At 42.5% G+C, this 117,164-nt stretch overlaps 1 protein-coding gene across 1 annotated transcript; it reads left to right on the top strand.

Annotated features, from left to right (window-relative positions):
* Nucleotides 1-14,595: 14,595 nt before the first annotated feature.
* On the top strand, nt 14,596-93,221 carry Hormad2 (HORMA domain containing 2). Its single transcript, XM_051165384.1, has 13 exons — nt 14,596-14,685; nt 21,207-21,348; nt 23,823-23,886; nt 24,541-24,577; nt 27,253-27,273; nt 27,991-28,017; nt 35,645-35,712; nt 37,781-37,786; nt 38,661-38,812; nt 38,964-39,202; nt 58,136-58,142; nt 62,814-62,818; nt 92,939-93,221. Exons 1-13 carry the CDS (start codon nt 14,635-14,637, stop codon nt 93,041-93,043), a joined length of 924 nt encoding a protein of 307 aa, XP_051021341.1. The 5' UTR covers nt 14,596-14,634; the 3' UTR covers nt 93,044-93,221.
* The last annotated feature ends 23,943 nt before the right edge of the window (nt 93,222-117,164 follow it).

The following is a 117,164-nucleotide window of genomic DNA, read 5'->3' as shown; positions in this document are numbered from 1 at the left end:
TCAAGACGGAACAGTATATTGTAACTTTGCTCGTGCTTTCAGAAGATCTGCCGTATTTTTCGGACCATAAGACACACTCAGTTTTTAGAGCAGTAAAACAAGAAAAAAAACAGTAAAAACAGCAATCAGACCATAAGGCGCACCCCAATCCCACAACCCCCAATTTTGGGGTCAGGGAGTACATCTTATGGTCCGAAAAATATGGTAGTCTATCGTGGCCGGGGAACACATGGTAGACCACAGCAGTTCTTATGGTGTGGCAGGACACCAGGAGAAGGGAACCTTAGCCCTTCACTCTCTCATCTTCCCCACTGGAAGGCATCTCCTACCTCCAGGGACTTTCTCTACGAGCTAGTCTTATCTGGAAATTCTCTCAGACACACCCAGAACCTTGTCACACTGTCTTCTAGTCATCTATTTTAAAAGCCTCACTCACTATGCAGCCCTGGCTAGGCTAAAACTTGCTATAGACTAGGCAGGCCTTGGAGTGGGACTCCTACTCCCAACTCCTCTGAGTGCTGGCATTACAAGCATGTGTCCCCAACACCTTGCTTTTCTTGGTGGTTCTAAATCTAGGCAAGTAGACAGTACAGACTAACCACCAAAGGAGCAAAGAGAAAAGTGAGGCAAAGCAAAGACAGCTTAGGCGGATTACAGAACATGAGCAAATACAGGAATAGATGCATTTTGGAAAACTCTACAAGAGAGAGAAAGGGCTAGATAACTCATCTAATAGATAATTGCCTATGACCTATACCATCTCATCTGAGAAGGGAACTCATTCAAATTCAAGAAAATTCAAAGGATTCCGGCAAGGGCAAACCTAAATGGTTCCATATAAGGCCGGACACAATAAAAGTATCCACAGTCTGGCTGTTGAGAAAGCTCGGAGGGTTCGGGCACTTAAGGCATGACTTCTACCCCTGGTGCCCACGTGGGGGGGGGCACACGGGGTGCCCACAATGGGAAGAACTGACTCCTGCAAATTGTCCTCTGGCCTCCACACACACTGAGGCATGCACCCCACCCTCCCACCCTGGCACAGATGAATTAAAAAAAAAAAAAAAAAAAAAAAAAAAAAAAAAATATATATATATATATATATGTCAAAGACAACTAGAGACTTCTGAAAACAACAAGAGAAAAGAAACTCATTAGACTTAAGGAGGGTCCCCTAAGGATGTCAGCAGGATTCTCAGCACACACCATAGGTTTCCGAAGGGAGCGGAGGGTGTGGAGGCCTCCCCAGAAGAGGAACCTTTCAGACTAGGGATGTGCTCACTCCTAGAGTTCTGGCCTCAGGTGGGAGCTCTGGGTCCATTCAGTGCAAAAAATAATAAATTAAAAAAAAAAAAAAAGCCTTTTGAGCCTCAAGGGATGCCATCAAGACAGGAAAGACAGCCCAAAGAGCAGCATATTTAAAAAGCATACGATAATGGGCTTGCACCCACAAGACATAAGTAACTCTTATAATGCAGCAAGTAAAATATAACTCAATTTAAAAGGAGGCACAGGACTTCAATCAACTTTTCCCCCCCAAAGATATACACATAGGCAATGGGCAAATTAAGGTGCTTAGCATCATGCCACATGAGAAAAGCACATCAGAACCACCATAAAGCATCATTTCATTGTTTCAGTTTTTGGTTTCTCAAGATGGTTTCTCTGTGTAACCTTGGCTGTCCCAGATCTGCTTTCGTAGATCAGGGTGGCCTCGAACTCACAGGTCCGCCTGCTTCTGCCTCCCTGAGTGCTGGGATTACAGGCGTGGGCCACTGCACCCGGCATCATTTTATAGTAAAGAAGAACCAACAGAGAAACAGACAGATAAATAGAGTTGCTGGTGTCAGTGTGCAATGGCCTGGTGCTTTCCGGTGGTGGCAGTGCCCAGAAATTTAGAAAGTTCCCACGGTACCCAGGGCTCTGTTCTTAGGAAGCGCCTGCCCACACGAAAGCCTACACATTTCTGTTGATAGTGGGATTATTTTGGGCAGCAAAAAAGGTGTTAGCAACCAAAATGACCATCAATTGGATGTATAAGCAAACTGTTGCACATGCCTGAATATCAGTTACAAGAGGAAGATGTGGGGCTGGAGAGATGGCTCAGTGGTTAAGAGCACCGCCTGCTCTTCCAAAGGTCCTGAGTTCAATTCCCAGCAACCACATGGTGGGTCACAACCATCTATAATGTAACCTGATGCCTTCTTCTGGCCTGCAAGCAGACAACACTGTATACATAATAAATAAATCTTAAAAAAAAAAAAAAAAGGGGCTGGAGAGATGGCTCAGCGGTTAAGAACACTGTCTGCTCTTCCAGAGGTCATGAGTTCAATTCCCAGCAACCACATGGTGGCTCACAACCATCTATAATGTGATCTGATGTCCTCCTCTGCCTGCAGATGTACATGCAGGCAGAGCACTGTATACACAGTAATAAATAAATAAATCTTTAAAAAAAAAGAAGAGGAAGATGTGTTACAGTAAGGTTGATTATTATATTTCAATTATTATACTACATGAAAGAAGCCAGACACAGGAAGCCATATTATGATCTCCTCACATCAAGTGTACAGAGCAGGCATCTCTGAGGACCAGGGAGTGGCTGCTCATACGCTGGGATTTCTCTTGGAGATGATGAGACTGTTCTAGAATTGGGTAATGGTGATGGCTGCGCAGTTTCGCAACTAAACTAAACATTGTTGATTTGTACACCTCAAAGCAATGAGTTTTATAACTGTGTCAACAAAATAATTTAAAAAGAAGATGGGTTTATGTATGTATACTATACTTAAATAAAAAGTGTAAAACAAAACAAAACAAAAAAAAGTGTATAGACAAAAAGATAATGGTTTCAATTTAGGATGAATAAAAAATAAATAAAAATTGTTTTATTAATTTACCACTAAGCCTGGTGGTACAAGCCTGTAATCCTACCTACCTGGGGCGGCTGAGCCAGGACAATGGCTGGTTCAAAGCTTGCCTGGGCTGCAGAGTGAGTTCAAGGCCAGCCTTAGTGCCCTAGTGAAACTAGGTCTCAGACATTAAAAGTCAGAGCTGGAAAAATGCCTTCATTGGTAAAGTATTTCTGCACAAGCAGGAGGACTTGAGTTCAGATCCCAACACCACATAAAAGCCTGGGTACGGCGGTATGTAACTTTGGTATCAGCACTGAGGAGCTGGAGGCAGGAGGACGCATGCCAGCCAGTCTAGATGCATGGTGAACACCCTGCATCATAAAATAAGGGGAAGAGCAGTTGAGGAAGGCATATGACCTCAGCGTCTGGCTTCCACAAGCATGCACACACACGCACAGATGCAGGGATATGCACCCCTTTGCGCCGTCTTTTCCTCCCACTCCGAAGCGATGTGGGCAATTTCCCCGCGATGGCGCACATTCTAGCTGCTTAGCCATTCTCTTGGCAGGAAGGAACTGATGCTTGTTTCTCTAATCAGAAAGGAGCTCTCAGGACCCTGCCTCATGTTCCTTACACTGTCACGTTCAGTCTGTGTTGAGACCTTAAGAATTCTAAGTCTTAAATTACAGACCCTCTCAATCAGAGACTGCAAATGCAATCATCACTTGTTAAGCGGGAATTCAGGGAAGGAAAAAAAAAAAATCTCCCAGGGCTCAGGCTGCAGTACAGCCTCACTGACATTCTAAATTACTTTTTGGTATCTGGTATCTGTCATTTTCTATCACCTGTCATTTTCTATCACCAATGCGGATATTCTCAGTATCAATGACGGAAAGCCAGTTTCAAAACTGTTTTTTTTTTTTTTTCATTCGAAACTTTCCATATGAAGTGATATTCGTTAAGAACAGTAACGCTGTTTTATGTGTCACCAAGACTTGATATTCAGTAGAAAACAGAACCAAGTAGCCAAATCTTTCTAGGATGCTGGAGGATGCGGTCTTCCTTAGCATCATCTCCGTCCGGGCACTCAGGCAGGCCGAAAGCAGCCTATCGCTCACAGCCCCTGTCACTTCCTGTTCCAGCTCATTAAACCCTGGCTTTCCTAGAAGCAGTCAATCTGCACGGAGATCCTCTGCCAGTCAGTAACTCAGTCCCAATGGGGCGGGGGTTGATACGTAGCTCTGAATGGGCACGAAAGCCACAATAAATTCCACTCAACACATGAAGCCATATTTTGTAGGTTGACAGGACGGGGGCAGAAGGAGCCTGGTTTTGTGTGCAGAGCTTACAAGTTGGAAGTTTATTTCATATTGATTGGCTTCTCTTTAGCTGTCAAAGGATGAAGAAAGTTCAGAAGTTCAGCCAAGTTGGCAATCATAAAGATATATACATAAATACACACACACACAATTTTTTTTTCTCTCTCTCTCTAAAGGAAAGAGATCCCAAGCAAGTTAACAGTGTTACTCAGTTTACACACACAGGCTCACTCAGTCACGTGGGTTCTCCTTTCCACGGTGCTAAAACTTCTAGGACCCCAGAATTGCTTTATAACACACCCTGAGCACCAAGGACTCTTGCCCCTTATCAACTGCATGGCCATTTACTTTAGTTTTCTGTCGCCATGACTACAGTGCTGGAGAGAAACAACTCACAAATGTATTTTGGCTCATTGTTTCAGCTGTTTGGTGTGTTTCTCTGGGCCTGAAGGGAAGGGAGCATACTACAGTTTGCGGGGTGGGACCCCCCCCCCACATTCTGCTCATGTCACTGTTACTGGGAAGAGAAGAGCTAAGGCCCAGTCCTCCCTTCCACCTGCCCTTACCTCCTAAAAGTTTTTACCATCCCCCAACAGTATGACAGGCTGCAACCAAGCCTTTAGTGGATGGAGACCATTTAAGATCCGAATGCTACTGAATGCTCCCATGGAAACCAAAATAAAATAGCATCCTAACGTACAAATGAGAAGGCTTGAAGTACTCCAGCTGGCACAAAAGGGCCACGTTTGATTTAACCTCATCGAGGAAGAAAACAAAGATGAAAGGGGACTTGGTCCACCCAGCTCTGCTCTTAACTGTGAGGGAGGCACATTGAGGACTCAGAAGTTCTCAGCACTGGAAAGAACTCAGGTCATCTTTTCCCTCCTGGTCTTAACGAGGTGGGTAAGATGCCTGCTGTCACTGATCTGAAGTGATCAGATAAGAACAGATAAAGGGAATTACACACACACACACACACACACTCTCTCTCTCTCTTTCCTTCTAACAGCCCTCTCTCCGCAAGGCCATTTAGATCGCCTATGTGGGACATTTCTCTCTTCCTCCACCACACACTTGTTCCTCAGCGTTATTGCCAAACTATTTTCTGTGTTTCTAACGTGGCTGTGCTTCCCCCTTTCTCACTACACTATAAATGCCCACAGCCCAGGGTCTGAGTCATTCTCTCCCAGATCCCCACACAGAACCAGAGTGCTTGCGGAGGAAGGACACAGCACAGCAGCAGCAGCAGGACTGGAGGCCTTGCTGATTTCAGGCATTCTTGTGAAGGCGAGACGCAAAAAGCGTCGTAAACCACCCACCCTTCCTATCTGGCGGCTAATCTCTGGCCCCTGTATTTGGTATCGTTTGCATACGTGGAAGAGAGAGGTGCCTCTGGAGATGTTGTCTTCGGAGTACACTCCATTTTCGGTGTGATGTCTATTCTGACACCCCCCCCCCCCCAAATGATTCCCAAGATTGAACTAAAGGTAATGTGTGAGGTTTCAGCTGAACTAGCTAAGTCTTGGTAGTTAGCTGCTGTTTCTGTGGTGCAGTATGCCATCACATGCCTTGGGAGAAAGAGTCTAAGACTCCACTTAATTCTGCTAACTAGACACTGGCTGCAGACACACCACATTCCTTTTAGCGGGAAGGAAAAACCCTCCTCAGCACCCCAGGGGCCAGGCTCGAACTAGAGGCTGATAGGCACCGGTGCCAATGTTTGTAAATAGAGAAAGTTTGGGCTGGTGAACGCCTCTCAAACAGGATTCCCCCCTCCCCACTCCTCTTTTTCCCTGTTTCATGTGCCACTTAATTTCCAGGTGCCAGAACTTCAGCAACTGCTCATTTCGGACAAAGATCAGAATTCTGAGAATGGAGGCAGACGGGTCTCTGTGAGTTCGAGGCCAGCCTGGTCTACAGAGCAAGTTCCAGGACTGTCAGGGCTGTTACAAAGAGAAACGCTGTCTTGAAAAACAAACAAACAAACAAACAAAATATAAGAATGTGGATGTTTCTAAAATGAGGCTCAACCGCTACAGCAATGCACATTTCTCTCCCAAAATGAACACGATGCTTTGCTTTTGTAGAGACAATTTCCAGTTTTTATTACTAAAAGAAAAGAAAATAAGAAGAGAAAGAAGCAACACAGGAAATAAAGAGGAGGAGGAAGACAAGGAGAAATAGGAAGAGGAGGAGGAAGGGCAGCAGGTGGCCACAATATAGTGGATCTCATGTTCCACTTTTGCGCCATTATCCCAGTGTGGACTTGATCTAAGGGCCAAGCTGAAGCCTTTAGGAGTCAAGAAACAAGTCTTGGGTGGGGGGGTTTCTGTGTTTGAGTTGTAAGTTGAGCTCACAGAAAGGTAATTAGAAACTAGCTCAGCTAGGGACCAAAAAAAAAAAAAAAAAAAAAAAAAAAAAGGCATTGAAATGGGAAATGGGAGTACAAGGGCTGTCCCTGTGATTTGCTCTCTTAAGAAGCTCAGGAGCAGCCGGGCGTGGTGGTGCATGCTTTAATCCCAGCACTCGGGAGGCAGAGGCAGGCGGATCGCTGTGAGTTCGAGGCCAGCCTGGTCTACAAAGTGAGTCCAGGATGGCCAAGGCTACACAGAGAAACCCTGTCTCGAAAAACCAAAAAAAAAAAAAAAAAAAAAAAAAAAAAAAAAATAATAATAATAATAAAAATAAAATTAAAAAGAAGCTCAGGAGCCATGAGCAAATACTTAAAGTCTCATCTGTGATGGAAAGGAGACTCCGATGGCTTCCTCAAGTGCCACCAACTTTCTCTTAAGTTGGTGATCAGTTCACGCAATGATCCGCTTGTATACTTTCAATGACCATAATCCAAGAAGCAACACTAACATCTCATCTCCTACCCTCAAGAAGTTGATAAGCCAGTGGGAAAGAGACAGGCTTTACCCATGGCTCTAGGGGTGGGTACTCTATCATCCATTCACGTTTTGTACAAAAGTTACAAGGAGCCAGCAGTGGGAAGAGTGAGAAACATGGAAAACACAACTAGGAGGAAGAGAGGGCAAACTATTGCTTCATCATAGAGATGTTTATTATTTACTTTTGAGATATGGAGGATTTGCCTGAGGGCTGCCTGCTGGGTAGTTATCTATCTGTCTTTCTATTTAATTTATTGACAGAGCCTTATTAAGCTACTCAGAGTGGTCCTCCTGTCTCAACCTTTTTTTTTTTTTAAGATTTATTTATTTAGTATGTATACAGTGCTCTGCCTGCATGTACACCTGCAGGCCAGAAGAGGGCACCAGATCTCATTATAGATAGTTGTGAGCCACTGTGTGCTTGCTGGGAATTGAACTCTGGACCTCTTGAAGAGCAGTCAGTGCTCTTAACTGCTGAGCCATCTCTCCAGCCCGTCTCAACCTTCTAAATGGCTGAAATGTCAGGCACTCACCACCACACTTGACCCACCAACGTTTGTCAAGTGCCAGCACTTGCCAGGTATGATGTAAACATCAGGAGATCCTGTGATGAGTCGTGTTCAGCTCACGTGCAGTCTAGATAGAAAGAGACGAAGGAGTGCCATGAAGGAAATAGAATAATAAAAAGAGAAAACAACCGTGTGGACACGATAGACGGCTAGTAGTGTAAAGGCAAGGAGGTAGGCCTTTGACCAGGGTGGTGGTTGCCTGGGCTCAGATTGCAAGGCAGATGACAATTAGGACAGTGTTGTCCTGCTTTTACACACACACACACAGGCATGCACACCACATTGGTCAAAATAACAGACACCAGGGTCATCTGGGAAGAGGGTACTAAGTTAGAGATTATCCCCATTAGACCAGCCTGTGGGCAAGTCTGTGGAGGCATTTTCTTGACCGATATGGGAGGGCTCTGCCTACTGTGGGCGGTGTCAGTCCCCAGGGTATGCTGTCCTGGGTTGTGTAAGAAAACAAGCTGAGCAGGCCTGAGGGAGCAAGGCACTAGGCAGCATTCTTCTGTGGTCTCTACTGCAGCTCCTGCCTCTGGCTTCCTGTCCTCGAGTTCCTGGCTTCCCTTAGGCTGGAGCCTAAGCAGTAGGGTAGAATACACAACCCTTCTTCCTCCAAGTTGCTTTTGGTTCTGATGTTTTTATTACAGCAACAGAGGACAAAGACAGACGGAGGGGAGTTGAGTGGTCCACCCAGGAAGCAAGTTACTTTTGAGACTGGAAAGGAAATTATATATATATATATTTAAAAAAAAAAAAAAAAGGAAAAGTTATTTCTGGAAAGTACAGGATCCAAGCAGAACCTAACTGAAAGTGATTTTGCTCCAGAAGGGACCTCAGGCAGTCTAGAAATCACTGACAGTTAAGGTTGGAGAGAGGGGTACCTACCACTGTGAAGGTTGATAAAATCTAGACTATTTTAGCCCGGGTTGTGATTTATGCTACGGTGGAGGTGCCTATTTAACATATCAAAGTGGACCTGATTACAAGGTTCTCCCAGCATCCCTCTGTCCAATTGGGCACTCCTGGCTGGCATACTCTGGCTCTGGCCCTGAACTCTCAGCCCAAGGGCCTGGGCTGCTCTTCCCTATACAATCTAACCATTTGGGTTTGCCCCTCTTCTTGGAGCCTCCTGGGTCTCCCTTCTCCGGTCTCTCTCGCCCGGCTCAGGGTCATGACCCCTAAAGGACCCCCAGATGTCTCTGCCTCTGGTTATGTCTCCCTTTTATCTACAATAAACTTTCTCTACCATACCCAGGACCAGTCCTATCCTTTCTTTTTTATTTTTGTTTTTCATTCCGTTTATTCAGTATGTTTTAAACTCATGTACTCAACCTAACTTTTCCCTCTTTTTTCCTTTCCCGTGGAGTTAAAATAAGATGTGTCAAGTATTTCACTTATTTAGGGCCTTGGGGAATCCCACTGCAGAGTAGTTTAAGGAACTCTGGATACCTCTGGAAAGCTCCATAGAAGATACACAGGAAAGGATCTGGAGAGCCGCGGACTAAGCTAAGCGCAAAGTAAGGTTAATATAGCCATGTTTTAGTTGCATAATTAAACAGTACTACAGTGCTGTGAAAAAGACTACAAGGGGTCCAAGCCTAGGAAAGAGGTAAAAGATGGTCCTCAGGATTACAAAGTTCCCCTCTCTGGTTGAGTCCAGGTCTTTCCAACTTCCGCCCACCCCTCCCCCTCCACCAGCTCCGCCTCAGACCTCAGGGAACTCCCATCAGGGGTCCTAGGCCCCATCAGCCCCACCCTGCCCTCACTACAGTCAGTTTGGTGTGACAGGTGACTTACGTGCAGAAGCCCCGCCCCGCTTACAGAGTCCCTCAAAGGCTCCAGGAACTCCGCAGTGTTCTTCAAGGCAAGAGGCTATAGGCCCCGCCCCCAACGCGTGTGGGTGTGTTAAGCCCCGCCCCCAGCCCGGGAGGGTTGACTGCTTCCTGCCCTATTTTGCATATCCCTGAGGCAGGCTACCAAGGTAAACCGTGGACATTTAGCAATTAGTCATGAAGGGACTCCTGTGGCCTTGGCCGGAAGTCGTCATTGGTTATTCGCCTGGCAGAGGGGCGGGCTTTTGCTGGGCAAAGCCGTTGGCGTCGGTTGAGGCGAAGGCTGAGGCCCAGGCCTCCACTGTCCACGCTCGCTCGCGGTCTCGGGAGGAAGGCGTTCGGGTGGGGTTCTGTGGTCGGCGTGTCCAAACTTCTCTGTTCTTTTTACTTGAGAGGTTTGATTTGAAAGTGTGAGAGTCGAAAGTCCCCTGAGGAGAAGTATAGTCGTGGTGGAGAGTCGAGGAGGACCGGAAGTGTTAGGTAACTTGGTTTCCTACCCTGGTTGATGAAAACTTTCACACATTAAAAAGTGGTGGTGTGGTGTCGAGAAATGGACTGAAAGGCCTTTAATTTCCATCATCTTAATAGTTGTAAGATTTCGGTCTTCTTTTTTTTAAATGGAGCTGGAGATCACTATGTTAAGGGGGAATAAGCTAGGCTCAGAGAGATACCACCCTTTCCCCTCATATCTGACATCTAGATTTAAATTTACACCTACGTGGTATGAGCATTAAATGGACCGTGCAGTACATTGTCTGCTCACTTGGTGAAAAAGCAAAGTGTAAGTGCGGTTCTTGCCCCTAAAAGGGTGTTAGGTTTCATTAGGATAACAACCTAATTTCTCCTTCATCAGACTTTTAAGTTTCTTAGGCAAAGATCATATTTTACTTTTTGTAATACTGTGTTTTGCTTGGAATACTGCAATTGCACAGTAAATGTTGAATGAATGGATTAATGGAAATAGCATGAAAAATGCATTTTAAAAATCAAAGAAAATGAACAAATACCCAATTAATTAATATTGTGGGAACCACTTAGTCTGAGTAAGCATGCAGTAGCAGAGTTATCAGGGACAAGTGGAATTTGTTAAAATGGTGGCTAATAATTTATTGAAGTAAGCTCAGCGAAAGGTTTAACAGGGAGAATTCTGGCAAACCAAATTCTCTTACTGATCTTCAATTTCCTTTATTTTATGCTTTTAGGCTTTTATTTTTGTTGTTGTTGTTTGTTTGTTTTTTAAGGCAGGTTTTGTGTAGTCCTGGCTGTCCTGGAACTTGCTCTGTAGATCAGGCTGGCCTTGAACTTGAATTCACAGAGATCTGCCTGCCTCTGCCTCCCAAGTGCTTATCTTACAGGTGTGTGCCACTACAGCTCTGCACATTTTACTTTCTCTCTGTGCACATATGTGTTTTCACACACCTGGAAATGCATGTGCATTTGGAAGTCAGTCAGCTATTAATGTCTGCTGTCTTCGTCAATAGCTCTCCACCTTATTTTTTTTTTTTTTTTTTTTTTTTTTTTTTTTTTTTTGGTTTTTCGAGACAGGGTTTCTCTGTGTAGCCTTGGCCATCCTGGACTCACTTTGTAGACCAGGCTGGCCTCGAACTCACAGCGATCCGCCTGCCTCTGCCTCCCGAGTGCTGGGATTAAAGGCGTGCGCCACCACGCCCGGCTACACCTTATTTTTTTTTAATGTTTTTATTTGTATTATTATTTTTTAACTTGTATGGGGTGTTCTACCTTCAAGTATGTATATATGTGGCTCTCTAGTGCCCACAGAGGCCAGAACAGGGCATCAGATTCTCTGGGTCTGGAGTTAACAGATGGTTGTGAGCTACCTTATTGGAGCTGGGAACTCCAGCCCCTTCACAGAGCTACACAGCTGCTAGGTAGGAGAATGCAGTTTTGAATTCAGATTTCTTAATTCCAAGCCCATTTTTGCTAAGTTGTAGTTGGCAACTTTTTCTTATGTATCCATATGCGTTGCTTAAAATTCAGTTTCACTGGGGCTGGAGAGGTGGCTCAGAGGTTAAGAGCACTGCCTGCTCTTCCAAAGGTCCTGAGCTCAGTTCCCAGCAACCACATGGTAGCTCACAGCCATCTAGAATGTGATCTGATGCCCTCTTCTGGCGTGCAGGTGTACATGCACTGTATGCGTAAGAATAAATAAGTTTTTTTTTTTTTTTTTTTTTAATTCAGTTCCACTTGCTTTATATTCTTAATCTTTTCTCAGATGCAACAACCCAGAAGGTATTGGTTTTCAGTGATGTTAATTTGATCTGGGTCATTCATATATTCTAAAAATTCAGGTGCTTAACCCCGTACATGGCGGTCTAATCATCTGATACTGTTTTTAGCTCTTGATTCTCTAGACATGCCATCAGAAATATCTCATAATCATAGAGAAATTGTTTAAAATCCTACAACTATAAAGTGGTTTAGAAATCACTGTTCCTTGTATCTACCTATTGCTTCCCTGTAGGAGATTATATTCTCATGGGTTAGAACTAGAATTTAAATACTTATACCTATCTTTTTATCTCTTCTTTTTAAAAAAAATATTTGTTTATTATGTATACAGTGCTCTGCCTGCATGTACACCTGCACACCACAAGAGGGCATTATAGCACATTAAAAATGGTTGTGAGACACCATGCGATTGCTGGAACTTGAACTCAGGACCTCTGGAGGAGCAGTCTATGCTCTTAACCTTTGAGCCATCTCTCCAGCCCCCCTTCCTTATCTTAAAATGTAAGGAGAGCAACAGGTACTCTGGGTCAGACCTGATGGTTCCATTATGAAGACAACAGAAGAAAACATCATTTAAGGATCACTGTGCAGAGTTCAGTTTCATAGAGAAATATTCTAATAGGGTCCCCCAGTGCTGCTTTGAAGAAAACCATTTAAGAGGAATTAAATAGTATCTGTTTATAGTCTCTATCACCACCTTGTGGCACTGTCTTCAAATAATTCTAACCTTTTATTTGCAAAAATCTAGAATCTTGCCTTAATTGCTCATATAATAGGTAATAGATTGCCCTGGGTGAGCCATAATGGACATTCTTTAAATGGGTCATTACAAGTAAGGCTCTGATTCAAATAAAGTTGAGGCCTTCAGAAAGAAAATGGAAGGTTTACTCAAAAAAAAAAAAAAAAAAAATCCACCAAAGCACAAAGAGTGAAAAGTATATTTTTCATTCATAACTTTTTAAAGTGATGACTTAGTCTTTGAGCATAATTTTGTGACCTACTGTGCATAATGCGAAGCTCCTCTTGCCAGCCATTCTTAGTGTTTACCCTGGTGATGCTCAGGGTCCTGTCACAGTCACCAGCTGGTCGCCATCTCCAGAGCATTTCATTGCCATGGATAGACGCGCTCCTATTACACCGCCATTTCTTCTACCCCACTCTGAAAACCTCAGCTCTATTTTTGGTCTGTATATGTGTGTTTAATTTATTGTAGGTACTTTTATGTGAGAACATATATTTGTCCTTCTGTGCCTGGCTTTGTCTTATTTTAACATAGCACTGCTTGCAAAGATCACTTACATTGTCTCACGTTACCACAATTTCATCCGTTTCTAAAGATTGAGTAGCCCTTACATATGCCATAAATCACATTTCGTTTATCCATTCATCTGCTTTATTTATTTGTTTAGTTTTTACAGATTTATTTATTGTATTTATTGTATATGGGTGCTTTATCTGCAGAAGAGGGCATCAGATCACATTATAGATCATTGTGAGCCACCATGTGGTTGCTGGGAATTGAACTCAGGACCTCTCGAAGAGCAGGCGGTGCCCTTAACCACTGAGCCATTTCTCCGGCCCCTGTTTGTTTATTTTTTGAGATGGGGTCTGGCTCTGTTGTCTAAGCTGACAAGCTCCTGGGCTCCCTCAGATGACTGCCCTGCCTCTGCTCCCAGGGCAGGTGGGCCTGCAGATGTGCGTTTGTCTACTGATAGGCGCTCACTGTGAAGAAGAGCGCTGCTGTGAGAGTGGTTGTGCGGGTGTCTGAGCCCTCCTGCTCCTTCCTTCCCTTGCTTATTTGCTTTGGCTATGTACTTAGAAGTGGAAATGCTGGATACTAGGCAGGGTTTTGTTTTGTTTTAATATGAAGAGCTGCATACTGTTTTCCGCAGTGGCTGGGCTATTTTACATTGCAGCCAGCAGCAGTGCAAGAGGGTTTTAATTCTCCACCTCTTTACAAACAGTTACTATTTTCCTTTTTAAGTAGGTTTGTAAACAAACCAGAAGTTAATCTAAGAAATGTTTTGATCCCTGCTGTATACAGGAAAATAGTTACTCTCTGAGGGACCAACAAAGATGAATGAGATAACATTGTTGACTTTTTTTTTTTTTTTGGTTTTTCGAGACAGGGTTTCTCTGTGTAGCCCTGGCTGTCCTGGACTCACTTTGTGGACCAGGCTGGCCTCGAACTCACAGCGATCCGCCTGCTTCTGCCTCCCGAGTGCTGGGATTAAAGGCGTGCGCCACCACACCCACCCGGTTACATTGTTGAGTCTTTAGGTGACTTCTAACTTATTTTTTTTCTGAGAATATGTTTATGAATGAATAAATTATCTTCAAATTCTTATTGGGTCATTTAAAAATTAATGAAGAGACATCATGTCAGATTTAGAAAAAATTTGTAGCAAAAATTCAAAAGGTTATTAAGTTACTTGCCAGAATTACAGCTAAATATATAGCTTTCATTCAGAAAATTCAAAATAAGAATTTTTCTAATTCAGATTCATATATAGACAGGGTTTCTCTGTGTAACCCTGGATGTCCTGGAACTTGCTTTGTAGATTAGGCTGGCCTTGAACTCACAAAGATCCACCTGCCTCTGCCTCCTGAGCACTGGGATTAAAAGTGTGCGCCACCATGCCCAGCTTCATTTTTATAATCTTTGATAGGTCCACGTAGAACTGTTTTAGCTTCAGTTTTCCTTTGTGTTTTCAAAATTGAACTTGGTAAATTTCTCTTGAAGCAGGACAGTCTTAGAAATAGTCTATACTTAACTGTACTTAACTTTAATTTTTGGTTTTAGATTTCACTTCCATCTTTGGAAAGACAAGATAATAAGTACTATGTTAGGCCAAATCTCTAATTAATTTTTTAACAGGTTAGAATTGTTGAAAGAATCCTGATTCACTCTGACAATGACTACTGCTCAGCTCTCTCATGACACCAGAACACGACTGGATTCTAAGGTATTTGTTAAGAATTAAAAGAAAATCAATAACTATTTAGTGAGTTGCTTGATTTAAATTTTCTTTAGCAGCAGTTTTATCAGTTAATTGGGATATAATACTCTGGGAAAGTATGTCTACATTTTAATGCCTAATGGACTGGGGATATTCAGAAAATTAACACCAATTATAAGCTTGTTTCATGTTTTAGAGTAAAAGAAATTAGACCCACAAAGATGTTAAAAGAGAAGCTTCTTTGTTAGACATGTGCTTCCTGAAGCCGTTAGGAACCTTGTGATGCAATGTTCAGAACTAAAGAGGAGAGCACTGAAAGAGGCTTTGATGCTGCGAATCTGGGAGAATGCATTAGTCACTTCCTGTGGTGGTGACAAAGCATATGAGATAATATATTTAAAAGGAAGAAGGATTGATTTTGGCTCACAGTTTCAAAAGTTGGTTCTATTGTTTTTGACTCAGTATCAAGGCAAACGTCATGGAGATGTGCAGGGGAAATACATGGTGGAGCAAAGTGGCAGGCACACCCATAGTGGCCAGGAACAGGAGTGGGGGTAGGGGAGATACCCTTGATAGCCTAATATCATTCCCTTAGAGTCTGTCTCTTAAAGGTTCTACCATCTCCCAGTAGCACAACAGATTGATGATTGATCCTGCCTTCAACTTTGGGAGACATTTAGGATGCAGGCATACTAGTATGTGAGGCCAGGAAACCTTGCTGGATTTACCCATGCTAGTTCAGTATATCCCAGAACAGCCATTAATGCACCGTTATTTATTTAGATACAACATACACTGTAAATGTAATGGGTTGTTTTGTGAGAAAATTTAAAAAATGATCTTTATCTTTTTTGTAATCTGATTAAGAAAAATAAAATTTATGGTAATTAAATCAATATACCTATATTTACACACACACACACACACACACACACACACACACACACACACATGAAAAAGAGTGAGGCCATAATTGTTACAGGCTTGAGACCAGCTGGCTCTGTAGTGAGTTTCTGGTCACCCTAACCTAGATTGAGAAGCTATCTCTCTATCTCTCCACTCACCAAAGAACACAGTAATTGAAAGTGTAGAATTTAAAGCATCTTTGTATACTTTGAAGTAATAAAGAGGCTCTTACAGGAGAGAGGATTTCATGAGGACACCCAGCCTGTGCCTTGGCTCAGAATAAGGAACAAGCATGGTTTGTTTTAGGGAAAGCTGCTCTTTCTGTAGTAAAGCCCTCATGTTGGCCAGGAGGAGGAAATTGAGGAACAGATTAGTTTGGGTCTTAGAAGCCAGGCTAAAGAACCAGTGCTTTGTTCTGTAGTCAGTTCTGGGTCAGAAGGTTTGTTTGGTTGGAAGAGTGAGTTCCGGGCTTCTTGTAGGAGTATCAGATTGTAGCAGAGGAGAAAGAAAAGTGTGAATCAAAGGAGAAGTTGGGCATAAAGCAGGCAGTCATAGTTCTGGCTTTGTTCCAGAGTACTCGGCAGGCGACAGCTCATCTCATCTTGTTTCCTAAGCGTGTGCTCCCTCCTGGGGAAAACATTGAGCTAGGTGTGTGAACTGCAGCCACGTGGCAGGCATATTTTCTCACTGTAAAGGAACAAATTGACTTTTTGGTTCAACCAAAGCTTTGTTGTTTGGGTTCCGTGAACTGCTTTCCCCAGTAAATTCCAAGTGACAGTGCAGTTCTGTTATCTAATACTAAAAACAGTGACAATAGCTATAGAAGTCGATACTTACTCAGAACTTAACTATGTGCTAGGCATTGTGCCAAGGGCATTATGTTATTATTTCAATTAAACCTCACGATAAGGAAGAAACTGAGCAGGGTGGTGGTGGTGGTGGTGCACACCTTTAATCCCAGTACTTGGGAGGCAGAAGCAGGCAGATCTCTGAGTTCAAGGCTAGCCTGGACTACAAAGTCGAGTTCTAGGACAGCCAGGGCTACACAGAGAAACTCTGTCTCAAAAAAATAAAAAATAAAGTTAAAAAAAAAAAAAAAGGTCTGGAAAGATGGCTCAGAGGTTAAGAGCACTGGCTGTTCTTCCAGAGGTCCTGAGTTCAATTCCCAGCAACCACATGGTGGCTCACAGCCATCTATGATGAGATCTGGTGCCCTCTTCTGGCCTGCAGGTGTGCATGCAGACAGGACACTTTATGTTGTAAATAAGTAAATCTTTAAAAATAAGAAGAAAATGAAGTTTGGAGACGGAAAGTACCCAGCTCAAGGCCACACAACAAACCTTGTCAACAGCAGCAGCTTTACTACCCAAACATGACAGTGCCTGCTGTTTTCAAGCTATGATATTTTCGTGTACCAGGTATTTACAAAAACATCACCAATAACCTTTAAACTGTTAGACTGGCCAAGCTACGGAGCAAATCCCTGGAGTAACAAAACTGCAGAGGCTTTTCCAGCCATTGATCTTTGTTATTACAAATGGCTTGTATTTAATGTCTTTATACTTTCAGGTTACTTAGCTTTACAAATGAGTTATTCATGTGTTACCTCAGCATTTTGGAATGTTCTAGTGAGTTATTGCATGCATCCATGTCAGCTGTTACCCAGTTACTCAGAGGAACTCTGACCCTTCAGGACCTATAGGTGCAAACCCCCATGTTCTGTGTTTGCTTACAGTGTAGAGGTGCACACTGCATGGGCGCTTGTAGCTCAGGCTGCATGAGCTAACAGTCCTTCCGCTTCACTCGAGGGGACTAGGGTCGCAGCGCTCAATAACCACGCCTGGCCTTTAAAAGAGCAGCTTAAATCCCTTTAAAATAACTGAATATAATGTAATCTGACAAAAATATAAAGTGATAACTCATTGTCATTATATAAACTACTAAAGAAGATACACTCTTACATATGGCAATATCATTTCTAGGAGGATATGTCTGTGCGTGCGTGTGTGCGCGTGCATGTGTGCGTGCGTGTGTGTGTGTGTGCACGTGCGCGTGCGTCTGTCTGTCTGTGTGCACCTGTGTATGTGTGTGTCTGTCTCTCTGTCTGTCTCTGTGTGCACCTGTGTGTGTGTGCACTTTTTGGAAGTTCTTTTTCATCTGAACATGTTTGTGGGTAATAACTACTCCTAAGAAAATTTATTAGAATTATTAGAAGTCCAGCAGTTGAACTCTATATTATAATAAAAGGACTCTTGTCACTTGCTAGCTTTATGATCTCGCAAATCACTCATCTTTCTAGATTTCCTTTTAGCACCTATGACATGAGTACATTGAGCTAAGTGAGTTCTAAAGTTGTTCCAATTTAAAAATGCTGTGCAAAGTCCCCCCCCCCCAATTAAATTAGATTTACTTAACTTTAATGAAGTCTTAGTTACTTTTCTCTTGCTATGATAAGATTTATAGAAGGAAGAGTTTATTGGGTCTTACAGTTTCGGAGAGTGCATGCCAGCAGTCAGGCAGCCGTGGTATTGGAGCAGTCACTGAGAGCTAACGTTTGGTAGACAAGCCTGAGGGCTCATAGACTGGCTTTTGAACCCTCACAGCCCACCCTCAGTGATGCCCCTCCTCAGCCAGAGCCACCACAACGAGGAAAGAGAACATTTAGAAAACGCTTTATCAGCCGCAGTGGCACACGCCTTTAATCCCAGCACTTGGGAGGCAGGAGGATCACTGTGAGTTCAAGGCCAGCCTGGTCAACAAAGTGAGTCCAAGACAGCCAGGGCTGCACAGAGAAACCCTGTCTCAGAAAACCAAAAACCAAAACAAAACAAAAAACAAAAACAAAAAAACCCCCAAAACCCTAAAAAAAAAGCTTTATTGCATCAATTTATTTGTTTATTTATTTATTATGTATGTGTGTACATGCTTATTTATGTGTGTGCCTGGTGTGCTGGCTAGTTTTTATCAACTTGACACAAGCTAGAGTCATCAGAAAGTAGGGAGCTTCCATTAAGAAAATACCTCAGTAAAACTGAGCAATAGGCAGGCCTGTAGGGCATTTTCTTAATTAGAGATTGATGTAGGAGGGCCCAGTCCATTGTGGGTGGTGCCACTCCTGGGCTGGTGGTCTTGGGTTCTATAAGAAAGTAGCTGAGCAAGCCATGGAGGGCATGCCAGTAAGCAGCACCCCTCAATGGCCGCTGCTTCAGCTCTCGTCTGCCCTGCTTGAGCCCTGAGGATGAGTTACACTGATCTGACAGTCATGCCCCTGATGTGTCACAGCACTCCTGCCTGCGTGCCTGCACTAGCAACATTCCTCCTCTCTGCCCCGTATCCTTAGGGCTCAATTTCATTTTGTTTTCCCCACAGCTTTCCTACTCAGGTACATAATTGCTCCATCTTGTGGGTGTAGCCTCCGGAGTCTCTCCATTTGTTTTTATACTCATTCTCTGCTCTTTTAGCCCGAGTCTTCTCTCTCTCCACCTGGGTTGTAAACCCATTAGAGTATGCATGTTTTCTTTATTTCGATTTTTTTCTTTTCTTTTCGTTTTCCAGACAGGTTTTCTCTGTGTAGCCATGGCTGTCCTGTAACTTGCTTTGTAATTATGTTTTACAAATAAATAGAGTTTACATAACAAGTGAAACCACACACACAATCACCAAAACACAATAAATGATTGAACTAGGGACCACATGAAACATTTTATAGGCTTTAGCCTATTTAACTCTCAATAAAGTAGGTCTTACTATTCCCCCTATTTACAGATGAAGGGATCGAGCAAGGTACAAAAGAGATGCATCACCGGGCGAGGTGGCGCACGCCTTTAATCCCAGCACTCGGAAGGCCGAGGCAAGCAGATTGCTGTGAGTTCGAGGCCAGCCTGGTCTATAAAGCGAGTCCAGGACAGCCAAGGCTACACAGAGAAACCTTGTCTCGAAAAAAAAGAGATGCATTTATGCAGGATCAGGCACCTGCAACAATTTAGTAGTGATAGTAATTTATTGTAACAACTTTAGTTATTTACAGTGTCTGTGCTTTCTTTCATGTTGCAATGGCAAAATTAACTACAAAGCCCAAAATACTCACTCTCTGGCATCTACTAGAAAAGGTTGCTGACCTCTACTCAGATCGTAAGTTATTGCAGTAACAGAATACATAATGATTTGCACCTGGTTGTTGAGGTAGAGTCTGTGCCCTTAACTTCTTCATGCTGCCTCCTTCTCTACCCTCAAGCTCATCTCCAGTGACTAGTGCATGTAACTTTACATTCTCCAAGCATAGGGGCCTGTGTTTGATCCTGATGCTGCACATACTTGGAATCCCAGCACTGGTGAGGTGGAGACAGGTGAGCCCTGGCGCTCACTAACCTAACTGGTGAAAACTAGGGCAGTGAAAGACCATCTCAAAAAGCAGAGTGATAGCACCTGAGGTTGGCTTTTGGTGTCCACATATATGGTTGGATACCCGCACATATATGTGCCTGCATACACAGGAGCATACACAGAGCACACAGAGAACTGTTCTTGCTTCTTTTCATGCTTTTAAAAATTGTTTATAAAAAGAGACATGGGTATTAGATATAGCATATGAGAGAGGGAGACAAGCCAAAACCTGGTAACTGGAATAGATGCCTATTGACTTGTCAAGGAATGAAACTGGGGGCCATGCTTTAAGCAGGATAGCAGACACTGAATTTCAGGGTCTACAACGTAGTATACGAGCAGCATATGCAGGGAACTTAAGTTGGAAAGTCAAGTCTTCCCTATAGATTATATCTGGCGCTGTGAGAAAAGACAAGATTATGCAGGAGAGCTGTGAAGAGAATTGAAGACATTCTGGGTTACAGAAAGAAAAATTGGCCAGGTGTGGTGGGATACCCTGTAATCCCAGGACTTGGGAGACAGAGGCAGGCAGGTCTCTGTGAGTTCGAGGCCAGCTTGGTCTACAGAGCAAGTTCTAGACCAGCCAGGGCTACACAGTGAGACCTTTTGTCAGAAAAAGGAGACTCAGGCTGGGGTGGGTGGGGTGGGACTCAGCTTTGTAGGGATGGATGAAAGCTGAAATAAATGGTGTGTTAGCAGGTAGGAGTTTAGCCTGGTGACTGATGCCCCAAGGTCCTCGGTTTGAGTCCCACTTCTGCCAAACAACAACAAAACGAAATCCTGTTAAGGCAGCTGAGGGAGAAATGTGGACATGGTGTCAAATGCCCCAGAGAGGAAGGCGCACACATTCCTGAGGGCTGAGAAGCAGCAGTGGTGGGTTGTCCATGGCAGCTTTAGAGAGAGCAAAGTCCATAGACAAGAGTAAAACTCCAGATTACAGTGGAGTCTAAAGAATGCGTGAGCAATGAGGCTCTGGAACTCTAGTGACTCCCAGTTTTGCTTCAGATCAATAGGTCATTGAAAGAAAATTGTTTTAGTCCTGAATGCCTTTCTGTTCGGCCTTGCTTGTGTGAAGATCTATTTTAACTTAGCATTCAGAGCCCTGCTTTCCTTTGATTACCTATAAATGTATCAGATTTGAAATCTTAAAAAGTCTTTTTATCCTATGCATGGTAATGGTTTGATGGGCTGGATATGTTTATAAACACTGATTTCTATCGTCTTTGCTTTTCTTCCAGAGTACAATTTTCCCATCCCAAATCTCTAGTGAGCGCGAGTCCCTGGGGATGGTGAAGAAGCTTTTTGCTACTTCCGTCTCGTGTATAACGTATTTGAGGGGCCTGTTTCCAGAGAGCTCCTACAGAGATCGCCACTTGGATGGTAACGCTGGATTATGTGACTGCTTTGGCTAGTGTCCCTCTTTCTACTTAGCAGGAAGAAAGCCTCCCTCTCTCGCAGAGTGCGCTCATTCTAGCTCATGGGCATGTTCTTCAAGATCAGTTCACTAATTCACTTTCATTTTCATTTCTGCTGTGTATGTTGGTTTTACGTATAGGAACCATTGGCTTTTAGCTAGCTGTCAAATGAAAAAAGAATCCTGTAGAGCTATATCTAGTAATTCCAAGCCATGCATGTAAAAGCAAGAACAGAAGTCTATCTTTAAAAAAAAAAATGTATTTATTTATTAGTATGTGTAAGTGTCTTGTCTGCATGTACAGCTGCAGGCCAGAAGAGGGCACCAGATCTCATTATAGATGGTTATAAGCCACTTTGTGGTTGCTGGGAATTGAACTCAGGACCTTTGAAAGAACAGCTAGTGCTCTTAACCTCTGAGCCATCTCTCAAGCCCCACAAAAATCTATCTTAATGCTGAAGGTTTACATTATTTTGTGCCTCAGTTGACTTTGTTCTTTGGGGTACACATATTGACCCCAGGAAGTTCAAAGGAGTCAGGTAAGAAACTTCTCTCTATTAACATATATAGATATGCATAGGAGAGGCAAATCCATTTATTGATTAGCATGGCTATTTAGACAGTTCTCTTAATCAGTTGTGTTCTTTTCACAGTAGCCAGTCCTACCTCTTCGTTTTACTGTGCACATGCAGACATGTGCTGTGGACACCAGAGGACCAGCTTCAGTCAGCTCTCTCCTCACCCTGTGGCTTCCCCCGGAGTGAGCTCAGGCCATCAGGCCTGGGTAGCAAGTGCTCCCACTCACTGAGCCGTCTCACTGGCCCCAAGTCCTTCAACTCTTACCTCTTCTGTCCCTATGACCTTAAATTTACCTTATTATGACTTTATATTCCAAGCTGTTTCTGGCTTTTTAAAAGAAATTGTACCGGAACCTCTTCAGTTTTTTCAATTTTGTTTTGTTTTTTGAGGCAGGGTTTCTCTGTGTAGCCTTGGCTGTCCTGGACTCGCTTTGTCGATCAGGCTGGCCTCGAACTCACAGAGATCCGCCTGCCTCTGCCTCTCCTAGTTCTGGGATTAAAGGCACGTGCCACTGTGCTGGGCTAGTCTTTTCAAAATCTTCCGATTTGTTTTTCAAGCTGAGTTCGGGGCCACATGTGGTGGTGTACGTCTCTAATCTCAGCACTCAGGAAGAGGTGGCAGGGAGAAGCTCCCTGAGTTCAAGGCCAGACTGCTCTCCCTCAAAGTAGTTGTATTTAAAGTGGCAGGTCACAAAAATGCTCAATGTTTGTATGGCAGTCTTTTTAATAATCTTCAAGTATTTTTTTTTTTAAAGTAGAATAATTTTCATGTCATTCGACCGTGGCGGAGGTGATGTTAATTTTAGCATAGGAAAACAATATGAAAAGATGGAAGACTCTTGAGAGTTGGTAAGATGGCTCAGCAGGTGTAAAGGTGCTTGCTGCCAAACCTAGTGATCTGAGTCCAACCCCTGAGACCCATGTAGTGGGAGGAGAGTCTACTGTAAGCTGTCCTCTAATGTCTATGCAACGTGGCACATACTTTTGCACTTGTGTATACAAGTATGCAAATTCATAAATTCATAAATATTTCAAAATTCAAGAGGCTCTCATTAAGTCATACATGAGTCAGTGATTTTATACTGATTTCAACTCAATCTTATGATGCCTGTTTTTCCCCAATATGGAAAAGTGGCAGATTTTATATGGGAATGTTTGAAAATAATTTATGTATTTGTGTTTAATTCTTTTTCATTGAGAGGGAAAAATAATAAAGACTGAAGTTAGGAATGTGTTTAAATTGTCAGTTGAGATGGTCTCAGCTACACCTCAGGTTAGTAAGGTAGGAGTGACAGGAGCCAACTCTGCATGAGCCCACCAGCCAGTCCACCCTGTGAGAAGTCTGCTAAACTGGGTAATTATCAACATAGGATTAAGACATTATTTTCTTAAAGATTTATTCATTTATTATGTATACAGTGTTCTGCCTGCACATATACCCGCAGGCCGGAAGAGGGCACCGGATCTCATTGTAGGTGGTTGTGAGCCACCATGTGGTTGCTGGGAATTGAACTCAGGACCTTTGGAACAGCAGTCAGTGCTCTAAACCTCTGAGCCATCTCTCCAGCCCAGGATTAAGACTTTAAAAGAAGGTATTTAGAAATAAAAATGTGCCAGACCAAAAAAAAAATGTGCCAGACAGTGGTGGTGCACACCTTTAATCCCAGCACTTGGGAAGCAGAGGCAGGCGGATTTCTGAGTTTGAGGTTAGCTTGGTCTACAGAGCTACACAGAGAAACCCTATCTCAAAAAGAAGAAGAAGAAAAAATAAATAAAATAAATGTAAGTCATAAAACTAAATTTTACAAATGAAAAAATTAAAGGAAATGCCCTATATAACCATGGTGTTTCTATTTCTTTAGGCCTCAGTTTAAAAATTCTCCGGGAAGACAAAAAGTGTCCTGGGTCATTACATATTATTAAATGGTAAGTAAATTCTATAAAAATTGAACAACATTTTAGTCATAGCAGAAATTACCCATAAAACTTTCTTTTGTAAAATCATTTCTTTAAACTACTTTTCTTAGTCCTCTTTAACCTGGAAGCCGTAGCAACTATTCACTCTTATTTTAAACTGTTGATTTAGTTTTAGAAGAAAAGACTTACATAAAGAAAAAAGTTCTAAATTTGATTATTCATTATATGCATATCTGTGTACTGACATTGTGGTGGGGGGAAGAGAGAGCACACTCTGTGCTTTAGGATTGCTTGTCTATTATTTATAATATTCTGTAAATAGGCTGGGCGGTGGTGACGCACGCCTTTAATTCCAGCACTTGGGAGGCAGAGGCAGGTGGATTGCTGTGAGTTTGAGGCCAGCCTGGTCTACAAAGCAAGTCCAGAACAGCCAAGGCTACACAGAGAAACCCTGTCTTGAAAAACAAAAACAACAACAACAAAAAAAATCTGTAAATATATGGAAAGGTGTTGGGAGTTTTAAAAAGTGATTAACAGAAAAGGCAAAATAATTGTTAACTTATATACTTCAAAATAGAAGAGCAGCTAATCATATACTTGGATTTATTTTTTTTTTGGCTGTTCAGTGGGCCAAAGTGACATTGGATATTTATTTCTTGACAGGATTCAAGGTTGTTTTGATGCTTTGGAAAAGAGATACGTAAGAATATTTTTAAATTTACATCAGGATTAAAGTACTCCTCATTACTCTTTAACGTTTAGACCTTTTGTTCTGTAGTGTGTAACAGAACAGCAGTGCATGCCTTTGTGCTCACATCTGGTTGGCTTCATTCTGTCTTTGTTGCCCGCTCATGTCTCCCGTCCATCAAGCAGAAAGGAAAGCTTGAGTCTCCTTTTTTCTGTACTAATATCTTTTTAAACCACAGTTTCCTTTGAAGTCACTGGACAAGATAAGATCCACAGGATGTGGCTTAGGGAAGACAAGAATCTGGTTGTTAGCACATTGAACGTGTTCAAAATAGTGCTAATTCGGTAGTTAAATAATGGATTTTTACCTGTTTTATTTTGTTAATTATAACTCACATATAACTTTGAATTTTTTAAAACCACAGCTCAAATTTTAAATGCATATGATCTCTTATGCTTCCCTAGACAGTCACAAAAAGTGTGAAAAATGAAGGTTCTAGGCCTGGTTGAAGAGGTCAGATGCATACAAATGAAACTGCTGCCACTAGGCTCCCTCCGCTTCCCCATGTCTGTACTCTTCACCTCCAATGAGAAATGTTGAGGTGAATTGGCTTTGTATTGAATTATTTAGTGTAGCCATACACTCCCTCATTCTCTCCTGCTCTCAGTTATTGTGCAGTTATCATTCACAATTTATTCTGTGTTGACCCGGGAGGTGGAGGGATACAAAGAAAACACAGGCAAGGGAAGGGCTGTAGGCCACGGCAGAGGGTGAGTGGTGCTCATCTGAGGGCCGATCGCTGGCAGTCACACACTGGTCCAGCTGTACCTGTTAAACTGTGGTTTAGCAGGATAAATTTAGGCTTCTCCGCAGCAGGGTGGATCAGCCTTGAAAGACTCACCCTACTAGCTTTTCAGAAGCTCTTTACTGTTACACAAAAGACACTTTTAGCAAGTTAATTTCCGCATACCAAAACTCCTTATCATCTGATCTAGGGGTTGTCTGAAGGAACCAGTACCCAAACAGCTCTCAGCCACAGGACACTTCCTGGTTTGCCAGGTCTGTCTCAGGACTAAATTATGCAAAGGCTCTGAGAATCCAGCAACTCCATAAATCTCAGATGACAGTCATGATCGTGGCCATGCAGAGAAAAAGGGCCGGGCATGGTAGCCCATGCCTTTAATCCCAGCACTCAGGAGGCAGAAGCAGGTGGATCTCTGAGTTTGAGGCCAGCCTGCTGGTCTACAGAGTGAGTTCTAGGACAGCCAAGGCTACACAGAGAAACCCTGTCTCCAAAAAACCAACCAACCAAAAAAAAAAAAAAAAAAAAAAAAAAAAAAAAAAAAAAAAAAAAAAAGAAAAAAGAAAGAAAGAAAGAGTAGTTTAAGTAAAACCAAGTTTTAAGTAGCAAGTACCCTTGGAAGATGTTCTGTTGAAGAACATGATCTTACTGATTGTGAAAATGTGGGTACTTTATGGTAAGTTTGAATTCTTTAAAATAAACACATATATTAAAATAATTATTTTGTTTCTTTTTCTTTTGGTTTTTCAAGACAGGGTTTCTCTGTGTAGCCTTGGCTGTCTTGGACTCACTTTGTAGACCAGGCTGGCCTCTGGTGGGATTAAAGGCAGGCGCCACCATGCATGGCTAAAATAATTCTTATAAAACAGAACTATATAACTTTCCTCCTTACCCCCACTCTCATCTCTTAAAATTTCTGCCCACTTTCCACATTATAGTCCCACCAAAAATTTTCTAGGAATTTAAAAATAAAGTTCAAAGATCTTCTCATGATCAAGTAGGCCTGACTTTCCAACACCCCTGCCCCAGCTCCCGTATTCAAGCTACATAAAGACTCTAGAGGACGTTAGTTCCTTGTATCTTTGCACGTAATGTTTCTCTAGCCCAAAAATTGTGTCCCAGACCCATGCACATGCCCTGCCTAATTCCACTCAGGGTTCCCCTGACACCCTGGGCTGCTGTGTCTTCATAGCACAACCCTGTGGCTTTCCTCTCAGGGTTAGTCTCCCTTGCTTGTCAGCATGCTTCTTAAGGTCAGTGGCCATATTCTTCTTTTTATTTGTTAATGTATCAATAAACTATTAGCAGTTTCACTAAGGGGTCATAAAAATCAGTTATATGACAAATAGCCACATGGTGGCACTAAAGTTTTAGCCAATTGCTATAGAATTATGATCCTCAGATTCTATATTTTAGGTTTAAAAACTTATAGGCTTGATTGCATCTATGTATATATATTGAACATTTTCTTAAAGTTGAGAAAATGTCTTTTTAGTTTTGTGCTATATAGAGAGGCAAGAATTTGTAAGATACATCAGACTTTCTAATATTTTTACTTTGCTAGATTAGTTTTTAAAGGAGTCCTTTTTAGAGATTCTTGTGGTGTATTTAATTTTGAGCAGTAGTGAATTAATTTGCATATCTTTCGGTTCTCAAATTAGGAAATAACAACTCTTTTTGGCATTCTCCTTGTGTCCCAGTGAAGCTAGTGATTATACTAGACATTGTTTGATGAGTGAATAATCAGTTCCTTTTTCTGACTTCTGAATATTTTCCTACCCAAGTATTTGGAACTTTCTGAAGTAATATTAGAATTAGTCTCTATCAGAACTGACAAAACCACAGCATGAGCATCTGATAACAGCGGCTTTCTTTTCTCCTGCAGCTACAGATGGCAGTGCTGACAGTAAGTACAGACTTAAAGACCAGGTCTCTATTTCTGTTGACTTTTGGCAAGTGAAGCATTTAAACAGTAACCTTTCCTTTTCTCCTTTTTTGAGATTTATAACTTTTGAGAATTTACCATTTAAAAATTGGATATATCAGAGCTTTAATAAGACATTATAAATGTCCAGTATATTTCATTGGCATATATATACATACATATGTTATATGAGAGACATATGGAACATGCCATATTAATTCTTAGGATTTCAGTATATTTCTAGCTATGTAAAAGATTCAAAGATTTTTGTCTTGAAAGTTTTGTGATCGTAGAAAATTGAGATATAATTTTAATATAATTAATTGTTTAAATATTTTACCTATTCTGAGGCTATTCTGTAACATGTCAATATTAAAATTTTCCTAGCCATAAATATGTAAAAGTCACACTTTTAAATATGTTACTTAATAACAAATAAGAATTTATTTGTAGCTTAGTCATAGTAATTACAGATACTTTACATCAATTATAAACTTCTTCATATAATTTAGTGTTCATAGAAAATTCTAAAGATTCTGAGTTTTTAATAAAATACGAGCTCATCCTATCCCTGACTTGAAACATGCTCAGGTGGTAGTTAACAGAGCATAACCTGAACTCTCTACAGAGACAGTGCATTCAATGAGCTGTAGTCTGTACGGTTTGGAAATTAAATGCTCTATATTTTCCCTTAAACAGCTTTACACAAATCCCAAGGAACCTGAGGTAAGATGGTGGTGCATGTACACCGTATTTAAGTATGCTTGTCTGAGGTGAGGTTACATGAACAGAGTAATTCATCGTGAACTTTATATCTTATTTTAAATGGGACCAGTATTTTATTTTGAGATTTTTTTTTTTTAGAAACTAGATTTTTTTTAAAGAAACACTCTTACATAGAGTGTTAGAAAAAAAGAAAAACGACATTGATTAGAATGGAGGGTAGTCTATAACAGTCAATATTAAGAGTCTCCTAATCATAAATATGTAAAAAAATCACACTTTATTTTTCATTTTAATTATTTCTTTAATTATTATATTTTGGAAAAATAAAAGATACATCCTTATTCTGAGCACTTTACCACCTGAGTACTCTCTGTTGATGTTTTCCCAGGCTTTGAGGGCATTAGGTCTTCACTGCTGATTTAGTTAGAGCCCTGCACCTTGCTGCTGCTCATGTCTTCTGGGAAATTCTCTTTGGCTCACGGTGTGTACCAACTGGTACCTTTTCTAAAGTCCTCTTCCAACAGAGCCCCACACTGTAACCCTCTCAGTTGATTCCTGTGTTTCCTAAGAGAATGAGGAGTTCCTGAGGAGAAGGCTGTTGTTTTCTACCTTGCCGAGTGGCTAGTACAGCCTTAAACATGAAATAGTTACTTGTGCCACTTTAATGGCTTTTGTACCTGTGACCCAGACATGGAGGGAGGAGCCCTTTGCTTTCTTATCCTGTTTTGTCTCTCTCCAAGCTTGCTTGGTTTTGTTTTGTTTGTTTTATTTTTTTCCCCTTTCGCTTTGAATTTTCCTTCTCTAAGCCAGTGGATTTAGTCTAACTGGTGATATTCAAGCTAAAGTGTTTTTAAGCCCTTAGTATTTTCTCTTTGCAAGTTTAGGAATAACCATGTAAGCGAGGGGGAAACTGCTGTGCACAAGTGTGTGGCAGGCCTTCGTGCCTGAGCTGGTCTAAGCTTCTGCTCCCTGAGTCTCTCTCCCCAAACCCTCTGTGTTTAGAACTCACCACGTAGCTGAGGACCACCATGAACATCGGATCCTCCCGCCTCCACCAAATGCCCCAGCGTGTATGTGAGAGTGTTGGGATTACATGGCAGCACCACGCGTGGTTTGCAGGGTCCTAGGGAGGGAGCCTAGTCTTTGTGCAAGGTAACAAGTACACGACCAGCTGAGCTCCATCCTGTATCTTTTTCTCCTGGTTAGTTTCATACACACACACATTTTTTAAAAATTAGGATTGAGGAGTTCCCTAAACACAAACTTCCTGAGAAACATTAGTAGATCGACTAGTTTTTCCAGTGCTTACTGTGTGTCCTTTGCATGCACCCATCCTAGTGTGAAATTTGGTTAATTTTGGAGTGTAATACTTTTATTTATTTGCAAAAAAATTTTTTTTTGGTTTTTTGAGACAAGGTTTCTCTGTGTAGCCTTGGCTGTCCTGGACTTACTTTGTAGACCAGGCTGGCCTCGAACTCACAGCGATCCACCTGCCTCTGCCTCCCGAGTGCTGGGATTAAAGGTGTGTGCCACCACGCCCAGCTATTTGCAAATTTTTTAAATAATAGATTTTATGTTTTAAAAAGAAATCAGTAGGTTTTTTTTTTGTTTTTTGTTTGTTTGTTTGTTTGTTTGTTTTTATCAAGACAGGGTTTCTCTGTGTAGCCTTCACTTTGTAGACCAGGCTGGCCTTGAACTCACAAAGATCCGCCTGCCTCAGCCTCCCAAGCGTTAGGATTAAAGGCATGCGCCACTACAGGAAGCTGAAATCAGTAGTTTTAAAAGTAGTAGACTTGAACTTACCTCTCCAAAAATCTGAAAGAATGAAAATGAAACTGTGAATTAGTTTTTATGCTAGCATATAGAATAATGAGGTTTTAATAAGAGAGCTTTTTATAGGATAAGTTCCGAGCTGTGTATGACCCAACAAAAATATCTTGAACACTTACCAAGTATTTTCTGTGGTAGCAATCCCGAAATGCTAGGTTTTCATGGCACATTTCTAGTTACTACATAACGGTAGAATATTTGAGTCTTTAAAAAACCAAAAACACACAACTCAAAACAAAGTAAGCTCCCTGCTGCTGTGATAAAGCACCATATATCATATACAGCTCCAGAGAGATGAGCTCGCCATGGCAAGGAGGTGTAGCAAGCAGCAGACATGGCACCAGGAGCAGGAAGCTGAGCGCTTACATCCTCAGCCAGAAACAAAGAGCAGAGAGAGTGAACTGGAAGTGGGAAAGAAGCCATGAAGGACAGAAGCCCACCCTCAGTGATACACTTCCTGCAGCGTGGTTCCTCAGAGAGGTTCCACACTATCCCTAAACAGTGTCACCTGCTGAGGACCAAGTGTTCAAGTACCTGGATGCTGAGGGACACTTCTCCTTCAAAGCACCGCGCCAGTGCTGATGAGAGTATCACTCCTGCTGTAGCTCTACGTGCTCATAGTGCCTAAAAGCACGCGCAGGGTTCACTGTTTCATGCTTGGCTGCTGTCTACCATCAGGTCACTAAGAAGACTGCAGCTCTCTGATCTCCTCTTAAATAATCATGAGAACTTTTTCAGATAAACCCAGTCTCTGGGTTGATACTGTGCCAAAGGCTTGAGTCATATCACTGAAAGATTAGCCTTCCATATCAAAATGGCACAAGAATAACAACATTAATATTTACTTGGAACAAAAATAGTCATGGGGTTAAAAGTTGTAGCACTTCTGTGAAGACTGTATCCAAATTCAATAGTTGAGCCATAGCTTAAATCCAAGTGCATATTCCTAGTTGAGAAACTATCAGAATTAGGAGCCATGCACACAATTGTGGTACCAAGATTGCTGTCTTGAAAGAGACAACCTGGGGGCTGGTGAGATGGTTCAGTGGTTAAGAACACTACCTGCTCTTCCAGATGTCCTGAGTTCAATTCCCAGCTACCACATGGTGGCTCACAACCATCTATAAAAGGGATCTGATGCCCTCTTTGGCATGTAGGTGTGCATGCAGACAGAACACTTCTACATTAAAAAGAAAGTATATAAATAAATTAATAAATAAATTTTAACACAGAGAAACCCTGTCTCAAAAACAAAAATCAAACAAGAGAGAGAGAGAGAGAGAGAGAGAGAGAGAGAGAGAGAGAGAAAGAGAATTGAAACGAAAGTAATGAAAAGCGACAATGAGCTTTTCTTCAAATGCACACGTGACAAAGGCTTGAGTCATATCACTGACATATAGGAGGCATGTAAGGGAAATAAGTCTTACTTTGTGATAAACCATTAAGAATTACATGTATTTAAAAAAAGAATTACATGTATAGCTGGGCACAGTGGCACATGCCTTTAATCCCAGCACTCGGGAGGCAGAGGCAGGCAGATCTCTGTGAGTTCGAGGCCAGCCTGGCCTACAAAGTGAGTCCAGGACAGCCAAGGCTACACAGAGAAACCCTGTGTATATGTATGAGTCAGGTGATAGTGACACAGGCCTTTAATCCTAGCATTTGGGAGGCAGAGACAAGCAGATCTCTGAGTTCGAGGCCAACCTGGTCTACAGAGTAAGTTCCAGGACATCCAGGGATACACAGAGAAATTGTCTTGAAAAAACAAACAAAAGGATTACATGTATGAGTTTTGTGAGACTAGCATGCTTACTGATTCCTTGTCAAGTCTTTTGTGCCTATTGGAGGTGATAATTTTGATTGTCTATTTCAGAACCTGAACAATAGGTGATCCTAAAATATGTGTTTAGAGACTTTTTTTTTTTAAAAAGGTCTTTTATTAGAGTCCAGGTTTGGTGGCACATACCTATAATTGCAGCACTCAGGAAGCTGATGCTGGAGGATCACAAGTTCCAGGCTAGCTGCACAACATAGGAAAAACTCTATGTCAAGAGTAAATCCTTATAAGATGAAATTCTACTTGAAGATGAGCTCTAATTGTGTTCCATGTTTTTTCTACTTGGCACTGTTCACAGACATAAATGGGACAGACCAAGTCTCTGACCTCTAGAAGCTTATAGCCACCTGATGAAGGGTAGACAATAAGTAAATAGAAATTAATAGAAGTGGTTTAAGGTAGTAATGCCATGAAGAAAGTATGAAAAGGTGTGTGCTGGTCAGTAAGTAATAAGGTAAAGCTAACAGAGGCTCACAGAAGGAGGGCTTGAACAGCTGCTTTAGACTGACAAGGCCGTAGGGCTTCCCGCCCCCCCTCCCCGGCCAAGCTGCAATCAGGAGTCAGCTTTCCCAGGTCTGTGAAAGGCAAAGCAGCATGGTGTTAATCAGTAATGAACAGTAGCACCTACATCAGAGTGTTGCCAGCATGATCCAGAGTATAGGTACGCCGAGACCCTGAGACAGGACGTGTTCACAGATGGAAAAGATGGCCTGAGTCCGGTGCGTAAGTGAGGGGAGCAAAGAAAGGAAGAGGTAAGTCGAGGACAGATGAGGAGGGTGTCACAGATTTTATTCTAAGGATAGTGAGAAGCCAGTGAGAGGGGTTTGAGGAAATGAGTGACCTGGTCTGATTTGTACTTGAAAAGTTTATTTTTTATTGTAGTCCTAGGACTTGAACTAATGCTTTGCCTAGTTTCTCCTCTGACTCTTGCCTTTTTTTTTTTTAAACATTATTTTGAGATGGGTACCTCAGTATGCTATTCAGGTTGGCCTTAAACTGTGGTTTCTCTGCCCCCTCTTACTGAGTAGCTGGGGATGCAAGCATGTGTAATCTGTACCTGGCCTGGTTTATATTTTCAAAAGCCCCTTGCTACAGAACAGAGAGTAAAGATCACACAGATTTGTGATTCACTCTGGAGACAGACCTGAGACGTCTTGCCAGTGGTGAGGCTAAGTCTGAACATGTGTGAAGTTATCAAGAACTAACATTTCTAAATAATTATTCTTTAAATTCGTGTGCATTTGTGTCCACTTGATGCATCATGTGTGCACCATGTGTGTGCATCATGTGTGCATCATGTGTGTGCAGTGCCCTTAGAATCCATAAGTGGGTGTCAGATCCCCTGGAACTGGAGTTCCAGGAAGTTTTAAACCTCCTGATACACATGCTGGGAATTGAACCCAACCCCTCTGTATGGGTAATAAGTGGTCTTAACCTGAGCCATCTGTCCACCTCCAGGCTTAACATCTTTTGTAAAGCAGTTATTTGTCTCAACAGTAAAACAATTGGTTTAGGAATCAAATAATAAAACATTACCAACTTCTGAAAGATCTCTTTTATTTACAAAATACATTTTCACAGGATTAAGAGGCTAGAGTTAACTAGAAACCTGGGCAAGCAAGAAGAATAGGCATTGTTTGCTTGATAGGACAATTATACTTCGCACTAGCTAAGAGAGGACACTGTGTATCTAGCCCATCTGGAGTGAACCTGTTGCTTTTAGGCACCTGCAGCCACCGCTAATCTGACCCATCTCTTCTATTGTGTTCACAAAGCAGCCTTCTGGGCTTGGCTTGATTTTTCAAATAGGCTGACCAGTTAGAAAAGCAATTCCCTTTTAAAATTAACTCATTACAACCAATGTCCTTAGGTTCAGGCTGTATTAGCTAATTTCCCAAGACCCGATCACCTGTGATTAAGTTGTATGCTAAAGTATAAAATCAACAGAGCTATGAGGTCAAATTTTAGAGATAAGAACAGGAACACCAGAACTATTTTTGATCAGCCTAACATCCTCATTTCCAGTGTCAGATGAGTGAGGATCATTTTCTGTGGTCTGATTCCAGCTCATAGTCTATGAGTGCCTTGAGCACCTTCAGCGCTGCCTACAAACTGTATAACTTATCTGGGTGACACATTTTAATCAGAAGTATTTTTAACTAATACTTTATTTATTTATTTATTTATTTATTTATTTATTTATTTGTGTGTGTGTGTGTGTGTGTGGCAAGTACATGGAGATCAAAGGGAGTCAGGAGTCAGTTGTTCTTCTGTTGTGGGTCCCTGGGATAAAATCTGGGTTGTCAAGCTTGCAATGTAAGTACTTTTATCCTCTGAGCCATGTCACCAGCCTGGAAGGAAACTCTTGTATTGGAGTATTCCTTTTATGAGGAAATGTGTTCTCTATATTCTGTCACATCCTTAACAGTCATGAGAATGGATGACAGTAACAGTTTTTAGCGCAGAACACAAGACTTGATGTCAGAGTCCCTAGTCCCTGGTTCCTTTTCCAATTTTTAAAATTTGTATTGCCATTCGCTTACGCCTTCCCTAAACTACCACGGTAGCTTTCTAGCTGTTCTTATGGCTTCCCTGTCAATATTCTTTTCTTTTTTTTCGAGACAGGGTTTCTCTGTGTGTATCCCTGGCTGTTCTGGACTCGCTTTGTAGACCAGGCTGGCCTTGAACTCACAGCGATCCGCCTGTCTCTGCCTCCCTAGTGCTGGGATTAAAGGCGTGCGCCACCACACCCGGCTTCTGTCAATATTCTTTCTCTCGCTATCTCTTCCTTTCTTTTCCATCCCCCCACCCCTGTTTTTTGGTTTTTCATTTGTTTGTTTGTTTGTTGAGGCAAGGTTTTTCTGCACAGCCCTGGCTGTCCTGGAACACATTGGGTGGACCATGCTGGCCCCAAACACACAGAGATCTGCCTTCCTTTGCCTCCTCAGTGCTAGGATTAAAGGCCTGCGCCACCACACCTGGCTCTCCCCTGTCTTAGTCACCGTTCTTTTGCAACTAAGAAACACCATGAACAAGGCAACTCTTAAGAGAAAAAGCACTGAGCTGGGGCTTGTTACAGTTTCAGAGGTTTAGTCTGCTATTGTCTTGGGAAGGAGCATGCCAGCACACAGGCAGGCACTGGATCAGAGGTTAATAGCTACATTCTGGTCTATAGGCCACAAGGGAAGTGAGGGAGATGGACAGACAGACACTGGGCTCGGTGTCATCACCAACACGCTTCCTCCAACAAGGCTACACCTTCTAATCCTTTCAAATAATTCCACTCGCTTCCTGGTGACTAAGCATTCAAATACATGAGCCTGTGAGGGAGGACCATTATTTATTATTCAGACCAACACACTGTACTCTTAGGTCTACAAAGAGAACCTTACCTATTGATGAACTTAGAATAAAATCCTCCTTACTACTGTCAGCAAGGTTTCACAGCCATCTCTCTTATTTCCAGCTAGTTACCTTTTTTTTTTTTTTAAATTCTGAAAAATACATCCCTTCTCAATTCAGAGCTTATGCATTACTGTCGTGTCTGAGTCATTGCCCCACAGGTCTGTATATGACTGACCCTACTTGAGGCTCATCTCAAAACACCACGTCTTCAGGCAAATCTTTCTTGACCCCTCTATGGAAAAAAGATCTTTTCTGCCTTGTTCACTACTGTGACTCCAGTGTTTAGCTCCAAGTAGACACTTGATAAAACATTTATTACATGAATGAATGATTCCTCACTGGTAACACCTGATGGGGATGTTTGCTGCCTAGCTTAGTGTTAGCTGAGAGGAGAGGGATTATCATTATACCCGGAACCATCACTCCGGGGTAAAGTAATGCCGTGACACAGAGAGAGGAAGCATAAAAGATACTCAGCGAAATGCTCCTTTTTATGAGGTAAAACTCTGGTTTTGTTTTAAAATTAACTTTTCTCTGTTCTCTTCATTTTTCTAGAAAGTGACTGAAATATACCAATTCAAATTCAAATACACAAAAAAGGGAATCACTATGGACTTTGACAGGTAGAATCTAACTGTTTAATGAACATGAGAAATATGTAGAAATGCAGTAAATACAAGCTTCTATGTGGCCAGCAGAAAGTCTTGCATCTTTTTGTCATTTTCTCATAAACACTATTAGACCCCATTATTACGAATAGAAATTATAATATTGTTTTAAGGCCTGACGTGTGTAGATTAAGCTGGTAAAAGCAGAGGCAATGGTGGGTCTTATGGCACTTAAAATGATACTAATAAAGAGGCTGGAGAGAGGCTTGGTGGTAAAGAAAGCACTCTCCCAGACGGCCTGCGGCACCACGCAGCTTATAATTGTCTGTAACTCCAGCTCCCGGGAGTCACGCCTCTGAGGGTGCCTGTACACATGTGCACATGCCCACATACAGACACATGCCTGCTGATAACTGAAAATAATAAGTCTTGAAAAGGCAATATATTTAATAAAAATATATTAATAAGGCTGTCAACATGATGTTAAATAAAGAACCCATATGACCATCTCTAGCTATAAATCCAGTGGCTCTGCTGGCATGCAAAGATGTTGGTCCTTTCCATCTTCAATACAAACAGCCTGAAGGACATGAAACTCCCGGGCTACTTGCCTATGTACACAAACACTGTCATCTGCTTATCCATATACACATATCATTTTCTATGTGTGCCATTGTATGGGAAAATTCATATGCACTGTGTTTTCTTGTCAAGTCTTTTGTTGTTGTTGTTTTGTTTTCTGAGACAGGGTTTCTGTCCTGGAATTTGCTCTGTAAACCAGGCTGGCCTCTAACTCAGAGGTCTTCCTGCCTCTGCCTTCAAGTGCTGGGTTTAAAGGCCCTATCAAGTCTTAAAATCCATGTTTTTAGATATAGTAATGGGTCAAATAGCAAGACCAAGGAAGACCTTGGTGCATATGGAGATGGTTGTTAATGAGCAGCATTCTTCTCTCAGGAATTCTGGTTCCAGATCAACCAACAGGTCTAGAGAACTAAGGCTGCTGATGAAGCGGAATAGAAGATGACGTAGATACCATGAAAAGACTGTTAATAAGCATCTTCAAACAGGGACGATAGATACCCTGAAAGGAACAATTCTGAAAAGGAATATGGCAAAATGCTGCCTTCTCTGTAGTTCCCCTGAGGAACTTGAGCATCTTTCCAATACTCACTTCCTTAATTATCCTGTCATTTGTGAGACTTGCAGAAAGTACTCAGGTATAAGAAGAAAGGCCAGTTCCAGAAATTGTAGTTATATACTATTTTACAGGTTGCACAGCACTTTCTTGCTGAGGTAGCAGCTCATGTGGCTCAGGCCAACCTTGAACTTAACATATGGGCAAGATTGTCCTCTACAAAGCTCAGCTGCATATGACATTATTTTAACTTTTTCCCCACATAAACACTTGGCCTTTACTCTCCAATAATATATATATATATATATGTATATATATACATATATATGTTTGTTTATTCTTGGCAACCAGATTAATCTTTCTGTTTGTTTGCTTGTTTTAGAGACATATATGTCAACAGTAAACAGTAAAGCAAATGGGTAAATTTTTTAGATATTAAGGAGCTGAGAAGATAATATATAGAATAAATTTCTAGAAATACTGCTTAAAGGAGGGTCCTGCATGTGACCTTCTGATGTTTCCTGGGGCCCCGTGAGCTACATGCCTATAACCGTTCATTCTGGCTGATTAAAAATCCTAGTAGACAAAACTTTTAAGTCATTGGAATTTGATAGAGAAGCTAAAATGTCCACTTAGTATATATTTATTTACTTTGTGAGTTCTCACTGTCTCCAAAAATCAGAGCAAGACCTAACAGTGTGATTATTTGGGATTGTTATTTTTCAGTGCCGTGTGCTAGTGTTCAAGGGACTGCAGATACATTGCCATTGTAGTTTGTCCTTGAAGACACCCAAATGTGAGAATCACTGGGAAAAAAAACTTTGGAGAGAAAGAAGATTTTGAGTTAGAAGATAATTAGCCTAGCAATTTTATTCATTTATTAATTCAGCAAATATTTATTGAGTATTTGGAGACCAAAACCTAGTACTGTGAGGATGGGAGTTTTAGCCATTTGTAGTCTATATGGGGACAGATAATTCTTCTGAGGGGGAAGGTGTAGAGAACACAGAAGACTTCCTTGAAGAGATGGCACATGAGCCAGGTAGGTGTTATGGTAGCATCAGGAAAGAATCAGAAAGCACAGTATAGCTGCAAATGCATGCGCTTGAAATAAGTTGGGTAGTAGCTGCAGGGGCGAGTGGAGGTGAAAAAATAGTCACACATACACCATTCCTCGTAGTTATTTAAAGGTGATAGCTGTCATAGAGTTTTTTAAGCAAGAAGGTGACATAAATAGACCTTTCTATTGGGAGTATTAATTTGGCTGTAGCATGGAGAATGTCTTGCAATGTAGACAAAAAAGAAAGCCACAGAAGAATGGCTGCTTTAGTGATCCATGTAAGAGTGAGGAGGGGGTTTCTTTGAGAGAGAATCAGATGGTAGGTAAGCAGAGAGCTAGTGACTGATTTCATGCTTGGAGAGCTGCAGAAATGTCTATAAGCTTATCTCACAAATGGGTTAACTGACCTAGAATGTGTGCAAATGACCTGACCTGGCTAACAGTACAGCTGATACTAGATTCGGTCGCCTAATTACAAATCCATTGTTCTCAGTATTATGACGTGGTTATTTGAAAGCCAAAATTTAAAAATTATATTTAAAATGCTTTAGTAGTGTTTGCTATTCAGAAATCTTTTTTATTTTTTCCGAAATCTTTTGAATATGCATTGCAGAAAGTATTATCATTCCTTTAAGTTACCTCTTAAAAACTGTCTATAACATGTCCTGATGTTTAATTTATTAGATGACATAGGCAAAAGCTGTTTTGTTTTGGAGTACATTGTAAATATTATGTATGATTGAAAAGTGCCATTTTTCCTGACTGTAGCGGTAGTACAAGCTTTGAAAGTGGGACAAGCAGTGAAGACATTAAGAAAGCCTGTTCCCTGCTGATCCATCAGCTGTATGTCCTGATGCAGAACCTAGGGCCCCTGCCCAATGATGTTCTTCTTACTATGAGGCTCCACTATTACAACTCAGGTAGGTAGACACCTTTGGTCAATTCCTTCTCATGTACTCAAGTGAGGTCACGTCTGAGTAGAAGGATTTATAGGCATCTGGAAGATGTGTCACTGTATATGAGGTGTCGATGTCACTAACTTAATTTGCAATATGTTTGTCTTATCTGCAGTCACACCACATGACTACCAACCCCCTGGTTTTAAAGAAGGGGTGAACTCACACTTACTACTGTTTGATGGGGAGCCAGTGAGTCTTCGAATGAGTTCGGTCTCCTCTGGCTTTCACAGCATGAAAGTAAAAGTCACAGCCGATGCCACCAGAATGCTCAGTGGGGACCACGGTGTTGTGGAGGAGGATGGCACTACTGAGATATCCCATCAGGGTCTAGACCACGACGAGGAGGAAGAGGCCTGGCCCAGCCAAGTAAGGCCAAGTTTAGTGACCCTTCATTGCTTCACCTTAAACACAGGTGACATTTTCAGTTTGTATTCAGGTCATGTCACAGTAACAGAGTCTGGTGGAGCATGCCAGGCTTGAAAACTGAAACAAACTAGTCTCTGACGTCAGGGACTTTTTAGTCAAAAAGTACAGTCTTTTAGAAGGAGATAAATGTTGTTGTATAAGATTGTCTAGCAATAGAAAAAAAATCTCAGTGTGTTTTATTTTTATTAAAGGTAGCTATATATTTATGGTTTTGTTTTTTCATATTCAAGTACTTAAAATATTTAGTACTTAAAAATATTCTACGTTTCTGATAATAGAAGTATGCACAACTCTGATTGCTGTAGTAACTGGTCATGAGGGGGTTAGGGAAGAAAATTTTTACAGATTAACCTGAATCAGAGAGAGAGAGAGAGAGAGAGAGAGAGAGAGAATGATACCAACAGCCATGGCAAGCATTGCAGTTTGATCACTGGGAAGGGCTGAGGGGTTGGCTGGCCAGCTTGCAGCCAGTGGGGCTGATGGGCAGAGCTGAGAGCCCTTGACTCCCTTGTTTCTGCACAGACTTAAAGCTGAGGACTTGCTATGGCCCTGGTCTGTTGTAGGAACAGATGTACCGTGACCTGTCAGTTGTCTGGATAAATGTTTGTTGTGTGTGCTGACATCGTAGGTAAAGGGTTCTGAAACAAAAACATTTTCAGCCTGTTGAGTGGGAAGGGGTGCTATAGGGGCTGGAGAGGTGGCTCAGCAGTTAAGAGCACCGCTGCTGTTCCAGAGGACCCAGGTTCTATTACTAGCATCTACAGGGCAGCTCACAACCATCTGTAACTTTAGTTCCAGGGGATCTGACACCCTCTTCTGGCCTCCGTGGGTACCAGTCACTCACATGCTGAGCAGACATGTGCACAAAAAGTTTATGGATCACTGACTATGCTGGGTAGCTTCTAAAAGTATCTTCCAACTCCTTGACTTGGGATTGTGTTTAGTATATTGAAAGGGAGGTCCCAGTCTCAATTCAACTAATATGACAAACGTAACCAAACAGTAAGGCTTTCGTTGTTGTTGTTTTTCCTTAGCTTTTTCATAGTGTCAGGCATGAAAATAACTAGATTCTGGTACAATATTTTTGTTTTGATTTCATGTGAAGGCAGATATGGCTAATATGGAAAGTTAGTAGTAATAACACCAATAATAATAATGGTTAAGAAAATAATGAGAATGTTTTAGAATTTAAAAAACCTAGAGCCAGGTGTGGTGGCGCACACCTTTAATCCCAGCACTTGGGAGGCAGAGGCAGGTGGATCACTGTGAGTTCGAGGCCAGCCTGGCCTACACAGCGAGTCCAGGATAGCCAAGGCTACACAGAGAAACCCTGTCTCGAAAAACCAAAATAAATAAATAAGTAAAAAATAAGGGCAGGAGAGATAGCTCAGAGATTAAGAGCATTGACTGTTCTTCCAGAGGTCCTGAGTTCAATTCCCAGCAACCACACGGTGGCTCACAACCATCTATAATGTGATCTGATGCCCTTTTCTGGCCTGAAGGTGTACATGCAGGCACAACACTGTATACAGAATAAGAAATAAATAAATCTTTAAAAAATAATAAAATGAAAGTAAAATAAAAAAAATCTTAGAGCTGAGAGTGATACAAATGCCACTAATTCCAGCACTGAGGAGGCAGAGGCAGAAGGATCTCTAGCTTGATCTACATAGTGAATTCCATGAAAGCCATGGCTGCTACATCTCTATCTCAAAAAAAAAAAATTTTTTTTTTTGAGACAAGATTTCTTTTCTTTCTTTTTTCTTTTTCTCTTTTTTTTTTTTAAGGAACTGGAGAAATGGTTCAGTGGTCAAGAGCTCTTACTGCTTTTGCAGAAGGTGTGGATTTCATTCCAGCACCCGTGTCTGGTAGTTCACTACTACCTGTAAGTTCAGGTTCTTTGGGGTGTCTGTCACCGCCTGCCTCCATGGACACCTGTACTCAGATGCGCATCCCTTTCTATGTGTGTGAATGTATGTATGAATGTGAGTTCTTCCTATAAATATACATATAATTTTAAATTAACTAATTATTTAAAAGAGCAGGCATGGTTGTACATGTTTTCAACCTTAGGGGAAAAATGCAGGAATAACAGAAGTTCATGACCAGCCTCTGTTACATAATATGTTGGAGATCAACCTGGGCTGTCTGGGACCGCGCTTCAGAAAACAAAAAGGAAAAAAATAAATTAGATTGCCTTTTTCTTTTGCCAAATAAATGTAAACAGGCCAGCCTGACAGCGGGAACTATATTTAGAAGGATCTGGGCTTTGTGGTAAACTTGATGCAGTCCCTCTCTACTGATCCAGTTCTTTGAGGGAATTTAATGAGTCCTACTGACATTTTCCCACTAAATATTTCTATTGTTTTTCTTCCTAGAAAGTATTCACATTCATACACACATTCACACACACATAGATACACGGACCCTTTACCTTTATTACTTAAAACAAAAAAATTGAGAAAAGTTCTCTGAATAGCTCTGACATCTCTTCCTTGTAATTTTACTATCTGTAGACTATCAAGTCTGTAAACATATATAAATGTTTTCATACTTAATACTCTGTGGTTTCTGCGCTTTACTTGACTGTCAAGAATGTGATGTCATTATTGTGTGTGGTTCTTTCATTTCCACTGCTGTATCCTACTCTGTTTGTTTGGGTTTTTGTTTTGTTTTATTTTTTCTGTTATTGGGACAGTCTTGCTGTGTAGCCTCATTGGCCTGGAACTTGCTCTATAGACCAGGCTGCCCTAGAACTCATGGAAATCTGCCTGCTTTTGCCTCTCTAGTGTTGGGATTTAGTGTGTGTGCCATTATACTCAGATTGGCTGCCCCTGTGTTTGTTTTTTGAGACAGTCTGTGTTGCCCACACTAATCTCAGGCTCCTGACTTCAGGTGTTCCTGGGTGCTTGGGGACATGCTTCAGCCTCTCACGCTGGAGCAAGGTCTCTCTTGTTTAGATACTGTAGTCTGGCTGGCCTGGAATTTATAAAGGTCCACCTGCCTCTGCCCCTACATCCTGAGTGCTGGGATTAAAGATACATGCCACATTTAAATGCACACTTACTAGTACACATGCAAAAGAGTGTTCTAATGTTAGGCTTTGTCTCAGCCACTGTTCTGTTGCTGTGAAGAGACCGTCTTGTGTCTCTGTAAAGAGAAGCTTATAAAAGAAAGCATTTAGCTGGGGGCTTGCTTACAGTTCTAGAAGCTTAGTCCATATTCATGGCAGGGAGCATGGCTGCCAGCACTGGAACAGTGCTGAGGCCTATATCCTAATCTAAAGGCAGAGAGACCTCTGGCCTTCCCATCGATGTACAGACATCTTACTCACTGTGAAGAGACACCATGACCAAGGCAACTATTAAAAAAAAAGAAAGCATTAGGCCGGGCCTGGTGGTGCATACCTTTAATCCCAGCACTTGGGAGGCAGAGGCAGGCAGATTGCTGTGAGTTCGAGGTCAGCCTGGTCCACAAAGCTAGTCCAGGACAGTCAAGGCTACACAGAGAAACTCTGTCTTAAAAAACCAAAACTGGGGCTGGAGAGATGGCTCAGAGGTTAAGAGCACTGGCTGCTCTTCCAGAGGTCCTGAGTTCAATTCCCAGCAACCACATGGTGGCTCACAACCATCTATAATATGATCTGATGCCCTCTTCTGGCCTGCAGGTATACATGCAGACAGAACACTGTGTACATATAATAATAAATAAAATCTTTAAAGAAAAAAAAAAAAGAAAAGAAAAAAGAAAAACCAAAACCAAAGGGGAAAAAAAAAGCATTTCATTGGACTGGCTTATAGTTTCAGATGTTTAGTCCATTATCATCTTGACAGGCAGGCCCTGGGACAATCGGCAAGAGCAACATCCTGATCTATAGGCGGAGAGGACTCTGGGCGCAACATGGGCCTTTGAAACATCAAAGCCCACCCCCAGTGGCTTTGAACAACTTCTCCCAACAAGGCCATACCTCCTAATTGAGCATTTCAGGTGTATGAACCTATGGGGGCCATTCTTATTCTTATCACCAGAATGCGTATAGGTTCTTCATAGTCTCATCAGTATGCAGACTTGTATTTCCTATAGGTCCCTCATCTTACTCTTCAAAGAAAATTTCAACTTCTGCCCAGACATCATTTTCCTCTTATGCTCATTGTCTGTGGCACTGTCACTCTTTGAGACAGCCTGCCCAACATGATCAGCCTCCATTTTCTCCTTATTTCCCATATCCTTCTGCTCTGCTCTGAAATATTTCTCAAGCCTGGCTCCGTTGAGACTGCTGACTCAGGCCGTGTGAGCCTTTCCCGGTGAGTGACACCCTCAGATCCTCACTGGCTCTCTCTAATATCCAGTCTGTCAGAGTGCCAGAGACTGAAGGGACTAAGATGGTAACTATCATCTTCAGATACTTCAGATTGTAATGTTTGTGTGGTTGCAGGGGGTGTAAAGATACAGTGTACAAAAATTGCAGTTGTGAGCAGAGCAGAGGTAGGGAAGAGGTTGATGTTGGTTCAATAGAACTCTTTGGCTGTTTTGGGGTGGTAAGAATTGAATCCATGCCTTATACCTGCTAGGCTTATGTTCTACCATGAACTATATCCACAGCCTGAAAGGACAATTAACAACATTAAAGTAATTTAAAATTTCAGCTCTTTCAACTGTCCTATCAATACAAATTTTACTTCTGTATGTCCCATCCTTTCCAGTGTTTTCCAATGGATAGACTTATTTGTATATTATTTCAATCATGGTATATATAATTTTATATTTTTAGCACTAATTTTATAAATATTTCCTACTCTAGCCTTTATATGTGAAGTTGAATGACGTTTGCCTTACTTAGGTTCCTGCTGTTTCTCTATTTTTAAATATTTAGTTGTCATACTTAAATGTTGAATTTCTCCAGTGCTGTACATTTTAAAGTCTTGGTTCCCAGGCAGGCACTATTGTGAACTTATTGAAACCTTTTAAGAACTGGAGCCTAGTAGGATGTCTGTGCATCACTGAAGCAATCTTTAAAAGTTAGCTTCTTTGGGCTGGAGAGGTGGCTCAGAGGTTCAGAGCACTGGCTGCTCTTCCAGAGGTTGTGAGTTCAATTCCCAGCAACCACACAGTGGCACACAACCATCTATAATGAGATCTGGTGCCCTCTTCTGGTATGCAAGTGTAGACAGAATACTGTATGCATAATAAATAAATCTTTAAAAAAGAGGAAGAATGAAAGAAAAAAGAAAGTTAGCTTCTTCATTCTCTTTTTTGCTTCCAGGGGATGAAGTGAGCAGTTTGTCTAGACACATGCTCCCACTGTGATGTTCTTACTGCCTTATTACAGGCCAAAGCAGTGGGGCCAATCAGTCAGGGACCAGAGCCTCCAAAGCTGTGAATCAGAATCAACTATTTCTTAGGGACAGAGAGCTGACTGGTAGTGCGATTATATTTTATTTTAGGCATACGAGTGCTCTATCTGCATGTACACCTGCACACCAGAAAAAGACATCAGATCCCAATGTAGATAGTTGTGAGCCACCATGTGGTTGCTGGGAATTGAACTCAGGACCTCTGAAAGAGTAGACAGTGCTCTTAATAGCTGAGCCATCTCTCTAGTCCAATACTATTACTATAAATGGCATTGTAATAAACATCTCGCAGGTGTCCTTTCCTTACTTTGTATTGGGTACACAGTAGCAGGAGTGAGATTTACATAGTTTTGAAATTTATATAGCTCTTGAATGAATATTATCAAATCATTTTTCAGAAACTTCCAGTTTTCTCATCTCATGAGGATGCCTTTTTTAAAAAATAATTTTAAAAAGATTTATTTATCTATTATTTATAGTATTCTGCCTGCATATTAGCTTGCACGCCAGTAGAGGGCACCAGATCTCAGTATAGATGGTTGTGAACCACCATGTGGTTGCTAGGAATTGAACTCAGGACCTTTGGAAGAGCAGACAGTGTCCGTCTCTCCAGCCTGAAGATGGCCTTTTAATAATGACAACTACTTGATAAATCTGGCTGCCTTGTGAAGGGGTCAGCTCCCCATTGCCAGCTCTGCTCATGTCCACTACATGCATACATACACATTGCCTGCCTGTCTGTCTGTCTATCCATCTACATACATGCACATATACTTTTGTTCAAGATAGAATATAGGTGATTGTCTTTAGAATGTTACAAAAAAAAAAAATAATGATGCCAAGGGATGTTTGAGCAAAATTGATCTCTGGGATGTGTTTTGAATTCCTGTTAAGAATGGCACCACGACGCATGGTGGCTCATGCCTGTAATCCCAGCACTCTGACCAAGAGGCATTTGGCATTTTGATTAGTCAGGAGAGGCTGGAACTCAGATTGTTTGTTTATGTGGTTGTGTGGGATCCTATGTGAGAGCTTGGGCTTTAGCTACATGCTTTGCACGTCATACATACTATTACCTTGGCCTGCTAAGAAGCTATCCTGCTCCTGTCTCCTGTAGTAAGTAAGTTCTTTCACTTGTGAAGGGAGATGTACTGATGGAAAATTTTCATCCATTAACATCTAGAAATCATGGACATGCAGTACTAGGACTCCTTACATCCTGTCTGTGCAGCTACTTAGGATCTTTTCTCACCCTAGTTGTAGGACCTGAGTAAGGGTGGTGGAGCTCTGCTTAGGGGGCCAAGGCATAAGGAGGAAGGGCATTTGCTTCTATGGTATCATGACAGCCAGCCACTGCATCAACCCACCCCTTTCACTGCTTCTATCAAACTGCTGCCATCTGTACACTTTCAGCCTTGGAGCTATCCAGACACACATTTTTAAGTATGATTGGCTGGAAAGGTTTATTTAATGATCTCTATATATTGATAATGCAAAGGAGTTGAAGTTGGGAGCAGGGTAGTTGAATATCAAGTTTAAGGCACATGTAGAGCTTGATGTGTTGTCAGTTTTTTGGTAAGTTGGTGATGCCCCTTGATTTCTGAAAGTCTCTGAGCTTGGCAAAGTTCTGAACTTCACATGTTACCATAACGTTAATTTCTAAGCCTTGTAAACCAGCAGAGTAGTTGTAGCTGCTGCACTGAAGTAGCTTGACTATCACTGGGCTACCAGTGTAGTTGTTTATAGTGAATAGGCCGTTGGTCTTGGAATGTGTCATGATTTATAAGCTAAAATCCCAAAAGCCAAACCTGGCATTCCATATATAGAAGGCAGCTGGGCATGGTGGTGCACCCCTGCAATTCCAGCACTGGGGAGGCAGAGGCAGGCAGATCTCTGTGAGTTCGAGGCCAGCCTGGTCTACAAAGAGAGTCCAGAACAGCCAGGGCTACACATAGAAGAGCTGTCTTGTAAAAACAAACAAACAAACAAACAAACAAACCATATATAGAAAGCACAAAAATTTTTAAGAATTAGGGAGACTGGAAGTGGTAGTATACAACTTAGTTTGGTCTTCAGTTGGTCAAATGCCTTTGATGGTCTTTGCCAGAAGAGAGGCTTTCTTGATTCTCCCTTTAATGCTTCTCACTAGTAGGATATAATTTAGGGACCATATTTAGCAAAAACTTTTTATGCCTAGAAACCCTCAAAGATGTCTCGTAGGCTTGGGGTTAAACAACACAATGTTAGCCTGCTTTCCACTGGGGAACAGTGTACAGGCTTCTAGGGTGAGAATCCTACATGTTGGACTTTATGAAAGGTCATCAGCAAGGAAATTTAAAGTGATTATGGTGTCCTGGTGTAGTGGCCATACCCATAACATCAGCACTTGGGAGACAGAGGAAGAAACAGATTTAAGGCCAGCCTGATCTACATAGCAAGTTTTAGGTCAGCCATTGCTACAGAGTGACTCTGTCTTTGTCTACATGTCTGTCTGTCTGTCTATTTGTCTGCCCTCCGCTCACACATGCATGCACACATACAAACATGTTACACACACAGTCACAGACACATGAAGAAGAAAGAAAAAGTTTCTATGATATAGTAGTCTGATCTGTCTTGTGGCATATCAATAACCCATTATCACTGTATTTAAACAGGATTCCATTGTAAAGTTGTAATGTTACTAGGTCTTGGACTAATGCATTACCAAACGAGTGGACTGTCCCTCAGTCCCTAAGGCAACACCATCCAGGTATACTGAATAGCTTCTTGAGATTTGGAGTTCCTCCATTTAAAAATAAAGATGTCATGTATCTGGGTAAAATGGTATATAAAGCAGGTGTAGTTTAAAATTAAAACAGTAAAATATTTAGTTGGCCCTTGAGTGGAGTCTAGAATTTCAGGACCATAAAAACAAACACGAACAACAACTTCACCCTAAGACCCTGCGCATGGTGGTGGCTCCTGCGTGGGCTGCTGAGCGTCAGGCTGGAGACAGGCACGCTTGAGTAAGCCAGTAGCCAAGAATTCTTGTAGTAGAGTCTGTATTTCACAAGGACATTTGGATTTAAGGGGAATTACCTTTTCTAAGAATATTGGACCCACAGTTTTAATTTGATCTGACCAGGGAATAATTAATAGCATGCCCTGGGGTTATGACTAAACCCAATACTCCTTGAAAGATAGTAAGAGGAGAAGCTTTTCCTGTTTAAAAAGCAAATGAATACCCTGTTCTGGGGGCACCTCCAAATTTGGCTTCCAGTCAGTGAACTGTGTCTTTCTCATTTAATCAATAGATCCCTTCCTAACAAAGGGTGGTATGTTCCAGGACATAAAAAAAAAAACTCCATAAAGAAATTGATCTGGAGGCCAGGCATGGTGGCGCACACCTTTAATGCCAGCACTTGGGAGGCAGAGGCAGGTGGATCACTGTGAGTTCCAGGCCAGCCTGGTCTACAAAGTGAGTCCAGGACAGCTGAGGCTGCACAGAGAAACCCTGTCTCAAAAAAAAGGAAAAAAAGAAAGAAAGAAAGAAAGAAAAAAGGAAGAAATTGATCTGGAATCAAGGCATGGTGGCACACACCTGTGACCCCAGCTGTGAGGTTTAATCAGGAGAATCAAGAGTTCAAGGCCAGTGTCAGCTATACAGTGTGGTGGTGATGGTGGCCTGTTGTCTGGGTACCAGTTCCACAAGCGAGAGAAAAGGTGACAGTCTAGCATACAGAGTACTCTGGTCTGATAAAAGGCCCAGTGGAACATCAGAACAGAATAACCAGACACACCCAGTATCAACAAAGAGTCAAATGATTTCGCCTACATGGAGAATGACACAATAAATAATTTTTAAAAGAAAAATAGCTAAGCATGGTGTTACATGCCTTTAATTCCAGCTCTTGGGAGACAGAAGCAGGCAAATCTGAGTTTGAGGCCAGCCTGGTCTACAGAGTGAGTTCCAGGATTGCAAGGGCTACACAGGGAAACCCTATCTCAGAAAACCAGAAAAAACAACAGAGTTGGGTTTTCATCCCTTTTTTGACTAATCTTCTAGGCCTTGTAACACGTTAGCTTCATTATCCACTTCTTTATACCCTTGGCAAGACAGGTAAGGAGATGGTTCCGTTTGTTCCCTGTGGGCATCATTCACAACTGCAATCCCCTTTAGGGTTTGTTTTTGTTTTTGCCTGTATCTTAGTTACTATTCTATGCTGTGAAGAAACTCCATAACCAAGGCAGATTATAACAGAAAACATTTACCTGGGGTCTTGCTTACAGTTTCATGTCCAAATCTGAAATGGGGAAGAAGACATACACTCTAATGAAAGCCACCCACCTCTCTAGTTAGCTGTGTCTGTTAATGCTAAACTTTCAAGTAGGTTCCAGCTTTGTGCAAGAGTCCCATAGGAGAAGTAAAGGCTAGCTTCCTGAGGAGCATAGCAAGGCAGAAGGGGTCTGGTGCCACGTGGAAGTGGTGGTAGTAGAGAAAGCACTAAGGAGAGAGGGTGTCAGGAGACCCTGAATCCAGCCATGAGGTTTGCGCATAGGGGGTGTCATATAGAATATAGTGCCTATTTCTTCTCAAAGAAGGGTTGTTTTATTTGTAATGACAACTGTAGGCTGTATAGATGCTGTAGGATTTTTTTTTTTTTAATATTTGAATCTTGGATAACTGAACATAGGTCTATGTGTACCAATTTCCTACTTTTCTTGTCTCTTGCAACAGCAGTTCAGATATAAAATGGCATTAGAATTTAGAAAGCCATTAAAAGGCTGCATAGTAAGAGTATACTGAGCCAAGTCTGATGACGTATGCCGTCACATGCAAACACATTGGGAGATAGGGACAGACGGAGCGATGAGTTTGAGGCCAGCCTGCTTTGCATATTGGATTCCAGGTCAGCCAGGGCTACATACATTTCCAAATCAAAACAACCAGTCAAATAAACAAAACAACCATATTGAGGCCAAAGACAACTATCTTCTTTTTCTTTAGAGAAAGAATCCTTTGGAATATTTTTAGAGCCTCCATACTTAGTATTCCTATAAATCTAGTGCCTAACAGTAAGTGGTCCTGGAATGTAATATAAAACCCTACCTACCACACACACACGCACGCACGCACGCACGCACGCACGCACGCACGCACGCACACACACACACACACACAGACAAGCTAGGCTTATGGATCTGTAACAATACGTCATGGGTAGTCTGAGACAGTGCAGCCTGGATCTGTAAAGGAATCTATCCTGGCTCTCTAGTTTTAAGGAAATTGAACAGGTAAAGAGTGGGTGTATATATGTATGTTCACGTATGTGTCAGATTCTTAGGGTTCCAGCTGTTGTGAAACACCGTGACTAAAAGCAACCTGAGGAGAAAAGGGTTTATTTCAATTCATATCACAGTTCATCATCAAAGGTAGTCAGGGAGAGAACTCAAACAGGGCGGGAACATGAAGGCAGGAGATGGTGCAGAGGTCCTGAGGAGGTGCTGCTTACTGGCCTGCTCCCCCTTGTTCTCCTCTCTCTCTCTCTCTCTCCTCTCCTCTCCTCTCTTCTCTCCTCTCCTCCTCTCTCTCTCTCTCTCTCTCTCTCTCTCTCTCTCTCTTTTTTGAGACAGGGTTTCTCTGTGTAGCCCTTGCTGTCCTGGACTCACTTTGTAGACCAGGATGGCCTCGAACTCACAGAGATTCATCTGCCTCCCCTAGTGCTGGAATTACAGCATAGGCCACTGCCCTCAGCTGTGCCTACTTTGTTGTAGAAAGAACCCAGGCCCACCAGCCCAGGCGTGGCACCACCCACAATGGGCTGGGCCCTCCTACATCAATCACTAATTTAAAAAATGCCCTGCAGGCCTGCCCACAGCCCGAGCTGATGAAGGCTTTGGAGTTCTCTACTCTCAGATGACTCTAGCTTGTATCAAGCTGTCCTAAAATCTAGCCAGCACAGTGGTGTGGGTGTGTCCAGGGTTGATGTATGTCTCTTCAGTTGCTCTACATTTTATTGACTGAGGCAAGAGTTTTCAGTTGCACTCAAAGATTGCTGACCGGCCAGTCTAGCTAGCTAGTTGGCTCAGGGGATTTCCCGTCAGCCTCCCAGGAACTGGGATTACAGCTGGGCCACCCTGCCTGCCTAGCTTTTACATGGGTTTTGAGGATCTGAACTTCAGTTGAGTACTTGTGCAGAAAGCAGTTTATTCACTGAGCCATCCTCCCAGTCCACACATGATTTTGGTTGTGAGCCTAACCTTTAATGGCTGAGCCATCTCTCCAGCCCCATAGACGCTAATTTTCATGCTAGTTCTAATCAAAACCCAAATCACGATCCAATTTATGTACTAGGTTAAAACAACAAATAAGGTGTTTGAGGAAACAGTAGGCGCTTTATGGCGAGAGCATGCAAGTGTATCTGAGTTGGTGGTGCCGTGTACAGTAAGAATGGCCTAGTTTGGAAGGGAGTCTTTCCCACCATCAGAATATAATCAAGGCATTCTTTTCCTCAAAGAAAGTACAGAGGGTAGGGACGCAGACAGTGGGTTCCAAGGCAGATGGCAGCAGTGTGGAAAGAAGGGAAGAAGAGAAAAGGGAAAATAAACCACACTAAATAAGCAACAACAAAACACAGGACAGAAGACTTGAACCTGTCAGATGACATAGTAACCACTTTTGGTGATTTTCGACCTAGGATGGCTGGCCCCATGGAGGTCTTCTCACAGGCCCAGAGTCTTAGATGAGGGGTGAGACAAGAAGATGAGAGGAACTTAAACCCTGGAACTCAGACATGGCTATAGTCTATAACCTTCACCAGGTCCCAGTGATGGACGATTCCACTGTCCAACTACCACATACAAGTGTCAGAAAGCGTAAAGGAGAGGAGGTTTCTGCCCACAGGATGGAAGAACTGACAGACTCAGTGATGTCCAGAGACAGCTTACTGGTTATGGTCACGCTGGAGAAGGGAAGACCCAGGCAACTGCTTTGTTATGGTTGGAGGTGATGTTTGGGGTTGCATGTTGAGCAGCTTTTGATGTCCCTGTGCCTCCCTGCAGGGTTACTAGGATCGCATTGATGTCCCCGTGCCTCCCTGCAGGGTTACTAGGATCGCATTGATGTCCCCGTGCCTCCCTGCAGGGTTACTAGGATCGCATTGGGCACAAGGAGACTTTGATCAATACAGCAATTACAGAAATGACTGAGACACAGAGAACAAACCATCAGGAAAAAATTTTACTAGGAAGAAAGGGGGTGAGGGACTAGGAGACAGCGTTGATTGCGTGAGATTCAGGCCGTCTGCTGACAAAGGAAAAGATAGACTTTGTCAGGTGGTCTCAGGTTTGATCAGTTTGGTTTGTCATAACAGCTGTGTGGCTGTGTGTCACCGGAGCCACCCTTAGCCTGCACCTGGCTTTGTTCGCCTTTCTGTTGTCTCTTGTGATAAAAAATAAAACGAACACTATGAATGTAACATAGATATAATTCCCGATTGTTTCATGGTTCTTCTTGCTGTAGGTAGTTTATTGTATATAAGTGTAATAATATAAATATCTATGTAAAACAATTAATTAAAAAGATAAAATGACAGGCACATTTTGGTGGGTCATACACTTATACATTAAAGGCATGAGATTTCTGTTGCGTGTGCAGCTGTAAATTTCCCTATGAGCCATGTGTTAGCTGTGTGTGTTCTGTTGTGTTTCTTTTACTTTGGTTCACAGTGTTTTCTGCTTTCTCTGTGATATATTTGAATACTTAAGGGTATGTTGATTGCAGATCTGGGCAACACAAATGGCCTTTGATGGGGGAAAAAAGAGACGAAGTTGGGTAGGAAGGGAAGCGGGGTGGGTACATAGATCTGGGAAGAGTTTAGAAAGGCGAATCAGACTCACTGTAAAGGGATATGCTGATTACTTCTTGTTTGTTTTTTTTGCAGTACCGGGAATGGAATCCAGGGACTTCAGCATGCTGGGCAAGTATTCTACTATGAGCTATATCTCCAGCTTTGTTTGTTTGTTTATATTTTAATTTTTTACATTCATCTGGTGTGTGTGTGTGTGTGTGCGCGCGCGCGCGCGCGCATGTGTGTTTAATGGTCAGAAGACAACTTGTGGGATTCAATTTTCTCCTTCTAGCATGTGTGTTCCAAGGATCACACTTAGGTCATCAGGCTTGAAGGCAAGCATCGTTACCTGCTGAGTCATCTGTCTAATCTGATTGTTTCTTTCTTTCTTTGTTTTCGAGACAGGGTTTCTCTGTGTAGCCCTTGCTGTCCTGGAATTCACTCTGTAGACCAGGCTGGCCTTGAACTCTGTGATCTGTCTGCCTTTGCTTTCCAACTGCGATTAAAAGCATGCACCTCCATGCCCGACTTGGTTTATTTTCTATATAAGACTGATTGGCACTATGTAGGCCAAGCTGGTCTATAATTTACTATGTAACCCAAAATGGCCTGAAGCTCATAATTTTTTTCCTTAGCCTCTCAGGTACTGGGATTACAGGCACATGGTGCCATCCATGCCTTCACTGAAGTTAATGCCCACACAGTTTTTAGTGTCCCAATTTTTTTTCTTTATTGGTTTCTTATTTCATTCTAATGCAGTAAGAGAACTGCTTTTTTATTTCTATTTTAAAATATTTACCAAAATTTGTTTTAAAAAATTATCAAATTTACAGTTTATGCTGGAAGATGTCTTGTTGGATTATGATGTGGCATTTTTTTTTTCTTCAGTTGCTTAGTGATTTGAGGTCTATGAATATTATTGTTCAATTGCCTGTTTTTGTTTTATTTTGTTTTGTTTTGTTGGTTTTTCTAGACAGGGTTTCTCTGTGTAGCCTTGGCTGTCCTGGACTCACTTTGTAGACCAGGCTGCCTCGAACTCACAGCGACCCACCTGTCTCTGCCTCTTCAGTGCTGGGATTAAAGGCGTGCGCCACCACGTCTAGTGCCTGTTTGATTTTATATCCTTTTATTGGGCATGTGCATTTGTTTAATGGATTGACCCTTTTATCGTCATAAAATTCCCTTCATTATCTCCAGCAACAGCCTCTGTTTATTGATAGTTTAATCCAGTTGCATTTAATACTAGCATTAATACAGTTGTAGTTATAATTGCTGTTTTAATTTTTCCTGTGTGTTTTAATATCTTTTTCCTCATTTATTTCTTCTTTACTATTTTTCTTTGCATGAAGTAATTGAAACATTTAAATTTATTTTATGATTATCAGTATATTTTGGGTTATTTTTAATGGGTTCTTTAGAGTTTATACATGCTAACCTATACAGAAAATACGTAAAACACACATATATGTGTGTATATGTGTATACAATTTATCAATGTCATTTTCAACTACATACTAGTTTAATTCCAGTGTGATATTTCAGTGTTAGCCTTACATAGCTCCAGTACTCTTCCTCTTTTTGTGTTATTGTTTTATATATTATACTGGTTAATGTTAAAAGTACAACCATTGTTATTGTTACTACTTTACTTTTGTAGCCATAACCATTTTCCTAGCTAAGTGCAACTTTCTTCCCAGTGCCTCTTTTCTTTACTGTCTGTTCTGTGTGTATGTGTGTGTACAGTGTGTGTTCATGTGTGCCATGGCACTTTGGTGAGGGGTCAAGGACAATATTGGGTATCAGTTTTCTGCTTAGTTTGAAGTGGGGTCTCTTGTCATTTGATGCTGTGTACAGAAGGCCAGTGGTTCACAAACTTCTGGGAATTTTCTCAAACACCGCAGGAGTTCTGGGATAGCAGGTGTGGCCGCATGGGTTCTGGGCTAACAGGTATGGGCTTTGCATGGATTCTGGGGATTAGAACACACATGTCCTCACACAAGCACTTTGCCTGCTGAGCTGTCTTCCCAGCTCCCAGTGCCTCTTTTCTTATTAATTTTAGTTAGCATACAAAATACCAGGTTTCACTGGGACTTTTAATAAATGCTTTTCCTTGTGTTTTGCTAGTTTCCACCCTGTTATCCTCCTTTGGCCCCCTTAGTCTTCCCGCTGGGCTCACTCCTCCAGCTAGCTTCCCATCTGCTTTCCTGCCATGCATGGTTTGCATTGGAGAGAAAATAATCGACATTTAACTTTTCGGGCTCAGCTTACTGAACATGATGGTTACCTTCTCTAATTGACACTTGTCAGTACAGGCAAAAGATATTAGACCTATTTGTGTTATAAATGAAACTACAATATACATATTATTTTATACAATTTATTTTTTATTCATTTAATAAAAGAAATAAAAATATGCATTAATACTGCTTTTGAAAATTGAATTCAAGAGCAGTTTTAGCAGTACTCTTTGTTTTCTTTGGTTTTTGAAATGAGTGGGGTTCTTGATTAAGTATAGCTGTATACATTGCTGAAAGATGGGCATACATTTGTTTAGGTGACGTCACTGTTGTATGAATGTCACAGAATGTACTTCCACAAACCTAGATGAGGTCGCCTATAACATACCTAAACATCATGCTATAACCTATTGTCACAGGCTGCAAACCTAGAAAGGGTATCACTGTACAGGCAGTTACAGCACAGTACTGAGTATTTATGGTACATTTTAGAATGGCTTACTTCCATTCCACAAAGACGTTCGCCAGGCTGTAAGTTGCTCTCTGTGAGTCAGTAACTGAGGGGTGAGTGACTGTGAAAGCCCCTGTTACTTCACCCCACTGCAGACTGTTGATTGGCACACTACATTTAGACTAGCCTAAATATTTATTTATTTGTGTTTTGAGATAGGGTTTCTCTGTGTAACAGCTCTGGCTGTCTTGGAACTCACTCTGTAGACCAGACAGGCCTCAAACTCACATCAATTGATGATCAATTAGTTTACTTTAACATTTTAGCATTATAAATATTTTAGCATTATGACACATTTTTATTTATTTACAATAACACTCAACTTAATATACACATTCATATAGCTATACATAGAGTTTCTATGTATTCTAGCAACGTTTTTTATTAAAATTTATTTTTATTTTAAAAACTTGTTTATATAAACAAAACCACACTGGACATGGTGGCACACATTTGAGAGGCAGACATAGGTAGATTTCTGTGAGTTCGAGGCCAGTCTGGTCTACAAAGTGAGTTCTAGGACAGCCAGGGCTATACAGAGAAATCCTGTCTTGAAAAACAAACAAACTTATACATGAACCCAGGGATAGAAATTTGACCTTTTAGATAAAGTAGCAACTGGAGTTCTGGTCTTTTCCCTGCTTCTTATGGCTAATTATTGCTGTTTAATAGTTGAATGATTGGCTAGATTATTGTAATCAAATTGACTTTTCATCTGCAGGACTGCAGGACGTTGCTACTCAGGGATTCCACCCTGGGTTTGTTCATAGTCACTCTGGGATGATAGTGCGGTGTCTGTTTTATGTGTTTGTTTTTAGATATAGTCTCACTATGTGCTGTTGGCTGGCCTAGAACTTTCCATGAAAACCAAGCTGCTCTCACATTCAAAGATCTGCCTGTCTTTGCCTCCTAAGCACTAAGATTAAAGGTGTACTGGGATGAGAAGAGTTTCATATGGCTTCTTCTGTCTCTTTACAACACCATGCACAGGGCTTAAATGTGCTCATCTAACTGCTGGTGATCGATTCACTGTTTTCAAAAGTGCCCCCCAACCCCCAATCACAAGTTGCTAGTTTAGTTCAGTCATGGTTGAACTCATTTGAAGGAAGGGGTGTTTCTGGGGTTTTATGTTTGAAAATTGCTCTGACCCCAGAAAAAATGACCTGCTTCCTGATTCTTTCCCATGAAAGAAGCACCTTACCTGTATCTCCAATAAGCGACTGATCTCTTTTCAGCTGTTATTTAACTTCCTTGAAAACAGTCTCTGACTCACAGTTGTGGGCTAGGGGTGAGGATGGCACTGTTTCCCTGAGTAGCAGGGTGCTTCAGATGCTGTAGTGGGCAGTAGTTCTCATGGCTGGGGCAGCTGCTAGTGAAGACAACTTCAGGGAGCTGAGGGTTGTTTTGGCTTGACATGTCCATGGCTGTAGTCTGTGATGGTGTGAGACTCTGCAGCTCCTTACATCTTGATGGATAAAGAAGCAGTGATCCACTCCTAGTGACTAAACTCTGCCAGCCAGACTCCAGAACCTTCCCTAGCAAAACCACCAGCTGGAAAACAGCTGCTCAAACACATGAGCCTGTGAGGGCATTTCACATTTACTCCAGAGCAGTGCTAGGCAGAGTGGGAACAGTAGGGTCAGACTGTCCTGACTTGCCTCTCATATCATGGAAGCAGTTGCTGCCTACAAGCCAGAGCAAGAGAGGCCTGCAGAACCGCAGCGATGCTGCACACAAAGCTCATCCCTGAGGGCTGGCTGAGAGGAGGAAGATGCTGCCGTGTGCCTGTGCTTGCTCGGGACTTACAACAGCGATACTTATTTGAGGGCAAGGTAAATGTTGATATTGTCTGGCTCTGACAGTTGTCCTCAGTGTTAGAGCTTAGGGGAGTGAGCCTTGTGTTCTTGGTTCCGTCAGTCAGTCGTGGGATAGAATGGAGCAAAGTCTCATTGAGCTCAGAGGGTAGAGCAAATGGTTTTGACTCAAATACTTTTGATTTTTGTTCATATTCTTAGCAATTTCTAGTAGCTAGTCTTAAATAACAGTGTCTTCATTTGCTGTGTGCCTTATGATACTTCTAGAGAGTTTAATTTTTTTATACAGGGTTTTTGTATGGAACCTAAATTGGCATCAAATATGTGATTCGCCTGCTTTAGCCTCTGAGTGCTAGGATCACACGCATGTGACAAGTGTGATTGAGACTAATTTCTTCCTTTTTTTCTTTTTTCAAGACATAGTTTCTCTGTATAGCTCTGGCTGTCCCAGAACTCACTCTGTAGACCAGGCTGCCCTTGAGCTCACAGAGATCTGCCTGCCTCTGCCTTTCAAGTGCTGGGATTAAATGTGTGTACCACCACCACCCAGTTGAGACTACTTTATTTCGTTTGTTTGTTTGTTTCTTTCTTTCTTTGGTTTTTCGAGACAGGGTTTCTTTGTGTCACCTTGGCTGTCCTGGACTCACTTTGTAGAACAGGCTGGCCTCGAACTCATAGTGATCCACCTGCCTCTGCCTCCAGAGTGCTGGGATTAAAGGCGTGTGCTACTATGCCTATCTCAAGACTAATTTCTTTTTGCTTTTTTTAGTTAATTTATTCAGATTACAACTCAATTGTTATCCCATCACTTGTATCCTCCTGTTCTTCCCTCCCTCCCACTTTCATCCTATTTCCTTCCCCTAGGTCTATGACCAAGGGGGACTTCCTTCCCTACTATATGGATATAGGCTATCAAGTCTAATCTTAGTAACCTGCTTATTCGTTCTTTGAGTGCCATCAGGCCTCCCCACCAAGGGGAGGTTGTCAAATATGGAGCACCAGAGTTCATGGCAAAGTCACCACTCTCCACATAGGTATGGAGAATGTCCTGTCCATTGGGTAGATCAGAGTAGGGGTTTGATGTTTACTACTTGTATTGTCCTTGGTTAGTGCAATAGTTTGAGCAGACCCCCTGGGCCCCAATCCACCCATCATGATGTTCTTCATGTGAGACTAATTTCTTAAAAACAGTTTTCTCAGTTTTACCTGAGAGCAGTTCCATGGAGCTCCTTACATGGACACATGAGAAGAAGTTGATCTCTTACACAGTATTTTGCAAAGAAAACTGTAGAGGAGACAGAAAATAAATTAGAAAACTTGGTTTGCCAGGTGTGGTGGCACATACCTTTAATCCCAGCACTCAGGAGGCAGAGGCAGGCGGATTGCTGTGAGTTCAAGGCCAGCCTGGTCTACAAAACAAGTCCAGGACAGCCAAGACTAACAGAGAGACCCTGTCTTGAAAAAAAAAAAAAAAAAAAAAAAAACAAAAAAAAAAAAAAAAGAAAGAAAGAAAAAAAGAAAACTTGGTCTGAGGCTTAAGTACAAAAGGTTGGCTAACAGAACTGATTTGGGCTGTTAATGTTTATCCAAACTCACAGATGGTCCTTATTTTATTCAGATTAGATCTCAGTAAGATAAATGAAAAGAAAGCTACAGATTTAAAGAAAAACATGAGTATAACGAGGAGGAGAAATATAAAAAGTGTTTGTTTTGATAGTTTGATTTTTTTGAGACAGTTTTCTGGGTAGCCTTGGCTGTCCTGAAACTTGCTCTGTAGACCAGGTTGGCCTGAACTCAGAGATCCATCTGCCTCTGTCTCCCAAAGTGCTAGAATTAAAGGTGTGTGCTATCACTGCCTGGCCTTGTTTTGTTTTTTAAGGAGAGAGTCACAAAATGAACTGTAAATCTGGAAAATACCGTATTTGCAGCTTTAAAATATCATTAGATAGGTTTAGCAGATAAGAGACTGTTCATAGTTCAGTGGATTTGTATTGTACATCAAGAGAAACATAGCTGAAGTATATTGAAGAAAACAAAAGGCCAAAATAATAGTGTCTGGGTGCTTTGTGGGCATCAAGTGTTCTTAAACATGCACTGACTATGTGGTGCTGCAGCGCTTGCTCCTGGTGTTTAAGAAGGGGAGGGAAAACACATACTCACATAAAGGCTTGCATGTGCACATTGTATTTGCAATGTCTCCAAACTGGAGTCAACCCAGATGTCACCAGTACATCAGAGAACAAGCAAATTTATGGTGTCTTTGGAAAATGAATTGTAACCTGCAATAAAAAGAAACAACAAATACAGGCAAATATAGGTATGAATTTTATAAGTCAGAATAAAGTCAAATGAAAGGACATATTTGTGTAATTTAAAAGAAGTAAACTATGACTAGCCCAATGGTGCACTCCTTTACTCCCAGCACGTAGGAGGCAGAGGCAGGTGGCTGTCTGTGTGTTCAAGAACAGCCTAGTTTAGTCTACATATGTTCTAGGATAGCCAGGGCTACATAGTGAGACATAAGGGAATTTTTCTTAGCATGGTGAATGCGTTATATCTTCATTGTAGCTATAATTATCAAAAACAGAAAGAGATACACACTTAAAATAGTTTGATTTTATTGTACATTTCATTGTATTTTTTTTTTCTCATGGCTGTTGAATTTAAGACAGGTTCTCACTGTGGAGCTCTGGCTAGTCTGGAAGTCTCTGTGTACATTAGGTTGGCCTTGAACTCACATAGATCAGTCTGCCTCCAATTGAGTGTTAAGAAACAATGTCATAGTATTTTTTCATTTTAAAAAGTTGACTTATTGTTTATGTGTATATGTGCATCTTGGGTGCATGTAGACATGTGTGTGGTTCCTGCAGAGGCAGGAAGAGGCCATTTGACCCTCTGGAGCTGGAGTAACAGGCAGCTGTAAGCCAACTGATACGGTGCTGTGAACTGGACCTGGGTCCTCTAGAAGAGCAACAAGTGATCTTAACTCCTAATTCATAGTATTGTGATTAAAGTTCTATTTACAATCGTTACAAATTAGGGATAGCCTAAATATCCCCCAGGGAGGGATTGGTTCAATACATTTTGCTAGAGCAATAAAACAATGGCTTCACACCCCTGATGGTTGTTTCTGCATATCTGAAGCTTGTGGTTACAGTGTTAGACAACGTGAATATAAAAACTCCCATCGTCACAGAAAGTTCTGGTACATAGTGCTGGTCAGTCATCCCCAGGCTATTCAGAAACATCAGTCTCCTCTTCCATCAACCCGTAGGGTTTTCTTCCTGGTGCTGCTCTCAGCCTAGAAGCATCCTTCACCAACTTCCGGGGGATTCTTTGCGAGTATTGGGTATAGGAAGTATATTTTTGAGATCTTACATGTTGTAAAAATATCATTTTACCCCTATGCTTGCTTGATAGTCTGGGTTTTTTTTTTTTGGTTTTTCGAGACAGGGTTTCTCTGTTTAGCCTTGGCCATCCTGGACTCACTTTGTAGACCAGGCTGGCCCCAAACTCACAGCAATCCACCTGCCTCTGCCTCCCAAGTAATGGGATTATAGAGTGTGCCACCACATCCAGCTCAGTAAATACTTCAGGAAATAGAGAACCTACTAGTGAAGGATTTTTATGCAGTTTGAGCTGAAGGATGGATAAATAAATATATAAATATGTTTCATACAGGAGTTGAGAATTGTCAAAGATTACATAAAATTTTAACATGAAAGTACTTTAAAATACTACAAATATATTTAGATAATAAGTCTGTGTGACTTGAAGAAGAACATATTAATAAGACATTGTGTTCTATTTGGAACATAAGTATCTGTTTGGATATAAGTATCTCAGCTTGGTTTAAGGCCACTGGATATCATAAACTACATTATGTAAAACATTTCTCATTCCTATAGAATTTTTTTTTTCAGAACTTGTCAGAACAAGTCAAAGCTCGGTTTTGGAAAAACTATAGTAAAAGTATAAATTTCTGAGGACAGACAGAGAAGTCAGGTTTCTCCACTTGCTTTTGTGTCATAAACCTGAAGTTGTTCAAAAATTAGATTTGGATATTCTCAGAGAAGAAGGATCCACGGGAAATGTAAAGAAGTTGGTCTAACACTCAGTGGGAAGAACAGGAAGTGTAACTGTAAGTGGCCGTGAGCACCTGCACTGTTGCCTGTTTCTTTCCTTTCCTTACAGACTCCTCCTGGGACGTCCTCCTTACCAGTTCTTCCCTGCAGAAAGCAGCCTTGCTCCTTTTCTAACTGTTCTCTTCCAGCTTAACAACTTTCTAATTAAAAGGTTTCATAGTCTTTGCTCCTATTTCATTCACCTGCACCTGTTCTAGGGTGATGGCTATGTATTCTTTTTGAAACCTTCTTTCTTCTGTTTTTAAAGTCTTCTCATTTCTTTTTCATTTGTTTGAATTCTTATCCATTTCTCTCTTTTGCTTCTGTTCTCCACAGCTCTAATTGTAGGCAGCTCCAAAGCTTTGACTTGTGCTTCCTCAGTTCTCTATGCTTTTCTTCGGTGGGCCCACTCATTCTCAGAGCGTCAGACGGTCTGTGTATGCTCTTGACTTTCACAAGTCCTAGCCTGAGCCCTGACTTTGTCCCAGCTTCCATTTCTGCATCTTTAAACTGTTATTCAGTATTTCTCCCTTTATGTCTATCATGTCAGTTCAGTATGCACATGACTTTTTTCACTACCGCCCTTCCCCTTCCACACCCAGAGCACATTTCCCTATCCAATTTCCCTGCTTCTCAGTATCACCTTTATCTCAGTGTCTCAAACTTCTCCTCCCCCCAAAAAAATTCCCCTCAAGCCTTCCCTTTAAAGTGTGATCTTACTGACAAAACATGAGTCCAGACCTTCATCTGCCCCTGTGTGAATTGCCACCACGGCCTCTGTAGATCCCTCTCCACCGGCTCATCTGCTTTAACTTAACCATAACTTTCATCATATCACTTCCCTAATCAGCAAGATCTCATGGCTCCCATTTCCTACTGCATCAAGTCTAAACACCTCCCAGCTCTCAGGCTGCTCCTCGTCTGGTTCCACCCTACCTGTTTTCTTTCTCACTGTTGCCCAACACATGCTCCTTCCTGGAGTTAGGTTAGTTTCTCACTGCCCTGAGACACAGTCTAGTTCATTTATGCCTCCCTATTTTAACAATGTATTTTATCTTGTCCAAAATGCTCTTTCTATCACATATACAAATATGTCCATTTTTCATGATACTTTTCTTTTCTTCTTTTTTTTAATTTTTGTTTTTTTTTTGTTTTGTTTGTTTTTCGAGACAGGGTTTCTCTGTGTAGCCCTGTCTATCCTGGACTCACTTTATAGACCAGGCTGGCCTTGAACTCACAGCCATCCCGAATGCTGGGATTAAAGGCGTGCGCCACCATGCCCGGCTTACTTTCCTAAGTTCTTCTTGTGTCTACTTCTCTGCTTTCTATTTCTGCTGTTTCTAGTCCACTTTAATCAGATTTTCATCTTTATAGCTTTCCTAACAATATTTGCTTCTCATCCTAGTTTCATTCCTGTTGCTGTGATAAAATACCCTGATAGAAAATCACAGGGGGAGAAACCAATTACAGGTTACTGCCCATCACTGTGGGGAGGTCACAGGAGCAGGAGCTTGGAACAGCTGATCACATCACAGCCACAGTCTTGAGCAGAGAGAAGATGAATGCATATGTGGCCAGTTGCTGCGTGCCCAACTTGCATTCTCCACTCTTGATAGAATTCAGGAACCTCTGCCTAGAAAATACTACTACCCACAGTGGGTTAGATCATGTCGATTACAGACATGTGCACTGCCCAGCTCGACGTTGACGGTCCCTAAGACTGTTCCCCAGTGATCCTTTTGTTTCTTTTTTGTTTTTTTGAGAGAATGTTTCTCTGTGTAATAGCCCTGGCTGTCCTGGACTCACTTTGTAGACCAGGTTGGCCTCGAACTCACAGTTAATCCGCCTGCTCTGCCTCCCGAGTGGAGTGCTGGGATCACAGGTGCATGTCCGGCCAACTGATTCTTGGTTGTATCAAGTTGACTGTTACAGTCAACCTTACACTTCGTCTTTCCCTTTCAGTAACACCATCTTTCTTCCAGTTGCATCAGTCAAAACCCTGGGAAGCAGGCGGATCTCTGCGAGCTCAAGGCCAGCCTGGTCTACAGAATGAGTTCCAGTACAGCCTGGTCTATAGAGAGACCCTGTCTTGGAAAAACAAAAACAAACGAAACAAAAAACCCAACCCTAGGAGCCAAGGAGCCATCCTTGGTTCTTCTCACTCATAACTCACATCTAGGTCATTAGGAAATCCACTGAGCTTTCCATGTAGGAGGTATTTCAGATCAAACCACTAACTCAAATCAAATTCACTAACTGCTCCCACTCAAGCAGATAGTACATAGCACTCTGTCGAGGTCTCTCTACTCTTATTGTTTGCTCTTGCTTGATTTAGTTGACCCAAAACATCTAGAGTCATCTTTTAAAGATGTCTGTGGTCCTAGAAGCATTTCTGATAGGCTCCAGTTCAGACTGATTTTATATTCTTCCAATTTCTTCTTATTCTTTTGTCTCTAGTTTCTCTGGCATTGTGCTTTTTGACTCCTCACTTATCCATGTACTCATCACAGAGCAGTCAGTAGGTAGGTTAGAAAAGAGCAAGTGTCTTCACTTTCTAAAATATTTGTCCAAAAATATGTATGTAGCAGAAAAAACAGGTCCTTTTTCTAAAAATATTTTCCTAAAAGTCATTTTTATATGTTTATAGAGAAGCTTGAAGTTCAGCACAAATCAAGTTTTTGTTTTTATTTTTCCTGAACAATTTACTTCATTACCCCTGAAAACTTAAATGACTGTTATGTGACCCTCAGACTCTACTGAGTTTTCTCAGTTATTCTAATAATGTTCTTTATTGCAGGAGGATCCAGGTCAGACTCATATGGTTTATTTCGTTGTTAAATATCCTGGGTCTCTCTTGACTATCCTGATACTGGCATGTTTTAATAGAACAGACTGTTCATTCACTGTGCATTTGTCTGATGTTTCCTCATGATTTGATTCAGAGTGTGTGTGTTTTTAAGTATCCAGAAGTGGTGTTGAATAGTCACTACTTACTTCGAGTGGCAGATGACCTTGATTTGTCCCATTGTTAGCTGTTTACTTGGTAGTTTGGTTAAGGCGGCGTGGCCAGGCTTCCCTCTAGTAGAGCCAGTCTCCAGCAGCATCTGCGCAGGGAAGAACCCTGAAGCTGTGCGTTGTCTCTGATTCATCAGACTTCTCTTTAGTCACTCCTATCAGTCTGAATTCATGAGGGTTTATTTTATCTCTTTCTCTCTGTTTGGATGCCCATGTCTTCTGAGATTACTCCACCAGGGAGGCAGGGAGGCTTTCGTGTCCCCGTAAGTTTTTAGTATTTCCTTGCATTATGGCTTGACAAGCTGTCCCAGACTTAGAGTTCCCCTGTCCCAGTACTAGAGTCAGCTGTTTTTCTGAGACCCCTTGGTTTGGAGTGGTTTCTTTTAGTAACCAAGATGTGGGTTCTCTCAGTGGACAGACATAGTGAATATATGTCAGAGCACAAGTGTATGAGCGCGCGCGCACGCACACACACACACACACACACACACACCCCTATATTTACCTATCTGTTGGAAGTCCATGATTTCACACTGCCTGTCCAATACTATAAAGATCATTCGGGTTTTCTCGCTTTCCATATTTGTAATTTTTCCATCAGTAAGGACGTGGGCTTTTATCATTCATAACATATTTAGTTACTTCCCTGGAATGTAACTAAATTCCCATCCTCATTTTTTCCACACACACTCACAGATAGCTATCTCACCCTCCCACCCTCGCCTCTCCACCCACCCTGCCTCCTTCCCATGCTTGGTCCTTATGTAGATGCCCTCCAAATTCTGCTCATGTTCTGACTCCTGACTGTTGGCCAGCCTTGCTTGTGACCCTCCTGACTCTGTGTAAGCTCTGAGCCCTCCTACCAATCTTGTCTTCTGGCTGGGTCCTCCGGAACCTGCTTAGGCTCCCTTCCCTTCCATGACGTTGCCTAGCTTGCTTAGACACCCCATACCAGCTCAGGACTGAGCTGATAAAGGTTGGGAAGAGGAAGAAGAGTTAAGGTTAATATTTTATTTTAAATATATATATTTTAATGTGTTGAGAAGGCTATACCATTTCTGTCCTTTACCATATTGCTTTTGTGTATTTACCAATATTAATGTCTGAAATACCATGCCAGTCAGTTGTTGCTGCTAATTTAAAAGTATGGCCTAAAAGTGTTTATTATTAGACTTACAGTTATTACAGCAGTATTATTGTTAGGATTCTGTTTCAGTCTGCCTACCTGTGAGGTCACTGCTTACCTGCCACGGGGGGGGGGGGTATGGTCCTGCCCTGGGCCATATAAAAGACACCCTTCACGTGGCACACACTCTCTCTACCTTTCTACTTCTCTACCCCTCTCTCTACTCCCCTCTACTTTCTCTCTCTCTCCTCTCTCTGGGCTGCCCCCTTCTCCCCTCATGTTCATCTAATAAAGTCTGTATAACATAATATCTGCCTGGTACCTTGTATTCTATTATCTGCCTTAATCTTTAATTTTATATATAACAATCATCTAACCCACTTTTACAATCAATAAAGACACAGACACCTGATATATTTTAGAACAGCCTTAATTCACCTGGGGCATGGCAGATATTACCTCCTAAGCTACCTTCCATTAACCCCCAGCCATCTGCTTCTAATAGGTTCTATTTGGGCTATCCCCTTCCATAATCCCAAAATACTTGCTAATGTTGTTCATCTGGGCCGTTTCTTTCATGTGGAACTTCAGAGTTCCTCCTCTGGGCCCACATGCCTCTTTCCTATCCCAAGGCGATTTTCCTCCTTCCTCCTCCTCCAGCATTTGCACTCTTCTCCTCCCAAGATCCTTCTCTCCCAAAGCCAACAAACTTTGGCCACACCTCCCCCATTCTCCCCTGCCCAGGTTTAGGCCTTTTAATCAGCCAATTAGGAATAATTTCTTAGGCAAGGTTACAAATGTCATTTGTCAAGGTTACAAATGTCATTTGTCATTTTGATGTACGTGAGTGTCTGCTCTGTAAAAGACATCTGGGTGGTAAATAATTAGCAATAAAAAACAAAGCACTGGGCCATGCTCTAACAGTTAGTGAAAAGTCAAGCCACTGAAAGAACAGCCAACTGAAATAAATGTAGAAACAAAACAACCCAAAAAAGGCTTTTTGTATTTTTTTTCATCTTCTGTTCAAATACTGTGGTATAACAACAACAGTTTCAGAGTTACTGTTGAGCAGTTAGTGATTAGTTATGTTTATGAACCTTACCCTTCCCGCTCTTTTTTCTTCTTCCTGGTTTTTCGAGACAGGGATTAGAGACATGCACCACCATACCCTGCAAAACCTTAAATCTTGAAGATGGCATTTTCTAATGCCTGAAGCCTTTGAACTACTATTCACCTTATCTTTTTTTTTTTTTTTTTTTTTTTTTTTTGGTTTTTGGTTTTTTGAGACAGAGTTTCCCTGTGTCACCTTGGCTGTCCTAGCCTCACTTTGTAGACCAGGCTGGCCTCGAACTCACAGAGATTCTCCTGCCTCTGCCTCTGCCAGTGCTGGAGTGCTGGGATTAAAGGCATGTGTCAGTACACCTGGCTCATTTTATCTTTTAAGGCTGAGAAATGCAAATATTTTACATAACGAAATTACTGCCATTCAGGTATACCACAAGATTTTGCGAAGCAATTGATTGTCCCTTAGAACTTTAAAAATTAAAATTGTCTGCAAGATATCCTTGGTAACCTTTACGTGGAAAGAAATGAAGAAAAGTTTGTGTACTGCAGTCAAAGACATTAACTCTTAGAGTTAGCCCAGGAAAAGCTAATGTCCTTAAGTGTGCCTCCAGATATTTTCAATTTATAAGCCAACCATTCCAAGAAGCTTTCTCATTCCTATCCTTGCTACACGTTTTCCTTGTGTGAATCACAAATTAGTCTTTCTTCTAAATCAGAACATGATATGAAATTTGTTTTCCTCTGAGCCACAACATACCCGAACTCCTGCAGCATTCCTTGGAAATCCTAAGTCAATGGCTCTCAACCTGCAGGTCACTACCTCTTTTAGGGCTTGAACGACCCTTTCACAGGGGTTGCACATGTACCAGGTATCCTGTATATTAGATATTTAAATTTACAACTCATAGCAGTAGCAAAATTACAGTTACAAAGTAGCAACAAAAATAATGTTATGTCTGGGGTCACCACAACATGAGTTGCAGCGTTTAGGAAGGTGAGGACCACTGCGCTGGATGCTGTGAAGTGCTGGCTTGGCTGTGCCTTTCTCCTCTATGGCATCAGCACTCCCCATATGTGTCCTCTTGGAGCCTTGAAAGAAGGAAACCAGGCTCTGTGGTTTTTCTTCAACCAGGTGGTTCATATTAGCTAGGCGGCCCACGTGTGAGGACCTTGAAAGGTTGCTTGGTGTATTTGAGCACATTCTACAAAACTGCTGATGACTTCATGAGCCAAAGAAACCAGGTCTCACATTATGGACTAAGCCTAAATATTATAACTTTATATTTATGTAGAGTCTGTTTTCTAAGGAACTCCAACCTCTTTACAGACATTATGTCATTAATCCTCAAAGCATCCCTGTTTGCTACATGGCAAATATGAGTCTCCTTCTCCCTCTTTTTTTCCTTCTATGTGGAAACTTGCAAGTCAGTTATTGAACCCAGCTCCCCATTCTTACTCTCTATACTGTACCATAAAAGAGGCCAGAGGGCTAGCTTTTCAGTGTTCCCCGCTCTTGGTGGCATTTAAAAGGCTGCCTCAGTTTATATGCAGTCTGGGAGTCAGTCTCCGTTTGCACTCTCCTCTTAGAATTTCTTCACTATGGGTTCCACATGTTCAGGCATAGGTAGCTCACCTCCACTGTCATACATGAGAAGAGTAGAAGTTTGCAGCTGGAATTTGAGGTGAGAGACTTTGGAATAGGATATGGACTTCCACTTGTTACTCAGAGATCTCTTAACACTTCTCATACCCCAAATAAAGTTGATTTTAAGTCACCATAGCAACTCAGAACATACTTCATGTTCAACAAAATCAGATAACGTTCAACTAGATGCGACTCATCTGTATTAGTCTGTAGACTAATCTGTAACATATTATCAACATATGTTAACCTTTATGGCAAACATTTGCAAACACAAGATCTTATTTTACATATGCAATATTGCATGAGAAGCTTTGAAGTTTTAATTCCTGTGTGTGTGTGAAAATACCTAGAGTAAGGCAGTCAAAACTGAGGGCCATTGAGATGGCTGAGCAAGTGAAAGTGCTTGCTACCAAGTTAATTCAATTTAATCCCTGGAATCCACATGGTGGAAGAAACAATATAGCTGACTCCTGTCCTCTTATCTCCACATGTACAGCGCGCGCGCGCGCGCGCACACACACACACACACACACACACACACGTGTGAACAAACACATTAAAAGAGGTACTGATAAGAATATCTCCTGAGCCTGGTCTATAAAGGGAATCCAGAACAGCCAAGGCTATACAGAGGAGCCCTGGCTTGAAAAACCAAAAGAAGAAGAAGAAGAAGGAAGAAGAAGAAGAAAAAGAAGAAGAAGAAGAAAAAGAAGAAGAAGAAGGAAGAAGAAGAAGAAGAAGAAGAGAAGAGAAGAAGAAGAAAAGAGAGAGAAAGAAGAAGAAGAAGAAAGAAGAAGAAAGAAGAGAAGAAAAGAAGAAGAAGAAGAAGAAGAGAAGAGAAGGAGGAAGAAGAAGAAGAAGAAGAAGAAGAAGAAGAAGAAGAAGAAGAAGAAGAAGAAGATCTCCTGAGGTATATCTCCCTGTAAAGAGCTCCCCCACTTAGCTTTCATTACATTAGTGGAAATTCTAAGGATAACTATTCATACAGAAATTTGAATAAGTTATAAAACTTGCCAGGAGTCAGCTCTATAACTACAAAGTCAAAACTCAAAAGATTGGTTGCGGTGCAATTAGTAGAAAGCACAGAGAAGAAAAGGAACACAGTGTATCTAAGACTAAGTGTTTCTTCATATCATTTGTATAGATGACTTCTGAGCAGGCTTATTAGAACTCAGAATTGTGAACTATAGTGGCATAAAAAGCCACCTCAGATCCCATGTCCTTTCCCAGTCTGGTAGATGATGGTACTTGGTCATGTTGGTCATGGCAGTGAGTTGAGAAATACCAGGGAAAAATCAGAGAAGCTTTTCTAAAACAAGGTAGAAATTTCCAGTCTGAATCAGTAAATCATGAAAGCCTCAGTCAAAACCTGTCACATGTCCTGCAACAGTGCTGTTGCACTCAGCTCTCCAGCTCCGCGAGATGTGAAAGGGCCCTGCATCTAAATTGTGTTTAGCTGGAAACTGAGCGGCCCTGCCACATCATGGAAAATCTTTATAGGCTGGAAAACATATGTCATACCGAGGTATATAATGTGGCTGTGTTCTGAAGTAATGCTGCGTTGCAGTGCACACTCAGCAGCCGTGGGTTCTAAAGTTTTCAAAACATTGCAAACTATGTTTCTTATTATAGGAAATACTATCTAAAGGGAAGTTCTTTGTATACCAAATAAAAACTTGGTCATAGGATTAGAAACTGTTTGTTAAAAACTGGTCCTCCAGGCCAGAAGTGTGGCTCGGTACCATAGAGTGCTGGTATATGTGTGTTACTGTGTGTCAGGCCCTGGGTTTGAGCCTCAGAAGTGCAACAGCAGCAGCAAAACAAGTCTGTTGTTTACCACAGGACTCCATGCACACTGTGTTGCGTCAGCAGCCTGCACACTTCAGGCAGCACCTACTACACAGCAACATAACTGTGGGTCCCCCAAGTTGAGCAAGGCCTAGCAGCCCTAATTTTATCTTGACAGTAAGGGTTGTGAAAATGCCTGTGACTGTTCTCCCATGTGGAGCTCAGGACCAGCCGGGACTGCAGTGGCTCTCTCATTGTCCTTTCTACATTTTGTGTGTTTGCAATTTCCGTAGACATTTCCCGGTCCATACTGGTTCCAAAAGACTTCTTTCCAGTCTTTGCACACTGCTCTGGCACAGTCTCAGCTCAGTTTTCATGAGTCAGGGGAAAAGTTGTGCACCCTGAGGATAAGCTCGTTGGACATGCTCAGCCAGCTCCAGACTAGTTTATAAAGTCCTTCCCTCCATCCCTTCCCTTCTGCATTCCCAAGAGGCCCACAGAGCAGGGAAGAATCTATTCCACTGATCTCCACAGGAACACGGTGGCACCCCCCCCCCCCATCAATAAATGTAATTTAATATTTTCTCTCTGAAATGAGGTCTTGCTATGTAGTGCTGGGTGCCCTGGTACTCACTGTATAGACCAGGTTAGCCTCACAGTTACAATTTGGAAAGAATAACATGAATTTTATTGCAATTTCAGTTATTAGTTGTGCCAATGACTTCAAAGTAAAAACAGGTACTTTCTACAATGATTCAAGAAACTGAAAATTTCAAGACATGATTGTCTCTTAGCAGGGAAATTGGGCGACTACAGCCCCACTGTAGACTTTTCCATTACCTTTTGTGTTACATACTATGTGAATGTGCTAATTGTTGGAATAGATAACTAATAAAAACATAAACAGGAAATTAAGTAGACTCCAACTAAATTAATGGTGGAAAATCCACTGATCATATGAGACAATTCAAATGTATTAATAAATTTGATCAAGAAAAGGTATGATTATTTTTTGTATTACAAACTTTATTATTTTTAAATATTTGTTTGTTTGTTTATTTATTTATTTTTGGTTTTTGAGACAGGGTTTCTCCGAGTAGCCCTGGCCGTCCTGGACTCTTGTAGATCAGGCTATCCTCAAATTCATAGAGATCTGTCTTCCTCTGCCTCCCAAGTACTGGGATTAAAGATATGCGCCATCATGCCCAGCTTTTATTTAAAAAATTTTTTCAGGCGGTTTTTCAATTTGGGGTGGTATTCAATTTTTATTTGTTTTGATTTTGAGACCAGATCACACTATGTCGCCCCAGCTAGCCTGGAACTCAGAGATTTACTTGCCTCTGCCTCCTGAGTGCTAGGATTAAAAAAAGATACCACCACACCCAGTCACTTTTGTTTGTTTGTTTTAAAGACAGGATCTCACTGTGTATCCTAGTCTGGCCTGGAACTCAAGTTCCTCCGGCCTGTTTTCAAAGAGCTGCAATCACAGGGTGAGCCCCCATGCCTAGCTTCATTTCGTCTCAGAAACTGGATATGAATGTTGAGTGTGAGCGCTGAAGAGGCGGCTAGCAGTAAGAGCACTGCCGGCTGTTGCAGAGGACCTGGGTTCAGTTTCAAAACAAAATAGAACAGAAAAACAAAGGGGATGGGGAGAGGGCGACGAGATTGGCCTGTGGAGCATTTTCTTGATTAATGATAAGTGTGGAAGGGCTCAGCCCACTGTGGTCATTGCCAGCCCTGGGTAGGTGGTTCTTGGTGTATAAGAAAACAAAAGGAGAGTTGGGTGTGGTGGCACATGCCTTTAATCCCGGCACTCTCAGGAGGCAGAGGCAGGCGGATCACTGTGAGTTGGAGGACAGCCTCCAGGACAGCCAATGCTACATAGAGAAACCCTGTCTCAAAAAACTAACCAACCAAACCAAAACAAACAAATAAACAAAAAAGTAAGTCAAATATCCAGGCATCCCAGCACTTGGGAGGCAGTGCCCATGAAGGCCTGAAGAGGGGATCAGATTCCCCAGAACTGGAGTTAGAGATGGTTGGGAGACACCAAGCATATGCTTTGAGTCTAAACTGGGTTCTCTGGAAGAACATCCAAATCCAACCAGTATTCCCCCCCCCCCAACCCCCGGCCAGTGTTTTTAACCACTGAGTCATTGTCCTAGCCATAGGCTTGAATATATTCTTATAGACAATCCAAAACCCACCATGGATATTCCTTACCTTTCCATTTATTAATTTATTTAGGTTTTTTGAAACAGGGTCTCTGTGCATCCCTGGCTGTTCTGGAACTCATAGACCAGGCTGGCCTTGAACTCATAGATCTGCTTATCTCTGCCTCCCAAATGCTGGGGTTAAAGGCATTCACCACCACTGCCCAGCATCCTTTCCCTTTATTTAACACACACACACACACACACACACACACACACACACACACACATCACTAATGAGCACTTGAAATATGGCTAGTTTGGGTACTAGAGAAGTAGTTCACTCAAGAATGTACTTGTGCAAACATTAGGGCTTTTGTTCAAATCTCCCTGGTACTGTGTAAAAATTCTCCATCTGGTCTTGCTGCATTAGTGAGCCCAAGTTCAATGAGAGATGCTGTCTCAAAAAGTGTGGGGATCGTAAGAGACACCCAAATTCACCTCAACACTCCACACACATGCCCATCATATACAAATGTGGCTACTAGTGAATTGGGATGTGTTTTATGTATAAAATATACACTGGATTGTGAAAGTGTACTATAAAGAAATATAAGATATCTCAGTAATTTTTATTTTGATCACATGTTAGAATGATAATATTTTGATATATTGAATTTAAATAAAATATTACTGGGCTAGGAATGTGGCTCAGTGGTAGAGTGCATGTTTATCATGTGTGAGACACTGAACTCTAGCCTTCGAAACACTGTGTGTTTTTGTGTGTGTAATCTGTTTTTATTTTTTAATATGGCTGAAATCTGAAGCTACATATGTGGCTTATATTACATCTTACATATTGGATGGTAATATATGTATAAACACATATAAAAACATACCAAGGTGATATATTTAACTTCTGGACATTATGAAATTAGACAGTAATGTCTTTTCTTGAAGCTTTTTTTTTTTCACTTAACATATATCTTGGAAATGTTTTCCTCATAGTATATTTAGATGAACACCTTTTTTTAACTGCAACATGGTATTCCTTAAATTTCTGCTATTGAGAACGTATTTAAGTTTTTGCTTCTCTGGGTTGGCAACACTGCTCAGTGGGTGACGAGTCTTGCTGCACGAGCCTCACAGCCTGAGTCTGACCTCTGGAGCACATGTAAAGAGAGGACTGACTTCACAGCGTTGTTCTTGGCCTCCACCTGCAGCCATGGCATGCCTATATGTATATTACACACTCAAAGGTAATGAAAATAAAGTTAGTAATTAATAAAATGTTTTAATTTAAAATTTTATTTTTCCATAAAACCTGCTTTAAGAAGTCTTTAAACATGACTGTGCGCACGTGGAATCATTTCTCTAATACTGGCCCCTAATGACATTTCTGTCGCTCATACAGGCTATCCTGTTCAAACTGTGCTACTACAGCAGACGTGTTTTCCCTTATGGCCCTGCCTTGAAAAACACATCAGGGGCATTGGTTGTGTATTTGGGTTGAGGATGGTCAAATAGCCCATCTGTTAAGTTGAGAATTTAACCTCCATTACTAGGGATTGAGCTGAGGGACTCATATATGCTAGCAGGGTGCTGTACCACCATGCTATACCTCTAGGCCTTAAAAAAAAATTTTTGAGACAGTCTCAAGGCTGCCAAATCTAGCCCCAAACTCACTCTGTTGCCTAGGCAGACTTTGAACTTGTGATCCTTAGGCCTTAGTCTTCCAAGTAGCTGAGATTGAAAGCCTACACTGTCAGACTTAAATGTTATTTTAACCATTTTTATGTCTGTGGTTTAATAGCATAAAGTAAATTCACACTGTCATGTAACCGTGACCATCAGCCATCTTTGGTGCCTTTGTTTACCAATGCTGTCTCCACAAAACAGTAGTTCCCTGTCTTCCTCCTCCTCCCTCGGACCCTGGAAACCATCATTTTACTGCCAGTCTCTAGCAATTATACTGTTCCAGAAACCTCATATAAGTGGACTCAAGCAACATTTGCACTTTTGTGACTGACTTATGTACTTAAGTGTGTGTGTGTGTGTGTGTGTGTGTGTGTGTGTGTGTGTGTGTGTGTGTGTATGAATATATCATATGTACACAGCATCTCAGAAATGCTTACCTTTTAAGGCTCCATCTGTGGACCTTGTCCTGGCTAGTTTTATGTGAACTTGGCACAAGCTAGAGTTATCTGAAGGGAGAGAATCTCAATTGTGAAAATGCCTCCAGAAGATCCAGCTGTAAGGCATTTTCTTCATTAGTGATTGATGGGGAAGGCTCAGCCCATTGTGGGTGGTGCCATCTCTGGGCTGGTGGTTTTAGGTTCTATAAGAAAGCAGATGAGTAGATGGAGAGATGGCTCAGGGGTTAAGAGCACTGGCTGCTCTTCCAGTATGACCTCAGTTCAATTCCCAGCAATCACGTGACAGCTCACAACTCCTACTGTAGCAGATCTGACACTCTCCCACAGACATACAACCAGGCAAAACACCAATGTGCATGAAATACAAATAAATAAATTTAAGAAAAAAGAAGCAGGCTGAGCAAGCCACGAGGAGTGAGCTAACGAGAAAGCACTCCCTCCTAGTCCCCATAGTCTTTGCAGTCAGATTTCTACCCTGTTTTAAGTTCCTGACCTGTCTTCTTTTGATGATGACAGTGATTTGCTTTGGAAGGGTAGGCCTAATGAACCCATGCTCAGGTTTTGGGCATGGTGTTTCATCCCAGCAATAGAAACACTGAAACTCTGACTAGGACAGATGTGTAGGTTGCTTCCACTTCAGCTGTTGTGAGTTACAAACATTGATGTGCACACACCATGTGGTGGGCAGATGCTACAGCACTAAACTGTGCCATGATATACATCCTTACAAATGTTAGAATATCCTGTATTTTTATTTATGTGAGAAATGTTATTGGGATTCTTTTTCATTTATTTCTTAGGGGATGTGGTACACGTGTCTCATGCCACACAAGTAGAAGGTAGAGGACAGCTTACAGCAGTCGATTCTTTCCTTCCACTTGTTGGTTCCAGGGATTAGACTGAGGTCACCAGGTTTCGCAGCAGCTGCCTTTACCTGCTGAGCCACCCCATTGGTCCATTATTGGGATTTTGAAAGATGTTGCTTTGGATCTATATTATTGACATTGATAATACTAAGTCTTACAGCCCATGAGTGTGGGTGCCTTTCCACTGTTTCACTGTTTCTATATTGTTTAAGAAGCTCTTTTCATTAGGCATGGTGGAGCATGCCTGTAATCCTAGTACTGTGGAGCCAGAGGCAGGGGGATCTCTGTGAGTGTGAGGCCAGTGTGGTCCACAGAGTGGGTTCTAGGCCAGTCACAGGTACATAGAGAGACCCTGTCTTTGAAGAAGAAAAAGAAAAAAGAAAGAAAAGAAACCACTTCTTTTTAATGCTAAAGTTATAATAAAAATATTCTATATTTACTTCTAATAATTTTTTAAAGATTTGCTTTTCTAAATATTTGACTCCTTAGGCAAGCTGTGGGTTTTTTGTTTGTTTTGACTTTTCCCTCTGTATTGGGAACTTGAACAGTATGCTCTTCCCTGCTAAAACTGAAATGTCATGTTCTTAGATATGAGTAGATGTTTTACAGTTGATATTCTATGTCACTCATAAATCTACTCTTGTAATGTTGTTATCATGTTCCAATTATTCCAACTTTGTGGTATGTTTTGGTATCTAGAAGTTGAACTCTTTCCCTTCATAATCCTCCCCTTTAAGTGTCTTTATGGTAATTTTCTCTTCTGTGTGACTATTAGAATCTATGTAACAAGTTCCAACATACATATTATTGGACATTTGGTCAGGATTATGTTAATATGATAATTAATTGGGGGAACAATAGTTTTTGCACCAATCTTGGCAACTTAAGGAAGACATTGTTCAGTGTCTATATCCCTGCTATCCCTGTGTCCCAAGGAGCCTCTGCCTGTATGTTGTGCTTGAATGGCTTTACAGAAGAGCTCTCTCCATCAGCACTGTAGCTCCATAGCACTCTGGTCTGCCTGTGTGCTCGCTGGTCTTCTGTGTTCGTATCCCTCCATGTCTCCTTCTTTTAAGCACACACATGATCATTTAAGCCCACCTGGGTAATTAAGACTAATCTCCCCGTGTCAAGATTGCTAATCACATCTGCAAGTATCTCCTCAGGTGAGGGACCATTCACATGTTTTGGGGGTTAGGACATAGGCATCTCTTGGGACCCAGCTTCAGGCTGCCACAGGGATGCAGTAGGGCTGGAGAGTGGAGGCCATGAGCGCGATTGCAGCTGTCAGTTGCCAAATGACTTGCACATGAGCGGTGCCACTTTAGGTGCTCTGTCTGTGCCATTCCATTTACTCATTTCCAGAATGCTGCGTAGGCTACTTTTGATGACAGGGAAATGATGATGATTAGAAATTTAAGAGTCATGAGGGAAAAATGGGTTCAAAAGAAGAGTAATAATTCCATTTTATCTGTGTTTAGGTCACAGTAGACTATGCTCAAGAAAGGGCCAATCCCAAGTAGAATCCTACAAGGAGTTTTGCTGACCTTTCCTAAAATTTCCTACCTTTGTTTCCCTCCTTCTGGGTTGAAGAAGCAAATTAAAAGGAACAAAGAATTTGATATCAGAAGCCCTAGATTCTGTTTATTAAATGTGTGGACTGGATATGCCACGTCATTTCTCTGAGCTTCAGTTTCCATGTCTGTAAAAGACAAACGTTCTGGTTTTCTTTCTGTTGCTGTGGTAAATACCGTAACCAAAAGCAGCTTGGGGAGGAGAGGGTTGATTTCAGTGTACAGATTGCAATCAGTCATTGGATAGAGCCGTGGCCAGAGGTATGAACCGAATCAGACTATAGCGGAATGCTGCTTACTCCTTGCTTCTTCTGGCTTACACAGCTACTTTTTCCCTTTTTACATTTATATATTTGTATTAAATGTGTATGGATGTTTAGCTTGTATAATGTCTGGGTCTCGTGTGTGTGTGTGTAGTACCCAGGGAATTCAGAAGAGAGCATCTCATCCCCTAAACTGGAATTACAGATGGTTCTGAGCCATGTAGGAATCAAACCCAGGCCCTCTGGAAGAGCAGCCAGTGCTCTTAACCTCTGAGCCTACAGCCTGTTTTCTTTTACAGCTAAAGCTCCCCTCCCTAAAGATGGTTACAGAAGGCTGGGCACACCTACTTGAGCTAGCAGTTAAGAAGGGCCCCACAGACATGCACATGGGCTAGGTTGAAGGAGATGATTTCTCAGTTGAGGTTCCCTTTTCACCGGGAACTCTCATTTGTGCCAAACAGGAGAGAAAGAAAGAACTAACCAGCACAAGGAGTAAGGATGCAAGGAAAGGGAAACACTTATTCACTGCGGGTAGGTGTGTAAACTATGGAAATCTCTGTGGAGATTCCGCAATAGGCTAGAAACCTATCTACTCCACAATTCAGCTCTACCTTTCTTGGACTTTATATCCTTCTGTAGAGATACTAGCTCATCTCTGTTCACTGCTGTTATATTTACAGTAGCCGGGAAATAGAAACTGGAGGGAACATGGGGAAAGATAACTAGCACCAAAGATTTTCTAATCAAACCATAAGGAAGCCTACTACTGTAAATGTTTCCTAAGATATATTCACACACACACATAAAAAGAGATAAGCATCAGTCACAGTCACAGGGGAGGGGAGTAAGGGGAAAATGGGAGGGAGGAAAGAATGAGAGGATACAAGGGATGGGATAACAACAATTGAGATGTAACATGAATAAATTAATAAAATACATTTTTTTTTTAAAAAAAAGTTAAGCCTGAGCCGGGTGTGGTGGCGCACGCCTTTAATCCCAGCACTTGGGAGGCAGAGGCAGGCAGATGACTGTGAGGTGAAAGCCAACCTGGGCTACAAAATAAGTCCAGGACAGCCAAGGCTACATAGAGAAACCCTGTCTCGAAAAACCAAAAAACAAAACAAAACAAAAAAGCCCAAAAGAGTTAAGCCTGATGAATGGATCAAATGTGGTAGATTTACACAATGAAAACTTTTAATTTGAATGTAAATTTGTTTTGTTTTGTTTCGTTTTCAAGACAGAGTTTCTCTGTGTAGCATTGGCTGTCCCTGGACTGGCTTAGTAGACCAGGCTGCCCTGCAACTCACAGCGATCCGCCTGCCTCTGCCTCCCAAGTGCTGGGATTGCAGGTGTGTGCTGCCACCCCAGCTTATATAAAAATGTCTACAATATACTTCATCATATTATTTTCCCTTCTCCAGCTCCTCAAGGTGCTCCCACCCAACTTCATGTTCTCATTCTTTTATTTGATTAACTCAAAAAATTCAAACAAACAACAATAAGGCAAAAAATAGCAAAACAAAAAGCACACACAGGAAACCATGGAGTCTGGCAGGGTGCGATGGTGCTACAGGAGAAACTGATTTTCCCTCACCCAGCAGGTGTCAGCTGCAAGTAGCTTTTGCTTAGCATGGGACGTTGTGTCCATTCTACTTCTCAGTGCTGGATATTATTTGGCTGTTAAAAATGAAATTACAAAATTCACAAGTAATATATAGAGCTGAAAATGACCATTCTGGCTAAAGTAACCCAGGTCCAGAAAGACAAATGTCACATGACTTCTCTCATTTGTGAATGTTAGCTTTGAATCTTCAAATATGCATGCTTCATTTGGAACACGCACAGAGGTCAGGAAACTAGTTCCGAACCAGGGGATGGAATGTAGCTAGGGGCAGCGTATAGGGGAGGGAAGACAGACTGCAAAGATATATCGGGGGAAATGGAAGGGTAAAGGGTAAGTGTGGTGGGGGATGGAAGGGCAGGGTAGAGGAAGGAATATGGATAAAGAGTAACACTAAAGACTTTGAAAAATAAGAAAACCTGTGATAGGTGCTTCCTAAGTATATACATACACACATATAAAAAGAGTTTAAATAGTGCTGCTGTTAACAGGCAGTAGTGCCCCGACTTGACACCATAGGCTTACAAAAGCCCAGGCCAGAAGGAACGTTCCCTTCCTTCCTTAGAGTTGTTAGAGTATTCCTCTTTTCTAGTTGTTGGCCAGTGAGGGCCCAGATACCCAAACATGACAGGTTATTGCCCTATTGCTGAAGACAGCATGTAGTTGAGTCACAGATCATGGAGAAACGAAGCTGGCACTCACTGGATCTTCATCTACACCGGCTAGCTTTCATAAAGCTGGAAGGTGCTGTGCTACCAGAGGAGAGAGGTGACCAGCAGGCTCCCTCAGCTGCTGTGGCCAACAAGACATGCCCACGGGTGCAGTAAGTGGCATGAGTGGCACGGGAGTAACCACTTTCTTTTTGGATTTAAGGCTCAGTCCACAAAATGAAATCCATACTGGCACCACTATGGAAGCCAAGATCTTGTGGCTAGATAGGTCACAGGCCCTAAAGAAAAACCTGCCACTATTATTCTGCTAAATAGACGTAGTATTAAACCTGCTCCTAATGACTTACCCTTATACCCATAGATTTGTACACATCTCAGTCCTCATCAGGGAAACTTCTCTTGCAGTAGATGGCACTAAATAAGACATTGTATTACATCCCTTCCTCCCCAGGCTCAGAGGTCATCGGGAAGAGGGAGTAGACAGCGTGTGTGGTAGTTTGGATAGGAATGTCCCCTGTAGGCTCATATTTTTGAATGCTTAATCACCAGGGATTGGAACTCTGGTAGAATTAGAAAGATTAGGAAGTGTGGCCCAGTTGGAGGAAGTGTGTCACTAAGGGTGGGTTTTGAGATTTCAAAAACCCATGTAAGGCTCAGTCTCCTCGCTGCTGCCTTTGGACCAGGATGTAGAGCTCTCAGCTACTTCTCCAATAGCATGCCTGCCTGTGTGCTGAGATGTTCCTGCCATGAAGATGATGGACTAAGCCTCTGGAACTGTGAGCTAGCCCCAGCCATATGTTTTCTTTTATAAGAGTTGCCTTTCATGGCATCTCTTCACAGCAACAGAAAGTGACCAAGACAGGTTGTCAGAGTCAGAGGCTGTAGGTGACTACAAGACTGTTTCCTGGATATTACAGAGCATTTGCACATGTGAACCCAAATTAGCTGTGACAGCATGCACAAGCCGTGAACATGAAGTCTTACCTCTAAGCTATTGACAATGGATAGCTTCTAGGATAGGAAGAGGCAGTTTGTTTTAAGGGTGTGTCCTGGTAGATTGACCACACTCCAAGTGGGTGGCCACACACTCAAGAGTATATGGGCAGTACGCAATGGACTTGGTGGGTTAAAAAAAAAAAGACACTGTAGGCTTAGATTTTTCAAAACCTACTTTATTTAGGGTTGTTAAACACTTCAACCTCACTTCTAATCTACAGACCAACCGGAGGAAGGGAAAAAGAATGTTAATAGGAAAAAGGGGCTGTGGACCTGTCTAGGCATAGTTCCTTGGGCCCATTCTACTTTGTTATCAAGGTATTAGCAGTCCAGTCCAATAGCCAACACCAAACAGCAGCACAAATCCATAGAGATGGCACAAGCCAGCGGAAGCAGCCAGAGTACCAGGAAAAGTTCTCTGGAACTTTTCTCTCTGTGAAGTGAAGACCAGCGAAGCATTGTAGGGTGGTAGGGTAATAATGCAAAAGTGTTGTCCCACCGTTGGTGGTTCTATTTATTCCTTCCAGACACCACACAACACTCATGTGTCTGCTCCCTGCAAAACATCACATACCCTCTCACAAGATATCTCCCAGTAAAGAAACCAAAAACTTCCACTTCAGGACACAAATTTGTATATGTGTATGGGTGGGAGGGGTGGTCTGCAAGAAATAGGAAGGAGAGTAAAATTACCAGAACATGTTGTGTCAAATTCCCAAAGAACTAACAATTTTAAAGACATAATTAAGAGCTCAAATAACCAGTCAATAAGTGGTCTCATGAATAGTTCACAAAATATGACATACAAATGGTAAATAACCATATGTGGTGTAAGATGTGTAGTTGGCATTGTCTCTGCCATTTGTATGGTGATTCCATTTAAGTTCATATTTAGGAAACTTCTAGAGTAGTGGGTTACCATATGGCTTTGGGTATCAGTTACCTCTCCCCATATCCCTCCTTTACCCTGCCTTCCATTCCTTTCCCATTTAATCCTAGTCTCCACCCTCTTTTCCTTATAACACTATATTCTGGTTTCCCTTACTTGAATGATCCCCTCCTCTACCCTGGTCCTTTACTAGCTAGCTAACCTCTGGGACTATTCTAATTAAGAACATATAGCTAAAGCTGAAATCTAACATACATATATAAGAGAAAATGATTTGTTTTGGGGAGTCTGGGCTATTCCTGAAAATTTCACGTTTCTTCTTCTTCTTCTTCTTCTTCTTCTTCTTCTTCTTCTTCTTCTTCTTCTTCTTCTTCTTCTTCTTCTTCTTCTTCTTCTTCTTCCTCCTCCTCCTCCTCCTCCTCCTCCTCCTCCTCCTCTTCCTCCTCCTATCCTCCTCCTCCTCCTTCTTTTTTGTTTTTTTTTTTTTTTTTGAGACAGGGTTTCTCTGTGTATCCTTGGCTGTCCTGGACTCACTTTGTAGACCAGGCTGGCCTAGAACTTACAGTGATCCGCCTGCCTCTGCCTCCCAAGTGCTGGCATTAAAGGTGTGAACCACCAGCACCTGGCTAATTTCACGTTTCTTACCAGCTAAATAATATTCCATTGTGTCAATGTACCACATTTTCATTAGCCATTCATTGGTTGATAAATATACAGTAAGCTGTTTCCAGTTTCCAGTTTCTAATTATTATGAATAGAGCAACAATAAACATAGACGGAGCAAATATCACTGCAATAAGATGAAAAGTCCCTTGGAAATATGCCCCTAAGTGTCATAACTTGATCTTGTGGTAGTTTTGTTTTGTTTTGTTTTTTGAGACAGGTTCTCTGTGTGGCTGTCCTACAACTTGCTCTGTAGACCAGGCTGGCTTCAAGCTCAGAAGTCTGTCAGCCTCTGCCTTCCAAATGCTAGGATTAAAGGCATGTGCCACCATTGCCTAGTTTATTTCAGCTTCTGATAAGCTTCCACACCGATTTCCATAGTGACTATCAGTTTTCACCCCACACTCCCTAACCAGCACCTGCTGTCAGCTTTTAAAGTTAATCTTGGACATTCTGACTGGGGAAAGGTAAAATCTCAAATTAGTTTAATTTTCATTTCCTTGATGACTAATGACTAATGGTGTTCAACTTTTTGTTTTTTGAAACAGGGTCTCTCTGTATAGCCCTGGCTGTCCTGAACTCACTTTGTAGACTAGGCTGGCCTCAAACTCATAGAGATCCAGGTGTTCAACTTTTTAAAAGTGTTTTTTCAACCATTTGTGTTCATTTGCTGAGAACTCTGTTTTGATCTATACCCTATTTTTAGTTGGGCTGTTTTCTTTCTTTTTTCTTTACTTTTTTAGTTTGTTGTACATTCTAGAGATACTAACCCTCTGTCAGATGTATAATTGGTAAAGGTTTTTTTCCCCATTCTGTAGGCTGATGCTTTGAATGGCAGTGCCCTTTCCTGTACAGAAATATTTTGGTTTCATACAATCTCACTGATTAATTATTGGTCTTTTTTTTTAAAGCATTTATTTATTTAGGTATTTTATGTATATGACTGCTTTGTCTGCATGTATATCTGCACACCAGAAGAGGGCATCAGATCCCATTGTAGGTGGTTGTGAGCCAACATGTGGTTGCTGGGTATTGAACTCAGGAACTCTGGAAGAGCAACCACTCTTAACCACTGAGCCATCTCTCCAACTCTGATTATTGGCCTTAATGCCTGTGCTGTTTGTGTTCTGTTCCCACAGTTCTCCTGGGCGGATGATGAGTTCAGTCAAGCCCCTTCTCTTCTGTGAGATTCAGGATACCTAATCTTAAGTTGAGGTCCTTGATCCCTTTGGAGTTTTGGCTGGAGTGTTAGATATAGGTCTGTTTTTGTTCTTCTACATGCAGCTGTCCTACTGAAGGGGCTGTCTTTTCTTCAGGGTATGGTTTGTGTGTGTGTGTGTGTGTGTGTGTGTGTGTGTGTGTGTGTGTGTGTGTGAGAGAGAGAGAGAGAGAGAGAGAGAGAGAGAGAGAGAGAGAGAGAGAGAGAAACATTTTGCTGGAAATGTTTATCAATGAAAGAAGGTACCTGGTGGAGTCTTTGGTCTTTTATGTTTAAATTACATCATCTGCAAATAGGAATACTTTGCCTTTCTCCTTCCCTATTTGTATCCCTTGATCTCCTTCAGTTGACTTACTGCTCTAGCTAAGACTTCAAGTACTATATTGAATAGTTATGAAGAAGGAATATCCTTATCTTGTTGTTTATTTTAATTTTAAAAAAGTGCTTTGCGTTTCTCTCTATTAGGTTGCTGTTGGCTTTGGGCTTGCTGTGAATTGCCTTCATTATGTTGACGTGTGACCCTGGTATCCCTATTCTCTTCAGGACTTTTATCATGAAGAGTATTGGATTTTGTCAAAGGCCTTTTCTGCTTCTAATAAGATAACCCTGTGGTTTTGTCTTTCACTCTTTTTTATGTAATGCAGCAATTCCCAACCTGTGGGTCACATATCAGATAATCCTGCATATCAGATACTTACATTACAACTTACAACAAAGTTACAGTTATGAAGTAATTTTATGGTTGGGGGGGTCACCACTACGTTACGGGGTTATACTAAAGGATTGCAACACTGATGTAGTGGATTATATTTATCAACACTCTTTATGTTGAACATTCTCTGTAACTCTGGGTTGAAGCCTACTTGATCATGGTGCATGATCTTTTTGAGGTGCTCTTCTTAAATTCAGTTTGGAATTATATTATTGGCATTTTTTGCATCTATGTTTATAAGGGAATTGGTTTATCATTTTATTTTTGGTTGGGCCTTTTCCTGGTTTTAATATGAGGGTAATAGTGGCTTTATAATAGGAATTTGTAAATGTTCCTTCAGTTTCTATCTTGCAGAATAATTTGAAGAGGATTGGCATTATTTCTTCTTTAAAGGTCTGTTAGTATTGTTCACTGGATCAGTCTGGCTTTGGATTTGGGGGGTTGATTATTTCTCCTATTTCAGTCTGGGCTATGGGTATGCTTAAATTGCTTATTTTATTTTCATTTAACTTTCTTTTATATCAAGAAATCTATCTATTTCTCTCATGTTTCCCAGCTCAGTGGAAAACAGAAGTCTTAAAAAGTATATCCTTATGATTCTCAGAATTTACTTGGTACTTGTTGTAATCTGTCTTTATATTTTTCATTATACTGATTTGGACCCTCTTTCTGTGACTTGGTTAATTTGACCAAAGATTTGTCTATCTTTTTTATTTTTTTCAAGAACCAACTCTTCATTTTATTAATTATTGTATTTTTTATTCTATTTCCTTGATTTTAGCCCTGAGTTTATTTCTTCCCATATATTCTTCTTAGATAATAGGTTTTCCTGTTTTTTTAATAAGGCTCTCCAGTTTAATGTAGGCACTTAGTGCTATAAACTTGCCTCTTAGAACTCTCTGTTGTGTCCCATAGGTTGGTGTATGTTTTCATTTGCATTCAATTCTAAAAACGTTTAAATTTCCTTCTTGATTTATGTCTTGATCTGAAAGCAGTATGTCTTAAAACAGTCTGTCTCTGTGAGCTCGAGGCCAGCCTGGTCTACAAAGTGAGTCCAGAACAGCCAAGGCTACACAGAGAAACCCTGTCTCAAAAAAACAAAAACAAAAACAAAACAAAACAAAAAAATCTGAATCCTAAGTAACCGGAACATTAATTTTATGTATTTATTGCCTTCTGTTCCTGTATTCTCTTGTGATGCTGGACAGGGCCATAAACCGCAGCCCTCAGATGACCACGCAGCAAATGATACTCTATAACATACTGTGCTCCTAAGCTGAGATGCTCACTAACCTAGGTGTTCTAAATGCATCTTCCTCACCGTAGCATATTTTCAGCATTCCAATCAAGAAGTAGAAGCAAGGTAGGCAGAGGCAAGCATATCTCTGTGAGTTCGAGGCCAGCCTGATAGCAAGTTCTAGTCAAGGCTACATGTTAAGAGGAAGAAGGGGAGAAGGAAATCTGTAAGTCCACTTTATCTCTTTGCTCTCAAATATGAGAGCTCTCTCTCTCTCTCTCTCTCTCTCTCTCTCACACACACACACACACACACACACACACACACACACACACACCCTAGAATCTTGAAAATGCATTCTGTTTTCCTTCAACCATCCTAGTCACCCTGTCCCCAGCCTTCATATGCTTTTCTTCCTCTGTCTCTCATCTTGGTCAATAACCAGACACTGTTACTTTGTCCTTTTTTATTCTTTGATTTCCATCCTTGAGCTGGTTGCAGGGAACAGGTAGGTCAAAGTAGGGCTGGAGTTTAGGCTTCCTCTCTCTCACCTCGGCCTTCTAGCCCATCAGTGCTTTGCCTCTGTCCTTCTGCTTCTCCTGCTCTTGCTCAGATAACTTCTCCTCTGACGTAGTGCTGTTGCTTCTTAGCTGGGCCTCTCCTCTCACCCAGACATCCGTCTAAAGCAGAGCAGCTTTCGGAACTCTTTGGCCACACACCATTTTTGGGCAAAGTCCACATTTCAGAGACCGGTGTTCCCAGCCCATTGCCCCACTCTGCTTTGTGAATAAATTCTTGGCATTCCCAGGGGTGCTACCTTATATCCCTGTACTTAGGCTCCTTCTGTCTAGACCGTCTTCTCTGCTGCCCTTTTTCCTGTATCATTTGCCTGGTGAAGATTTGTCTGCTTGTAACTCTTAGCTCAAGCTTCATGTCTTTGAAGCCTTGCCATGTCTCCTGAAGAAGGATGGTGAAGATCTTACTGCAGCTCTTACTGAGCCTTAAACATGACTGTCGTCTCATCCGCACTCTGTCTGCTTTCCCTCCCAGGCTCTTTTTAAAGACACAGAATACATTTTGATCAGCTTTGGGTCTATAGTGCTTAGCCCAATGTCTGCAACAGAAGTGGCTGGGTTGTTGTGGTGGTGGCACATGCCTTTAATCCCAGCACTCGGGAGGCAGAGGCAAGTGGATCTCTGTGAGTTCAAGGCCAGCCTGGTCTACAAAGTGAGTCCAGGATAGCCAAGGCTGTACAGAGAAACCCGGTCTCGGAAGAAAAAAAAAGCATTTATCAACTTCAGTCTTTATAAAACTTTAGTTATTTAGACAGGGTCTCACTATGTAACCCTGGCTGGCCTGGAACTAGTTATGTAGGCCCTGACTTTGAACTCATGGATATCTGCCTCTGTCAGCCTCAAGAGTGCTGGAAGGCATGCACTGCCACACCCAACTTCATTGTGGGACCTTTACCGTAAGGAACATGGAAAGATAATTAATATAATAGCGTCTTGAGGTATATGGAATTATCTAGTGATAACCCTATGAAAAATACACCTTCATCTCCTAAATAAAAATAGTCATGGCTTACAATAGAAAATAAAGAACTTAAACATGAACAAACCTTTCATAATGTCCACATAGGACATTTCCATAGCTCCCCTGAAATTGGAGATAAGCCTTCCCTGTAAGCATTTACGTGTTACTGTTCATTCATTATAATGTTAACATGACCTACATTTATGTTAATATTGTCTATTTTTTAAAAAGGTTTATTTACTTATGTACACCAGAAGAGGGCACCAGATCTCATTATAGATGGCTGTGAGCCACCATGTGGTTGCTGGGAATTGAACTCAGGATCTTTGGAAGAGCAGACAGTGCTCTTAACCTCTGAGCCATCTCTCCAGCCCCAATATCACCTATTTCTAAATTACTGTTAATCCTTTTATGATGACAGGAAAGATAAATGAAAGAAGAATCAAACTAATGTCAATGCTACACTTCCTTTTAGGGGTACAGACTCTGTGGGCCATAGAATTTCTTGAGTTGGGAAATGACAAGTCCAGAGAATCTAGAGTTAAAGATTGATTATGAATTCACACCAGAGAAGTCACATTTTATAGAGAAAGCATATGGCCAAATATGATCTGAAAAATGTTTGAAGTAAATAGATTCATTGCACTCTCATCCAAGGCATGTAAAGTACTTTGTGCATTTCCTGGATGCCTGGGGGCAGCCCATCCCTTGGTTCCCCACATAAGTCTGCCTCTTGATGCCAGATAATTCCTGTGGCCTGAACTGCTCACTCTTGCTATATGGAAATATATCTGTTTTCTTTCCAAAGCCTGAGAGGCCTGGCTTCCAGCTGGCTGACACCTGGAGATCGTTTGATAAGTTAATTTATACTAACATCATATTGAGTAATAATTGGAGGATATATAAAACCTGTCCCTGCCAACTGCTCTAATAGAGGGACAATCTCACTGTCCCATATACTTTCCTTGTCTTTTCACAACTCAGCAACCTTAAATCTGCTGAACTCTGCCTCAAGTGACCTCCTTCCCACTCTCTCAACCTTCAGTATGGCAAACTCCTACTAACTCTTCAACACAAAAATCATTATCTCGCTTCTAAGTTCTCTATTCCCCAGGCTGTACTTTCTCCGATTTGTTTGTTTGTTTGTTTCCACTTTTCAGTTGACTTCTACTCCCACCAATTCAGTGTACCTAGTAGTCTCCAGGTGGCTAACTTGAATGAACATCCATCGGTGCCCACCTTCCTTTACCTATCAGCAATAGTCAATACTGCTGACCAGCACCTTTTCATTTTTCCATTTGCTTTTTAAAAACATGATTTCCCCCAGATTGCTTGACATAATAGTCTGCTAGTATTTTATCTGTCTTTTTTTTTTTTTTTTTTTCCTTCCTCGGTCTTGTTTGTTGGCTCCTCTTCCAGCTAATCTCTCAGTGTTGGAATTCCTTAAGGCTGTGTCCTGGCCTCTTTGCCTTCTCACGCTCTGCTCTCCCAATAAGCAAACATTTCCACACCCAGGGCCTTAATTATTCACGCAGCTGACGCTCAGATTACATCTGCAGCCCAGAGTTCTCTCTTGGTACTCAGACTGCATTTCCACATTACAAACAGTGCTGTTTGACGATCCATTCACTCATTCGTTCGTTTGTTCGTTCATTCACTCTTAAGCCTCTTCTACATCCAAGGCGCTTCCTAGATGTTGCTGATACAGATGTGACTAAAACTGCCTGTTCCCAATCTTCTAGAGTTCTATAGACTGTATGATTGGAGAACCTAACTTGATTGAGATTGTGTTTGTGTAAATAAAGAAAACTATTGTTCTTTTGCTGTCACACCTCTATCAACATAGAAAATGTTTTCTGTGTAGGTGAATGCATTATGTGTGTATGTGCATGTTATGTGCATGCCAGCATCCATGTTTATGTGTGCGTACCTCAATTACTCTCCACTTTATTTTTTGAGGCAGAGTCTTTAGAATATGGAGCTCACCAATTCAGCCAGACTAGCAGACCAGTGAACTCCAAGGATCCCACCGTCCTGGACTCTCACCTAGAACTGGGATTGTAGATGTTACTTCTGTCCTCAGCTGTCACATGAGTGCTAGACCTGAGGGTCTGGTGCATGAGCAGCGGGAGCTTCTCCTCTGAGCCAGCTCCCAGCTGCAACACAGGCCACTGGAAAGACATGACACTGAAAGATAAGAGGATTTCTCTTCTCCAAAAGCAATCATTTCTACTACTGGAAACACCAGTTTGGTGTCTACAACTCAATTGACACTATCTACTTAAAGTGGTCCCTAGCCCTCCCATCTGCCCCCCCCCCAGGACTTTAGATGCCAATTGCAAGCTATAAATGTTTTTCCTCCTGTGCCTCTGACTCAGTGGCACAATTTATGATTCCCACAATCCCCTTAAGTTCAACTAATTTGTTTGAGTGGCTCATAGAATTCCAGGCACACAGTGTGTTTATAAAGGGCGTTAGAAGGTGCATGGGGTGCAGTGTGGGGGAAGAGCACAGAGCTTCCATGCTCTCTGTGAGCCAAGAACTTCAGAAGCCTCCTTTTCCCCTGGGAGATTGTAATGCCAACAGATTAGGAGGCTATCACAGCCAGCCTCCTTGTGCAGTCTTCTTGATCTCTCTGTGCAGCATTTCCTCCAGTTATAAGACAGGCCGCTTCTGAAATGAGGATAATATCTGCTATGATTTATCTATCATCTCCTATCAGAAAAAGTAGGTCAGAGAAAGACAGATTTGAATTTCTCTGACATTCCTTGAGGCTGGAATTAGGAGCTAGAAACTGTAGAAACTAAATATATGTCTATAGTGATCTCACAGTGATTGGCAAATTTTTTTCAGTGAAATAATTTTCACCAGAGTCTTAATCTACCAGTGAAGATATAAGAAAAAAAAAAATGAGTATTTTAGACAGAAGTATTGCATGCAAAGAACTAGAAAGGGGCAGGGTATGAGATCAAAGCACAAGGCAGTACCAGATGTGACCTGAGAAGTCGTAACTAAGATGCTCAGGGGTGCAGTAGGTTCTCATGTGGCCTGCCAAGCGGGTGAGTATGTGCAGCACGTGGAGAGCATTTCCCTCAGGACAGTAGATGTAAAGCAGCACACCATCAAGCAAGCAGCCAAGACTGTAGTGATGCCATCGGAAACATTTAAGCCAAAAAGTAATGTAACCAGATTGTACAATCTATGGGGCAGGGATTTTTAGGGATTCCTATCTCTTTTGTTCACTTAGCTTTGTCTCATGCACAGTAATTGCTGAAAAATGGATGTCTGTTTGGACAATAGAGTGTTGCATTATATTGTAATCGTGTACATAATGACTCTTTTCACAAGGCTCAATTCTGAAACTGATCATTTTCTTTATATCACTGTTTTTCCATAAATATGTAAATACAGCCTGCTCAGTCCATATGCTACTTGTATGTGTGTTGTCAGGCATGACCATTTGGGGTTAGATAACCAATTGGTGTGCTCTTCCCTGGGGAAGACTTTCTCACCATTCCTGAGCTGCCAAGGGTGGAGGGAGGCCTCACAGGCTCTCTTGAATACCTCAGGTGAGAACAGTGAGTGGCAGCAGCTTACAGGAGCATGTGATGAGGTCCAGTCTCAGATGTGGTGCAGCTGAGCTTTCTTTGGAATGGCCATGTAGAGACTAACTGGGCTGTGGACACACACTCGGATGTGTGGCTCAGAAGAGACTTAAATTGAACACATGCCTGTGGAGCTCTTGACTTATGAAGTGTAATTGATTCTTACACAGGGTGGCGGGGTGGGAGTGGGGGCAGTGCAATAAGAAGCAGAAAAGATGGCCAAAGAAAAAAATTCAGGAACAGTATCCAAATAATAAGCATTTTTAAGTTGATGACTATAAAGGAAATAATTAACAGTCATTTACAGAGAAAGGACCTTTCATAATGACATCCAAATACTGCTAGATCAGGTGGCAGTCCCTGCGTGCATAAGGCAAATCCTGTTCTTGGGCTTCTTAAGTAGAAAATGTTACTAATCAACATGGAAGCTGGCTAAGCCCCACACAGTAGGAAGTGTGTCCCCTGAGGTCTTCAGGCCCATGCGACTTCTGTACTCTTTGGGCTCTGTTGCAGGCTAATCATGGCAGCCTCTCAGTAATTTTTTTTTTTCCAAGACAGGGTTTCTCTGTGTAACATCTCTCTAGCTGTCCTGGAACTCTCTATAGACCGAACTGGCCTCGAACTCACAGTGATCCTCCTGCCTCTGCCTCCCAAGTGATGGGATTAAAGGTGTGGTTCACTCCCAGCTTCTCTCAGTAATTTGAAATCAAGGAACAGTCTGTAATTGTTACGTTTTACTCTTTGAGCCACTGAAATTCAAGCTGGCCTGAAACTTAACAGTCCTGCAACAGTCTTCCAACAAGTACTGCACTTAGAGATTTGAACCACCATGCTTGGCTAAAGAACACCGTAAGAACTATATGCTTAAAATATGGCAGGTGAGGGATACAGTTCAGGTGAACTACATCAACTAGCTGTAGTGATGTACCCTGGAATTCCAAAACGTGGGAGGTGGAGACAGGAAGATGCCTCAAGCCTAGCCTGGGATACGCATGAAACACTGTTTCAAAAAATCACATATAAGGGACCAGAGCCATGGCTCAGTAGTTAAGAGGACTGAACTGCTCTATCAGAGGACCCGGGTTCAATTCCCAGCACCACATGGCAGCTCACAACTGTCTGTTAATTCCAGGATCTGATACCCTAACACAGACATACATGCAGACAAAACACCAGTGCACATAAAAATCACATATAAGGGCTCTCCAGAGAGCTGTCTCTGGACAAAAGCACTAGCTGCGCTTGCCAAGAACAGAGTTTGTTCCCAGCTCTCATATGTGGCTCACAGCTGTGTGATACTCAGGTTTCAGGGTGTGGGAGCCCTTCAGTCTCCTTAGGCACCAGGCACACATGTGGTGTACACTAATACATGCAAAAACTCATACACATAAAAATTAATCTTTTTATTACACATACATATATGCATTAGAAATCTTTTGATTGATATCTGATGTGTTTACAGATGAGATCTAATTGCTTGGCCAGCTGACTTTTGGCATCAAAGGTAGAAATGAAACCAGCTGGAATATACCTTGTGTAGATTAGTGTGTTAGCTTATACACCTCCTATGGCTCATTTATCTCCATGGACGTGTCCGTGACTGATAACATGCTTGTCTTTGAGCACACCAGTTTTCTATAAGCCGTACTATACATACTGAAGGGATTTTGATTAGCTCAATGAAATAAAATTGTAGTCCTGCAGTTTAAAAATAAAACTCTAATTACTTGACAATGGACGAAAAGGAGACTAAAACTTAGTTAGAGCATCAGGGGCACTTGCCGTAGAGGTGCTCACCCATGCTTTGTCCTTTTAGAGTGGGTTCTCCAGCAACACGTCCAGACAATGTGAACTTCTTCAAATGACTTTTTCTTACAACCAAACTAGAACAAATTCATTTCATAGATTTAAAAGCTGGCTTTGTGCTTTGTGCTTTGTGCTTGATGTTGCTACTTATTTTTCCTATAGAGCAGGCCATTTGAACCTTCTGCACATATAAAAACCAGTTATTTGATAAGCAGTTCTAATTTTCTCAAACTTTCACTATTTTATTAGTCAGTGTTTTAGTTAAGGTTAAAGGGAGTGTGTGGCTTCTGAGATCAGAAATTCAACCCTCTTCTGAAACTCAAGGATAAATGAATGAAATGAATGCCCAAACCGTCCATTTTCAGACCCAGTTTCTGTTTCTAAATGGTGCGTAAAGGCTTTGCTGACAGGCTCACTATTTTGCAGTTAAGCCATATCAATAAGAATGTTCATCTGCTACATTAAAAGACACTGCACTCCACCTCCCTTCCAGTGGACCAGAAGGTGTGGGAAAAACAGTACTCCTTTCTAGCAGCTGAATGTACAAACGTCTTTTATGCTTTTCTTGGAACTCCAGGCATCAGGGGTTGTCTGACAGATCATATATACTTCCAGTGAGTCATTCAGTTGAGCAAAAACAAATCCCAAGGTCTTCACCAAAGTTAAGCCTAGTTGGGTGATGATTAGTGATAACTCACTAATCAACTTCCCTGTAATCAATAATATATACTTTTCTTCAGCACAAGGAGTCATTGTCCTTTTTAAGTTGTTGTCTAAACCGTTGTGGAGAAGACAAGGCTGTATGTCTCTCCTGGCTGAAATAGGGACTTACATTATGCCTGCCTCTAAAGTAATCAGTGCCCTAGATCTCTCCTGACCCTGACTTGCTCTTTGTTGGCCCCACACCTTGATCAACAACCCTTCCCTCAAGAGTTGGATGTGTTGAATTCACTAGAGAGAGCCAAGAAACTGTCCCAGAAACTGGCTGCCTCCAGGGGACTTGAGCTCCTGAAACTTGGAGTGCCAGATTCTGATCCTGGCAGCAGGGTTGTGTGCTGGGCCAAAGAGCCCATAGGGGCGCAGGTTTGGATCGGTTATGCATGCTTGGTCTTCCTGTCTTATATGTGTCTTATGTAGATGTCACATCTCTGCTGAACTGTACCTCTCTCTGTGATTCTCACAGATTCAAAGAATGAATTTTGTGCACATTGAATCAAGTTTTGAAAGCTCCAGGAAGAAGAGGAAGATCAGCCAGCCAGTGACAATCTTCATCCCTAACAGAAAGTGAAACCTAGGTGCCTTTGCAAAACATGTATGAATTGTTGTAACAGGAAAGTAAGTTCTTATCCAAAATCTTTTCCTAAAGCTTTTGCTCAACTCTTTACTCAGCTGATGAAGCAGCTAGGCTGTTCAGCAGGACATGGTTCACAGTTCTGGAAGGGAACAAGATCACCAGGGCTGCCTTGGATGGCATTACCTCACAGCTGAGTTGGCACAGAGACACGCTTTGCGTTTGCAAAAGAACCACAGCAGTTGTTTTGAAAAGAAACAAGCTGTTGTTCTTAAAGAAATAGGTTTTTTTACATCACTAAACTCTCCTGGTATCTCCACTACTGCGAAATGTTTCGACTTGTTGGAACCTGTGTGTCAGAATCCTATAGCTTTATTACATCTCACCCAGAGCAGCGTAGGATATGTGTGAAGGTGCTTAGCCAGGTGTGATTTATATGTTAACTTGAGTCACGAGGTTGATCAGCAGCACGTGCACGAAGATGCCCTCCCCGTAAAATTTCTCAGCCCTGGCCCCAGGCCCTGTTTTGTTGGCCAATCCCAAACAGCTGACAGGCAGTTCAAGAGCCTGGTTCCCTTTAAGGCCTATGTTGAATAATTTCCAAAAATGACTTTAGTTTATCAGTCTGTAACTTTCAGGTGATGCTATTTGTCCCCTCTCTGTTCTGGAAGAATTTTGATAGGCTTAATGATGATGTGACATGAATAAAAGATGACTTAAAGAACTGTTTGCTGGCTTATGTAACATGGTATTTAATAATTGAACTTAAAAGGATGGGATAGATGAGCTAAGCATTAAATGTGTGTGCTTTGTGTGTGGGTGTGTTTCCCATGCCATGGAGTATGCTGGTCATCAGAGGACAGCTTGTGACAGTTGGGTCTCTCCTTCCATCATGTGGGTTCTGGGGATTGAACTTGGGTCATCAGGCTTGCCAGCAAGTGTCCTTATCCACTGAGCTGTTCACCAGGACTGCAAGAATTTTTTTTACTCATCGTAATTCGTAGTTTTTTCACTTAGTGTTTCTCCAATGTAAGGTGTAGTGAGGCTCCCAACACCCAGAGTGCTCATCACCCAGTATGGCTTAACTGGGGCTAACTGGGCTGTGAGGGTGAGTCCTGTGGGAAAGTCTCATGATTCTATCACAGAAGTTGAGCCCCTGTGGCCTTTGACAAAAGAGAACTTCTGGGCCAGGTGTACCTTAGTCCACAGAAGTCTGTATGTTCCATCACAGGAAAGCCAAAGCAGCCCACCTGTCCAGCGCTGTCCTTTGCTGGACTCTCGTCTGTTTCTGAGGACCTAGAGCTGAGTATCAACTGAAGCCTTGAGCCGGGCTAAAGCACTGGGCACTGTGCAGGGAGGGGCTCCCTGCCTGCATACTAAAGTGCATTCAGGTAAGCCTGCCCTGCCACTAAAAGGAGCAAGAGGGGAAAGGTAATTGGGTTTATTATATAGAAGTATAGCCTGAATCACCATATTTTTTTTAGAGAGTCACACAAAGAGATTTGCTGTCTAGTAGACGGATTAGGGTTATTTTGTGTCTCTCCAGAGGGCAGATCTGAGACCAAACTGGTGAAAGCGGCAAGAGGTTGGTTTGGCTCAGAGGAAGTCCACAGGCTGTCCGGACTTTGTGATGGGCTCTCTATAAGGTGGGGAGTCATCCCAAGCTGTGAATACACGGGCACTTCACCTCATCTCCAGGAGTCTTTGATTTACAGCAAATGAGCTATACAGAGTAATTAGTCTGGATTTCAGAAGGAACCATTTTGTTTAAAATGGGAATTTAGCTCTCAATATCTATCTGTATTTACATTTATCAGAGACTTAGCCTAAAGTTGGCAATGACGCTTAAAGTTTAGGACCTAAATTTATCTAGAAACAGTCTGTAGTAATCTGACTTTATCTTTTAATACCCCCTTCCTCAACTCAACAGCTTTATCACAGCCATTGCATACAGTGTGGTTTTGATGCAGTGAATTCGTGAGGTAGGAGAGAACTTTCTGGACGCATGCCCTTGGTAGGCATGCAGGGGAGGAGATCTGCTACCAAGATCTGAGAAACATGGACATGTGAAATAGCTGAGTTTACACAGCTAGCTCATATGTGCAACTAGTAGTTATCAAGGACAGAGGGCATGCAATTGCATTTGCTGAAAGGTTTATTTAAAGGAAAGAAATCCTTAGTTTTTCACTTCTGCCCTTAGCTGTCAAAAAATTAATAAATACAACTGCATCAAAACTTGGAGGAAGGGAGAAGAAAGGGGGTAGGGGAGCTGGTGAGGGGAGAAGACATAAAAGGAAAACCCAGCACCAAGGCAGGACACCTGCGCTGTGCTAGACTGGCCCTTCGCTCGCCCTCACTGTGCCTGCTTCTTCAGCACTTACAGAGATTAGAAGAGGATACTTGGAAACTGGGGCATTGTTCAATTATGGGGAAGTTTGACTTCGGCTGAGTGGTTTGTCTCTTTTTACAGAAATTAGTCTAGCTGAGAAGAAATGGGCTGGGCTCAGGGTTGCCCCGGCCTTTGAAGCCAGGCCTGAAACCACACCTTGTTTCCCCTCCTGCAAGTCCTCTGGGGTCCAGGTTCTTTCACTCTCCAGCTCACATCTGCCAGGAAGAGGCTGGAAATGGTTATCAGTGTCAAACCTGGGTTGAGATAAGTTCAAACTTCTGTGGTTTTAAAAATTCTAGTAACTTTTGAGCTCATTTTGAGTATAACTCAGAATTATTGATTTATAGTTTCACAACTGACTGAGATCTTTAGTGACTTCCACAGATTCTTTTCATCTTCTCTTTCTTCTTTTTCCTCCTCCTCCTCCTTCCTCGTGTCCTGGCGTCACTCTGTAGACCAGGCTGGCCTCAAACTCACAGAGATCTGCCTGTCTCTGCCCCACCCCAAGTGCTGGGATTAAAGGCCTGTACCACCGCCACCACTGGCTTCTACATGTTCTTATAGTAAAAACAATGCTGTTAGAATGAATGTTATTTAAAAGGAAGCCCCAAGGAATAGTCTAGACTCTACATAAGTGAGAGAACATCTCAGTGTATACTCTTTGAAAAGTATTAGTTTGTTTCTGTGACAGTAGTTTAACTGTGATTAATGTATTATGGTCCTTGCTGAGACAAAATATGCAATTTTCAATATCCATAGAAGTAGGGGCATCACTGAGGGTGTTGGTTTTCTGTTTGTTAAAAACTTTTACTTATTTTTTTGCTTGGTTATACAATAATGAAGTTAAGTTCCTGTTTAGAGATGGCTTGGGAAGGAGCTAGAGAACCAGCCTGCTTGTACAGTTCCCTCCTGGCGGACAGCATCTCCCCAGGCAGAGTCTTACCCTGCAGGAGGCTCAGAGGTACTGATAGTCCACTGTGTAGACCAGGCTGGTTTAGGACTCAGAAATCCACCTTCCTCTGCCTCTGGAGTGCTGGCATTAAAGCCCATGCCACCTGAGAGTCCTTCTTTAGGAGACAGTGGCTCACAGATGCCCTTGGCTCACTGTGTGCAAAGCCAGGGAACCTGGCCTGATACCCAGCTGGGAATTATACAGAAGACCTTCTCAAAAGGTAATGCTGGGAAATCTTAGCAGCAGTTCTGAAAAGAGTCAGGACTTTAGCCGGGCGTGGTGGCGCATGCCCTTAATCCTAGCACTTGGGAGGCAGAGGCAGGCAGATCGTTGTGAGTTCGAGGCCAGCCTGGTCTACAAAGCAAGTCCAGGACAGCCAAGATAACAGGAAAAAAAAAAAAAGGTCAGGACTTTTCTGTTACAATTCCATGATATCGTTGAACATTCGGTGAAGGCTTACTGCTTACTCAGTGTTCTAGACTGATCTTACTGGCCCCTGGTGTCAACTATACAAAAGCCCTTCTCCCACAAACTGAATGACAGCCAGAAACATCTGGAAGGCACTGGAGCACAGAAGTATTCTTCGGGGGTCTCAGATACCTCAGGGCAGAAATTGAGTGTAAAAATGTCTTTGAAAGGTTTTTGTCTGGTTCTTCAACATTTCCAAAAGCCGTAGAAGCCTACTTCCATTAGGATAATTACTAACATCCTATCTTCTTTTAGCAAGGCAGTCAAGGAAAAGCTGGGGCTGCCTGGGCCTGATGGTACACACCTAGAATCTCGCACTCAGGAGTCTGATGCTGGAGGACTGGAGGACTGGATGGCTTTAAGGCCAGTCTGAGCTATACAGCAGGACTCCATTTCAAACCCACACGGGTGGGGGTGGGGTAGCATGGCAGGTGCCTGGGATACTGAATTCAAACTTGACTGCTACTTTCTAAACAAGTTATTTTACCTCTCTGACCCTCAGTTTACTTGGTCTAATTCAGTTAAGCTGGCTTGCCAACATGCTTCAGGAATCTGCCTGACCCACCTCTCCCCCATTCTGGGATTACAGGCGAGAACCCCACACTTGGCTTTTTACATGGGTGCTGGAAATCCAAACTCAGATCCTCATATGCTTGTACAGCAAGCTCATTGTCACTGAGCCATCTTCTCATGCCCTCAGATTGCTCCTTAAACTCTTAGCATGTCTTCTCTAGTCTTCAGAAGCCGCAGGTCTCCTCCTCCTCCTCCCCCCCTTTCCCCTTCCCCCTATTATATCATCTTTTCCAAGCCTGCAGCTGACCCTTGACCCTGCCTGCTTTGAGTTGCCTCTTTTGTCAGCATTTCCCTGTCCCTCTCCTCAGCACGGAAACTTTCTTTCAGGACAGTTCATGGAAGGGAGGCATCAGATTATACTGGCTGAGCTGCCCCCACACTTTTGCATCTTAAATATAAACTTGTAACTAAATGAATGTTACCTAGGGACCATGACATGAAAACAGACTGAATACATAAAGAAGAAAGTTTGAGGAGAGCCTTATTCTACCTTCCAACATTTAAAGAACTGTTAGGAAATGCAGAGAAGCATTGTCTTCCAAAGAGCAGACCCAGAGCAGGCCTCACCTCGCCTCTGCCTGAACAGAATGTGTGGCACACAGGCCATGCAGCATGCCCCTGATTTCTCAGCAGTTGGAGCTGTAGCATCTGACTGTGTGCTCTCACCATTACAAGCACTCAACCACTATATAGGAAGTTGTTTCTTTGCATGAGAATAGAAGCAGCTCAGTATTGGTGTTACCATCAAGAGTGAGATGCCAGGCCACCGATATGATACGGGGAGATTTATTTAGGGGAGGGGAAGGGAAGGGGAGAGGAGTTAGGGCCTGAGTGAGCCATGGGGGGCAGGGGAAAAGGGGTCGCCCCCTAGAGAGAGGTAAGAGAGGAGTGCACGTTTGTCCTTTTTATCCTGGGCTCCTGGCTGCCAGCAGTGGCTGGTGATGACTTCAGAGGTTGCTAAGCAACCTAGAAGCAGGCTAGCAGATCAGCTTGTGAACAACTGGAATCTCTTCCAGCTGTGAAGTTCTGTGACCCTTCGCATTAATGGCAGGATTTCAGCAGAGATACTTGGGAATAAAGGACTACTTCATAATCCTTTCCCCCAAAGGACAGGAAAGTTTAAAACCAAGGTTCGAGAGTTCCAGATTATTGGGGATATGATCTGTGTGCTCTCTCTGTATTTCTGTTTCCCTGTCTGTAAGGTGAGGACAGGGAGGAATCTTTCTCACAGTTGCTATGAGATCTAAGTCAGTTACCATAGGCAAAGCAGATGGCTGGCTGGCATGCAAAATGCCACTGCCCAGTAAATGTTAGGTACAGTGTACTGTCTGACACTCTGGCTTCTTCTGGGCTCTTTTTCCAACTTTTCAGTAAATTAAGGGACATCTTTTGTAGTATTATTAACCCAGACTTAGTTTTCTTCCTAATCAAACGACAGCCTTGGTTATGATTAACCAACTCTTTGAATCACCTATGAGCAGGTTTTAATGCAACAACCAGTAGGGCCTCTGGCACACTGTTGGTGAAACACAGTCACTCTGCTAGTGTCTGGCAAGGAGAAGATGCACAGTAAATATTTGTTTAATAAGTTAATGAACTTGGCAGAGCTCTTACTATTTCCTACATTCTATTTGTTTGTTTGTGATTAGGTAATAGAGTCACATGACTTAAAATTCAAAAGGAACAAAAAGATATAAATAAAGGCATTGCTCTCCTGACCTCTAAGCACCTAGTTCTCTTCCCCTAAGGTAACTAGCATAACCACTTTCTCATATGGCTTTTCAGAGCTATTTTAGGCACAGATGAGCAAACGTGCTTGCTTACGCATACTCGTCTTTAAACAAATAGCATCATGCACTGATCCAGGCATGATTACTGAAGTGGCTGCACATGTGTGGGTGAGTAGGACCATGGGAGGAGGAATTAGAATAGAAAGCACTGAGAGACAGAAAACAACCAGAGATTAACAGTGTTGGTGCGTGTGTGGAGCGCTGAGGGCCCGGACTCGGGACTCGTGATCAGGGAAGGAATTGCTTGAGGATTTTTATTTACTTGTGCTAACATAAACATAATGACACAGAGCATTTCTCCCACATTCAAAATGCCCTCATGTCCCTTAGCAAGCAAGGCTACTTTCACTGAGCTCACATGCTCATCCAGCCACTTTGTCAGGCTGATTGATTGGCGACAGCCTTGTGAGCAGGGTGAGTCACAGCATTGGTCCGCATGCTTATTCAGTCAATTCTCGTAGAAACCAACCGAGATAGCCAAGACAGAGAAATATGTGGCCAGTGTGGCACAGCGAGTAATCGTCAAAGCCCTAACTGTGAAACCGGGCAAGCTCCAGTCAAGATGTTCAGGCTCCATCATAGACCTCATGCAGTTTGCCACCATATGTTTGAGGTGGGGTGTAGGCTTTGACCTTTTCCCAACCTACTTTATTTGGGGTTCTTTAATGCTTATACCTCCCTTCCAACCCTCCTACCCTAGATAGAAGAGAAAGGAGGTTTAGGGGAACAGGAGAAGTAGACTTTTTTAGACTCGGTTCCTGGGAGGATTCCCCTGGCGTAGTCGGCAGGATTTCAGCAGACCAGCAATTCAACCAAAGTTGCTGCTGGAACCTGGAACCCCCAAAGTGTTCTCTGGCATGGTTCTCTCTAGGAGTGTCTTGAGAAGTGGAGCGATGAGCAGCCAAACAATACCAAGACCCAAAAAGCCCCAGCCTCCTGTTTTGGGAATATATATATATTCTCCGAGTCTGTACTAGGATATGTTTCAGCTGGCAAAAAGCAAGCCCCCCACATGAGGTGGTTCATCTCCTAGTAGATAAATATCACCTGTTCTCTCACAGCCCACACTTGGGATCAAAACAAAAACATGTTTACATTCACTGTAGTGGGGGCACCTTAGGATAATTCCAGAAGACTTGTTTACACCTTCAAGGGTGCCTCAGGCAGCTAGCTGCTTCTCTCCATAGCTGCCCATCCGTCAGTGGACAGAGTCACACTCAACTTGCCTTTGACACTGCACCCAGCCATGCTGCTTCTGAGAAATTATAGCATCTAGAGCCACCTCTTTATGTTAAAGAGCTGATGTGGCCAGTCATTACTAGGAATGACAAGTATCTCTGCCTGTCTATGGTGTCATGTCATTCTGAAACCACAAGGAATGTGGTTAAGTCCCCTGGTCACATCTCTCAACAAAAATGGATCACTTGCACTGTTGTCTTCAAAGAGCCTTCCTCTTGGACTATGTTAATTCACAGTGATGGTCAACAGGCCTTCCCTAGAGAGTAGCCTACAAAAGGAATTAATTCTACTATGCATTCAGATCAGCCAGGGCCACATAATACCACCTTGTCTTAAAACTTTCTTATAAAGATGGACCTTTCAAAGAAAGAGCATGGTTAATGGAAGCTGTGGGACAAATGTTCACTTAAGATAAGTTTTATTAAATATAGCTAAGCATTTCAGGTCCTTTAACCTTTCTTTTTGTTTTGTTTTGGGTTTTTTTTTTGTTGTTGTTGTTGTTGTTGTTTTTGTTTTTTGAGACACGGTTTCTCTGTGTGGCCTTGGCTGTCCTGGACTCACTTTGTAGACCAGGCTGGCTTTGAACTCAGAGATCCACCTGCCTCTGCCTCCCGAGTGCTAGGATTAAAGGCGTGTGCCACCATGCCCAGCCTCCTTTAACCTTTCAAGACCAAAGTTTGCTATGTATTTGTGTTGCCAATTAACTTTGAGATACATTGTTAATATCATTTTTGAATAAGAAAAGCTACTTCCAGTCAGTATAGGATGAAAGAAAATATTAGAATGCATTTGGTAGCATTTCAATTCTGAGAGAAGAAATAGAATAATTCTCTTTCCTGGAAATGTAGCTCATCTTCAACACATTAATGCCCAATGCCTGATGAATGATGCATTTCCTCTCATGTTCCTCTGTATGGTCTATTTTCACAGTACAGATCTCCAGAAACTACAGTTACAGAAGGAAAAGCCACACAGAGCACTTAGTGCAGTTCCAGGGCTTGTGTGGGTGACACCAGGCAAGCCATGGGTTCCTGGGCTTTTGGGTGGATTATGAGGATGGTCTGCCTCAGCATGAAAAAAGTAATAAAGCTTTGTTGAAAGTATAAATCTTAGTCTGTGGTGTGTGTGTGTGTGTGTGTGTGTGTGTCTGTGTGTCTGTGTGTCTGTGTAGTCTTGCTCTGCCAGGCTGCACATCATTCCCTGGGGACAGTCTCTCACTGTACCTGAAGTTCAGTTTTGCCTTGTGGCCATACCAGGCCTTTACCTTGGTTCTAGAGATTCAAGCTCTGGTCCCTGTGCTTGCCCAGCGGACACTCTAACCTACTGATCCATCTTTTCAGCCTCCAGAGTTTATCTTAACTCTTGGTTCTCCTACTATTTCTGGACTTAGCTACAAAATGTGAGGTGAGCCTGTATTTCCACACAACCAGGTGTTAGAAGCATGAGTCCTGCCTATGAGAGAGCCTGTCCACTCTAAATCTGGTCCAGTAGCTTGGATCCCTCTACCTGGGCTCTACAGTGGCTTAGAGGAGGGCTAGAGGGCGTCTGGGTAGAGCCTAGGTATTCTAGACAGAGCCCGAGCCGCAAGACTCAGGAGGCTGAAACCAGTTCTCTGCTCCTCCTTCCTTCAGAGACTCTGGGACTGACTACTGCTGAGCCAAAGTGAGATTCTCTAAATGTAATCTGGGTTTTGTTTTATTTTGTTTTTTAGTTTTTCAAGACAGGGTCTCTTTGTGCAGCCTTGGCTGTCCTGGACTTTGTAGATCAGGCTGGCCTTGAACTCACAGAGACCTGGCTGCCTCTGCCTCCCGAGTGCTGGGAGTACTGGTGTGCGCCACTGTCCAGGCTTGAGCACGATCTGTCTAACTGAAACAAGCCTGCAGTCAGAGTCAACTCGGCTTCCGGGTGAGACTTACAGTGCAACCTCTTTTATTACTCAAATTCATCATAAGTATAGCATATAAAACAGCCATCACATACTTCAGCTCACCACTACACTTTAAGAGGTTGGGGTAACCTGGGGCTTTGAGGCTCACATCTGTAACCCCAGCGCTTCAGAGGCTGAGATAGGGGAATCATAAGTTCAAGGCCAGCCTTCTATACACAATGAAGCTTTGTCTCAAATGTAAGATAAAAAATATTTTTAAAGACTAGGGACGAAGTGCTTGGGCAGCCTATGATAATGGCACAATGTGAAAAGTTACTGGAGCAGCAAGATGCTAACACCCTTTCACTACCCAGCAGTCGCCTGCGTGGACAGGCTACACAAACGCTGACACGCTTCTAGCTCCAAATCAGCAGGTCGGGGCCCAAGCATCCTTTCACAGAGCTTGCTCCTCAGCTGTTTACCTCACAGTTCACAAAAATAGCAAAATCACAGGTATAAAGCAGCAATGAAACAGTGTTGGGGTGGGGTCTCCCCAGCCAGCGTGAGGAGCAAGGGTGAGAGCCACTGCTCTAAATTGTTAGTCTAGCAGTTCTGATGGAAACTGTTCCGCCAGTTCTGTGGTGAAAAGGGTGAACGGCTGCCGGGTATCACTATTATTGTCATAGTCCCTTTATCAAACCCCGCAACCGACATTTATAGGTAAGAATGTACAGTAAGCAGCAAGTACTTGGAAACTTGTCCGTTACGGTTTCCCCTCACAGAACTTCTGCGGAGGGTTTTTTTTTTTAAACCCCTTACAGTTAAGAAAAAGCAAAACTCTTTCATAATTAGTTTCTAAGGAAGTCATGTAGAGGCTATGTTAGTAACAGAAGCTTTAAATTGCTGTCTCCAATAGGACAAAAGCCTCTAAGGAAAAAGATTATTTTTTTCTGTAAGAGGAGGAACATATATAAATAATCATCGGCATCTATTTTCTCAGTTCATTTCAAAGAGCAAGAGTTAACTAAATCATTTTACAGTGACGTCACTTCCTGCTGCTCCCTCAAAATTGAGAATACAGCAAATATTTGCATAGGTTTATTATTCACACTGAATCATGAATAATTCACTTTGTACAGACAGCTGGGTAAACAAGAGATTTGGAGTTTCCCTTCCACATTCCCTTTTCATTGACTGGAAGGAAACTTCATTACTGTTGATTTGATTTGATTTCCAGGGATATCCTGGTCTTCCTCCCAAATGAAGGAACCCCACCTTCCATGGAGTTTGTTTTTGTTTTTTCAATTTACTTCTGTCAATTTTTTGTTTGTTTTTCGAGACAGGGTGTGTGTGTGTGTGTGTGTGTGTGTGTAAGTGTAACAGCCCTGGCTGTCCTAGAACTCTCTTTATAGACCAGGCTGGCCTCGCCATCTGCCTCCCAAGTGCTGGGATTAAAGGCCTGTTCCACTGCCTTTCTGTCAGTTCTTAAATTAGACCTTACCAACTCTATATGTTTATTGTAAAATAAAAATGTATCTCAGCCATTCAGTTCTGTAGTCTGCAAGACAACAGAAAACGTGTGTTTCCTCATCTTTCCTGCATCAGAGCATTTTAAGGCTGGATTTCCCCTTGCTCAAATACTCTTAGTGCTAAGAATGGTTCCCTCGAATTCAGTCTGCTTCAGCTCTGGCTGTGGGTAACAGTTTCACAAGCACTTGACTCTCTCCTGCCAGCTGGTTCTCATTTCCCTCTGCTCCTCCCAGCTCTACATGAGGAAGAGAAGCAAGTATTACTGCTCTCAGGTTTACCCAACACATAGCAACTTCTGAGCAAGGGGCAGACTTCAGCAAAGGTCAAGGATGTTTCCACGGCTGTGGACGTCACGCATCAGATGGTGATAGTAACCCTGTGGCTTAGGAGGGAATTAGGCTTTCCGTAACTCACCCAGCACCAGTTGATGGGTTATAGTATATCCTTGGGAAATCTTTGTTCTTTGTTTCAGCCTGGCAAACAACTAGGAGTTTAGCCACCCACCAAAGGCCACGCATCCACCCTCACTCTATTTGTTGAAAACAAACAGAGGTCTGAGTTAGTAACACACATCACAAAATATGAAGGTCACAGAGAATATATAGTGAGCATTCCAAAGAAACTAATCACAATTTAAGTAATATAGTGCTTACCATGTGATGGGTGTTACACGTATTAACTCTTTAATTATTACAACTCTTTGAGGTAGGTACAGTCTTTATCCCTACTTTACAGCCAGGACACCAAGTTATAGAGAAATTGAGTAATTAAAATAACCACAGGGAATGGTACAGTGAGGATTTGAACCCAGCAGTCCGGTTCTAATTCTGTGCTTTTCTGTGTGTGTGTGTGTGTGTGTGTGTGTGTGTGTGTGTGTGTGTGTGTGTATGTGACCGCTTTCCTGTGTGTGTGTGTGTGTGTGTGTGTATGTGTGTGTGTATGACTGTTTTTCTGTGGTGTGTGTGTGTATGTGAGACTGCTTTCCTGTGTGTGTGTGTGTGTGTGTGTGTGTGTGTATGTGACCGCTTTCCTGTGGTGTGTGTGTGTGTGTGTGTGTGTGTGTGTATGTGACCGCTTTCCTGTGGTGTGTGTGTGTGTGTGTGACCGCTTTCTTATGGTGTGTGTGTGTGTATATGTGCGTGTGTGTGACTGCTTTTCTGTGGGGTGTGTGTGTGTGTGTGTGTATGACCGCTTTTCTGTGGGATATGTATGTGTTTGTGTGACCACTTTTGTGTGGAGTGTGTGTGTGTGTGTGTGTGTGTGTGTAAGTAAATATTTAATTTAATGGACCATATCCGTATAAATTTCTTAATTTTTTTCAATTCATTATGCCCTGTGAGCATTCTCTCACAGAAAGAGACCAATTTTACTGAGTATTCAGACCGTTTTCTAAGTATTTTGTTTCTTTGTGTGATATATATGTATGTACACGTGTGTGTCATGGGTGTGTGCGTGTATGTGTGTATGTGTTTGTGCGTGTGTACAGGTGTGGTCACCTATGCATGTCCACAATGGAGGCCAAGGTTCATACTGGCTGTCTTCCTCTATTGCTCTTGGTTTTTTGTTTTTGTTTTTTTTTTTATACAAGGTCTCTTATTGAACCTGAACTCACAGTTTCAAGTATATTGGCTGGTCAACAAGCCCCTGAGGTCTGCCTGTCTCCACTGCCACCCCATCAGTGAGGTTCTGGGCATGCTCTGTCACGCCCGGCATTTACATAGGTGTTGGGGATCTGAACTCCTATTCAGTGCGTGTGCCTACACAGCAAGCACTTTACCGACTGGCCAATCTTTCCAGCTCCCGTCACACTGTTTTCTTAGTCTATGCAGTGAATACTTTAAGAGCACTTAAGATCGGTGGGGCCAAGTGGGTGCTGCTGGTTTAGCAGTGCCTTACTCCCTGAGCTCCAGAGCTGCCTTGAAAGTGAACTGAATATAACTTTTTTGTTTGTTTGTTTGTTTTTAATATTTATTATTATGTATACAGTGCTCTGCCTACATATACATCCACAGACCAGAAGAGGGCAGGAGATCTCACTATAGATGGCTGTGAGCCACCATGTGGTTGCTGGGAATTGAACTCAGGACCTCTGGAAGAGCAGTCAGTGCTCTTAACCACTGAGCCATCTCTCCAGCCCCTATTTTTGTTTCTTAAGACAAGGTTTCTCTGTGTAGCCTTGGCTGGCCTTGAACTCAGATCTGAGTGCTGAGATTACAGGCATGTGCCTGGCTCTGAATAAAAATTTTAAGCAACTTGAAAAAACAGTGTTGCCTAGAGCCACTGTGACTTTTCCCTTCAATGCACTTTACCTCTTTTTTTTTTTTTTTTGGTTTTTGGTTTTTGGCTTTTGGTTTTTCCAGACAGGGTTTCCCTGTGTAGCTTTGGCTGTCCTGGACTCACTTTGTAGACCAGGCTGGCCTGGAACTCACAGAGACCCACCTGCCTCTGCCTCCCGAGTGCTGGGATTAAAGGCGTGCACCACCACGTCCGGCTCAGTTTCTTATTTGTGAGGTCGGGGGGGGAAAAGTAAGTGTGTGAAGAAAAATAAAGGTCAGCCAGCAGGGAACTCAGGGCTCAGGCTGTGCCTCGGTCTGGCTGGCTCCCTCTCCTGGTGCTGATTGCAGTGGTGGGGAGGAAGAGGAGGAGGAAGAGGAGGGGGGAGGAGGAGGGGGAGGAGGAGGGGGAGGAGGAAGATGGCTGGGGAAGGGAAAAAAACCCTATTACTATATATTACATTGCATTAAATAGAAATATCTAAGAGCAAGTACAGTTTGGTCTTTGCTCCTGCAGATTACAGCCTCTGGCCAAGTTACACGCCGTCCTGTCAACAGCACAGAGAGGCGCTGGCCAACCTCAGGGGTAGCAAGAGGAAACTGATATTAAAGACTTTTCCCTTGGTAACTGAGTAGCACTCACTAATTTACTATACTTGTTCTGTCTGAGTCATGTTTTTCTGTATGTCCCAGACTTGTCTCAAACAGGCCTTCTGTCTCAGCTCCTTTTGTGTTGGCACTGGACACATCCTACCACCTGACTCCATAGACTGACAGAGAGAAAACCAAATCAACATGCTCAGAGAAAAGGAAAAAGTCGATGGTGTTCATCCTTGGGGGGAAAAAGGAAAGAAGGAAGCTCTACCTCTGAGCAGTTTCCCTGTTCTCAGGTGGCCAAGAGGAGAGAGAGGCCAGGCAAGCACTCAAAGTGCTGCTCTGGGACTTGCTCTCATATGCACATAAATTTCCACAGTAAGTACCTTCTGGAATTTGCATCCACTGAGTTGCTCTCTAACTTCCTGTCCAATGTTTAGACTTGAATTGTGCTACCAGAAAATCCTTGCATATTAATTACTAAACTAACCCTTTTTCTTCTTGGAAACCAACACTCCCTGATTGAAGCTGTATAACCTATTGTTTGTCCCTGTAAAACACTTTCCCCCACATCCCAGTGCCTGGTCCAAGGTGCCCTGCGAGTGATGCCAGCGGACTTTAGATGTGGGGCCAGGTTGAGAAATGGATGAGATGAAATTTATCTTTAGGCCTAAAACTAAGGCCAAATCTCCTTATGTGCAAAGTCTTGAGCACTCATCCTACTTTATTCTGTCTTTATTTTCCCTGACAGTTTTGAGGGGGTGGCAGAGCACTGGGGCAGAGCCTAGTTAGCCATTCCACCTACAGTCTGTTGTGGAAGATCTTCAACAGCTGCTGCTGCTGCTGCTGCTGCTGCTACTGCTGGTCACAACCCCACTCACTAGTTGTCAGACTCCAAAGATCCCTCCTCCAAGGCAAGGCAGTGATTTGGGGGGCAGTAAATGTAAAGTGCGGTCTTTCCACAGGGAAGATGTAAACAGTGAACAGCAGTGATCTCCCGGCTGACTACATGGCCACACACTGCATAGGAACAGTTCATCCCAGGACGCACTGCATGTACAGTGGTCCCACAGGACTGTATCACCTGCTGACATGGCTGCCAACTTAGAGTCGGAACACTCTATGTTTGCACAATGATGAAATTGCCTAACCACGCATTGCTCAGATCGCCTCCCTGTTGCTAAGTGACATGAAACTGTAAGGGTACCCCATAGCCTGGAGAGCCTGAGCCAGCCGCCTCAGTCACAGTTTATGGAAGAGGCAGGCCTTAGTGGTGCAGTGTATGTCCTGTGGCTTGGCTCTCCCCTCACCTGTGTCTTCCTCCACACCTTATTAAAGTGTAGTAAATGCTGTCCAATAGTCAGTCAGTGTTTGGCCTTGGAGTCCTTCTACCCTCTCCTGACAGGCTCTGACAGGGAGAGCTGCCTGCCCTCCCTGTGTCCTCACACCCTGCCTTCCCTTCCTCCAGGACTCCCGAAGGCCATTCCTCCAATCCTGCTATCCAGGAAAGCCACTTACAATGTCAACCTAGATATTTTCTCCCACAGCTAAATTCATTTGCTCTACAGTTTATCTTTCTACATGGAAGCCAGTTCTGCTAAGAGACTGCAAACAGGCAATGACATAGTATTCTAATATCCCAAAGCCCTAAGGGTTACTCATAGCAGTGTACATGTGAGCAACCTGGTCAGCCTCACAAGAATCATCTGTGAGCCGGGTGTGGTGGCGCACGCCTTTAATCCCAGCACTCTGGAGGTAGAGACAGGCAGATTGCTGTGAGTTCAAGGCCGGCCTGGTCTACAAAGTGATTCTAGGACAGCCAAGGCTACACAGAGAAACCCTGTCTTGAAAAAATAAAAATAAAAAATAACAACAACAAAAAATCATCTATGAATGGACAGAAATTAGAAGAAAGTGAAATAATTTACATTATTTATATACATTATAATCACTATATACATCAAGTAATTTCCTCTTGCCCTCCAAATCCTTCTTTCTTTTTTCTTTTTGCTATTATTTTATGTGTGTGAGTATTCTGCCTATATGTGTGTATGTACACTATATGCATACCTGGTGCTCACACAGATCAGGAGAGGGTACAGGACCCTCTAGAACTGGACTTAAGGATGGTTGTGAACCACCATATAGGTCCATACACACACACACACACACACACACACACACACACACACACACACACTTCAGGATACTCTACCCTTCTTCTGCCCAGGTTCCTGCCTCCAAACATGGGCATCACCACATCTTTCCCAGGCAGAGCCAGGCCTAGATATAAGTGTGCTAGGTCTAGTCTGTGCCTAAAACCTGCAGCAGCTCCCAGGTCGGGTGCTGTCTGGCAGCTTTAGCACTGGCAACTCTTGCTCCCTTCACCTCGGGGGCTGAGCTCTTCGCTGCAGCGCTCTGCTTTGCTTTCACCTTTGTGACTCTCGTAGGTCTCAGGTTAATCACTGTTTCCTTCTGGGATTCTCTCTGCTATGGATCAGCATCCCTCCTTTGTGTCCCTCTCCCACCCTTCTCACCTTCTTGATCTGGCCCCCCCTCTTGCCCTGAGCTGTAAGCTCCCTGGGAAGAGGCCGGGGAAGGAGGAGACCTTGCCCCACCTCCTGCCTCAGGGCAAGTGAGGAAGAAGGGTGAATGAATTCCTGGCACCTTTCCTAGAACATAGACAGTGCTCAATTATTTTTTAAGCATGTTACTCTTGAAAATATTTGCATTTCGCCAGGCGAGGTGACGCTCACCTTTAATCCCAGCACTTGGGAGGCAGAGGCAAGTGGATTTCTGTGAGTTCAAGGCCAGCCTGGTCTACAAAGTGAGTCCAGGACAGCCAGGGCTACACAAAGAACCCTGTCTTGGAAAGAAAAAAATCAATTAAGACAATTAAGACAGTCACAGTCCCACCTGATAAAGACAATCACTTGAGATGTTTTTTGATGTCATAAGTGATTCTGGACTGTGTCAGTATATTAAGTTTCTGTTGCTATGCCCAGACACTATGATCTTGGCAACGCTTTTTGTTTGTTTGTTTTTTGGGTTTTGGGTTTTTTGAGACAAGGTTTCTCTGTATAACTGCCTTGACTGTCCTGGAGCTCACTTTGTAGATCAGGCTGGCTTCAAACTCAAGAGATCTGCCTGTCTCTGATGGTATTAAAGGTATGCGCCACCACTCTTGGTTCCTGGCTCGGCCATTACAACTCTTATAAAAGAAAACATTCAATTGGGTCTGCCTTATAGTTCAGTCCATTACTGTCATGGTGGGAAACATGGTGGAGTGCAGGCAGACATCGCGCTGGAGAAGGAGCTGAGAGTTCTACACCTGGATGCACAGGCAGCAGGAAGAGACTGAGCTACACTGGGCCTGGCTTAAGCATCTGAGACCTCAGTGCCAGCCCCCACAGTGACACACTTCCTCCAACAAGGCCACACCTCCTTATAGTGCCCCTCCCTTCTAGGGGCCATTTTCAGTCAAACCACTACAGTCAAGTGGACAGTTAATGCTAACTAGGACTTATACCAAGTCCTTTGAATAAGGTGACACATGACCCCCAAGGTCAGTAGCCCCTGACCCAGGCACAGACCACAGAGGAGGTGATAGTGGTGTCCAAAATGTCAGACGGGAGGCACCCATAATGGCCAGCCCAGAGGTAGGAATTAAACTTGATAGCGACCCAGATGGGATAGGGACTGGGAGGCTCTCAGAGGTTCCCTGTGAAACGTTAAGGGACTTGTCTAAGAACAAAGAGAGACTAGGAATTGGGCTAGGGAGGTGGCACAGCAAGCGAAGGTGCCTGCTACCAAAGCTGAGGACCTGACTTCAACCCCTAGGACCCACATGGTGGAAGGTGAGCAGCAACTCCTGCTTGTTGTCCTATGACCTCGACCTATAAGCTGTGGCACATGGATGCAATACACAGACAGACAGACAGACAGATTTGGTTTGGTGTTTTTGAGACAGGGTCTCTCTGTGTAGCCTTGGCTGTCCTGGACTCACTTTGTAGACCAGGCTAGCCTTGAATTCACAGAGCTCTGCCTGCTTCTGTCTCCCCAAGTGCTGGGATTACAGATGTGTGCCACCATGCCCAGTTTACAACTTTTTAAAAAAGAGACTAAGAATCTAACACAAGCTTTTACTATCCAGAATCTAAAACTCATATTTTTCGATCAAGAATGATAAATGTTGAGATCAGACATAGTTTTGACGTACAACCAAAACATGCATTTTATAGTGCATTTTACATGCAATTAGACCCTTATTTGTCACCATGCACAAAACTCAAGTCCAAGTGAATTAAAGACCTCAACTTAAAACCAGAGACATTAATTCAGTTAGAGGAAAAAGTGGGGAAGAGCCTGGGACACATAGGCACAGGAAACAACTTCCTGAGCAGTACACCAACAGCCCAGGCCTTAATGTTAATTAATAAATGGGACCTCATGAGGCTGAGAAGCTTCTGTAAGGCAGGAGACACTGTCAAGAGAACAAAGCGACAGCCTACAGAATGGGAAAAAATCTTCACCAACCCTTCATCTAACAAAGGTTTAATATCCAAAATATATGAAGAACTCAAGAAAGTAAACACCACAAAACCAAACAACCCAATTGCAAAATGGGGCTTGGAACTTAACAGAGAATTCTCAACAGAGGAATATCAAATGGCGAGAAACACTTAAAGAAATGCTCGTCCTCGTTAGTCATCAGAGAAATGTAAATCAAAACAACACTGAGATTCCATCTTACACCCATCAGAATGGCTAAGATCAAAAACTCAAACGACACCATATGTTGGCGAGGATGTGGAGAGAGAGGAACACTCCTTCATTGCTGGTGGGAATGCAAACTAGTACAACCACTTTGGAAATCTATCTGGTGCTTTCTCAGAAAAATGGGAATAGGGCTTCCTCAAGACCCAGCCATCCCACTCCTTGGAATATACCCAGAAAATGCCCTACCACACAACAGGGACATATGCTCAACCATGTTCATAGCTGCTCTATACATAATAGCCAGAACATGGAAACAGCCTAAGTGTCCCTCAGTAGAAGAATGGACTAAGAAACTGTGGTACCTTTACACTGTGGAATACTACTCAGCTCTTAAAAACAAGGAATTCCCGAAATTTGTGGACAAATGGATTGATCTAGAAATTATCATAATGAATGAGTTCACCCAGAAGCAAAAAGAGACAAACGGTATATACTCACTTATATCAAAACACTAGTCCAAGGGATACGTACCATGAAATCTTTACTTTCCAAGAAAGTGGGTCAGAGGAGAGGACATCCTATTGAGACTTTTGGCAAGAGTAGCATGGAAGAATGGGGAAATAGTAGGACCCACAGGGTCCTGGAAACCTACAAGAAGAACTTTATGACAGACAGATCTGGGTCCTGGGGTCCTCCTCAAACTAAGGCACCAGCCAAGGAGAATATAGGCAGTAAGCTTCGAATCCCTACCAAGACCTAGCTGACGAACAGGATATTCTCCACCACTGAGTGGAGAGTGAGATCTGACTCTCACACGAACTCCAGTGCCCCTTTTCTGACCATGTCCCCTGGATAGGGAGGCCTGGCGGCACTCAGAGGAGGGATAGCAAGTTACCAAGAAGAGACTTGATATTCTAAGAGCATATATATGGGGAGGAGGTCTCCTTCAATCACAGACATAGGGGAGGGGAGAATGAGAGGAAACGGGAAGGGCTAACAATCGAGATGTAATATGAATAAATTAATTAAAAAATTATATAGTGCATTTTACATTTACATACCACTTGCCCATTTATAGAAGTATACTATTGAGGCTGGAGAGCTGGCTCAGCAGTTCAGAGCACAGACTGCTCCTGCAGAAGATCCAGGTTCAGTTCCTGGTGGCTCCCACGAGCCTGTAGCTACAAACCTAGGAAATCAAACACTTCTGCCCTCCAAGAACACCAGACATGCATATGCTGCACAGGCATGCATACAGACAAAACACTCATACAATGAAACAAGTAATTTGTTCTAAATGAGTCTAGGTTGAAGAGATGGCTCAGCAGTTAAGAGCAACTTGCTGCTTTTCCAGAGGACCAGAGTTTGATTTTCAACTGGCAACCATTTGTTTGTTTGGTTTTTTTGTTTTGTTTTGTTTTGGTTTGGTTTGGTTTTTGGAGACAGGGTTTCTCTGTGCAGCCTTGGCTGTCCTAGACTTGCTTTGTAGTCCAAGCTGGCCTCGAACTCACAGTGATTCACCTGCCTCTGCCTCCTGAGTGCTGGGATTAAAGGCGTGTGCCACCACGCCCGGCTTCACAACAATTTGTAATTCCAGTCCCAGGGGAATCTCTCGTCTGGCCTTTGCAGGCACTGCTCAATTGTGATACGTAGACATTCATGCAATCAAATCTCCCCTAAACATAAAATAATATGTAAATCTTTTTTAAAGTAAAATTTTAAAAAGAGTCCTGTGGAATCTTGGTGGGGGTAGGAAGAAGAAAGAGAAGAAGGGAGAGAGAGGGCAGAGCTAGTCTGGTTGGCGTAAGGACAAGGACAAAGGCCTCACAGTGAGTTTTCTCTTTGCTCTGGCCCTCACTGCCATCTGCTGAAGCAGACCCACTGTCTGTCTGAAATTTTGGTGGTGAAGAATGCAGCCATATTGGGAGAAACCTCTGATTTGGTTGAGATGGGAGAGTGAGGCCTACAGCAGTGGCCGCCAGACCCGAGCATATGAAATGTGTGGTGGTGGCGCACACCTTTAATCCCAGCACTCAGGAGGCAGCGGCAGGCTGAGTTCCTGGCCAGCCAGGTCTACAGAGCGAGTTCCAGGACAGCCAGGGCCACACAGAGAAACCCAGTCTTGAGAGAAAAACAATGTGGCTACTCAGAACCTCAGAGAGTCGGGGAATTTGCATTCCTCCCAGGTATCCCAGCAAGTTCCGGTGCACTTTCTCTTCCATTTGCTCTAGCAGGCCAGTGCTCCTTTTTTTTTTTTACTTCTTTCTATACATATAAGCCGTTCTTTCTCTGCATAATAGGCCCATCCCACTGATTCCTTACCACCTCTCACTATCAAAATGCAAACTTCACTATTCAAAAAACAGAAATCTATGTGCACTGAATAGGCAAACAGAGGGGGAAATGCCCATATGCTGGAATATTACTCACCTTTAAAACAGAATAAAATTCTAATACACATTACAGTAGTGATGACACTTGAAAGCATTGTGGTTAGTGAGATGCACCAGTCACAAAGGAACAATAACTACATCATTCCATGTCTATGAATTATCAAGAAGCAGCAAGTTCAAAGAAAGTAGAAGTGCGATTGCCAGGAGCAGAGGAGAGGGGCACTGGAGAGTTATTACCTAATGAACATAAGGTTTATAGCATGAGGCATTTGTGAAAATGCATGGTGCTGATGGATACACAGTGTTGTGGATGTAGTCACCACTGACTAAAAATATATATATATATATATATAATTAAGAAAAGTACAATTAAGAAAAACAACAAAAAAAATACACTTGAAGCATATTTCATTTACCATTTTGTAGGTAAGAAGACACTATAGTACAGGCTGGCCTCAACTTCCTGAGACAGGCATGGACCTCCTGCTAAGAGGCTGATGGGAAATGTAGTAAGGCTGAGGCCCTTGGCTGTTTCGAGGCTCAGACAGAGAGGAAGAATAACAGATGGAAAAGGGGAAAGGCAGGTGGTGGCTAGAATGATATTTTAGAAACAGTGAAAATGGGTGTGAGCTGACATGGAGTGCCAGCCAGCAAAACTGTTAACCCTGGGACCACTAGTGAGGCCCTCCAGAGGGGACAGCTGTAGCACTCACTGCAAGGCCCTAGAAATCTGAGGGATGGATCTGAAGACAGTGGAGTGCTGAGGGGGTGATAGAAAAGAAGCTGCCTCCTGTCTGTGGTAGAGGCTTAAGAGGGCAGAGCTGAGGTGTGCTCTGTGTGCTGTAAGCTCAAAGGGCTGGGTAGCAACTCAAAGTTCATTTTTATTTAAAAAAGGAGGAGGAGGAGGAGGAGGAGGAGGAGGAGGAGGAGGAGGAGGAGGAGAAGAAGAAGAAGAAGAGAAGAAGAAGAAGAAGAAGAAGAAGAAGAAGAAGAAGAAGAAGAAGAAGAAGAAGAAGAAGAAGAAGAAGAAGAAGAAGATGGTGGTGCCGGGAGAGCTAAGAGCACTGGCTGCTCTTCCAGAGAACCCGGGTTCAATTCTCAGCACCCATGTGGCAGCTCACAACTTGCCTGTAACTCCAGTCCCGGGGGATCTGACACCCTCAGACATACAAGCAGGCAAAACACCAATGCATGCAAAGTCCAGTACATAAGAACAGCAACATGGGTGATGCCATGGTACTCAGTGTGTGCAGTGTCCCAGCCTCAGCACCCAGCAAAACAAGAACCTCATGAATTGCGATGAATGAGAAAGCAAAAAAACAACAAAACAAACAAACAAACAACAACAACAACCAAAAAAAAAAAAAAAAAAAAAAAAAAAAGGGAAAAGAAACGAGGAGGAAAGGCCAGTCTGGGTCTGCAGGCCTGGCATGGGGTGTCACTGCCCTGCTCTGAGTTTGGTGCGTAGTCCTGAGTTCCAGGCACTGGGCAGTTTTCCAACTTGGATGGAGAAGTTACTCAACAAGAAAAAGCTAACTCCAGACAGCTCGTCGGGAAATGTGGGGAGTCAGTGCCTGGGTGGTTTTCATGCTAATCCAGGATTTATTAAAGCTGAGAAAGCGAGCAGCAGAGAGGGCTTTTATAAGGACACTCTTCTACAAGTAGAGTCATCAGCAGCATTTCGATAGAAAATGGGTTTCTGCCTGAAATTTCCTGAGTGAGGCAGCTGGGAAGAAGAGCCGGCTTCCTCTTCAAGTCTGGGAGACTCCAGCAGTGGGCCCGTCATACTTACACACACACACACACACACACACACACACACACACACACACACACACACACACCTGTACAGTTTTTATTTGCTCTTGGGAGGAATTGGACTCTAATAGTTAAGTACGTCACCTCACCACCACCCCCGCCCTGTTGCCCCTAAATGTGCTGTGACTTGGCTTTTATCTCTGCCAGTTACTTGGTGGCCTTTACTACACTAACAGTTTATATGTAAGTTAAATTGTTTAAAATCCGCAAAGGTAGATGGGGACGCCGTGCTCAAAGTCATTTGTAAATATCTGTCAACAGTCAAGCTTCTCTATCCATGGGTTCTACATCTGTGTTCCAGGCCTCGGAGCTGTAGGTAGATCGCGTAGCTGGTACTGAACTGACCTCTCGTCACTGTTCTCCTCTGTACAGTGCCTGAGGCGTGATAATCTGAGACGACTTAAAGTGTACAGAAGTACGTACATCTGTTTTAGACAAACACGAGACTTAAGCATGCTGATCTTAATATCTGAGGGAGAGCTGTGGCTTTGTTAATCTCCCACGGACACCAAATATGCCGGCTTGATGGATACACAGAGTTCATGAAGCACACCCCTGGGTGTCCACAGATGGATGGGTGAGTGAGTCATCCCCTGGATGGAGTGGAGCAGGGTCAGTGAGGTCTAACTGCAGGAACCAGTGGACATGCCCTTGGCTGTGTCTTGCCTGCCTGCTTCCTGCACGCTCCTCTCTCTGCCATGGACTACACCCTCAGAAGCCATGAGCCCAGAACAAGTCTTCCCTCAGAATTGTTTCTCCTGGGTGTCTGCTCACCACTCCAAAGCACTTAACATCTCAGGGACAAGTGTATAGTTCTGGGAAATGGCTAGATACTCTGAAAACATTTTACTTATAGCTCTAGATTTTGGTTTATCCCCTTTGCTGCTGGGACACTTGGTATGTAAAGTGTAATGTAATGTAGTTTAGGTTAGCCCTCTGTCCTTACCTGCCCTTATTCCCCAGAACGTGATATCAGACAGTAGTTTCCCTTAGACAAAACAAAAACAACAACAAAAACAAAAAACAAAAACAAAACAAAACCAAAAAAGGCCAGGCTTGGTGGCACACGCCTTCAATTCCAGCACTCAGGGAAGCAGAGGCAGGTGGATGGATGTGAGTATGGTCAGCCTGGTCTACAAAAGTGAGTCCAGGACAGCCAAGGCTACACAGAGAAACCCTGTCTCAAAACCAAACAAAACCAAACAAACAAACAAACAAACAAAAACCAGCCAGGCAGTGGTGATACACACCTTTAATTTCAGCACTTGCAAGGCATAAGCAGGCAGATAAATGTGAGTTCGAGGGCAGCCTGGTCTACAAAGTAAGTACACAACAGCCAGGGATACACAGAGAAATCCTGTCTCAGAAAAACAATAACACACACACACACACACACAGAGAATACGTTGAGGCTGAGGCTGATTTTCAGTCGTCAGCTCAGTGTACAATGTTGGGGGGAGCAGAGCCTCGGCCAGCTGCGCAGCCTGAATTGTGCCACTTAGACAGCCCATCT

This window comes from Acomys russatus, chromosome 22 (genome assembly GCF_903995435.1).
Source record: "Acomys russatus chromosome 22, mAcoRus1.1, whole genome shotgun sequence".
In the NCBI taxonomy this organism is placed as follows: Eukaryota; Metazoa; Chordata; class Mammalia; order Rodentia; family Muridae; genus Acomys; species Acomys russatus.
The sequence above is the reverse complement of the archived record's forward strand: the minus strand, read 5'-3'. Positions and strand labels throughout refer to the sequence as shown.

What these genes read in the sequence shown, in the direction of transcription:
- Hormad2 (XM_051165384.1), top strand. Translation starts at nt 14,635, where the DNA reads ATGACTACTGCTCAGCTCTCTCATGACACCAGAACACGACTGGATTCT. An exon ending in ATGCTTTGGAAAAGAGATAC is followed by an intron (nt 24,578 to 27,252) that starts GTAAGAATATTT and finishes TTTCTCCTGCAG; the next exon opens with CTACAGATGGCAGTGCTGAC. An exon ending in GCTCCACTATTACAACTCAG is followed by an intron (nt 38,813 to 38,963) that starts GTAGGTAGACAC and finishes TCTTATCTGCAG; the next exon opens with TCACACCACATGACTACCAA.